The sequence below is a fragment of the Vombatus ursinus genome, unplaced genomic scaffold (genome assembly GCF_900497805.2).
Source record: "Vombatus ursinus unplaced genomic scaffold, bare-nosed wombat genome assembly UNPS02014935.1, whole genome shotgun sequence".
Classification (NCBI taxonomy): domain Eukaryota; kingdom Metazoa; phylum Chordata; class Mammalia; order Diprotodontia; family Vombatidae; genus Vombatus; species Vombatus ursinus.
This window is the reverse complement of record NW_020954713.1, coordinates 4,915,143-5,059,321: the sequence shown is the minus strand read 5'-3', so window position 1 is coordinate 5,059,321 and position 144,179 is coordinate 4,915,143. Positions and strand designations below refer to the sequence as shown.

Sequence of the window (144,179 nt, the reverse complement as noted above, 5' to 3'; positions counted from 1 at the left end):
GGGGAAGCGAGAGGAGAGACACTTAATGAAATAGAGGATTTTCAAACATTCCTGATGAAAAGACCGGAGCTAAATAGAAAATTTGACATTCAAACAGAAAACTCAGGAGAGTAATTATAAGGGATTTAATGAAGTTTAATTGTTTACATTCCTATATGGGAAGATGATACATGTAACTCCTGAGAACTTTATCATTATTAGAGCAGTTAAAAGGAGTTTATATAGACAGAGGGCATGGGTGTGAGTCAATTATGTTGGAATGATCTCCAGAAAAAATGAAGGAGTGAGAAAAAAGGATGTACTGAGAGAAAGGAGTGGTAGAACGGGGAATCTTCTCACGTAAAAGGCACACAAAGAGCTTTACAACGGAAAGGAAAGTGGGGAGAGCAGCGAGCAATCCTTAAACTACACACACACACACTCATGCAGTTGTGTATAGAAATGTAATTTACCCAACATGGAAATAGGAGGGGAAGGGGGTGGGAGGAACAGGGAGTGATGAAAGGGAGGGTGGATTAAGGGAGGCAATTATTAAAAGCACAGTAAACTTTTGGGGAGGGACAGGCTAAAAAGAGAGAGAAGACAATAGAAGAAAATGGGATGCAGAGAAATACACGGTAATCATAACTCTGAATGGGATAAGCTCATCCATCAAATGGAAGCAGATAAGATGGATTAGAAACCAGAATCCAACAATATGTTGTTCTTTTCTAAAGACACACTTGAAACAGAAAGACACACAATTGAAACAAAGGGCTCGAGCAGAACTTATATGCATCTACTGAAGTAAAAAAGGCAGGAGTAGTAATCATGATCTCAGGCAAAGCAAAAGCAAAGATAGGCCTAATTAAGAAACGTAATCAGGGAAATTACATTATGCTAAAAGGTACCATAGACAATGAAGTTATAATCAAAAATTTTTACAGTAAGTTTCTCTGATAAAGTCATTTCTCAAATATATACCGAATATAGAACTGAGTCAAATGTATAAAAATAAGAGCCATTCCCTAGTTAATAAATGGTCAAAGGATATGAACATGCAGTTTTCAGAATAAGAAATCAAAGCTATGTATAGTCATATAAAAAAAATACTTTAAATCACTGTTGATTAGAGAAAGGCAAATTTTAAAAGTTCTGAAGTACCACCTCACACCTATCAGAAATGACAAATGTTGGAAGAGATAAGAGAAAAATAGGTAAACTAATGAATTGTTGGTGGAGTAGTGAACTGGTCCAACCATTTTAGAAAACAATTTTGAACTCTGCCCAAAGGGCTGTAAAACTGTGCACACTCATTGACCCAGCAATATCATTACTCGTTCTATATCCCAAAGAGATCAAAGGGAAAAAAGGACCTATAGGTACAAAAGTATTTATAGCAGCTATTTTTGTGGTGGCAAAGAATTGGAAATTGAGGGGATGCTTATCAGTCAAGGAATTGCTGAGTAAGTTATGGCAAATGATTTTGATGGAGTACTATTGTGCTATGGGAAATGACAAGGGAAAACATGGGAAAACCTATATGAATGGATGCGACATGAAGTGAAAAGAACCTGGAGATCATTGTGCATGGTAACAGCAACGTTATAATGATGGTCATCTTTTAAAGACTTGGCTACTCTGATCAATACAGTGAGCCAATACATTTCCAAAGGACTCATGATGAAAAATACTATCCACCTCCAGAGAAAGAAGAGATGAACTCTGCGTGCAAATTGAAGCATAATTTTCTAACTTGCTTTATTTTTCTTGCTTTTTAAAAAAATATATAGCTAATATGGAAATATGCTTTTGTATAATTGATATCGTATTGCTTGCCTTCTCAGTGGGTGTGGGAGGGTGGGAGAGAATATGTAACTCAAAATTTAAAGAGAAAGATAAATAAATTTTTGAAAATTTTTTTTTAAAAAAAATTATACTCTGATGCTGAGTGAAGTGAGCAGAACCAAGAGAACATTGTACACAATAACAGCCACTTTGTGCGATGACTAATATTGATAAACTTAACCCTTCCCAGCAATACAAGGATCTAAGACATCTCCAAAGGTCTCATGATGGAAAATACTATCCACATCTAAAGAAAGAGCTATGGAATTTGAATGCAGATCGAAGCATACTATTTGCTATTTTTTTTTTCTGTTCTGTTGAGTTTTGTTTCCTCTTTCTGGTGGTTCCTCCTATTGGTTCTAATTCTTACTTACAACATTACTAATGTGAAAATATGTTTAATAGGAATGTATATGTATAGCCCATATCAGATTGTGCACCATCTTGGGGAGAGAGGGGGAGAAAAATTTTAAACTCAAAAGCATATGGAAGTCATTGTTGATAAATCAAAATAAATTTTAAAAAAAGAAATTATATGTCTTTGCATTTAGATGAATTGTATAGAATTTGCTGGCATTCAGTTTTTGTAGTAGAGAGAAACAATTTTCTACTAAAATTTACTTGTTAAATGTGCATTATTTTATAGGTGTCTTTTTCCTTTTTTGTTAAAAATCAAGTATGAGAAAACTTCATTCCATTTCTAAGATGACTTGTTCCAAATTGCCCATATTTTTGTTTGTTTCCAAAGCAAAGCAAAAGCTAGAGGATCGGCTTGCAGCTGCTGCCCGAGAAAAGCTGGCCCAGGCCTCCAAGGAGTCAAAGGAAAAGCAGCTTCAGGCTGAGCGGAAAAGGAAAGCTGCTCTCTTTTTACAGACTTTAAAAAATCCCATGTCGGAAGCAGAATCTGGGAAGGTGGACGATCATCCCTTTGGTGTGGAGGTGAGCTGTGAGGGAGTACTATGTCTACATGGGACCATTGGTTTTATTGTCAGCATCCCACCAACATGGCTGCTGTTCTCTCCACTGGTACCTTATGGTGGCTTCTGTCTATTTTGAAAGTCTGAGACTCAAGTCCACTTTCTGTCCTTAAAATTAGGCAGATTTAAGCTACAACAAAGGGACTACTGTAAATACTTTTTATCTAGTTATAACTACATACTTATTGTATATTCTTATAGGTAGTATAACCATGTACTATATTAACCACATGTTAACCGTATTGATGAAATACGGTGAAGAGTATTGGCTAGCAGCTCATTTCATTATCAACAACAAAAACAATTTGTCTTAAATCCAACAAGCGGGTGTTTTTTTCAGCAAACGAAAATCTGCCCTCTCCTGCTTCCCTTCCCCCATTAAAAACAAACAAAAAGCAAAACCAGAATACATGTCTGAGTCTGCACCCTGAGTCTGTCACCTTAGGATGTCAAGGGGTAGGAGCATGTTTCATCATGAGTGCTCTGGAATCATGGTTGGTCATTGAATTGATCAGAGTTCTTAAGTCTTTCAGAATTGTTTCCCTTATAGTGCTTTTGTTATTGTACAAATTTTTCTCCTGATTCTATTCACTTAACTGAGCATCAGTTCATACGAGTCTTCTACGTTTCTCTGAAACAATTCTCTCCATCCCTTCTTAATGCACTATAGTATTCCATTACGTTCATGTAATACTCGCCATTCCTCAGTCAAGGGCATAGTTCCTTAGTTTCCATTTCTTTGCTACCACAAAAAGAGCTGCTATAAATGTTAAGTATGTGCATCCTTTTCCTCTTTCTTTGAACTCTTTGGAGATATATACCTCATATGGTATAGATGAGTCATAGAGTTTACACAGTCTGACAGCTTCCAGTCTGACGTAGTTCCAAATCAGTAAGAATGTTTTTTTAGACCCTCCTATCTGCCAGGTCCTGTGCTGTGCAGGGGAAGTACAGGAACAAAAATGAAACCGTGTGTGCCCTGGAAGAACTTCTGTTCTGATGGGGAGTGGGGACAGGATAACACATGCACAAGTAAATAGAAAATGTGAACTGCGTAAATAAAAAGTTTCGTGGGGAGGCCACTGACAACTGGAGAGAGGGAGCAGGATGAGGTGGTCCTTGAACTTATCCCAAAGAGATACAGGAATTTCAAGAGGCAGATAATGAGGGCAATTATTCCAGTGCATGCAGGACAACCTCTGCAGACATATAGGAATGTAAAGTAGAATACCATGGATATGGAACAGCAAATAAGCCAGTTCGGCTTCAGTGTCTTAAGTTTATGAGGAAAAGCGACATGTGATTATTGAGGAGGGAGTTTGGAACAAGATTGTGAAGAGCTTTAAATCCTAAAGGAAGTTCTGGCTTATCCTAGAGGCAGTAGGGAGCAAGCTGCCAGAGCTTCTTGAGCAAGCCAGATGAAATAGTCAAACCTTTGCTGTAGAAATATCAATTCAGCGACTGTGTGAAGGGTTAGTTTAAGAGAGGAGAGGCTATGATGCAGGGAGACTGATGGCAAGGATTGATGGGGGCCTAAAATAGAGTAATTGCATTATGGAAAGAGATGGGGATAAATGTGAGAATGTTACAGAGATAGAACCAATAAGATCAGTCACCATTAAACATCTGCTGTGTGCCAGGCACTGTGCTGAGCCCTTTTTATTTTTTAAGTCTCTTTTGATCCTTACAATAACTCTATGAGGTAAGTGATGTTATTGTCCCCATTTTACAGTTGGGGAACTGAGACTGATAGAAGTGAAGTGACTTTCCCATAATTACACAGCTAGTAAGTGTCTGAGGCCAAATTTAAACTCAAGCCTTCCTGACTCCAGGCCCAGCACTCCATCCATTGCACCACCTAGCAGTAGGCAACATGATTTCCTGACTTCCACTTATGTGTGAGTAGGAGCTGAAAGGTAGATGATGGGAGTAGCTGGGGTGCGAGTGGGGGTGGGAGGGTTAGAAAAAAAATGAGCAACAGTAGCACGGTTACAAAGGATTCAAGAGTAGAAAACAGTATATCAAGTTGAACTGGTTAGTTGTAGGCAAGATTTAGAAGGGAGAAAAGTCAGGCCAGAACAAAGGTGGACAGGCTGGGAAAGCAGGGAGTGCTGGAGGAACTGGAGGATTCAGGTACAAAAGACAATGGGTTTAAGTTTGGAAACAGAAAGAAAACATAGGGAATTCTGGTCAGATAAAGGTATTTCAGTTATAAATTGTAGAAGTAAACTTTGTGTGTCATAGAAGGTTCTGTGTGTTGAGATGTTGTGAAGAGTATACATCACAGGAGTTGAAGAGGTTAGTGAACTAGCATTTGACAGGACATCAGCATGTAAACTGAAATCCCCAAGTAGAAAGGTAATTGGAATAGACCCCAACTGTGAGCCAAGTACTAAAATCTTGAGAAAGGCTCCCTTGAGAACCAGGAGGTACCCGTCACCAGGATCTCTAAAAACCACCATTTATCATGTACTCTGTGAGCAAACACCAAATGTTTATGAAGTGCCTGCTATGTGCAGACTGCTTTGGTAGGCTTCCTAGGAATATGCAAGACACCAACCTTCAAAGAGCTCACTGCCTAGTTGGGGATAAGGCATTGATACAGCTCTCTCATGCAACATTGCATGATTAAATATTTTGGTTACAAAACAGTTTGTAGAGTCTCTGTCTTAACTGGGCAAGAAAGGGCAGAGGTTACATAATTACTTACCAATTCTCCATCAGAAGTTTCTAAAGAAGTTTTTAAGAGCTAGTGTTTTGTGATAGTTTGTGTACAAATGCTATATTTAGTGTTCCGTACATCTTAATGACTGGTAAGAAACTGTTGCTTACTGTTGCCTTTGCTAAGATAATGAGCAAATTGACCAGTTAGAGTTCTCCTTTTAGAGTTAATATTAAATTTTTAACTATCCTATTTTTATGTAAAATGTTACTGAAACCTTATCTAACCAGGGAAAATAACCAAAATAAAAGTTAATTCTTTGTAAACTATAACACAGTGTGTTTTGTTAATATCATATTTAGTCAGTGGACTGACCTGGAGTAGTGTGTAATCAGTCATAAATTAACTTTCTTTTTCAGTTTAGTTTCCTGGCTTTTGAGAACCTGTCCTGATGCTTTGACATTCAGGTATCAAGATTAAGTACCATATGTTCTCAAACTCCAGGAAATTAAAATGAGATAGTTTGGAAATATTTTCTGTTGTTTATAAGATATTTTATTTCCCTTTGATGACTAGAAAGTATTTAAAATATTTTAAAAGAGATTAAATATGTATTGAATGTAATAACTTACTGTGTTTATAGGTAGATATAATTTTGAGCTCTGATCTCAGTTACACATTTTTGTTATCTGTGATCTTTGAGTTTAAAACTAACAAACCGCCCTACTGCTCAGAGATACAGAGGGAAATAGCATCTGGGCCAGTAACTGAAAAGGATAAAATAAAATTACCTGACTCACAGAGTTTTGTGACAAGTGCTACACTTGGAGACACGGGCCTTGAGTTCAGATCTCAGCTGTGCTATTTATTGGCTGTGTGACCTTAAACAGGATAACTAATTTTCTGGCCCCCAATTTGTTCATCTTGAAAATGAAAAAGTTAAACAGTTCTAAATCTATCATTCTTTTGTCCACTGTTAATAACCAATTAAAATGATGTTCCATGTTCTCACCTTGCTGAGTCTTCAAGCTTTAGAACTTTCTGCTGTTTTATAATTTGAGGCAATACAACTTTTCTTTTAAACTGTATTCCAAGAATAAATGTCAAGGGGATCTTTGATCTTAGAAACGTTTTTGTGACCTACCTATTTTTTTAAATGACAAAAGATAATAGAAAATGACCAGACTTTCATTTCAGGGCATAATTATCTTCATATCAGTAAATCATTACAATAAAACTGTGGCACTTTAATATTCCAGAATGACTGAAGAAGCTAGTACTCAGAATTGAAATCAATCAAAGGACCACTTTGCATTTAAACTGAAATTTAGAATGGATTATGGTTGCTAAACTTAGATATGGTGTTAAGTATAAAAAAAACCACTGCTTCTTCTAAGGCAAGAGATAAAAATAATAATTCTCATCATTCCCAGACAACTTTTTGAAAGAAAATATTCTTAACAATATTTTTAAATTGTTGGATACAGGTTGTTTTGACATCTACAGTAGCGATAGTCCTACATTAATTTTATAATGCAGAGCTGTCATTAACTATCTCTCAAAACCCCGAGCGGAGGATTTCTAAAACAAGACATGTTGTTGTTCACTTGTTTCAGTCATGTCCAGTTCTCTGTGACCCCATTTGAGGTTTCCTTGGCAATAGTGGAGTGGTTTACCATTTCCTTCTCCAGTTCATTTTACAGATGAGGAAACCAAGGCAAATGGGGTGAAGTGACTTGCCTGGGGTCACACAGATAGGAAGTGTCTGAAGCAGGATTTAAACTCAGGTCTTCCTGACTCCAGGCCTGACTGTACCGCATCACCAGCTGCCCTGAAAATTATGATGTAGATGACACCAAAAGACTGAACCGAGTGAGGGCATCATAAGATTTCTAACAGTCTTTATGCGGCATTATTAGAATCTGAAACATAGCACCACCATCTTGTTCTCACATAATCTGTACTTTGAGAATTGTTTCTGGTTCTGCTACACACATAATCCTTAAATTTTGACAATGACCAGAATTGACCATATACAAATAGGTGTGCCTACATACATGTGAACATGCATGAATACACATGCATGAATGTAGAAACATTCCTGGGCTACTGAAATAAAGGGGAACAGAAATTAATGGGATAATGTAGAGATACAAGATATGTCTTTCATCTCTCAAATTACCACCTCATGGTTCTTGAATATATCACTCTTCTCTGTAAATTTCCATGACAGGATACATCCATGCACTAGTGCAAAGGCACTTGCCTGTCTCTTGTGTTCTGTTTCCATTCGTCTCTGTTCCTTTGTATTTCAATGGTTTAGGACAAATATTTTACTCTTAGTTTTAGGGGATGATTTGTAAGTGTTGAGAAGTTATATCATAGTAGAACTTATGCTTGAGATTTTTTTTAATTATATTTTTATTGAATTTTAACCACAACTCATTTCCTTTATTTTTTACCTAATTTTCCCCCATCCTCTCCTATGTTTTCCATCTTGTTATAGCAGTATTTCATCTCCTTTTGTACAATACTTAATGTCTGACTTCTCCCATCTTTACAGTTCCCTGAAAGTAAACCTTATTTTGAAATATTTTTTAAAAACATAAATTTTTTGCTTGTTTTAAGAAATCATTTGGATAATTCTCTTGGATGTACAATCACAAATTGTAACTGATAGAATATGCCCACAAAAATGTAATGTTAGTAACAGATGGTGATAAATATCTTTAATTGCTTCTGAACAAAAATACTTGTAATTAAGTTGGAAGTTGCTATAATTAATACACAAACTCTAAAATATTTTTAGTTTAATGCAGTTTCTGAGGTTATATATTACTCTTGACTTCAGACAAATCCAGTGATGGAAATTTTGTGCACTCAATGGAATCACATAACCATAGTGTTTCAGAGTTCTAAGGGACCTTAAAGTATCATCTGGTAGTTATCTTTTTATTCTACAGATTTAAAAATTGAGGGCTGTAGAGGTAAAGGGGTTTGCAGCTAGGTAGTGGTAGAGCTAGTACTGAGCCCAGCTCTATCACTTCATCATAGTTCTTATGAAACCTCCATAGGTTATAATCTCTTGGTTAACCTGCTAGATCTGTTGTTGTTTGTCCTTCATTCTCGAAGAGCGCCAGGACATCAGGGAGGTGATGCCATGACATGCAAGTGAATTGTACTTAAGTGAGGCAGGACTATGCAAAGTCACTAGCCTCGCTTTCTCCTCTAGAGCCAACTGAGTCCAGTGGTGAGATACAGATCAAGACAGCTGGAGATGGTCCTGGATGCAGTGGGAGGCCTTGGCCTTTTTAAGCTAAAGTCTTTAATAGATTTCAGTTTGACTGAGGCAGCACCCATTCAGTGATTAAGGCTAGGTAAGAAATGAGACAAAGATCAGACACATTGAGATTGGACAGTATTTTCAAGATATACGGTTTCTGGTTGTTCTCCTTAATGAAAACTTGATAATGTACTTATTGGGAATTTTTTTTTCTTAAATCTCACAATTCTATAACAGCAATCAATCATCCTTCTTTGTTGTCTCAGAAGGCAATAGTTTGGAATATTTCAGCTATAGAAACCAGTCTTGAAATCAATGTCCTACCTGATAGACAGTCATTTATGTTATAGGAAAAATGTACCCATGACAGCCTAGTTGTAGATAGTTTATTTAATATAGCAAGTCTGTCCAAGGTTTCCAGGTTTGTGTTTTATAATTGTTTAGTTAATAAAAGCTTATCTCAAAAACTGTGTTGGTAGAGGCTAAGCTCTGACACGTCCTGTCAGGCAAGAAAAGATTTGAGCACAGGCCTGGCAAAAGCCATCATTCTAAGACCAGTCTCACTAAGCCAGAGAGTCTTACCATCGATATTTAGTTATTTTGTAGATGATGGAGAGTTATTCTTCTCTGAATTTGTGTCTTGGGTTTCCTTGGCTCCACAATATTTCTCTTCATTTTTCTATTGGTATTTTCTTGTATTTATTCATTCTTCTAGTCTGACTTCCTAAATTGGGACTTCGTATTGGGCCTAGCCTCTGCACCCTTCTGGAGGGAATAGTGGGGATTTCTTTGATACTGATTGGTATTATCTGGGATCTAGGTCATAATATGGTCCGGGATATCGTTGTCCTCCCTGTCTGAACCCTGTAGATTTCTGATCCTTGGTTCAGGATCAGAGATACAGAACAACATAACCATAGGCTGTAGTCTCCCTGTCCTGGATAGGCAGCTTCAGACACTTCAGGCTGTGCCTCTGAGGAGGCTTTTCTAGATACCACTTTATGCCGACCTCAGCTGCATTTAACATAGTTTCTCCTTGGATTTTGTAATCATTTTCCATTCTGGTATTCTTTTTTTTTTTTTAATCCTAATTAAGAGAACTGGGCTGTTGTTCTACTTTCCATCTTGAAGAAAGTCTCTGGTGGTCAGGTTTTTTAGCTATAATAGCTCATGAAGCCATCTACTAAGGTGTGAAGGGATTGCCATCTCCATTAGAGGAGGAAATACCCACACTGATGAAAACCCAGAGCTTCTCAGTTTTTGAAGTAAGCATTTAAGTACAGATCATTTAGATCCACCTAAAGTTTTAAAAAGGAAATGGTAATGTAGCAAACAAGTATGTATTGAGCACCTACCATATTTAAGCCAGTGTTAGTGTAGGAAATTAGGAAGAACTACAAATAGTAAATACATCTACTAGCTTTCTAAACATCTCAAAAAAATCTTTCACGTGTAATAATAATAACCTAACTGTGAAGTATTTGGAAGCAGAGAATAAAACATATTAGGACATTTTTTTCAGGGGACTCATCCATAGAAATATTACATGATAATTTAATGAAGTTTCACAACGTCAGGAAAACTTGTTAGATGTGTGAAGTTTTCATATTTAATCTTGTTTTGTAGCTAATTTGGTATTTCTTAATAAATAATACCATTGTATTTCGTTTTTCAAATAAAGGTTAATCTGCTTTTTGGCAGTTAATTTTTCACAGCAGGAAATACTTGTTAGTTTTTATTGCTTACCTGTTGACAAATACAAAAATATGGTGGAAAGATAAATATGATTTGCTCTGTTATAAGTTTTACAACATTTCACTATTCTCTTCAGAAGTTAGACTTTGCTATTATAGTCTTTTTCTGCTGATTTTTATTTTAGTCATTTTCATTTAGGCATTAAAACTGCTTCTTGAAAAGGCAGCTCAGACTGTCTCTAGAAGAATAATTTGCCATTGGTCAATACCCGTAGCAATTATCATGCCCTCCTACAAGCTTCTCACACAGTTTCTTATTGATTGGTTTCTTTTGAGAGTTCAGAAAAATGCCTTAGGAAGCCAAAGAAAAGGTGATAGACTAGAGTCTTGAGCATGACCGTTTAACTTGTATTGCAAAGTACTCATATATAAATTTTAGATTAGCTGTTAAACTCAAAATTTCTTAAATTAAGCTCAATTCAACATTTAAATTGAGTGAGAGACATTTTCTTAAACATTTTAGATTATTTTCTTAAGGAAGCAGCTGGCTAATTTGGATCCTTTATTGGGAGAGCAGGGAGGCAGGGAATCAGATGATTTGACTATGTAAGGCATGTTTTCAGGCAGTGCAATGAAGACAAGATAATAAATTCAGTTTTGGATATGTTGAGTTTAAGATAATCCAATAGACATTTGGAGATGAGAGATTGGAGGTCTGTCAGCAAGGAGACTGGAACAGGAATATAGATTTGAGAATCATTAGCCTATGGAGATATTAATTAAATCCATGAAAGCTTATGAGATTGATGCAGTTTAGGGGAGCAGGGACCCCAAAATACCAAGGTTCAGGGCAGAGTTGTCTGGAAAGAGTTCACAGACTCAAGCAGTCTTCTAGTCAAGTGGCAAAAAATTTATTGTAATGTTAATATGGTAGGAAAGAGCTCCACACATTTAGGAGTGATGCTAGAGCTTATATAAAAAAAGTTCAGTGAGTTATGAGGCAAATATGCTAATTAGGGGGGTCAAGGAGTGGCCAACTCCTAAAGGAACATACAGTTTCTGTACCTTGGACATAAGCATCATTCACTACAGGCGTGGCCGGGGGGGTGGGGGATGAGGAGGAGGGGAAGGGATTCTAAGGGATCTGTACATCTACATCTATAACACGATAGTCTTGACAGTTGATGTCTGGATTGTGTACAGTAACTGTGGGAATCGGTGCATGATAGTTCTGCTGGTACAAGATAATCCCAATAATACAAGGGAAATTCTGCAGAAGTCAGCTCGTTCTTATGACAGGGAGAGATAGTTTGCCTCACTAGGCCCACTCATGAGTTATTACTAGAGATAGGGTCTTTGGGCTGGGGAGAGATGTGGTCCTCAGGCTGGGGTCCAAGCGCAAGCATCCCATCATGATCACAAAATGAAGTAGTATAGAGGGGAAAAAAGAGAGCACAGTATAGAACCTTGAGGAACACCTATGGTTAGAGGCCATGATCTAGCAAAGAAACAGAGAAGGGGTGATCAGAGAGATAGGAGGAAAATCGGGAGAGATTTGGATCTCAAAAGTTTTGTCTATGTTCATTGATTTCCCCCCCCCCCAAAAAAAAAGTGCTGATCTTAAACTCCATCCAGATGATCATTTCTGGGTTTCACAGTCTAAGTCTTTCAAATCCCCTGGTGTACCTTCAGCATTATTGGAAAACAGTAAGAGTGAGTTCCTCTTTCCTTTTGAAAGAAGGTTCTTGGGGCATGTAGGTGGCATGGTGGATAGAACACAGGCTCTGGAGTCAGGAGGACCTGAGTTCAAATCTGGCCTCAGACACTTGATCACTTGATATTACTAGCTGTGAGACTCTGGGCAAGTCACTTAACCCTAACTGCCTTGCCAAAAAAAAAAAAAAGCTCTTAAAATTTCCAAGCACCTCTGTTCAATCAACTTCAGATTAGTGAAGGTTGTGCAAGAGCTCCTACGTGCTTGTTCACCACCAACTTCACCCTCTGTTTGAGTGAAAATATTGGGAAGGGATAGTGCTCTTATTTCAGAGTTGTTTTCATTTTTATTTCTCTAATAGTGATTTAGAGCTTTTTTCATGTGGCTATTGATAGCTTCGATTTTTTTCCTCTGAAAACTGCCTATTCATATCTTTTTACCATTTATCCTTTGGGGAATGGCTCTTATTCTTATAAATTTCACTTCATTTCCCATGTATCTTAGAAATGCAACCTTTATCAGAGAAACATATTACAAATTTTTTTTTTCCTAATTTCCCGCTTCTCTTCTGTTTTAACTGCTTTGGGTTTGTTTGTGTAGAACCTTTTTTAATTTTATGTAATCAGTTATCTGTTTTACCTCTTGTGAACCTTTCTATCTCTTATTTGGTCACAAACTCTTCCTCTATCCACACATTTGATAGGAAATTTCCTCCATTCTCCTCTAATTTTTATTGGTGTCACCCATCATCTCTAACTTGTGTACTAATTTGGAACTTATTTGGTATACATGTGAGATGCCGGTTGATAACCTAGTTTCGGCAAGACTGTTTTCCAGTTTTCCCAACAGTTTTTGTTTAAATAGTTGTTGCTCCAGTAGCTGGGATCTTTGGGTTAGTTATTGGTTTTAAAACGTTCTTTTGCTGTGCCAAGAACCTCCACAGGGAATGTTCTATAAATACCATTAAGCTAAAAAATAGGATTACCAACACAGATAGAATCTAATCCAAGTTGTCATAATGACCAGTTTCAAATGCGTGAATCAAAGTCCTGTTTTCATTTTAAGTGTAAAGATTAATTATTTGATAGATTCATGGAACCTATTTCTCCCTCTCACCCCCATATCTTGATTACTGTTAGGTGAAAATCTTGACCTGAGATGATTCCCTTGCTTAAAAACAGGAAACTGAAAAATATAAACAATTAGCAAAGAAAACATTGTATCATCATTATCCCATTAAAAACTAGCTAGTATAATAAAAGCAAGATCCCTTAATTCAAATAATAATGGCTATAGTTTTAAGGATTATAAGGAATTTTTCTCAAAACATTTCTGTGAAGCTGGTGCTACAAGTATTATCGTCATTTTGCAGATAATGAAATATATTTACCACCACTTAAGCTACATCTGTAGCTAAAGACATGTATGTGTGTACATGTCTGAGCACTGTAATTGAATGTGTGTTTGTGTGCACATGCTACAAGTTTTTATATATGCTATTTTCCTCCTTAATGCCTTCCTCTCCGCCCTATACCAAAAGCACTGAAAACTGCATTTGGATGCCATACCTTTCTGTATCCAGTGTCTAATACATCACCACCAACTAGAAGAATTACCATGATGATGATTCTCTGTCCATGTTGTATCCCCCCATGAGCTCATTTTATTTTTGTCTGTAACCCCAATACCTAGCATCATAGGCAGTCAGTCAACAAGTATTTATCAAACACTGCCAGAAGGGCTAGGGATGCAAAGAAAAGCAAAAACACGGCCCCTTTCCTCAAGGAACGTCACATTCTAATAATGGAGACAACATGCCAACACCTCTTGTACACAAGATGCTTGCAGTGTATATGAGAAGTACAGATTACAACCAGTGAAAAGGCAAGGTCAGGAGAGAGAGAATTGGCTGCCAGGGACAAGAAAACCAATGGCCCTGGTGCTTGAATGTTTGGTAGAGGAAGGCAGTTTTTTCTCTGTTTCTCATCATCTCTACAAACAGAAATTTGAATTAGGCTTTTACCCACATTCTAAAGATGAGTTTGATCTTTCTCTAGGAAATTAGTTCTCTCCTTCTTCTATTTGAAATTCAAAAGATAATTTTACCTTTTTAATCCTCCTTAGTGTTTTTTTCCATGTTTATTGGACTGTCATATGCCATGTCTTAAAAAAGGAGCAGCCCAGTTCTAGGTGGAGAACTGAACTGGAAGCCAGCCGGCAAGGGTTCTAGGATACTAGAATTGTGCTAGGCCCTACTAGTACAATTGTGCTGTCAGGGTTCTAGTAGTACTAGCATTGCCGCCTAAGCTCGCTCATTTTGTGACCATGAGCAAATCACTCCATCTCAGCTTTCTTTCTTTGTAAAAAATGAAATTAACTGACGATGTTTTGGTTTTGTTTTTGTTTTTTTTTTTTGGTTAGGCAATTGGGGTTAAGTGACTTACCCAGGGTCACACAGCTAGTAAGTGTCAAGTGTTTGGTCTGAGGCCGAATTTGAACTCAGGTCCTTCTGACTTCACGGCCGGTGCTCTATCCGCTGTGCCACCTAGCTGCCCCTAATCCAATGATCTTGAACAAACTTTCTACCTCTAAAATTCTCTTTGGCAGCTTTTAATCTTGTGATTATGGTTGATCAAATGATCCAGATGCAGGAGTTACAATTTAGGTGTCAAAAACCTCATCTACTAAATTTTCCTGCCATACTAGTATTTTTTTTGCTGTGGTGATACTATCCTAATTTTGGATCTGATCATCTGTCAAAGCTCCTTTCATTTCACCAAAAAATGTTCTGTCTAGCGGTGTATCAACCTACCTGCTGTTTCAGTGCTAGTTTCTGCACACTTATACAGCAGTGATGATCAGCACACCTTCATAATGATGGTCCTTGATTCATGATTTCCCAAAAAGGCTTCTGGATCATCAAGAAAATATCATACTTTGTTCCAAGGGAGTTTTAGTGTTTTGTGTATTTTGTTGCACTTGTACTCTTTGTATATAGGTAATCCATATACGATTAATATGATAAATCTGTTAGCAAAATGTTTAATGAAATAGACATTCTCTTTTCCAGCCATTCAGAGTGATAGATTTTACCGTTTATGTTTCATTCTCTTACGTGTTTCTCACTTTAAAATCACTGCCATCTTTGTGTTAGTCTAAATGATGTGCTTGATATAAAAAAAAATGTGAAAAGGAACAGTTGGCTTCAAGGGTTGTTTCAAAGGAGAAGTTTTAAAAACAAAAATAACACATTAAGATTGTTTTGTTAGTTTAATTTGAATACATGTGCTTGTAAACCAGCTCTATCCTGTATTATGAGAAACCAGTTTGTTAATTTAGGTGATAATTCTCAAACCTATTTATGATCCTTGAAACTCAAACAAGTTTAGCATTATCTTAGTGTGTTTTGTAAATATTACAAAAAAAACTAGTCTTAAAACAGTTGGGAATAGCAATTTTGGTTACAATTTGGTATAATAATTTAAACCACATATGGCTTACATCTCTCCAAAGTGCATTTCTTTGTGATACCACATATTAAAATAGGGAAGTAGGAAGCACAATTTATCAAAATCTATTTACAAATTCCATACTTTAATCTGTTAGTTCCTGTTGTACTCAAATTAGGCCTCCCAGTCATAAATAGGGGAAATGTCAGGATAGGCAAAGTGGAAATTATAGCTGGATAAATCTGATTTTTCCAGTTCCTATGAAACAACAGCTTGGGAGTGACAGAATTTGAAATGAAGGACAAACCTGTAGTGCCTGCCTGACTGGAATTGTTTTAAATACACCTTGCAGCAGAATTCTCTGAGGCACAAAATGATAAATTGCAGATTTCTCTGTATGTCTTGAGGTGTGTGATGGTTAATTGACTGTAGCTAAAATTAGTCATTTAGAATGAGTTGAGAAATGACCTTTCTATCCTTAATATAAAGGTGGTTAGGGGACTGCATACCTTTGCATTTGCAGTAATCATCTTAAAACAAAATGTGTCTTATTTTAAGTTCATTCGTTGATGAGGAGCAATCTTCAGAGTGTTGTTATGATTCATAAAGGATACTTTATCACATTAACAGAAAACAGAACTTAATCACTTTTTCTAAATAAATTGTTATTCTTTGTTTCCCCGACAAAAAAATAAAATGTAGACCTCCTCACAGAATGTCAGTTAGAACCATATGGTCATAGTATGTTAGAGCTTGAAGGGAGTAATCCCTGCAAATTTATCCAGGCAGATGCTACCCCCATTTTAGGAATTAGCAAGGCCCGGGGCTTACTCGCCTACACATAGTGAGCTAGGGAACCAGCACTGTCCCTTGGGTTCTGCTGCCCAGTCCTCTGGGCTCGACCCTTCACCCAGGACCTGCATCTGAATACTCACTTTTAGATATCTGTTATTAATCTTCAGCACTATAGGTTTATAACAGAGTACTTATACAGTTGAGGAAATTGGTATGTGAGAGAGAGATTTCAAAGAGCAAAAGCTTTTTTTTTTCCTTTTTTTTCTCCTTGTGCAAGACTGAAGAATTATTCAGTGAAATACCTTTGATGTCCCCATTTTCCCCCTGCCAAGATTTCTTTTTTGGGTTAGCTATGTTGATTGCATTGGCATAAAGAGCTCCATGTTTAAAAAAAAAAAAGAAAGTCCCTACTAGTACAGATTGGCACCTCCCCCAAAACTTAAACTTTTAGGGAAATACCTGTGGCACTGAGACATTAAGGGATTTGACACAGTTTCCACAGCAATATGTGTCAGAGATAAGACTTGAACCCCAATTTCCTGACTTCAAAGCTGGCTCTCTGGGCATTAAACTGCCACTCTCCCCACAGATACATTAGTGAAAATGTTTATGTAGTCTCAAAACTTTACCTGGATAATTATCTCTCCTAAAATTATTTTTGTAATGATTGTAGTCACTTTCCCAAGTACAGGCTTAAACATGTTGTTCGTGCCAAAGGATAGGTTAGTGATTTAAAAGAGATGGGACTGTATTTATTTCAGTCTCAAATCACCCAGTCAGTAAGCATTTATTAAGCATCTACTATATGAAAGGCACTGTGCTAAGAGATAGGGATACAAAGAAAGGCAAAAGACAGTCCTTACCCTCAGGGAGCTCACCTAGTGGGAGAGACAGTAAACAAGAAACTATGCATAAACAAGATAAATAGGAAATAATTAACAGAGAGGAAGCTCTAGAATTAAGAGGGATTGGGAAACACTTCTCCCAGAAGGGGGCATTTTCATTGAGACTTGAAGGAATCCAGCAAAGCCAGAAGGCGGAGATGAGGGAGAGCATTCCAGGCATAGGAGACACCAGAGAAAATGCCCTGAGCCTAAAGACAGAAGTATCTTGTTTGTGGAATGGCAAGGGGCCAGTGTCATCGGATCAAAGAGTTTGTGGTGGGAGAATAAGGTGGAGGCAGAGAGGACTAGGTTATAAAGGGTTTTAGACACCAAACAAAGGATTCTGAATGATAGGGGATCAGTGGAGTTCATTGAATAGGAGAGTGACATGGTTGGTCCTGCTCTTTAGGAAAATCACTTTGGCAGTTGGGTAGAGTGAGGAGGGGAGGGATTTGTGAAAAGCAGACCAGCAGGTTATTGCCATAGTCTAGGGGTGAGTTGATAAGAGCTTCTACCAGAAGAGTGGCAGTATCAGAGGAAAGGGGACTATGCCAGAGATTTTACAAAGACAGAATCTACAAGCCTTGGCAACAGATTGAATATGGGAGGTGAGAGATAGTGAAGAGACAAGGATGACACCTAGGTTGTCAACCTGGGGGACTGGAAGGATGGTGTTGCCCTCTATAGTAATAGGGAAGTTTGGAAAGGGGAAGGATTTAGTGGGAAAGGTAATGAGTTCAGTTTTGGACATAATTGAATTTAAGATGTCTGCTGGACATCCCATTCGAAATGTCTGAAAGATAGTTGGAGATGTGAGATTGGAGGTCAACAGAGAGATTGGAGAAGGAAAGGTAGATTTGAGAATCATCATCATAAATGTGGTAATTGGATCCATGGGAATTGATGATCTCATCAACCGAATGAAGTAGTATAGAGGGAGAAAAGAAGAGGTCCCAAAACAGAGTCCTGAGGGACACCTGTGGTTAGGTGGTGTGACCTAGATGAGGATCCAGCAAAGGAGACAGAGAAGGAGCAGTCTGATAGGTAAAAGGAGAACCAGGAGAGAGTGATTCCTGAAAATCTAGAGAGAAGAGAATACCAAAGAGAGAGTGATCAGCAGTGTCAGAGGCTACAGAGAGGTCAAAGAGAATGAGGATTAAGAAAAGGCTATTGGATTTGGCAACTAAGATACCATTGATAACTGGAGACAGCAGTTTTGGTGGAATGATAAGATCAGAAGATGGATTATAAGAGGTTAAGAGAGTGAGAGGAGAAAAAGTAGAGACAACTATTGTAGACAGCCTTTTCAAGGAGTTTAGCTGCAAGAGGCAGAAGAGATACAGAGCAATAGTGGAAACAGAAGGATCAAGTGAGAGCTTTTTAGTGTGGGGGGAAAAGTGGACATATTTGTAGGTAGTAGAGGAGCAGCCATTAGAGAGATAAGCAAAGGTTGAGGATAAGGGAGGTAAGGGAGGCAGTCTGCTGGAGGAAACAGGATGAAACAGAAGTCCTCATTTCCACGTAGAGGAATTAATCTTGACAAGGAGTAAAGCTACCTTTTCACATAAGACAGGGGTGAAGGCACAGATGGTGGCAGATGGCATCTGGGTGGCGGGAGATGGGAAGGGAAAAGAGGGAGCTCTTGGTGAATGGCCTTTTTTTTCCATAAGATGTGAGACAAGATCCTTGGCTAAGAGGGTGGGGGGAAAGGGAATCATGGCTGTGAACAGGGTTTAGAAAAGCCAGTGTGGAACAGTGAATTAATTAGGGAGGTGTTGAAGATTGTGAGGGCCCAGTTGAGCTTGTGTAACATAAATTTGTAGTGGACCCACTCAAAATGGTTGGGTGATTATCTCCATCTACATTCAGCAGCAAACATGGAGGATGGTAGCAGATGGTGAGAGTGACCCAAGGCTAAAGGGGGCCAGAGACTCAAGAAGAAGACTCCATAGAATTAAACAGGTTCCCCAAGGAATCAGGATGGGGAGAAGAGCAGACGAACAAGTGTAGAGTAAAGGTGTTTTACTAGTGTGATGGGGTCATTCTTTACATTGGGGCTTTTGACTGTACATTCAGGCCACCACGGCAGCCTTTTTTTTTAACAGCCAGCTATTGGCTTCATTCTTTCAGGAAGTCAGTAATATGCCATGTACTTTACTGACTGGAGTGAGACCTCTTCCAGCTTTGGAAGTTAAGCCACCAGAAAGGCCTTCAAGCAAAAGTAAAGATCCTCCCCGAGAAGAAGAAAAGGAAAAGAAAAAGAAAAAGCACAAAAAAAGGTCTCGGACAAGATCCCGCTCTCCCAAGTACCATTCATCATCTAAGTCCAGGTCTAGATCACATTCAAAAGCAAAGCATTCTCTTCCCAGTGCCTATAGAACTGTCCGACGGTCAAGGTGAGTTCTGCAAAAAAATAGTCTTTTTCTTCACTTTTCAAATCAATTTGTATTTAAGAGAAAATTGGACTGTTTCATTAAATCCTTGTAAATATAGTTAATGATAATGAAGAAAGGTATTTTTTTTCTTTTTACTTTCAGCGTATTCCATGATAATCTTTTCAATTCCATTAATATTTATTGAGTGCCTAGTATTGGGGAGTTTCCAAAATAATACAGAGATAAATAAGCCATAAAACCTGCCCTAAGGGAGCTTATAGGGTAGGGGGAGGGTTATTCAACACCTCCAATCAGGACAGTTTAAAAATGGTTTAGATTTTAACAACTCATCTATCATCAAGTAGATTAATGAATGTGTCCCATATTTCTTTTTTTTTCTATAAACTCTTCCTTACTGTCTCATTTTTTTTGATGCTAGATTTCGATACCAAAGAAATCTTTGCTAGTAGAATTACAAATGTGTACTCATTCTGCATAGTCACATGGAGGTGTATGTGAATGAAAAACTCACAAGGTTTTAAAAAGTATAATAAAAGTGGTTTGGTTTGGTTTTTTTTTTTCATCTTGTTTTGTTTTGCTTATTTTTAAAGCTGGTCTTTCTAAACCTCCCTGTGGCAGTCACTATCTTGTGAAAACAGTTTTCATGTGATGGACTTCAGGAGTAAGGTCCTTTCTCTTTAATCTGGTGTTTGAAGAATAAATGGCAAAGGAAGTAAACAAAATTAGTACTTCTGACAGTGTAAATAAAAGGCATTTAGACTTTTGTGAGTCATAGTATTCAGTGCTTTGTTATAGTAGAGTGACTGCTTTTAGGAAGTTAGGGGGGGCATCTCATTTAATTCAGTTTTCTTTAAACTTTTTAACTTGTATTTCATGTATTCTTCATTAATTGGTGCTTTGGTTTTTGTAAATTTTCTTTTCAAGAAAAAAGATGGATTTTTCCTGTCCTCGTTTTAAAAAAAAATAAAAAATAGGCCAAATGCTGCATATTGCCCTAATATAAAAGCACTTTAAAGTTCCATGGTGTAGGATGGGTGGACTTCGCCCTATTGTGACTCAGAAAAAAACTTTAAAAAGACCCATAACTTGGGTTTGGAAAGTTTGGAAGGGTGAGGGGTTAAAGGAAAAGATAATGACCAAACCTGCCTCCTTTGGATGTTTTGGCTGTCTTTGCTGCTCCTCTTGTCTGTCTTTCAAAGCCCCTGGTGGACATTTGTGTTTTCTTTCTCACGTGAAAATACTGCTTAAACAGTAGCATATGGCTGAGGATATGTCACACAGATGCAGAAAAGTCATTATAATCATTATAGCAAGTCCAGTGGTACTCTTTCTAGAGCAGCAGAGGGCTGTAGTTTATACAGCAAGTTCTTTATTACAGTACTCAGAAAGTCCACAGTCTTAAGCACTGTTAACAGTGTGAAGATAAAATAGAATGTTTATTTTGTTGCTTAAGTATGAGAAGTTGGTCATAGGAAAATCTTCTTTCAGGATTAATTCAAACATCTCTTAGTAAAACTTTTCCATTTACAATGTTTACATTTGTTCTGCCTGCTCTGTTTTAATTAAGAAAATGGTGCTGTAATTGTTACACACTTTGTTTTCTAAGTGGTTACATTCAGAAGTTAAAAGTATTTACTCTGAGACTTAAGCTGTAAGTTTTTAGCTTTAGTGTCAGTTTATTTACTATCTATAAAACATGAAATCTATCTTTGTTAGTATATCTAAAAGGACTGTGTGTTTATCCAGTGCTGATATATTCAAGAAGTGTATTCTTATTCTAGATTTTCTCCTTTTGTGTAAAATGTTTTATATAAGCATGAAAATATTGTATCAAAGTAACAGTAAGTATTTTCATAGCTCTAAACACAATTCTTTGTAGTGCTACAAAAAAAAAGTGGTCACTTTGGCCAATAAGTCAGTAAATCAATCAGTTCATTAAAAATCATCAGTCAAATCAAGGTTTAGCTGAATTGACTGGTCCAAAACTTCAGTCCATGGAGGCTTTGCTTTTTATAGGCGTAAAGTGATGTCCGGCAACTTGCAGGACAACAAAAATAAAGCTAAATTGATGCCCTCAGTAATAATTGGTTAAGGTAGACATTTTTACTGTTTAACATTTTACCAAGTAATTATCCCTGGAAATGATGACACTTCTCCTTTGTCCTTCATTTCCCTGTATTCCATCCTGTAGAGGGGGTCCCATGATACTGAATGACCTATTGTAATCCTAACCATCCTTCCGTGAGAGGAGCGTAAGAGCCTCAGTTGTGCTGAAGGGCCGGTGCTGGTTTGTAATGCCTCCAGAATCCCAGGCTCCCTGCCTTTAATTACCTTCCTTTATGCAGGCTCCTGTCTCAGCCTTAGCAGTGTAGAATGACTGCTTTGAGTTGCATTCAGTATTAATTCCTTTTCTTCTCTGCTGGTAGCAGCCCTTGGCCACCTAATTTCTCCACTTGCACAGTGCCATTATTTGTAATGTTTTTTGGACATCTGAATAGCATAGAAATTCAACATTTCTAAAATGAGGGTGGGGGTGTTACTTTTCACAATAATACGTAAAATATTCAAATGTGTGAATAGGGATTTTTTTTTTCCTCAAAATTTATTGACCCTTGATGCTACTGTCATAATTTGGAAATATTTTTCTTTAAAATAGTTAATCCATTGCAGATATGAGAGTCTACATATTGCAGAATAAATAACTTAGGAATTCTGGGATAGTTTAAATTATATGGTGGTTCTGAAAGGAGTGCTACCAGCTGAAAATTAAAGATTCCATCTTCTGCCATTTCTGATTAGATGGGGCTATGCTATAGTTGAAATATGTTTTCTTTTTGAAATTAGCCAATCTAAGCAATAAAGTGAGATGAGGTCTGGCATATGTTCTACCAGGGCGGGAGGGAGGAATTGGGAATAACCCTATAACATCATTGTGCATGTGGACTTACTAAAATCCTGTGTATCACATGCGTTAGCTGTAGAATACCTACAGATCCCACAAGTGAAAATCTCTCACATGATTATGCGTTTCTAGGAAAAGTATAACGCTTCTCAAAAAATAGAGTGAAAGATATGCCGTTTTTTCTTAAACCAACATTAAATGCAAGGTTTCTTTTTTTCACTTTTTATTGTTTTCATTTGCATTTTCTCTTGAGTCTCATTTGTGAATATTTCCTTTGTCTTTTGGAATAAATTATTTTTAGAAGTATTTCACACAGCTTAATACTGTTGTCTGAAGTTTAAATTCTATAATTTGAATTAATAATAATGTATCTATTATCTTTCCAATTTAATTTTCAAAACTTTTTTAGTAAGAGGATTTATAGTTTTAGTTGTACTTATCTAGTAGTATGTAATCTCTGAATTTATCTTTGGAGCTATTCTAATTTTGTTACCTAGATCTTGTTTATTAATTAGTTCCTTGGATTTCCTGATTTTGACTCAGAAGTTTGTCAGCTTCCATATAGTAGAGCTATGTGATTCCATATTCTCTATGTTTATCATAAATGATTTGTTTCTCTAAATGCTTTCATCTCGACTTCACATTTGGCTCCTTTAAATATTAAGGTAAACGCCAGACACACAACCAGACGAAAGCCTGCAAAGGCAGCAGGATCATGTTTTAGTTTGGGAGATCAAAGCCAAAATAGCCTGTGATGAGCTCAGTCTGCTGATCATGCAGGTAGAGGGATTAAACCTGTAAATAAAAATATTGACTGTGTTCACATGAGCACACTTCTTTTTTAAGCCAGACCTCTAAAGCCAAGCTATGCGTGTATTTGTATATGTAGGAAAAGAGACCTGAGCCCAGAAGCTTATTATCTAGTAAAACATGAATGATTTGTAAATTAAAACTACATCCACCATTTAAATTTCAAGAGAACCAGAAGCTAAAAACATCCCCAGTATTGTTCTTGGTTTATTATCCTAGCGATCTGGTGTTAAATAAACTCAGCTTACTCATTTAAAGGTCTTTTAGCCGTAACTAAAATGCATTAGGTGAGATAGTTGTAGATTAGTGAAAGAAGTTTTGAAAAAATGTTATAGTTGTTTCCTTCAACTAAAACTTTTGAAGTTTCTTTTTAAAGTAATTTAAGCAAATCTTAAAATGATGCTTTGTTTTCATTTTTATGGTAACCTATTTTACCTATGAATTTGAGTTTTTGCGGAGATCATGTTTGAAAGACTGCAAATTCAGACAAAGTTTTTTGAAAACTCCTCCATTTACTTTATTTGGCTGGTTTACTAATAAGATAGAATGTCAGTTTCTTTAGCTTTGTTGTGGTTTTCAAAGATTTGGATATAGGGCCATTGTAAAAACCTAATTAGTAGTATACGAAGCATGAGAGCTGCTGTAATTAATATAAAACTTTAAAATATCTCATGCAGTTTACTGAGCTGAATTTTTAAATAGCCTTTTTCCAAAATGCTTTGAAATCTAATGCTAATAGCCATTTCCATTTCAAATTGCTACAAAGTGTTACTGGGGTACCCGAATCATACATTCACAAGCACTAAAAGCTAATAATATGAGGGTTTTGTTAGACGTGTACATGTAAGCGCTCCATAAGGTGATAATAGAGCTTTGATTAAGGTACAGAGCTTTTTCAGGATTCTAGTTAACACCAAATCTAGCACATTTTATTCTGAATGTGAAGTGTGTGCCTCCATATCACAGACCCACAGCCTCCACAGGGACACTGAGCACGGAGCCATGTCAGAGCAGCTCATCAGTGGCAGCAGCAACAGATCAAGACAGTTATCAGGCAGCTTCGACAACGAAAAGATTTGACTCCTGGAGCTCTTTTGAGGGAAAACCTGGTAAAATGTCAAGGTGTCTAACTGACCTCAACCTTTGTAATCTGTCTTAAAAATCTTAAGAAAGGTCTGAGAAAAAAATAGTTTTCTAAGTTATGAAGAATTACATGAGAGAAGAGCTTAAAACTGATTGGATGCCATAGTTTGTACCAGAAAGGGATCTGTTCGATTGCTATATTTCCTGAAGGATGGCTCTGCTTTTTCTGTATGAATCTAGAGGGTGGAATGTGATTATAACTGGTATTTTAATGCATCATTGGTCTCTGCAACAACTTTTTTTTTTAATTGTAAGTAAAATGAATCAATGTAGAGTCTTTTTTTAAGTGGCAAAATCAAGCTGCTCTTCTTAGATTGTTTTCAAGTGGGTTGTTATGGAAACAAGGGAAGATATGATTTTTTTCCAATTGATTATTGCATGTGTTCCTGAAAATGTATAATTTTATTGAATGAACAAAAAAATGCAATAGAGAAGTCCTAAAGCCATTGTTAAGTGGCCTTATGTTAAGGACTCTGACTCTAAAGTGGGTTAGTGTCCCAGGTGGAAGTACCATTCATAGATTATTGTTGGTTTATGCAGGTTGTGGTGCTGGATGAATAAAAGACATCTCTCTCAGGCACATGAGAAGTATTGCCAAAGTTTTCATTGGAGTAGACAATTTCCAGGAAGTCTTACGAGCTTAAAAACAAAGTGGTGCTTTAATGTTAATTTGGAAAGACATATTCAGAATTGGGTTGAAGTATTTAGGCTTCAAGCCAGAAAAAGAATTAGGTGTTAGAGAGTTGGGTAAATTCCACGTCCCAGTGAGAACTGCTGCCAATCCTTGATTATCCATACTAATGGGACAGAGGGATAGCATGGGTAAATGAAATTCACAGGTAATTCCCAAACTTTATTTTAGCCTCCAAGCAAACCTTTTACTTGAAATCGCAGCAAATAAAATTAACTACTTTGAATTGTAATGCCTTTCTCATATCCAGTCTGTAATAAAATCTACTAATGAGGGAAAATACAGAAAAAATAGGAAAGGGGAAAATGAAGCATAAGGCCTAAGTAATCCATAAATTATATCATCAGACTTGTAATCGAGAATTGGCTAAGCAGCAGACAACTCCAACTTCAGTTATATTTGGGATGAAAGTTCAGCACAGATAAGAAATCTACTCTGTAGATTTAGGTGGTTGAGTGAAGAGAAAGAGAAGAAAGGGTTCTTGTGAACCTGGTTATAGGGGTTTCTGGCGTGACACAGCCTAGTCCATGTGGACAGCTTTATAATAACCGCATCTTCAAGAACCTTCTGCCTAGTCCTTTGTAGGCTTAGATGATGTCTGATTACTACTGGAGTGATAGAGAAGTAATGTGAAGGGGTCAGATCAAAACCGCCAGTGAATAAAGCTACTGATCTTCATTCAGGTCACGGTCAAGGTCGCCCAGAAGAAGAGCTCACTCTCCTGAGAGAAGAAGAGAAGAAAGAAGTGTTCCAACAGCTTACCGTCTGAGCAACAGCCCAGGGGTCAGCCGGAGACGCACACGCTCCAGGTGTCTTGGGGAAAGGGGGGTTTTTTTCCCATTTGGAAAAGAAGTTGAAATTTGCGTGCTGGATAATAACAGTTCAACATTTACTCATACCAAATTTGTGAAAAGGTAGTATGATTATTATTTTAATACTTTTTTAAATCTGTAATCTCATCTGTGTAGATAAACGCTCCCTCTACTCATGCAGTTTTTATAATCCTCCATGAAGAATGTGTCCCAGAAGCCTTCCAATTGGTCTCTTAATATTTCAAAGATACCATTGCAACATTTGGGGTACGAATCTGTTATCTATCAAGTGACTTCCCCGACCTTATTTTACAGATAAAGAGATTGAGGCCCGGAGAGGTAAAATGACTTACCCAGTATCCCATAGGTAGGACCTTTCTATTGAATTATGCTGACTTCTTATAAAAGTGTTTGGGAATTAACTAAGGTGAGTTGATAATCAAAGGAAAATCAGTGGCACAGGTCAATTCTGGTGCCTGTAAAGTGAGCCCACAATACTTTCTCCACCCAGCTGCCTCAAAAAGGCAGAAACTATTTTGAGTTGCCACTTTGTAAATGCAATTATACACAGTCTACATTTTGGTTATCAGATACCTCTGTTGATATTGGCCTGAATGTGGCTGAGGAAAGACCTAGTCTTGTTCATTTATTGAGATCTTTAGTAAAGGGCATAAAAAGGGGTCACTAGTGCAATACTGTGGGTCTTACATCCCACAGTCCACCAGGATACTCCATACCCCTGTGTACCAGCAGACATTAGGAATATAATTTTCTGCCCTCTTTCTATAGAGCTACCACCAAACATTCTCTCCAAGGAGTGTTCTCCCTTGTTTCTGTACTCGGCCTAAGAGATCCAATTTTTAACATATTATTGCTCTAGCCTTTTCTCCTAGAATGTACCATGTGAGCGTTCTGAAACGTTTATTGCTAACAAAGAAGAACTTAAATAAAAAGGGAAAAACCTTAAGTTTTGGAGGACCTCTCCCTAATCTAGAACAAAATTGCTGCTTTTAGCTAAGCAGCAACTAAATTATTAAAAACTTCACGGCATGATCTGTGCAGGATCACCTCAGCATTGCCCTTGTGGCTGAGGAAGGTAATTACCCATACCTTTGGAAAGGGTGGATCAGCCGTTTCATTTCTGCCTATACAACGTGCTCCTCATGACAATCACACTAGTTTAGGCTTGGCTGGCCTACTTCAAAACAACCAAGCATGAGAATAGGACTTGGATAGATTATCTCAGTCCTAAATAAGCACGTTACTTGTTGGTTTCTGAATAGGAATGTTTGCTGAAATGTTGCCCTGGGCAACACAGTATACTAGGCATGAGAGGAGAGACAGTGATATTTAAGTAAGTTCTGGCCCTGCCCTGAAAAATACTAGTTTAAGAGATAGGTAAGACAGAACCATAGACAAATATAATAAAAATTTGACTATGATGAATGCCTGAAAGGAATATAATAAGATCAGATGGGTGAGAAATCATTCCAGCTATAAAAATCAGAGAGACTTCATGGAGGAGGTGTTATGTGAGTTGGAACTTAAAAAATATACAGTATGTCATTGGGAGGTTTGAATTGTGATGTTCTGTTGCATAAATGTACTAGACAAATCCTTACATACCAACCATTAGAGAACTGTCAAAGGGTGGCACAGCAGATAGAGCACTGACCCTAGAGTCAGGAGGACCTGAGTTCAAACACAGCCTCAGACACTTAGTAGCTGCATGACACTGGTCAAGTCACTTAACCCCAATTGCCTTAATAAAAAAAAAAACCATCAAAGTAATTTTACTATGGCAAAAATCATTGTATACTAAGTTCAACTATAACTTTTTTAAAATAGGTTTATATTGCTGTCTAGGAGAAAAAGAATAAATCAGCTTAACTGCTCAAGACCTTAAAAAGAAGTGAAAATCTGTGCAATGTGCAGCTCCCCCACCTCTGCAAAGGGGTGAAAGGGAAATGTCTTCCCGTGTCTTTTAAACCTTGGTTGTTCCTTATAATTTTGCAACATTCACATTTCATTTTGTGTATGAGTAGTTATTCTTTCCTTTAATGTTATTCTAGTCATTGTGTAGATTGTTTTCTTGGTTCTGCTTACTTCATTCTGCATCAGTTCATGTGGATCTTTCCAGGCTTCTCTATATTCATCACATTCATCATTTCTTACAGCACAACTAGATTATTGAGTTCAATTGTTCCTGATTATTGCTTGTTTAGTCTGATCCTTGTATTTTTTAACATATACCAAATGGTTTTGATGACTGCTGTTTTATGTGTCAAATTCTATGTGGTATTCTTTTGATAATTTGATGTATAGCATTACAAGTGTAAATCAATTTTGGTGGTATTTTCATCTTTATTACATGGCACAGCCTAGCCATGAGCATTAATAGTTCTCCAGGTATTTAAGTTCTTTATTTCTTTAAGGAACATTTTATAATTGAATTTATACATGTCTTTTGTATACTTGAGTAGATTCAACTGTAACTTTTTTAAATGTTTTCATTAAATTATCCTGGAATGGATAAATGAAACATTTAATAATAAATGAGTCTGTTTCTAAGATCTGAGGGGAAATGACAGTCAGTGTGGTAGTGTTTTGACTTGGTTGGCACATGCTGCCTCCTGTCTTGCATATTTTTGTAATTGTTTATTAGGAGCCTACATTTTTGAGGCAACCACACTGAAACCCACAACTTGTTTCTTAGAGTGGGTTTCCCAGGCCCACCGTTTCTGTTGGTTGTCCTGCTGAGGCAGAGTTCTTTACTCCCTCATTGCTGTCATTATTTACTCTACGTAGCTGAGCAGCTGCTTGTACAGTGAATATCCGATTACAAATCTGGCCTCAGACACTTCTCACTTAACTACTATCTGCCTTAGTTTCTCCTCAGGTGTAAAATGGCAGGGGGAGGGGGGGAGAATAATAATAGCATTTACCTCCCAGGGTTGTTATGAGGATCAAATGAAATATTTGCTTCCAAAAATTTCTTAGCACAATGTCTTGCATATAGTAGGCACTATACAAATGTGTATTCCCTTCTCCCTGAGCATTTTTATGGTTCTTAGCGAGTAAGAGTCAGGCTTGACGTTTGCCACAGTTTTGTGTATTAAAATCATGATGCAACTGACAGCATAGGGAGAGAGGAGTGTTTAGAGCTGAACTGTTGATGAATGAGAAAATTAGGTATGTAAGATTTCAAGGTTAGGGTATTTGAAGAAGGGATTTGATGAAGCAGATGGGGAAACAATACCATTATGTCCTAGCAAGAATGTTAAATGAGTAGAAGTTTATTGTGGTATTAACATAATCAATACATGGTTGGGGAGGTGAATGTTACAAATATCAGATAGTGCCTTCCAACCCCAAATAAAGCTTGTCTAATTCTATTCATTGGAAAAAAAAATTGAAATTTATTTTATCCTTTTTAAACAGTTGAATTATATTATACAGATTGATTATTCTTTCATTGACACATCACACACATATCAGGAATAGTAAGTTATAATAAAATTGTCACCTAAAACAGTCTGTTTTCATACTCCTAACTAGAGGCCTAAAATTAAAATTGCTACTGTATTCATTTCACCTCATTCTAGGTGAACTAAGCTCTTTTTTTTTCTTTTTTTGTTTAATTTAATGACAGTCAAGGAAACAAAGGCTAACCTAATTAATTTAATTTGCAGTCATCCCTGAAGAAGTTGAATGTTCGATGACATTGCACCACACTCTGCTTGTTGGTCTTTTTTCCTATTAACTCTTCATATTGATGCTATGTCAAATAAATAGTTTGCTCTAAGGCTTCACCTCTCACACCCAACTAATTGGCAAGGTGACAAAATATGTAAATAGTCAAGGTTGGAGGGGTTATAAATTAATGATCCAACCATTTTGGAAAGTAATTTGAAATGATGCTTTTAAAAATGACAAAAATGTTCGTATCCTTTGACCCAGAGAACCACCTGCTAGGCATCCACCCCTAGGAAATGAGACAGAAAGGTCTCGTAGACATCAGAATATTCATAGCTGTGGCAGCAAAGAACAAGGAGCAGTGGATGTGCCAAACATCTGAGGAAAGACTCACCCAATCCCATAATGTGAAGGGAATGGACTGTGCCACAAAAAATGAAAAAGCCAGAGAACTTTAGGAAGACACAACCTGAAATAACCAGAACCAGGGTAAAAAGATGCCCAGTGACTGCACTAATGTAAAAAGAATGACAAAAGCTCTTCGATTGTAACGACTGAGGTTAGCCCTTCCTGGAGAAGTGAGGATGATGCACTTCCCTGTCTTCTTTAGGGAAAGGTTTTGGATGGGGGTGTAGCCTTTTACCAGACCAGCAAGTTTTGCTTTTTTATTCTTTGTTATAAGGGATGCCTCACTGGCTAGAGGACAAGCTGTAAGTGTGAATTCTAAAATTTAATACCTATTTCCAGGTTGTCATACATGCTGCCCATAAAGGCATTCTCATGTTTCAGAAGCAAGAGCAGTGGTTAAATTGAATATCTAAAAGCCAGGTGTACTGACTTTTCTGTTTCCTCTCAATCCCGTCCTCATGTTATAGTCTGTATCAAAGGGCAATATAAGTCTGTAGTTGATCTCTCTGATCCTGAGCTAGCTAAAATCGCAGCATTCTGAGCCATGCCATGCACCCAGATCATCACTGGAGATTGACTGTGTACAGCTTAATCTGAGAGAAAAGCAACATTTTACATCTTCTTTCTTACAGCCCCCTTTGTAGGGTTCTGCTGACAAAGTTTGTGCTTTATCATCTTGAAATCCAGGTTCATTATTAGTAAGACTCACTATTAAATTATTATCTGATCATGGAACCTAGTAATTGCTATTAAGTCCAGTTTTTCTTTACTAAATAAAACAAATTACAATGATATATTAGATCATTCTGAGAATTAGGATAATTTTGAAGGTCATCTAGTCCAATCTTTTACCAGTTTTATAGCATCTCTGTCATCTAGTTTCTGCTTAAATGCATTCAGTGGCAGACATCACACTACCTTACATGGTAGCCCAATGCACTTGGGGATAGATTTAATCATTGAAAGGTATTTCTTTTTTGTTATCTATCCATTTAGTTCTCATGATCTGTAGAACAAGTCTTCAAGAGAACAGTCTCTCCCCCCCCCTTGATATATTTGGAGATAACTTTAATTCCACTTCTATCCCTTCATCTTCTCTTCAGACTAAACTTTTCCATTTCTTTCAACTGTTCATAACATGACTTCCATCACATGAAATGCTGTCCCACTACCTCCACTTAGCAAAATCTGACCCACCCTTAAAAGTCCTGAAAAACACTGTGATTGGGGGCAGGGGGGCGCATGGCGGCGGGGAAGGGGCACCTTTATTAAGTACTTACTATATGCTGAATACTGTGCTAAGCAGTAGGGTTACATAGAGAAAAATAAGACAAATAGTCCCAAGCTCTCATTCAGCCATACCTCCCACATGCCATAACATCACAGTTCCTTAGTTTCACTACTAGGTAGCAGTAAGCTTTTTGAGGGCATAGAAAAATATCTTATTTACTTTTCCATTTTTCCACACAAGGCTCGGCACTTGATAAGCATCAGTAAGTGTTAGTTGAATTGACTAGAAACAAAGCTAGAAAGGAGCCACACTGAAACATCCTACGTGGGCCTTCTCTCTGACAGGGATATTTCAGTGGCAATCGCTGCCATTTATTCACAGTGGTTAGTAAGTCATACTTAAGATTGTTAGTTCAGCACATCCAGATTTACAAAATAGAAACTATCATTTTCTTTTAGGAAACTTTAAATCGGAATTAAACAAGTCAGCAAACACTTTTTGAGAACCTTCTTTATACAAAGCACTGTGCTAGGTACTGAATGAGACATAATATTTAGATATTTGATGATTGGTTATCTTACATTTCTTAAATAAAAAGTCCTGCCTGGCTGAAAACATGAGTTTTTCTTGAAATCTTCAGATATGAATAAAAACTTCCTTCTCTAGAAGAAATTGTTTTCCCAGTATGTCTTCATTCGTAGTGACACTATCACAGATTTCTTAAGCCATCAGTTTAAGGAAAGGTATGTAGCTTTAAAACAGAGGTATACAATGAGCAGTTGAATCAATGATGTGGTATAAAGGGCCATTCTCATTCAAAGAAGTTTCTCTAAACTAGACCATCAGCCCTGCCTGAACTTGTGCATCATTTGGAATACAAGTTTTTGTCTTTAAATAAAAACTAATGCTTTCTTTTCAGAAGTCCCCATGAGAAGAAAAAGAAGAGAAGATCTCGGTCACGTCCCAAGTCCAAGGCAAGGTCACAGTCAGTGTCACCGAGCAAACAGGCTGCACACAAGAACTCGGCCCATTCAACCAGCATCTCTCCTGTGGAGAGTAGAGAATCCAGCCAAGAGCGCTCCAGGTAATAAGCTCCTCCTTCACCATAGGGCAAAGAAATCCAGGACCTTGGGCATGGATTGGGCCCTTTGGGTGTAATGCTAGTTAACCAGCTGGCAGAAATGCTCAGTGAGTTTATTGTAACAGGGTCCCTCATTCTCTTAGTGAGAAGTGAGGCACTTTAAAACATTCAGCTCATCAAATCACATGCATCAAAGGGCACTTATTCCATTTTAAAATGAAAGGATTCCTTCCCACTGTTAATCTCTCATCCTGGTAATCTTGGAGATAAAGCAAAGGATAGGATAGCAGTCTCATTTCTGTCAATCTTTGGAGTTGTATTTATTTTACTTATTACTCAGTTAAATTCAGCACATGTGTTTTCCACATATAAAATACCGTGTTCTGTGCAGAGGATGATAAAGAGTTTAAATTAGACACAGCCTCTACCCTTGTGGAACTTAGAAATTCTAGAAGGAGGTCATAGCACTTACTAGACGGATAAGTAAGTACACACGTAACAATAATGCAAATTATACATGGCAAGTACATTAGAGAGGTACACAACAAAGTACTTTGTGTAGTCTTGAAGGGAAGGGGTATTTATCAAAAAGGAGAAGGTCAGGGAAGGCTTCATGGAAGAGGTAGCATTTCATTTGATTTTAAAGAATGAGGAGACGTTCTATTACAAGTGAAGGTGGGGCAGGGGGTGGATCAGACATTCCCAGGATAGAGAATGACACAAGTGAAAGAAAATAGTTGGAGAAATGTAGAGGTGGACAAAGAATCTGGGCCAGTTGGGTTAGAATGTGGAATACATGGAAGTCAGGTAAAAAACAGTATGGCATGCTAGATTATGGGGGACTTTGATGGCTCGACTTAGACTTGACTTGGTGGTGGCCATAGGAGTAAAGAGAAATAGTGAATGAAAGATAATTGAGGAGCTAGGATTGTCAGTACTTGACAACTACTTGTAGTGGAGGAGTGGTGAGGGAGTCAGGGATGACTCCAAAGTTGTTATCCTGGGTAACTAGAAAAATGATGGCGCCCTAAATACAAATAGAGAAGTTAGGGAGAGAGATGAGTTTCAAGGGGAACATAATAAGTTCGTTTTAGACATGGTTAGAGATGCTTACAGGACATCCAAGTGGAGATGCTGGACTGGATGAGTAGATTTGAGAGTCATCTGCATAGAGGTAAATTGAACCCATGGAAGCTGATGAGATCAGAAGGTCTCAGGATACACCCACCCATTGGAGCTGGGCCATGGATGACAATCCTGCAATAGAGTCTTAGAAGGATTGGTCAAAAAGACAAGAAGAAAACCAACAGAGAGCAGTGTCCCAAGAGGCTCAGGAAGAGAGAATACCCAGGAGGAAGAGGTGATGTTCAGCATTGTCAGACACTGCACCGTGGTCAAGAAGATGAGAACTAGAAACAGCCGTTTGTCTTAACAGTTAAGAAATCATTGATAACCTCTAAAAAAAATAAAAATTAAAAAAGATGAGTCAAAATCCAGATTACAAGGAACTGATAAATGAACAGGATGTGAGGAAGTGGAGGCTACAAGTTTAGACAGCTTTTTCTAAGAGTATGGCTGTAAGATGAGAGAGAGTACAGTAAAGGGTGTTAGAGTTAAGTGAAGGTTTCTTAAGGATAGGAAAGACTCGTGCATTTTTGTGGACAGCAGAGAGAAATGGAATATTGGAAAGAGAGAAGAGATCATCAAAGGGGCAGGCAAGCTTTGGAGACCATGGGAGCAGAGGGCTTGGCCTTGACAAAGAGAAGAACTATTTCCTCAAAGGAGAAGAGAATTGGGGTAAGGTGTGGAGAGAAGAGGGAGCTCATGACAAAATGACATCAATTTTCTCAATAAAATATAAGGCAAAGTTCTCTGGCAGCAAATTCTTTTGTCTTCAAAGGACCAGCCAAGCAAAAAATAGAGAAGCTCATTACCAGAAAGGCAACCTCGAGATGTTGATTTATTTTTAAACATGACTATTTATGAAATAGACAAAAGTACAAAATGGCCTCCATGCCAAGGTAATGGTATGGCAGAGAAGCAGAAGTGGGGCAGTGGGTGATTTTTTTTTTTTTAAAAACAGCAAAACATAATTCTTAGACTGTCTCCAAACATTTATTTTACTGTTATCTCTCCTCGTAAAATATTTGTCTAATCTAAGTACAACTGGAAGAACCGAACCATAGTTATGCTTGGCAAACTCACTGTAATTTAAAGAAATTACAGCTAAATAGAAAGATAGTTCCAAGGTTCTGAGAGGTGAGTAAAGGATGTGGTAGAATTGTTCTCATCGTACATCTAAAGGCAACAAGAGAAATCCTTTCATAAAATGGGACACTTGGTCATCTTGATTTGCCTTGCCAGTGATGAGTATAAGCAACCAGATCTTCATTAAATCAATTGCTTCTTATGTAACAATGCCCATCACAGCTGATGGAAAAGTAGTGTAATTCTGTGAAGAGCTTGACAAGACCTTCCAGACAAAGTCAACATCACCTTGATATTCAGTGATTTCAGTGCAAAAGTGAGCAGAAGGACCAAAGCAAAAACTGCGTTTTTGTATAGTTTGAGATTAAAAAATGAAAAAAGTCAAAGACTTATGAATTGGAAGCTTTTGGATATTGGAACTTCAAAAACAATTAACTGTATCTTAGACGAGAAGCAACAGGTTACAGGTTAACAGCAATCATTACATAACCATAACTCTCTTTGCCATCAAATCATGTAGATTGAGTAGAGCAAAGGCCAATGTAAACAACATCAGAAGAAAGGATCAGGATGAAAAGAAGATACTAACTATGGTTGGCCTTATGGTGACCTGTTTAATCTAGAGATAGCTAGAGGGGCAGTGGGGAACTAGACCTGAAGTCAAGAAGCAGCCTCAGGCACCTCATACTTTGTGACCTTGGGCAGGTCTCTTTACCTCTGTCTGCTGCACTTTCCAGGTAACCATAGCACTTGCCTCTCAGAGTTATTGTGTAGCTCAAATAAGATGGTATTTGTAAAGCACTTTGCACATCTTAAAGTGCTACATGCATGCTAGCTATTACTGTGAAAAATGGGGAATGAAGAAAAGTTAAAGCCATTTATTACCATTTCCTAAAGAAGTTTAATTGATGGAAAATAGTTGTCCCAGTGAAGAGGCAAAGACAACCTCAACCAGGAAAAAATGTTCTCGTCCAGGAGAAAGAGGGCAGTGCTACCTCAGATCATAAGCTCCTTTGTCAAACATTACAGAACAGGAAAACAGAAAATGAACCAAGAAGACCACAGAGAACTGGGGAAAACAGTTAAGGAAAAATCCAGGCTGCCTAGAGCCTGACATGGTACTCTGCATAACTAAAGCATCTTGAGAGCATTTATAGTGAAAAGGATGTCTACGGTGTAACACGTCTGCCATGTTTTGTAATGATCTTTTCTTATCAGTGATGCAGATAAAATGCTGCTTCAGCCCCTGACCTAAGGAAATGGCAGTGATAAAAAGAAACAGTCGCATTTTGCCACATAAACACAGAAGAGATTTGTGCTGAAGGTGGCATAATGTGAAGGGCACTTTGGAGTTCTGTTTTGAAGATATGTTCAAAGAAAAGGGGGGAAAACATGAGGGACAGACCTTTCACCGAAAAGGAATAGATGGGAGAGTCTGACGAGATTAGCATCTACCAGCTCACATGCCTGCTTTTTCACTTCTACATCAAGCTTTATGAAAATAGTCTATGCCCACACTGAAGGTTTGCTTGAAAACATGAGAAGTGAACCCTTAGGCCTTCACAATTCCTGCAGCAGACCCTGCCTCTGGTCAGTCATCCAACTGACTGGAAGAAACAGGATCATTCCACTGTGGTTTGTTGATTTTTTTTTAAGCATTTGTTTGTGTACAACAGAATGCAGTCTTCGAGTCTTCTTTAACAAGGCACCTCCCAGTCAAATATGTAAATGATTCATGATTTTGACAAAAAGAACTAGAGATTTCACTTTGTTTAGTGATCTACTGAGTATTATTAATATGAAGCAAGCATAGAACAAAGAGACATTCTCAAAGAAGGCGTATGTCAGTATAATGGAAGATTTGCACTGCCAGTGCCATTAAAATAAGAGTTCCTCGTTGACGATGAGCTTCTCTAAATGGCTGTGTGCAGCCAATATTGTATAGTTGCAGCAAGCTATAAAACTTCCTCATTGAATTGGGCCTCCCTCTACCCACCCCACACTGAAACCGAGAAATAGATGAACAAAGGTCATTCCCCAGACTGACCTGCAACTGGATAGGCACACTACAAATGGGGAAAGATTTGGGCCTAGAATGAAGTTAAGGGAAGATTGGACTGGATTGCAGATGACAATAATGATGATGATAGCGATAGCAGCAGCTAATGTTTACGTGGCACCTGCTACGATCCAGGCACTGTGCTTAGTACTTTGCAGATATTTGTAGCCATAGGTTAGAGTCTGTTCTCTTCCCTTTTTTTAAAATGAGGACATTTTTTTGTTATACAAATTTGCATAATATATATCATTATCAAACCTGTAAATAGTTGCACGCATAGAAATACCAGATTGAAAATTTGGATATCTTTGCAATAGCAAAAGATTAATTTATTTACACTAGGACACACTGAAGAGTTCCTTCAAATTGCTATGCACTTTTACAAATACATTTATTTCCAAATCCTTGAGTACTAGGAGAAGAGATCAGGAGATTTCCATTGCAAGGAACCACTGCTAGTCAGAGCTCAACCAGAAATTAAGACAGAACATCTAGGGCCTTATGACCGAAGTCCGTGGTTAAATGACTCAGTTTACAGAAATTCCTTGGGCATGGTGCTGCATAAAGTGGCAGACACTTAGTGCCAGATTTTGAAAGCAGTGCCTGCTTCTTTCGTATATTAACTAAGTTTTAGTTATTAAGATGCTAATATAATGTGATATCCTATTTGAGTTTATTGTGTTAGCCTTTAATTTTCTTAGAAAGAATAGCAACCACTTTTCACACCCCGCCCTTGGATGACATGTTGGAATTGGTATGCTTACCAATAGCCACAGTTCATCTAAAATTAAACTTATTATTGCAAGGAATTAGATATCTTGTTCATAAATGTTAATAATGCTTTTTTTCCCATCTAATGGGTAGATTTTGGTTTAGGCTTTCCTTTCAGAAGTCTTAGTTTTAATTTATCTTGGTCTTTAATTTTCCCAAGAAAGTGTTGCTTTTAGGATACTTTTAATATGTCTTCATTAATCTTTCCATTAGGGGAGTTTCTCAGGAAAAAGATGGTCAGATCTCTTCAGCAATTGTGTCTTCAGTGCAAAGTAAAATAACTCAGGTAAGATTCCAACCACAAAACGTCTTGTTGTTGTATTGTGACTTCAGCTTTGTGTTCTTCCCATCTTTTCACCTAAGGTTTGTTTATGCATCATAATTACAGAGCTCTCAGCAAATAATAAAAGGTGCATTTGGCTGATGACCTGGACTGTTGATACTGAGTTCGCCACAGTAATAAAAACGAGAGAGACAGAGTGTAATTCTTTAGCACCTTTCTTTTATGTATACAAAGCCTTTTTATCTAGCCAGTGTAGCACTTTAATTTTAGAATCAGTTTTGCAGGGCAGGGAGAATGAGAAGGTGAATTTTTGATGGAGGCTGCGTATTCCTGATTTTATACAAGTGGTACAGTGACCAGCTCCTAAGCTTCCTCATTTTCCACAGAATGTACGAATTGTGTCTTTGTGTAGCCTCTGTTTACCCCCATGAGCCGTTTTTGAATTGTGAGCTTGATTGTACCAGTGCAGAATTCTGTAGAGAGCTGGTGGGGCAGTGTTAGCCAAGACCCCATTTCCTATTTCTTTCTTGTATAAGCTGATACACCACTCTATTAGTTCACGATTGTGTTTGTCACTTAAAGAAAGCGCTGTTTTATGTTTGTGCCTAGGGCATTTTCAGAAATCTTTTCACTACATGGATTATTTACCTGCTAAGGTTATTTAGACCTACATGTTTTGTTTTAATGGAAAACTAATGAAAATGTTCTCAACCTTCTCTTCTTTTTAACAGGATCTAATGGCCAAAGTGAGAGCAATGCTTGCTGCTTCCAAAAACATACAAACTAGTGCCTCCTGAGACCCAGTGAACTGACCGTTCCTTAGGAAAACACGTGGGATGGCCTTTTGCAAACAGTTTCCATGGCCTCATTGCAGCTGTGGATCAGAGAACTCTGAGCGTTTGGTCCTCAGCTGCCTTTTGTAGGAGATTATTGGAATTGGAAGATCAGAAAAACCTTATTTCTGTCCAGCCCCACCCTCACAAGCGCTGCCAGAATTTTCCACCCTGGATCCCCCTTGGACAATTGAAGGTTTTTGTAAATTGATTTTTGATGACCTCTTCAGTTTAAGATTTTTGACCAGCAGTCTCTTATCTGTATATTTGTAAATAATATCATGTTTCTGTGAAAATGTATTACCAAATAAAGTGGGAGAAAAACACCTTTTCTAGCTAGCAACTTTTTGGCAGTTTCTTCATTTTGGGGGTGGTGATTTTATTTTTACCATTTTACTCTCTGCTGTATTATTTTTAATTTAGCACCAGTCATTATTTAGTCAATCCATTAGTTTACATATCACCCTCTCCCCCAACCTCCCCTCCTCATGACAGATTTGTTGTACCAAACAACCTATATGCTTTTTTTTAAGTTGTTTACCATCTGTTGTATAAGTAGTAAAGATCATATTTTGAGCTTTCCCTGTTTTCTTGTAATGCTGATAAAAATCCAAATTTGCTTCAAATAATCTTTTTTAAATTTCAGCACATTACAATTTCATTTCATTCAATTAGACTTTATTTTCCACAATAGTTCCGGTGCTTAATATAAGATGTAGCCTATCCTCTTGCTTCGAGGCAAAAAACTCAGCCTTAAATTCTCATAAGCAGATGGGTGACTTCCTGTCTTACACGTTGCAATCCCAAGATAAGAAGTCTTAACCCATCCTGTGATGAAGTTCTCTGCCTAAATCAGATCTCTCCAACCTTCTTATAAGGTTTCTTCCTTCTTCCCTCAGTCCTATCCACAGGGCATTTTTTGATCACCAACTCTGTCCAAAAGTGCAACGTGTCCCTGCCTTAAGGAACTAACTATCTAGTTGGAAACACAAGATGTATTCCCATGAAACAAGAAATTGTGAATCCTGGGCAGTAGGTGACTAAGGGATAGAGTGACCAATGGAGAAAAGTGACTAAGAGCTCAAGTCCCTGGGCTCTACCTGCATGCTGGAGGTAGGACTTGAGAGAATCTATAAAGTTTGAAGAGTTTAGGTTGGAGCGAGGCTTTGCAGGCCATGAAGGGCAGAGAGGCACAAGTAAGTGAGCCTTGTGTGGGGCTTCAAGGACAGGAGCGAAAGCGAGGCCCACCTGGCTGGAGGGAGTTGACATTTCCTCCCAAACAGGAGAAGTATTCTGAAAGTTAATGACTTCACACACACACATCTATAACAAATTGCTGTTGGTCACACAGAGAATGTTCTGAAATGTTTTCATGTTGCTATTTTTCCCTCTGCAGGGAAAGGCTGGGATCATTAACCAGAAATAAAACCTCCTAGATAGGGAAATGGGAAACAATTATGTTGGTACGAAATTAACTAGTCCAGTTATTTTACTAGTTCAGCTCTAGGAGATCGCTGCTAGAGGTTCATATAACCTCTTAGGCATTAAGAAAAAAAGATACTGGAGTGGTTTGTTTGGTTTAGTTTGTTTTTTTTTTATTTTTGGCAATTTAGAAGTTATTGCCCAGTAATGATTTCCCTTATTTTCCCTTTGCTTCTTGTCAGATCCTATTTGACATTGTTTATCCTGTTTGTTCAAAGCCATCTCTAGCAGGGATAAAAAAAAGTTATGGCAGCTTTCATGCTGGATCTGATTTAGTCATCCTCACCAAGCCAGCAGGGTCAGAACTCCTCAGGGATACCTTCATTATAATACTGAAACGTAGTGTTTAAATAGTTACTGTGTGCCCACAAAGGAAGTTGGAATTTACAGTCCAAGGGAGTTGTGAGCAGTCTCCTGAAACCTGTTTACCCGTAGATCGCACGGAGCACAGCGGGCTTTTTATGTTTTCCCATTTGAGAATATATGTAAGTATAACAAACCATGTTGATGTACTCTTATGAAGAAAAGTCATTCTACCTGAATTATTTCTCCCTTAGATACCCTCTTGGTGCCCAAGATAGGGCCATCTGTGCCTAGGGACATTCTGGTTAGGTCACTTTCCTATTCATTCTTTTAAGTGACTAAGATATGTCCCCAGATAACCACATTTTTTATTGCATGGTATAGGCTAAGGAGGAAGTACACTTTATGTGTTGCCACTGGAGAAGAGGAAGTTTGTGGTCAGGATAACTTTTCATCAATGTTTCCTTAGATAAAATAAGTGAAGAAAAGGAAGAACGGAGGAGGAAAAACTAGAATAAAACAAGGGACTAAGATAAGAAAAAAGAAGGGAAAATGAGGAAGGGGAGGGAAAAAGAGGTGAACCTCTTTTCTGCTCAGCTTGGTAAATAACTCATGACCCTGAGTTTGTAGTTAAATGGTTTTGGTCATTCAGGTCATTCAAAACCAAAAGGTGTTTCTAAAGCTCCAAGACATGATTCTTATTGTGACAAAGTTAATTCAGTTAGCCCCCAGGAAGCGTCTATCAAGGGTGAACCCAGTGGAGGTATTCCCAGGAGCCACCACCCTGCTGGTTGTTGCCCCAGTCTCCCCACACAGAGTTAACAATTCAGACCTGGTAAAGTGGATAAATCTTTGAACTTTCAAAGGATCCTTCTCTCAGCTGGTTCCAAGTTAAGGTGGGCAAGCAGATGTCAGAGCAAGAGAGAACACTTCCCTACTTGGTTGCTTTTTTTTTTTCTTTGGGAATTAAAATACAAACCGAATAGCCCTTCATTTAAAGAAGCCAGAAAGCTCTTTATTGGTTTGTAACTTAACAAAAGTATTAGATTCTGTCCTATAATTTTTATTTGGGACCCTAGGATTTAACTTCATAGTATGCATTCAGTAATTACTTAATGAATTGAATTAAATTAATCTCTTTACGTTGGCCCATCTAATCTCAACCACTTTCAGTCAGTTCTGTTTAACTTACACCAATGAGGATTTTGGTTAACTGCAAGTTATGAGGTATGTATCCTCTTAATTGAAAAACTCTCTGTTGACCTCCTCAGTGCAATCCAGCAAGTATTTATTAAGCCCCTGCTAAGTGCAAGTCATTGCTTGGCTCTGGGAAGGGGATGGGGACAATGCAATATGTAAAAAGGTAAGTGTATGGGAGATAATTTGAAGGGAAGGCAAAGAGCAGGAAAGGCCTCCCTTGAAAGGTAGCTCTAGGGTGCATTTAAAGCAGTCTCATCCGGAATATTTACCACTATTAAAAATGATGTCACCAGCCCCTCATAATTTTAAATCCAGGAAAGTCAAAGTTAATTTCCCCATCTGAGAAGTACAGTAATTTAAGTAGGGAAAGGTACTGTCTTGCCTTCATAAACAGCTAGCAATATGCCCTCAACCTATTTTGAGTGTGTGAAGTTAACTTTCAATACAGTCCCAGTAATCAATCAAGACAGATTAGGAAAATGTGAGAGTGAGTTCTCTTCCTTTATTATCACTTTGAAAGTAGAGGTGAATGTACTTTTCTTTCTGTTTCTTCTACTGAGAAGTTAGTTCTCCAGTTATGACCTTTTAAATCAAATTTTATTTTAAATATTCCAGTTATACTCAGAAGACTTTAGTGCCAAAATCACTGTAGACTGAATATATGGTCTTCCTGAACCATATGACCAGTAAATATGCCAGAACCCAGAGTCTGAAATGTCACAAAGCACTCCCCCCGCCCAAAGAATCTCACTATAAAGAGGCCTATGTTGAGGAAGGGCTCTACGACTCCTTTCCTGGGCCCCCTACAGTGTAGGACCTATCTCTGTTACCTCTGAGAGAAGCGTGTTCTTCCAATCTTTTACCAACCTCTTCCTGACTCTCTTATGTTGTGCCCGTAAACAGTCTTAATGGACACGCCAGCTGGTTTTTGAGGACCCAATGAGAGAAAAACCAAACTGGAGAAAGGAATATTTTTTTCATAGAGCTTAAAAAGAAAAAAAAAAAGTGTGACTGCCTTGTTTATAAAAATGCACCTGCAGCCAGTGACTTTTTATTACTTGAAGAGAAAAAATACTGATCTGCGCCATGAATTCTAGTTGATGCTTTTATTAGTAAGTACCATTTGAATGCATCTTTTCTCTTTGGCCATGGAGGGATTGGCAGCCCTGCAATCACACAAACCAGCAGGGCTTATGTAGGAACAGGTTTTGTCAGCCACGTGGGGTACGGTAAAATGAAAGCCTTAACATTAAGGGTTCCCCCCAGCCCATCCATCTGTACTATCTGCTTTCCAGCCCTAGGAATAATTTCCTGCTCATCCCAATGACTTCTGGCGTTGAGTCCACTGAGGCAGAGCAAAGGTGTTAGATTTTTTTGGTTGTCGAGTACAGCAATGAGGCTCTGCAATGCCAGTATTAGAAAAGGGGGGGGAAAGTACCCAGTAAACATTACTATCAGCTAGCTTCTTTTGTCAAGCTGTCAATGTTAATGGCATTTAGAATCCTTACAAAAGAAAGCAAAGCCTTGGTCATATTTGTTTGTTTTTCAAATGTGACATTGTAAATGGCAGCCTCTAATCAAGTGGCTTGTTTGGCAGAGGAGTATGGAAGAAAGGGCATTGGATTTGGAGACGGAAGGCTTGGCTGGCTCCATTACTTACAGCTGTGTGACCTTGGACACTTCCTTTCCTCTATCCCTAGATTTCAGTCCTCATCTGTAAAGTGAAGGGGATATTATTGGCACCATCATCCTGGCAAGGATACTGTGAGAAAAGTGCATCCTAAACTTTGAGTGGCAGTGTAAGTATGAGTTGTTATAGGAACCTTAAAAGGAAAAACTTCTTAACAATGAAAGCTATTCGAAAATAGAACGAGCTGGCCAGGGAAGGGAATAAATTCCTTTTTGGGTCCAAGTGGGACTAGAGAGCCACTGCATTTCCTTGCGGCTTAACTCTGATTCTGTGAAGCAGAATTCATTTCTATCTAAATGTCATGAAATGGCTAAATGGGATGGATGGATGGATGGATGGATGGATGGATGGATGGATGGATGGATGGATGGATGGATAGGTGGATGGGTGGATGGATGGATGGATGGAGAAAAACCATTAAGTGCTTACTGTGTGCTAGACACTATTAGGAGCATAATTTTAGAGTAGGAAAGGACCTCAGCATCTAGTCTAAACCTTTCATTTTACAGATAAACTGAGACCTAGGAAGAAACTACTTGTCTAAGATTATTTCTAATGGGCTGAAAACACCAGAGGCAGGATTTGACCCAGGTCCTCTGACCCCAAAATGATTGCTTTCTCCCCTGCGCCATGCTGTTTCCCTAGGTTTGATTTTTCATCATAGCAATAGCTAGCTCTCGTGAAGTATCTCTAGCAATTATTAGCTCCTATACCTTCAAGTTGGTGTTTTTATTGTTAGACACAACTATCAAAAACTGAGCGTTGAGCTCTCCCTTCCTCAGCTCTCAAAAGTACACTTGACAGAAAATGGTGGCATCACTCAGCTCAAATTTTTTTGGCGGGGGGTGGGCAGGTAGGTGGCACAGTGGATAGAGCACTGGCCCTGGAGTCAGGAAGACTTGGATTCAAATCCGGCCTCAGGCCAAACACTTGACACATACTATCTATGTGACCCTGGGCAAGTCACTTAACCCCAATTGCCTAAAAATAAAAACTTTTTTTCCCAGTCAAATGACAAGGTATATTGTAACCCCAATAGCAGCAAGCAGGGTTCCCAGTGAATCTACAACCCGCAGCTCAAACTTTTGAATGATCATTGTGTTCCTGCCCTTTAGGGAATTAGGTAGTGTAAACTAGTCTAGTTTACTACTTCCTAGGCCTTCCCAATGTTGTTCTGTAAAGGAAATGGAACCATATTGCATTAACTAAGCTTAGCACTTGAGAAGAAATGAGAAAGCTCCCCTCCCTCCTTTGCAGAAGTTGAGGGACTGTAGGTATGAAATATTGCTTATGCTGTCAGACTCAGTGAATGTGTTGGTTACGCTGCTTTTATTCTGTGCTGTAAGACATGCATGGCTCACTGGTCAAAGGAGGGGAGAGAAATATATATATATTTGGGAGTGAAACTGATGTAAAAACAAAAGATTTCAATAAAATGTTTAATTTTGGTTTTTTTCCTAATTCTGGACTCAGCAACCATACCAAAAATGAACATTTCCATATACAAAGGAAGATTTTTTTAAAAAAAGAAAGATTATATGTAAAATTGCAAATTTCTGTTAATTTGATTTTTAAGTATATAATAAATTCAATGATACTATCAAAGTTTGTTTCCTTCTGAACTTCTTTTCTGTGCATTTTTTAAAAGTTTCAATGACTTTTTTCTTTTTTTTTTAACAATCCTTGTAACAAATAATTGAAATAAAACACAAATCCCCATGTTTGCCATATCCAAACATGCATGTCTCATTCTGCACCTTGAGTCTACTATCTGTCAGTAAAGATGTTGATAATAGATTTCTTCATTTCTCTAAAGTTCTGATTGATCATTGAATTGATCAGAATTCTTAAGTTTTTTAAAGATGCTTTTCTTTACAATATTGATGACATTTTTAATATTGTTCTTACTAATTGTTTTCCTGGTTTCATTCACTTCACTCTGCAGCAATTCATATAAGTCTTCCCAGATTTCTCTGAAACAGTATCCTTCTTCATTTCTTACAACCCATTATATTTATATACCATAATTTGTACAGCCGTTCCCCAATAGATGGGTATCTCCTTTGTTTCTGGTTCTTTGCTATAACAAAAAGATCTGCTATAAATATTTTTGTATATGTGGATCCTTTTCCTCTTTCTTTGATATCTTTGGAGTGTGGGACAACTGGTCCCAGACAAAGGGTATGCACAGTTTCATGACTTTGTGGGGTGTATTTCCAAATTGTTTTCTAGAGTGGCTAGACTACTTACAGCGCCAACGATAGCACACATCAGTGTGCTTGCCTTCCCAAAGTCCCTCCAACAGTTATCACTTTCCTTTTTTTGTCATTTTTGCCAGTCTGACAAGTCTGAGTTTTAATTTGCATTTCTCTGCTTATTAGAGGTTTAGAGCATTTTTTCATAAGGCTAGATATGGATAGATTGGATTTCCTTTGAGAATCTTTTGGCTATTGAGGAATGGCCGTATTCTTATGTGTTTGAATCAGCTACTTATATATCTTGGATATCAGACCTTTATCAAAGTTTCCCACCCCAGGTAACTCTCCATTCTATTTTTAACTGGATTGATTTTGTTTGTGCAAAAAACTTTCCAATTCAGGGGCAGCTGGATAGAGCACCAGCCCTGGAGTCAGGAGGACCTGAGTTCAAATCGGGCCTCAGATACGTGATACACTAGCTGTGTGACCCTGGGCAAGTCACTTAACCCCAATTGCCTCACAGGAACAAACAAAAACAGAAAAACCTTCCAATTCAAATGCTATCCACATCCAAAGAAAGAACTGTGGAGTTTGAATGCAGATTGAAGAATATTATTTGCTTTTTTTTTTTCTTCTGTTGAGTTTTGTTTCCTCTTTCTGGTGATTCCTCCTATTGGTTCTAATTCTTCCTTACAACATCACTAATGTGAAAATATGTTTAATAGGAATGTATATGTATAGCCTATATCAGATTGTGCGCCGTCTTGTGTAGGGAGGTGAGGAGGGAGGGGGAGAAAAATCTTAAACTCAAAAGCATATGGAAGTGATTGTTGATAAATTAAAATAAATATTTTTTAAAAAAGAAAAAAAAACTTTCCAATTCTATGTAGACAAAATGTCCGTTTATTTTTCCCCAACCATAATAGGGAAAATTATTTAATTCCTCAGTCCTCGAACTTGTTTATGACATAGCCTTTTGTGTCTGTCATGTATGTTTTTGGAGCTTCTCTTAGTATGTGGTGTAACATGTTGATCTAAACATAATTTCCAACAAATTGTTTTCCAGTTTTTCTAGAAGTTTTGTAGAATAGGGAATTCTTACCTTCAGTGGTCGGGGTCTTTGGGTTTATTGAATACTGTGCTATTATGTTTGACTGCTTCTAAATGTTGTGTACCTAATCTGTTCCACTAATCAACCTGTTTTTTAATTTTAATTTTGTTCATTTTTTGTTATATTTTAAGTTCCAAACCATCACCTTCTCTCCCTTCCAACTCCACACTAGAGAAAGCCATCATTTGACACAGAGATATAGCTATAGATATATGTAAAACCATACTGTGCATACTTGTATTTATCAGTTCTTTCTCTGGAGGTGGACAGTATCTTCCTTCATAGGTCCTTTAGCTGATTTGAATATTTATAACACTCAGAATAGCTTAATCAGGGGCAGCTAGGTGGCACAGGGCATAGAGCACCGGCCCTGAAGTCAGGAGGACCTGAGTTCAAATATGACCTCAGTCCAAACACTTGACACTTACTAGCTGTGTGACCCTGGCAAGTCACTTAACCCTCATTGCCTTAAAAAAAAAAAGCTTAATCATTTACAGTTACTCTTCAAACAATATGACTGTTACTGTATACAACATTCTCTTAGTTCTGCTCATTTCATTCTTCATTATTTCATGCAAGTCTTTTTCCCATGTTTTTCTCAAATCAACCTGCTCATCATTTCTTATAACATAGTAATATTTCATCACAATCATATCCCACAACTTGTTTAGCTATTCCTCAATTAATAGACGCCCCCTCAATTTCCAGTTCTTCGCCACCCCAACGAGTTGCTATAAATATAATTCTGTGGACTTAATTCCGTTTTGCTCTCCAAAATAGTTGGATCAGTTCACAGTTCCACCAGCAGTATACCTACTGTTTGTTTCCACATCCCCTCCAACATTTGTCATTTTCCCCTTCTATCATTTTAGCCAATCTGAGAGATGTGAGACGATATCTCAAGCTTGTTTTAATTTGCATTTCTCTAATCAAAAATGATTTAGAGCATTTTTCATATGACTATAGGTAGTTTTGGTTTCTTCATCCAAAAACTTCCTGTTCATATCCTTTGACCGTTTATCAATTGGGGAACGACTCATATTTTTATAAATTTGGCAAAGTCCTGTATGTATTTGAGACATGAAACCTTTATCCAAGAAACTGTCTATAAAATTTTTTCCCAATTTTCTGCTTTCCTTCTAATCTTGGCTGTATTGGTTTTATTTGTACAAAACCTTTTTAATTTAATGTAATTAAATCTCCGAGTAAATATCACTATTTTTCTAGCTCTAAAAGTCATCTTTTGGAAGTTTGATTGGTATGGCAATGAATAAGTAAATTAATTTAGGAAATACTGTCATTTTTATTATTTTGGCTTTGCCTACTCGTGATCGAGTAGCATTTCTCCATTTATTTAGGTCTTTTTTTTCTGTAAGGAACATTTTGCTGTTGTATTCATATAACCCTAATCATGAGGGTTTTTTCTAAGATTCGTAGACATTGCCTCAACTTCAGTGTCTCCTATGTGTTGGCATGAAAGGTCAGTTTAATAAATAACACTCCACACTTACATAGTGATTTACAGTTCACAAGAAACTTTCCTTATCTCCTTGTGAGGTAGACAGTGTTTGTGTTCTTAGGCTGGCTTTCAGATATTTTATAATCTTGGTAATATATAAAATATCAAAGAATGGAGGAAAAAAAAATCTTTTTAAAGCATGTTAAAACTGGAAGGGCCTTTACAGGTCCTGAAAAGTTCTCCCTTCTCCTCTCCGCCTACTAACTTCCCTGACTTCCTTTAAATCTAACAAAAATCCCATCTTTTAGTGAAAGCCTTTCCCCACCTCTTTTAATTCCAGTGCCTTCCCTCTCCTAATTATTTCCTGTGTAATCATGCATATAGCTTGCTTTGTATATATTTGTTTTTATGTGTCTCCCCCATTAGATTGTAAACTCCTTGAGGGCAGGGACTGTCCTTTGCCTGTTTGTGTATCCCCAGGGCTTAGCACAGTGCCTGGCACATAGCAGGGGCTTAATAAATGTTTGTCGATTGATTGTTTGGTTTGATTGAAGATTGTCCCTCTTGTTTTTATAGAGGAGGAAAGTAAGTCCCATAAAAGAGCAGTGACTAATGCACCTCCGATCAGTAGCAGAGTTGGGCTTCACTCACATCTTATGGTTCCAAGTCCCTGAAAACCTGGGATCAGGTCTCCACTCTGACACTCACAAAGGTGCCTAACCTTAGGCAAGTCACTGCACCTCCAGAAATACTGATCCCTCACCTCTAAAATGTGGACAATTAAGAAAAGTCACACCACCTACCTCACTAGGTTGTAAGGAAAAGTGCTTGTGAACTATAAATCACTGTTTAAGTGTGAATTGTTATTTATTAAACTGATCTTCCAGGACCAACACATATGAGACACCCTAGTTAAGGCAATTTCTATGTATCTTAGGAAAAAATCTAGGGCTGGAAATGTCCATAAAAGTCACCTAACACAAACTCTTTAGTTTGAAAAGTGAGATATCAACAATAGTAATAATAACAGCTAATATTTATATAGCACTTACTATATGCCAAGCTCTTTAAAAGTACTACCTAATTGGATCCTTACAACCACCCTGGGAGTGAAGTACTATTATGATCCTCATTTTGCAGATAAGGAAACAAAGGCAGACCAGAGGTTAAGTGACTTGCCCAGGGTCACACAGCTAGAAGGTATCTGAGGTCACATTTGAACTCAGGTCTTCCTGACTCTAGGCCTAGTCCTTTACCCCCTGTGCCACCTAGCTACCCTCCTAATGTTCCTAGCTGCATCTAATGTGACAGCAGGGAACTGCAATCCAAATGGACCTCTGCTGATGGCACAAACTGTGTATATGAATGTAACAGAATATCATTGTGTTCTAAGAAAAGACGACTGTGGGGGCAGCTAGGTGACACAGTGGATAGAGCACTGGCCCTGAAGTCAGGAGGACCTGAGTTCAAATCCGGCCTCAGACCAAACATTTGACACTTAACTAGCTGTGTGACCCTGGGCAAGTCACTTAACCCCGATTGCCTAAAAAAATTAAAAAATAAAAAAAAGACAACTGTGGAATCCACGGACACCTGGAGTGACTTATATGGACTGATGTGGAATGAAGCAGAACCAGAAGACAGCAAATAAGGAATCAAAAACCACACAAAGAGGAAACTAAGCTCAGATCCAGTTCCTCAGCTAACCCTGGTTCTGGAAGACAGACAAGGCCACAAAGCGTAGAGAGCTCTGGATCTGGAGTCAGAGGGCCTGCGTTCAAATCCTTATCTCTGCCACGTTACCTTAGACGAGCCATTGCCTTTGGGAGGGCGTGGTTCGTGAGGGCTTACCTTAGACGAGTCATTGCCTTTGGGAGGGCGTGGTTCGTGAGGGCTTCTTCCATCTCCCCTTTTCCACCCCCAACACCAAATCCTGCTTTTGCTCTGCTCTCCGCTAGAGCCCAGCCTTGAAGCTGAGCTCTTCATTCAGTAAATATCAACAATGACCTTGCCTCCCAATTGAATCGTGGCTTCAGGAACACCTGCCATCCGCTGATCCTTTTCATCAGTCCTCCCATCCACTTTGTTCCCAGATGTGGTCCCTGCCGCAGCCTCAGCTCTGATGGGCTCAGGCATGGGAAACCTGGAGGGGCGGGGGCAGGTGCTGAAGATGGCAATGGACGTTTACCAAGCTTGGCCAGCTTGTCTCCTGCCCTGCTGCCCCCAGGGCTCTGTTTGTATTTGAAGGTGCCAAGAGAGGCTCTCTGTGATCCATACAGTCATCTGAGTGCAAGTTCAGCGCTTTACTTTCAGGTGGAATGGCCCTCGGGTAAGCACCTGCTCTATCTCCATCCCTTCCTTTAGTCCAGAGCCAGATGGCATGGGCCTCAGCTGCTTTGATCTGAGCTGCTGAGTCTGTGAGACTCACGCTGTGTTCCTTTCATGCGAAATGTTCAAACCTGCTTTCAATACTTTCCATATCTCTATGAGCCCTGTCCTTTCCTAGGTATGAGCAGTCTTTGTTTGAAGAGTCCTGAACCAGGCATTCCATGACCAACCAATCAACCTGCAAGCATTTTATTAGGTACCGTACTTACTATGTTCCAGGCACTGTGCTAGGCACTGGGGGAAAGACAAAAGTAAAGCTGTCACCATACACTAATGAAACAATCCCTGCCCTCAAAGAGCTTCCATCCTATTGAGGGCAGCAATATGTTCACATAGGCAGCAATGATGGGATCGACGTAGAAAAGTTTGTAATTGAAGCAGCTTTGCCCAATGGAAGGCCATATGGAGTAGTAGAATCAGAGAGACTTAGGTTCAAATTCTGCCTTAGACACTTACTAGCGTGTGTCATTAAGCAAGTCACAACCACTCAGTGCCTCAGTTTCTCCATCTGTAAAATAAGATGATCCTCAACAACCGTTAAGATCTTTACTATCCCTAAATCTGTCTTTTGTGACCTCAGATGTATTTGACATTTTTAATCAGTCAGTGCATCAGTAAGCATTTATTAAATGCCTGTTAAGTGCCAGGCACTGTGCTAAGCAATGGGAGTACAAAAAGAGGCAAAAGACCAAGGATCTCACAATCTAATGGGGGAAACCAACAAGCAAACAAATATGTAGGAAAAAAGCTATATACAAGATAAATAGGACATGACAGAGGCATTAATTAATTAACAGAAGGCACTAGAATCAAGAGGGGCTGGGAAGGACTTCTTGCAGAAGGGGAGATTTTAGCCGGGACTTGAAGGAAGCCAGCAAAGCCAGAAGACAGAGGTGAGGAGAGAGAGCATTCCACACCTGGAGGACAGCCAGAGGAAATGCCTGAACCAAGAGATGGACGGTCTTGTCTGTGTAACAGCAAGCAGGTCAATGTGACTGGTTGAAAAATATATGTTGGGGAGTGAGGTATAAGAAGACTGGAAGTGAGGTGGGGTGGAGGAGAAGGAGTAGGCTATAAAGGGCTTTGAACCAGAGGGTTTTTATTTGATTCTGGAACGAATAGGGTGCCACTGGAGTTTATTGAGCAGAGAAGTGACATGGTCAGACCTGTGCTCCTCCCACCTTCTCCTCCTGCAAACTCTCTCCTTTCCAGGTTTTCACACCACTAATCTCTCCTGCTTCTGCTATCTTTCTTACCACTCCTCTAAGACTCTTTTGCTGGGATCTTTATCCATATCACACCCACTCATCTGAGGCAGAACCATGGGTGTCTGCCAAAGCTCAGTAACTCTGTCACTCCACTTGGTTGATCTCATCAACTCCCATGGGCACAGTTATTAACTCTGCAGATGATTGCCAGATCCAAATATATCCAACCCTAGGGTCTCTTGAAGTCCAGACCTTCGATCACCAAACTACCTTTTGAACATCTTGAACTGGATATCCCTTAGGCACCTCCAACTCAGGAGGTATGAGAGATTCTCAAGAATGAAATTCTGAGGGGCAGCTAGGTGGCTAAGGGATAGAGCACCAGTCCTGGAATCAGGAAGACCCGAGTTCAAATCAGGCCTCAGAAACTTACTAGTTGTATGACCCTGTGCAAGTAACCCCAGTTGCCTCCAAAAAAAGAGAGAATTGTCTAATGATGCACAGGGAACTCAAAGTGTACAACACGGAGGTAAAATGAAGGGCTGGAGCTGGGTTTATTATGTTCAGCTGAAGTGAAGAGAGCAGGAATGGCTGGAAATCATGATCTCAGACACGGCAAAAAGTAAAAATAGTCCTGACTGAAAAAGGTTATCAGGGAAATGACATTACCATAGACAATAAAGTAACATCAAAAAAATTTATAGCAAGTTTCTTGGACAAAGGCCTCATTTCTCAAATATATAGGGAACTGAATCAAATTTATAAAAATAAGAGCCATTCCCCAATGGACAAATGGTCAAAGGATATGGACAAGCAACTTTCAGAAGAAGAAATCAAAGCTATCTATAGTCACTATGAAAAAATGCCCTAAATCAGGGGCAGCTAGGTGGCACAATGGATAGAGCACTGGCCCTGAAGTCAGGAGGACCTGAGTTCAAATCGGGCCTCAGACCAAACACTTGATACTTACTAGCTGTGTGACCCTGGGCAAGTCACTTAACCCCAATTGCCTAAAAAAAAAAAAATGCCTTAAATCACTGTTGATTAGAGAAAGACAAATTAAAACAACTCCGAGATACCACCTCACACCTTTCAGAAAAGACAAGTGCTGGTAAGGATGAGGGAAAGTAAGTACATTAATCAATTGTTGGTAGAATAATGAAGCTAGTCCAACCATTCTGGAGAACAATCTGGAACTATGCCCAAAAGGCTATAAAACTGTGCATACACTTTAACCCATTGATAAAGAGATCAAAGGAAAAAGAAAAGGGCCTGTAGGTACAGAAATATTTATAGTAGCTCTTTTGGTGGTGGCAAAGAATTGGAAACTGAAAGGGATGCTTATCAGTTGGTGAAAGGCTAAACAAGTTGTAGCATATGATTGTGATTGAATACTATTGTGCTATAAAAAAATGATAGGAGGTGGGGGGGGCAGTTCAGAAAAACGTGGCAAGACCTATATGAATAAAATTAATTGTGCACAGTAACAGCAATATTATAATGATGATCAGCTGTGAATGACTTAACTGTTCTAATCAACACAGTGATCCAAGACGATACCAAAAGACTCATGATGGAAAATGCTGTCCACCCTCAGAAAGAGGACTGACAGAGTCTGAGGGCCGTTGACATACAATTTTTTCACTTTCTTTATTTTTTCTTGCTTTTTTTGCAACATGGCTAATATGAAAATATGTTTTGCATGATTTCACATGTATCATTGATATCACACATTTCTTCCTTTCTCAACAGGTTTGAGAGGGGCAGGAGGGAGGGAGAGAATTCAGAATTCAGTTTTTTAAATGAATGTTAAAAATAAATGAATAATAATTTTTTTAAAGAGAAAAATAAAAAAGAAGTGTAGAGAAGTTGGAAGCAAGGCCAAGTGTTGTTGCTACTCAGGTTTCAGTCAGGTCCAGCTCTTCTTGGCCCCCTCTGGGGTTTTCTTGGCAGAGATACTGGAGTGGTTTGCCGCTTCCTTCCCCTGCTAATTTTACAGATGAGGAACTGAGGTGAACAGGGTTAAGTGACTTTCCCAGTGTCACACAGCTAGTAAGTGTCTGAGGCCAGATTTGAACTCGGGAAGATTCATCTTCCTGACTTCAGGCCTGGCACTCTATCCACTGCTTCACCTAGCCTGCCCAAGCAACACAGAAGATAAATATATTCGTGACACACTCCTATAAAAATAGTGTCAGGAATAGTAAAATTCAGAATGAACTGCAGATAAAAGCTAAAGCCAATAAAAAGGGATTTTTTTTTTTATTTATATTAAGAGAAAGGAGAGTATGAAAGAAGAAAAGGCTTTTTGTTGAGAGTGAATGGGATGATGCTATTGGTGGAGAGAGAATTGCTGCTCAAGAATTATTTTGTTTCTGTTTTCCCTATAAAGAAGAATAACCTACTACTGGAAGAGACGAAACACAAATGACTTAAAGGGTATTGATCCCAAGACAAGTAAAGAGACAGAGAGAAGAGAGCCATGGTAAACTACTCCAGTATCTCTGCCAAGAAAACCCCAGATGGGGTCACGAAGTCGGGCACAACTGAAGCCCCTGCATAACAAACAACACCACTTGGCCTCGTTTCCACATTGGCTGCCCTTGATGAATCCAGATCACCTGGCTGAGATGAACTCCATCCAAGGGTCCTGAATGAACAGGCAGATCCGATGGCTGAGCCATCATCAGTGACATCTGCAAGAACTAAACTAAACTGAACCATCTGTGAGTGGGAAATGAGGGAGAGCTACTGTAAGACTGGGGGCGGGGGGAATGCTTACTGTTTGAAGGAGTTCTCTCCGTCTCAGTACCATCTTCTGGAAAACGATGGGGTTTTAATATCAAGCATATATCTTAAGTAAATCAGTGGTAAAAAAGAAAGTTCCCATACATATCCAAATGTTCCTAGCTGCGCCTAATATGGTAGCAGGAAACTGGAATCCGAGTGGGCATCGATTGACTGTACAGACAAATGTTATTGTTGTTATTCATCTTGTTTTTGAATAGGACCAGTGACGTCATAGGTGATGCCTTGACTTGCTAATGAATTAGATTTAAGTAAGACAGAGTTGTACAAAGTCATCAGCCTCACTCTGTCTTCCAGAGTCATCCAAGTCCAGTGGCAAGACAAAAGTCAGGATGGCTGGTGATGGCCTGGGCTGCAATGGGTAACCTTGGTGTCTTCCCACAACAGCAGCTGCTCCAGCCACCTTCATGGCAGTTGAAACAAATTGTTCTCATCCCCCATTCTGCCAGGAGAAGTCTTCGTATACTTGAGGTAGACATCCTCCTAATTTTTTTTAATTAATTTATTTTAAACTTAAATACTAAGACTTAAATACACAATAAGAAAAGAAAAAGAAACATATTATAAACTTAAATACAAAAGAAAAAACGAGGGAAAAAGCTTTGCCATGTGCACAGTAGAACGTGAGAGAGGATTCAAAATATACAGCAATAAATTTCCACTTCAAGAAAGCCTATATAACAAATACTACACATTGTGTTCAGAGCTGTCCACATTTTCTTTGCTTCCTTATAAGCTTTCTTTAATTCTCTGCTGTGTACTTTTCACTTTGTTCTTTTTCTCCCCCTTCTCCCCCCCCCAGGCTGTAATTAAACATGGAGATTTTATACACACACACACACATACACACGCATACATACATATATAAACCTGTACATACAAACATGTATATACATACATATATTCACACACATGCACATACTTAGATATCTATAATCATATGTAGACATATACATTCATATGCATCTATGCAAGAGCATACTATACTTGTTCAGCCTCAGTTTCTCTGATAGTGGATAGCATCTTCTTTCCTAAGTCCAAATCTTTCTACATTTTTCTAAGTCACCAACTCATTTCCTACACCACAGCAATATTCCAACCTTATACTGTCTGGTTATTTTATTTTTTTAAGAATTCATTTATTTTTCTGGGGCAGCTAGGTGATGCAGTGGATAGAGTACCAGCCCTGAAGCCAGGAGGATGTGAGTTCAAATCCAACCTCAGACCAAACACTTGACACTTACTAGCTGTGTGACCCTGGGCAAGTCACTTAACCCCAACTGCCTAAGCAAAAAAAAAAAAAAAGAAAAGAACTCATTTATTTTTCAACATTCACTTCCATAAGACTTTGAATTTTAAATTTTCTCCCTTTCCCTCTCCTCCCCCCTCCCCAAGATGGCATATAATCTGATATAGGCTCTACTCTTACATTCATATTAAGCATATTTTCCCATTAGTCATGGACATCCCACTTATTCACTGATAAGTTAACTGTAGTATGTTAATGTAATGGAACATCACTGTGCTCTAAGAGAAGACAAAGATAAGGAATCCAGAAACAACTGGGATGACCTTTATGGACTAATGTGGATTGAAGGAGAACCAGGAGACCAATGACAGTGACTAGGGAAACAAAAACTACACGAAGAGGCCACTGAGCTCACATAAAATGCATTGACTCGTCTTGGTTTCAGTTCTCTGACTGAAAATTCAGAATTATTTCTGCCCCACAACGCTGCCTCAGCTGTCCTCAAACCCCTGCCTCTTCTAAATGTCCCTGTTGTCATCAAGGGCTCTACCATCCTGCTAGCCATGACCTGAAGTGGGGACCCATTCCTCAACACCTGTCTTGGGCATTTTAAGCTCCTTCCAACCCAGCCCCTTCCTACCTTCCCAGGCGTCTTTCCTGTCCCCCCTCCACTTACTTGGTGAACCACCCATACTCGTCTTCCTCTTGTTGCTGAAACACAACACTCCAAGGTTCATCTTGATGGGGCTCTGAATTGACTTTATGCAGTGCCTAGAATGCTGTATCTCCTCTCCTCTGCCTCTTCATTTCCCGGGATTCTGTTATGACTCAACACAAATCCCACCGTCTCCAAGAGGCCATTTTCAATTTGTCCACTGGCAAGTATCATCACCTCTAGTAGTGCTTTTCATCTAATATAGCCATAGCTAAATCTATGTATCTGTATGTGTGTATATAATGTGTATTTGTTGTTGTTCATTTGTGTCCAACTCTTCATGACCCTTTGGACCACGTACACCAGACCCTCTACTAACTATCTATCTATCTATCTATCTATCTATCTGTCTGTCTGTCTGTCTGTCTGTCTGTCTATTTATCTATATCTACCTATACCCACCTATCTATATCTACCTATATCTATCTATAACTAACTATAGCAATCTACCTATAGCTATCTGTGTGTATGTGTATATAATAAATTATGTATATAGTAATATAATCTCTATATTATATAAATTCATACCTACATACCATATACATGCATATGTAACATATGCAATATGCAAATATAAACATACATGTTATAATACCTGTGGATACATGCAATATATAATATAATATAAAATAATAGTTGTATATTTCTATAAATATGTTATGTACATGTTTATATAAGCATATACGTGTGTACATATGTATATATGTGTATTGTATTCATTTGTCTATAAGCATGTGCATGTATACATATACATATGATGTAATATATACTATATGTGTGTAAGTATGTACATATGTATTTATGTGTATATAAGCATATACATATGTAATGTGAAGCATATTGTAATATGAGTATAATATAGAAACACATGTATACATGCATATGCGTATGTGTTATGTATACAATATTTTGGTGTGTTATATAAACATAATAAACAATATACAGTGTTATAAGGCATGTTATATATACACACATATAAACATGCGTGTGTGTGTGTATATATATATTGTATACAGAGCAACTAGGTGACAATATGGATAGAGTGCTGGGCCTGGAATCAGGAAGACTCATCTTCCTTAGTTTCAATCCGGCCTCAGACACTTACTAGCTGGGTGGCCCTGGGCAAGTCACTTCACCCTGTTTGCCTCAGTTTCTTCATCTGTAAAATGAACTAGAGAAGGAAATGGCAAACCACTTAAGTATCTTTGCCAAGAAAACCCCACGTGGGGTCACAGACAGTTGGACATGACTGAAAGGACTCAACAACAACGAAAAATATTGTATGTATGTGTATATAAATGTATTTGCATGTATTGTGTGACACATGATATTGTTTGTTATAGATTGTGTATTTATGTTTTGTAAATATTGTGCGTAATCTTATGTTACACATGTTGTCACTCCAGTGCTTAGCACAGTGTCCAGCACACAGTAGGTACTTAATAAAAGTTCGTTGACTGTGATCCTATGCTTTCTCATCCCCTTTGCTTGGGGGGGGTCACAGCTGCCATTTCCCAGAGAGCATCGCCCTGCCTACACTGGGCCTGGGCCTCTTCCATCCTTGAAAGCAGAGAGTGAGGCCTTTCAAATAAAGGGCTAGATTTGGAATCGAGAGGGTTATGGTCTCCCCAGAGAACTTGACTGGGGTCTAGGTGAGATGAGAAGGGTGTCAAGGATGAGGCTGTGCAGGAAGGAGGTTCTTTGGTTTTTTATTGCTGTTGTTGTAAGAGAAAGATTGTTTGATCCTGAAGAGAGACTTTTACTTCCTTGTTACTGCACAAAAATAACTCTTCCACATCGATTACAAACAAAGGTAAGAAACGTTCATACTCTTCTCTGCCTAAGGCTATAATTTCCTTTCTTGAAAGCTGGTGAAATTTGAATAGTTGAGGACGATGGTAAAAGAGACGTCTCAATTCCGGGTCAATAGAGATGACAAAGACACTGCCAGAGTTTGGGGAGAACTTGGGGCCAGAGTAGAGAGACTCCTCCTTCGGCTATTGCCCAGTTCGTCACCCCTGGGCTTGCTGTGCTCCTGCGACATATTCAGATCTGGGGTTATGGGAAGTGCCCACAATTCACTCTGGCTCATACCCCACCCAGCTTCTCTCTTGGGCTTATCAGAATGTTATTGATGCCTTGTTGTTGCTCAGTCATGTCTGACTCTTTGCGATCCTGTGAACCATACTGTCCGTGGGGTTTTCTTGGCAAAGATACTGGAGTGGTTTGCCATTTCCTTCTCCAGCTAATTTTACAGATGAGGAAACTGAGGCAAACAGGGTGAACTGACCTGACCAGGTCACTGACCTGACACAGATAATAAGTGTCTGAGGCTGGATTTGAACTCAGGTCTTCCTGATGCCAAGCCCAGTGCTCTATCCACTGAATCACCTAGCTGCCTCCAGTCATGTCTAGGACTCCACAGATGTTGGTGAAAGAGCTGAACTCTTCTGCAAGCACTCAGATTAACCATATATATCATATACAGGACAGCTCTTATTTCACTCCATGGAAAGAATCAAAATGAACCAAAAACTCACAGGATAAGCAAATTAATTCAGTTCAACAAGTACTTGTGACATACATACTATGTGCCAGGCTCTGTTCTAGTCACTGGGAATACAGAAACAAGAAACCTTTTGCTGAGAATACATTATGCATATGAAAGGGTAGACAAAAGAGATACAATCTCAATCAATGCAAATCAATACAAAGTTACTTTGGAGGAGGCGCTAACAACCCCAGCGTCAAAGGGAACTAGAACTTCTAAGAGGCAGAAAGTGGAGAGCAGCTCTGGTGTGGGGTAGAGTGCATGCAAAAGCAAGAAGGCTGGAGTTGTGCATATGGAATAGCAGGGAAGAAGGCCTGTCTGGAGTGGAGTGCATCGGGAGGAAGAGTGTACAATCCACCTCCACCTCAAAAGATAGGTTGGACACGGACCGTAGAAAATTCTAAATGCCACAAAGGAGAGATGGTATTTTATCCTCAAGGCAGGAGGGAGCTACCAGGCCTTCTTGAGCAGGAGAGCAGCATGGTCAGCCCTGTGCTTTCGGAACACCTCTTTGGCAGCTGGGTGGAGGATGGATTGAAGAAGGAAGAGGCTAGAAGCCAGGAGAGCCAGTCCTCCTTTCCTCTCTCGAGTCCCACTTTGTTACAGGGGCTACCCTGTAGGTAAGATTTCCCCACGAGAGAAACACACTTAGGATTGCCCTAGAGGCAAAAACTCATCCTCTGATAAGCCCCTCTCTCTCCCCCCAGGATGGATCTATATAGTTCCCCAGACTTACAGCATCACTTTAAGGTTTGGGGTACCCCTCAAGGGAATTATGCACTTAGAGCTGCCAGAAAGTCAACCCATAGCCCATTGCACCTTCACAGTCTGAATGACAATAGTAGTGGAGGAAAAAGTCCAGTTTGTTCCTTCTCTCCCACCCGCTGCCCCCACCACTACTCACTCTTCCAGATGCTGGGGCCCTGCACCTGATTGGTTGGTCTGCATTCAAGGCCAGAATGCTCTGCTCCACCCTTGCCTCTGGCTATTGCCATCTCTTGGGAGAGGTGACTCCTTTATCCATGATTTCCATCTCTAGGACTGAGGCTATTTAAATAAATCAACTGTCCAGGCTCAGGGACCCAAGTTCACCATCTGGGGTCTTAGTTCTTTCTCTGTCCATGTCTCTGTCCATCTGTTTTTCTCCCTATCCATCTAGATAGATAGGTAGATAGATAGATAGATAGATAGATAGATAGATAGATAGATAGATAGATAGATAGATAGATAGATAGATTGATAGATCAATCCCTGGCTCTTTCTTGTGTCTACTTTCTTGAACACTGGTTCTCTGTCTTTGTCTCTGTCTCTCTCTGTGTCTCTGTCTCTATCTCTTTGTCTCTGTCTCTCTCTCTCTCTCTCTTTCTCTCTCATCATTTCCCAATAGCCATGATGACCTATTTAATCAAACCATCCCAGGGTTATAGAATAAAAATAGCATTCGATCTGGAATCCAAGGACATGAGTTCAAATCCCAACTCTGAAACTTACTACCTGTATGATCTCGGGCAAATCACTTTATCTCTCTAGGTCTCAGTTTCCTCGTCTGTAAAATGAGGGAGTTGGACTCAGTGGCGTCTAAGCTTCCTTCCAGCTCTGGGTCTGTCCTCCTCAGTGAGATGTGAATGGGCCAATAAGAACCAGACCCGTTATCTGGTCAATCAACAAGCATTTATTAATCATCACTTGCTATGTGCTAGGCACTGTGATAAGTGCTGGGGATACAAAGAATGGCAAAAAAAAAAAAAAACAACCCAACTCACAGTCCTTGCCCTCAAGAAGCTTACACTCTAATGGAGAATAAAGCACATAATTAAGTTATGTACAAAGTACGGCAGCTAGGTGGCACAGTGGATAAAGTGCCAGATCGAGAGTCAGGCAGATGCATCTTTGTGAGTTCAAATCCAGCCTCGTACATTTAGCTGGGCAAGTCACTTAAGTCTGTTTGCCTCAGTTTCCTCATCTGTAAAATGGGAATAATAATACCACCTACTTCCCAGGGTTGTTGTGAGGATCAAATGAGATAATTTGTAAAGCATTTAGAACAGTGCCCAGCACAGAATAGATGCTATAATAAATACTAGCTATTATTATTATTATTCCCCGAGCAGAACGTAAGCCTCTCGAGGGCTGGATCTTTTCTTTCTGTCATTGTGTCCCTGGTGCAGGCACATAACAGGTTATTAATAAATGTCTATAGACTTGAACCCTGTCCCTCCTAACTCCGTCTCCAGTATTCTATCCACTGCACCACTCTGCCTGCCCCATGGGTAGAAGAAAAAAGTGTGTAGAGCAGGCCGGCCTGAGAGCTGGGAGCTGAGGGCAGGGGCCTGGACTCCTCTACAGAGAGCTTGTGATTTTTTTTCTGCCAAGTGAAGGCTTCTCTGATGAATAGGTTGGCTCAGAACTTCCTAGAGACAGCTGGATGAGATAACTCAGATAAGTAACAGGCCTCGGGGCCAGCTGGGAGAAAACCTGAAGATTTAATGCTCTGATTGAACATGGAACCTGGGGCTGGGATACTTGGATCTTGTCTCAGAGACAATTCTGCATTTTTGAGTCTTCTCCTCAGATACCAAGAAGTAAATTTGAATCCTCTCAACTGGAATTGATTCCCCCTTCAATAACATCTCTAGGTGCCAGAGATTTTGCAAGGCTTAGAAGTATTTGCTTTTTCTGAACAGTCTCACTGAGGGACTGGACGGGGAGTCTGGGCTCAGGGAGCTGGGGGCAAGGGGCATCTTCCCAGAACAGCAGACAGGAGTCCCACCTAGTGAATGACACAGGCTGGGCCGAGAGAAGCAGGCATGGGCGGAGGCCGAGTAAATAGTGGGACCTGATTGACAGGCTCAGCACAGACATTCCATCAGTCACAAAATACTTGGGGCTGGTGGAAAGGCACTGGCCATGCTTGATGGATTCTTACAGCTAATTAGTGCCATAGGTAGATCCCTGAACCTAATCAGGAAGACAAGTTCAAATCCAGCCTCATACGCTCACTAGCTGTGTAACCCTGGTCAAGTGTCTTCACCTCTATCTAACTCAATTTCCTCATCTGTAAAATGGAGATAATAATATCACCTACCTCCCAGGGTTCTTGCAAGGACAAACAGAGATAATATTTGTGCTGTGCTTGACAAATCTTAAAGCACTACACAAATACTATTTAGTATTCATATACTAAACACATATTTATAAATATATTTGGCCCCTCTCCTCACAGACCCCCCCCATAAATATGCACAGAATAATTTTACACACACATATACCTATTTGTGTCTAATGTTAGCCATCTCTAGGATGAGGGAGGAGAAAGGGAAGGAAAAAAAGAGGAAAAAAGAAAGTTATATGATAACTTTATTATATATAAAGGAATAGCAAGTTGTACATAATAGATTTGCAGTTTCATGTGTAATCATCTTTTTTCTTATACTGTTATAGAAATGCTAGTTTTATTCCATAAATTAAAAATTAAATAGTTTTTAAAAAGAGTAAAAAAACAATGTAAAAAAAGAGAGAAAATATGGACTCTTCCCTCAGCAACCATCCAATCTGGGGGTTGGGGGGAGACTTGACCACTGCCCTCAGAACCCCTGTTTTGAGCCCTTTGCTCAGAAAGCCCCCAGTCTCAGGGTAAAGACATAATCTCTATTCTCACAAAACTTCCCAGCATGACTTCTCGGGCTGTTTCCCAAAGAGATCATACAAATGGGAAAAGGACCCACATGTACAAAAATATTTATAGCAGCTCTTTCTGTGGCAGCAAAGAATTGGAAATTGATGAGATGCCCATCAAATGGGGAATGGCTGAACAGGTTGGGGTATATGAATGTAATGGAATACTATTGTGCTATAAGAAATGATGAGCAGGTGGACCTCAGAAAAACCTGGAAAGACTTGTATGATCTGATGCTGAGTGAAGCGAGCAGAACCAGGAGAACGTTGTACACAGTAACAGCCATGTTGTGCAATGACTAACTTTGACAGACTTAGCCCTTCTCAACAATGCGAAGATCTAAGACATCTCCAAAAGTCTCATGATGGAAAATGCTGTCCACATCCAGAGAAAGGACTATGGCGTTTGAATGCAGATCGAAGCAAACTATTTGCTCTTTTTTTCTGTTTTGCTTTGTTCTTTTTTGTGGTTCCTATTGTTTCTAATTCTTCTTTACAACATGACTAATGTGAAAATATGTTTAATAGGAAATGTATGTGTAGGGCCTATATCAGATTGCATGCTGTCTTGGGGAGGAAGGGGGGGAGAAAATTTAAAACTCAAAAGCTTATGGGAGTGATTATTGAAAACTAAAAATAATTAATTAAAACTTCCCAGCAAGGGGGGGAGGGGGCTGGGCGATGGATAGTCTCTGTCTTTGTTGACCCTCCCACCGTCAATCTGAGAGGGGTAGACAAAGTCTCATTCTCAAGAGACCCTCAGTCTGAGGAGCAGACATGGTCCCTCTTCCCAGAACCCCCCAACATAAGGGTCAGACATAGTCCTGCCCTAGAACATTCCTCCCCCTCAGTCTCAGGAGAGGAGGCATCACGCCTGATCTCAGGGAACCCAGAGTCTGAGGAAGGAGACACGACCCTGTTCTAAGGGATTGCTCAGTGGAGGGGAAGAAATATGGCACCTGCCCTCAGAGAGCCCCCATAGAAATGCAGAGATGTGTCCTGGCAAGATAAGCCCTTCTCTGCTTTCCCAGCCACTGACTAGGCTTTCTCAGAGTTCAGTCATTTTTCATGTGTCTCTCCTTACTTAACTCCTGCAGCTCACTGCCACGGAGCTAGACCCTTCCCTCTCCTCCTGTGGGCTGGCTAACTGGGGGCTCGCTTCTCCCAGGGAGAGGACAGCAGTCAGCTGTCAGAAGCACCGCCAGCTCACCCCCTCTTCTGACATCAGCCAGTCCGGCACGGGCATCCCGGTCCTCTCCATCTGCTTGGATTGCACTGTCCCTTGGCACTTTCCCTGGGGCTGCCCTTCCTCCCTCTCCATCTGTACAGTCTTCCACCCACCTTAATCGTCTCTGATACTTAACAGCAAGTACTGTTAAATATGTGCAGCCCTTGTGTGGGCCCAATCCTAGAAATGGAGCCAGGAGGAGAAAAGATGAGCTGACCTAAGATTCTATAAGCCAGGATATAGATAGAGCATTGGGCCTTGGAGTCAGGAAGACCTGAGTACAAATTCAGCCTCAGACACTTACTAGCTATGGAACCCTAGGCAAGTCACTTAACCCCTGTGTGCCTCAGTTTTCTCCTCTGTGAAATGGGGACAACAGTAGCACTTATCTCCTAGGGTTGTTGTGAGGATCTTATTTAAAAAGTGCTTAGCGCAGTGTTTGACACATAATAAGCACTTACTAAGTCCTTGACATTTCTTCTTTCCTCCCTCCCTCCCTCCCTTTCTTTCTCCCTTCCTCTCTCCTTTTCTTCTTTCCTTCCTCCTTCCCTTCCTTCCTTCCTCCCTCCCTCCCTTCCTTCCTCCTTCTCTTCTTTCCTTCCTCCCTCCCTCCCTTCCTTTCTTCCTCCCTTCCTGATAAAGGGATTTGCCTCATCAGGAGCTCCCCACTGAACTTGTAAAATCTTAGATCCTAGATAACGAAAACTAAGTTTCCTCTCCTAAGCCACGTAAGAGTTGTGATCTGCTTTGATGGAGAGGGTTCACAAACCAAAGAAATAAGATCTTTGATGGCATCAGCTGACATTAATTAATTATTAATTTATATCTAGATCAAAACAGATGGGAGACTGAGGCCTGAGAAAGGGGACAAGAATAAATGATGTGTAGAATCTGAATTGGGTGGATTCCTCCCTGGCCTGTCCCTTGGGCCCAAGTGCTGGTATCAGCTCAAATCTGTGTTAGATCCATTGTTAAATTTTCAATGAGAGCATTTACCCCCATGAAAATTGTCAAATGCTACAAATCAGAACTCAATTTATGGTGTTGTTGATTATTTAGGCTTAAGAAAGTGATAGAGAAAAATGTCAATAATGCAAATTCAACCTAAAAAGCTCATTTTTTCAGAAAGCAGATTGTTAAACATTTACCAGCATACCACTGCTTTGGCCCCAGCCCATGGTCCCTTAAGCAGACCTAGCAGTAATAGAGAGCCCGGCTGCTGGCAGGAGGTAGTCCCCAGGCTGCCTTTCCCCAGAGGTTGTCTGCACCAGGTCCTCCCCTCCTGTAAATGTTCCAGGATCAAATCAACTGGGGCCCTTGATTGACTACAGCTGGCTTTTAAAGACCCTAAAGGAGGGAAGGTAGAGACACAAGCCTGGCTCCAGCTTTGATTCTCTCTACTTTGCCCTTCAGTCAAGTGGGAAAGGGGAAGGAAAGAAGGCAATTCAATTCAACAAGCATTTCCTGGGCACTTATTCTGTGTGGAGAGAGGGGAGACATAAATGAATAAGATTGGTCTTCCTATCCAGGAGCTCATAATTATGTCTTCCAAGCCAGGGGTCAAAAGGAAGTGCAGAAGGGGCTGACTTCGAGGCCTTCACTCCCCCCAGAGGGGACCAAGGTCAATTAACTTTGAATGTAAAAGGGAGGGAGAGACAGAGGGGGGACAATCAGAGAGCTAGGCTGGAGGGTCTGAACCTTGGCTAAGGCCTGAGATGCTGATTTCTACCTTTCTCCTTTCTACTGCCTGAACTCTAGGGAAATCAAAATGGCATTTCTTTCACTTGGGTCCAAAAAGATCAACTTCATAAGTATAAGATGGAGGAGATACAGCAGAAAAAGATCTGGGGGTTTTAATGGACTACAAGCTCAATAGGAGTCAATAGTGTGATATGGCAACCTGCAATCATGTAACCCTAGGCTACCATTGCAGGCTGGGCCTAACTCAGTTCAGGTTTGATAATGGAACAAAATGAGACACTGGTAGGTGATTCAGCAGTTAACAAAAAGAGATTTACTTAGCTATAACCAGAGAATGGGCAGCTACTGGGAGAACTCTGGGCCTAGAGTCAGGAAGACTCATCTTCCTGAGTTCACATCTGTCCCGTTTGCCTCAGTTTCCTCATCTGTAAAAGAAGTTGGAGAAGGAAATGGCAAACCACTCCCATACCTTTGCCAGGAAAACCCCAAACAGGGTCACAAAGAGTTAGACATGATCAAAACGTCTAAATAACAACAAAATCTTCACCCCCATGAGAAGTCTCTGAGAGATCACTCCCCTTCCTCTGTGGGGACCAGTTAGACATTTTCACCTCTCCCTTGTTACCAGAAAGCAAGTTCCCTCCCAACAATACCACCCTTGGTGCTCCAAGCCCTCCCTTGGGAGGAGTTATGCCATGAACACCAGGTATGTACTGGCAGCAACGTGAGGGGACTAACACCAATGCCCATTCTTCTGCCACTGGCAGCCATTCTGAATGGTACCTCTGCCCTTGTGTCAGGACAGGACAAGAGCCTCTGCTGAGGCCTGAGCTCTCCTGCCCTATCCTGGATCACATCATTTCAGTGGGTCTGTGTACCGCTACACTGCCCCTGCTGGGGTCTGACTGCCCCATGATTGCAGGTCCTGAAGCTGCCCCCTTTGGCAAAAATGCTCAGCAGGTGCCTGTGGGTGCTGCTGCCGGGGCCTGACTCTGCCCTCCTGTGATGGGTCAAAGACAGAAAGCCACACAAAAACTCACAGAGCCAAGACTTCTGGAGACCAGGACATGGGCTCTATTCTCTCTGCTCAAGGAGTAGCAATTTCTGTGAGGATGAGGAGATGCTCCTGAGGCCCAGTTCTGTGTCCTTTCCCTGGGAGAGATGGGAGGGGGAGAGACAGATAGACTGGGAGGGAGGGAGAGACAGAGACAGACAGAAAGAAACATGGACAGACAGTGAGGAGGGAGAAACAAGAGAGAGAGACAGACAGAGATAGACAGAGAGACAAACAGAGACACAGAGAGAGACAGAAACAGAGGAGAGAAAGCCAGAAACAGACAGACGGGGAGAGGAAATCACCAAAGAGAGAGAGAGAGAGACAGAGCAGCAGGATAGACAGCAACAGAGAGACAAGGGATGAGAGAAACAGAAAGTAGAAACAGAAAAATGGGAGAGAGAGAGAGAGAGAGAGAAAACTTTTTAAATTTTTAAATGCAGCACCTCTGTCTGTCCTCAGCTAATGAAATGAGATGCCACTGGCACATTTGTCTAAATCCCCACATTCAGAAATGTTCCTAGGCTCCCGAGGGGGATTTAGCATCATCCTTCCAATGGCCTCAATGACTTGCACAAAAGAATCAAAACAACAACAACCCATCAAAATCCATGTGGCCAAATTGTGGTTGCTATCTCAAGTTCCAAATTAAAAGATAAACCCAACTCAGAGAGTTCCTCCAGCACATCTGTTGGACAATCCTAAAATGCCAGGGGTTTGCCTTGCTCTTCATTCTCTCTCTATCAGGTCCCTCCTGCCCGCCCTCCCAATGGCTGGTGATGTCCAGAAACAATTATAGGCTGGAGGACCACCAGTCCAGCTGCACAGTCATTTCCAAAAAGTCATCCAGAACTAAACAGTTTACACAATTCTGAATCCCTTAAAGCTCACAAGACCCTTTCAGAAGGCTTCCACCAAGGCAATTGATGGTGACCATTAGCAGTTCAAAGGCATCATCAACAAAGGCCTGAGTACTAGTTCTTCTAATGAGGGGGAAAATCTCTTTCTTGATCCTGAAAAAATTCAGTCCCTCCTGAGTGCTTTGAAGGTAAACTGAGTTCTGAAGAGGTTTCCCCAATAGAACTTGAAGGAGGTTTAAATTACCTGGCTGGAAGGCTCAACAAAGCTGGAAGGCCTCAAGCAGTTTACTACATTTATCTTTAGGGTCTGTGTCTTAAGAACACAGATCGTGCTCACGTCTGTTTCTCTTTGCTGAATGGCTGCCTGCAGTTTACTCTCTAATCACCGGGAGTGGGTAGTGCCTCAAAGGAAGAAATTAAAGTCTCTGGAGGCACCATCTTAAAAGTTTTCATTGGCATGAAAACCAGTCTGGGCTCACCTTGCTCTACACTGCCTCTCCCCCACTTTCAACTAGCTCGTTGTGCCAACTCCTCCAGTTGGTCTGTTCTGGCTCTGCCCCTCATAATTTAGTTTTGATACAGTGCAAAACTGGAACAAAAACGAGACATTGGTCAGAGATTTACTGAGCCATAGCCGGAAAAGGATATTCAACAAGAATAGGTGTTAAGGTCATCTCAAGGGGACTCAGTGGACAGAGCGCTGGGCCTGGAGAAGACCTGAATTCAAATCTGGCCTCAGACACTTACTAGCTGTGTGACCCTGGGCAAGTCATTTAACTGATGTCTGCCTCAGGTTCCTCATCTATAAAATGAGCTGGAAGAGAAAATGGCAAACCACTCTGGTATCTTTGCCAAGAAAACTCTAAATGGGGTCACAAAGTCAGATAAAACTGAAAAACAAGTTGATTCAGCTGAGTGAACTTCCCATATCTGAGTTGCGCATCATAATCCACCAATGAGGCATCCATTAGTGCCCTTGGACTGCTGAATGTTTCATACTCAAACTGCCCAGAAGTGATGGCATCAGCCTAAATCTTTAGTTCTCTGGGCCAACCAAGAATTGAGGATGGTCTCAATAACTTTTAAGGAAAAATTAGCCTAAAGTGCATGAAAGTGTTAGGATATTATACTACTCCAGCCATAGCTACATTAAGAGGCATAATGAGTTGAAATCCAGCCTTAGACACTTGACACTTACAAGCTGTGTGACCCTGGGCAAGTCACTTAACCCCAACTGCCTCACTAAAAAAAAAGAAAAAAAAAGAGGCATAACATCCAGGAATAGGAAGGGGATGGTTGCATTCCTTTTAGCCCTATTCAGACTATCTGGAGTACTCTGTTTGGTTCTGAGTGAAATATTTAGTGAAAAAATGTTTTTGATTGACTGGATAATACCCAGAACAGGGCAACAGGATGATAAAGGACTGAAGTAACAAGGCACCTGAAGGAGAGACAGGAGGCATGTACCAGGCAAATCCTACCACCTGAACACCACCTTGACCACCACCTTACCTTAGATACAAATGGATTTTAGTCCAGGACCCTGAACCCCAAAGCCTCACCAATGTCAGCTCTTCCCAGAACACTATCCCTGCTTCCAGCCCAGTCCCCAAAGCCATCCTCCAGGGAAACAGGCCTTGGAGAGATAAGACTTTTTGACTCCCTCTACAGAGTGCTGCAGCCCCCACCTCCCCTGCAGAGTCAGGAGAGAAAGCCTTCACCACTACCAAAGTCCTCGACATTGTCAAATGGTTCCACATTATTAACGGGTATGGTTTTATCAGTAGAGATGGCATTAAAGAAGATGCAATACCATTTCCTTTACCTCTGGCACCTTAGGGACCACAGGGCCTTTTCACTTGCCCCATAGTTGAATTTTCCTAAGTGTATTGTTTTCCCCAATTAAATTGGGAGCTCCTTGAAACTGGGCTCTCTATTTGGATCCCCAGCACTTTGCACAAAGTTATCTATTAATGGGTGCTTTTCCATTCATTCATCAAATCAAGCCCTATGAGATTCAGTGGAAGGAAATGAGTTAACTGGGAGAACAAGGGACATGGGAAGGACAAGAGAACTTTCTTTAAGTATTTGAAAGCTTGTCCAGTGGAAGAAGGATCAGCTTTGTTATGATTTGCTCCAGAGGGCAGGACTAGAATAATAGTGAGAGGTAACCCAGAGGCACATTTAGTCTTGACGTGGGAGGAAAAACTGCCTTATAGCAGGAACTGTCCCAAAGTGGAATAAGTTGCCTCATGGGATGCCCCTCAAAGGAGCTCTACAAAGGTTGGATGACCACTCATTAGTCTAAATGACTCCCAGGGTTCCTTCTCACTCAGAAAGTCTGTGATTCTCTGAAACCGGGACAAGAAAATAGGGCGGCATTTATACAGGTTTGCAAAATGCTTTGCATATATTATCTCATTTGAGATAATGAGATAATCTCAGGCTGTGGGTACAGGAATCCAGGATCTGCTTTACAGAGCTTCGGGGAAGAACACCTGCCTTCAGCCCTCTTGCATTTCCAGCTCTTCCACATCGTGAATGCTGGTGGTCATCAAACTCTCTCTCTCTCTCTCTCTCTCTCTCACACACACACACACACACACACACACAAACACACACACACACACACACACAAGCTAGATGTGAATCTTGGCTCTGCTACTTACCACCTGTGTGTCCTCTAGAAAGTCACCTAACCTTTCTGTGGCTCAGTTTCCTCATCTGTAAAATGAAAGGGTTGGACAAGGCAGTCTTAGAGGTCCCTTTCAGCTCTACAGTCGTGATCCTTTGATCGACTTAATTTCTTGAAAGATGGATGGGAACACAGAATTCGAGTCAAGCGATAGAGAAAAGAGTAATGACCTCAGTCTCCTTTGTAAACTAAGGATCCATATATTCATGCCTGGAAAAGGCATGTCACAGAGGAAGAACAAATGATAACACATGGACGTTAATTCTACAATGGCTATGTTAAAAGACACTGTGCCACCGACTGTCTTCACCCAAAGTTACTTTGTATTTACATGTGAGAGTGGAGAAGCTAGGTGACAGGTAGGTGGATAGAGCGCTGAGCCTGGATTCAGGAGGACCTGAGTTCAAATTTAGCCTAAGACACTCACTAGCTGTGTGACCCTGGGCAAGTCACTTCTATTGCCTCCCAAGGACAGAGAGTGGGGGGGCAGCACAGCATGGGGGTAAGTCAGACCAAGGTTCAAGTCTTGCCTGAGACATATATTGGTTGCGTGACTTTAAGAAGCACAAGGCTAAGATGTGTAGCTGCTTATCTGCTTTGAGAAAGTAATTCCCCTCACTGGGAGTTCTCCATAGGAATGAAATCACAGGTCAATACAAATGAAAGGGGGAAGAGGGTAAATATAAATTTGGCTAGTTCAAATCAGGAATGTTGAGCCAGACTGGGAGTGCGGACAGGTTAAGAAGTTAGGGTTTGGGGTCCTTAGAGAACACAGATGTACCCTTGGGTGACCATTCCTTCCCTGGCACTAACCTGAGTACCATCCCCCTTACTGGGAGCAGGGGGGAGGGGGAGGAGCAAGGAGACAGGTCTGCACAAATCTCTGTCAGAGCTCCAGGCACTTAAGAGTCTGGTCCCACAGTCCTTCCCAATCAGTTGTTTCATTGTTCCAGGGATGACTTCTCTCTCTCAACCAGACTGTGAGCTCCCCGCTGTGGAAACAGCCCCACTGTCAGTCAGGAGATCTAGTTTTCCGAGGACTCTCTGGTGCCTTCGGACGTTCCTACTGCTTTCTGGGCTTCAGTTTCCTTCTCCTCTTCCTTAGAAAGAAGAGGATGGACCAGATGGCCTCTACGGGCCCTGCCAGCTCGGATCGGACGTTTCGAGAGGTGTAGTTGATCCGTAAATTGGATAGACACAGCAGGAGGGTCTCAGCCCGGTTCAGGCCAAGGACTGGTTCGAAGAATGGCTTGACGGCCCTCAGACTAAATTCCTGTATGATCTCGGCCAGATCACTTCTTCTCTGTAGGCCTCAGTTTCTTCTTTTGTAAAATGAGGGAGAGGGAACTAAATAATGTAGAAGGTCCTTTCTTGTTCTCAAACCAGGATTCAAGGAATTTCGGACTCCTCCCTGCCGCTCTCTTCCCTCCCTCTTTCCCCAAGGCCCAGGAAGCCCTATAGGGGAGGCAAGTGTGCCCTTTGGCATCAGCCCAGGTGAGTGCCAGGGGCGGCAGGAAAGAGAAGCAAGAGGGCGAGGGACTAGGACAGGTGTTGTGCAATATCTTGGATTCCCTAGGAGCTCGTCCGGGTAGGCTGTGACCACATGGGGCAAGGATGGGGAGCAGGAGAGCTGTGCCCAGTGCTCCAGGCGACCCAGGGTAGGGTGGGAAGGCAAGCAGGAGAGGGACTACACCCTCTCCCCATCCTCCCTCTCGGTGGGCAGCGCAGGTGTCTCGGATCCAACGCTTAGGCAAAAGGGGACCCTCGGGATTCCTGCAGCCCCCAGATGAACCCCCTTCCTCAGCTACAGGCTGACTCAGCACCCTCAGTCCAATCCCGACCCCTTTGCGGGGGCACAGCGGGACCTTCAGCTCGGACAGAGCGGCGAACCGAGGGTCACTCTCTCGGAGCCCGGAGCTCGGAGCCAGAGAGCCCAGACCCCGTATGTGTTCTCAGCACCAGAATGGTGCGAGATTCGGGTGGGGCAGTCCCGGCTCTGGCCAGCTCCCTGCGCCGCAAGCTGAGTCTAACTACCAGGTGGCGCGATTATCCTATTCATTGAGGGAATCCACACTGCCACCGGCTTAAAATCGCTTCTTGGGGCTGGCGCAAATGTACCCTGTCCGGGTAGCTCCGCCGCGGCCATGTAGACCCGTCCACCCTGGTTCTCCAGCCCTAGTAGAGCCCTCTGCCTGTAGCCCGCAGCATCTCCCCAAAAGCCGGCGCGGGCTCTTTAAGACTTCGAGGTGGGGCGGTTGGGACCTCACCCCCCCCCCTCCTTCAGGCCCCGCCCTCCAGGCTGGGCTCATTAGCATGGCCCCGCCCCCGTCACTGCTAGGCTCTGGCGGCTCCAGCGCTGCCAGTGTCCAGGGCTGGAGGGACACGCGGCGGGCGGCTCGGAGGTGGAGGCACTGGTTCCGTTTCTCCGGCCCAGGGGAAGGGAGCGGCGGAGCCCAAAGCGAGGGCCGTCTGCACAAACAGTCCGAGAGGCAGGGGTAGGCTTGAGGCTGAGCTAGGTGCTGGAGCCGGAGCTGGAGAAGGAGCCAGGTGCGCCCGGGGCGCACTCAGAGCGAAAAGCTGACCGCGCGAAGGGACTGAGCCGGAGCGGAGAAGCCAGCGCCCGGGGAGGTTGGCGGGGCGGGCGCGGGGCTGCCGGGAATGTGAGTCCGCAAAGCCCCCGGAGCCGGGACGGGAGCCAGCGCGCCCCTGGGGCGATGTGATTCCCGCGGCCGGGAGCCCGAGCCCGAGCCGGAGCGGGCGCGACGCGATGGTGCGGGGCGCTCCCCGGGGGTTGGGGCCGCCGCTACTGCTGCTCGCGCTGTGGCTGCAGGGCCGGGGGGGCAGCGCGGCGCCCGCGCCCCGGACCGAGGAGCTGAGCCTGGGAGTGGTGAGTGCGGACCGCGGGGGAAGGGTACGATGGGCGGAAGGAGGGAAGGGGCACTCGACCAACCCCCGACAGTCAATCCCCCGACCCTCGGGCTCTGATACCCTGGCTCTCCGAGCCCGGAGGGCAAAGCGCGGAGGAGGCAGCAGGCCGGAACCCCCCATTGCCCCCGAGCGGCCGCGAAAGCACGCGGGGAAAAGTTTATCTGGAGCCCAGGAAGAAGACGGGGAGCGGGAAGAAGGGAGGAGGGTCAGCTGCCCCCAGAGGGACGGCTGAACATCCTATGCGATGGACAGGAGGCAAAAGAGAGCGTTAGATGTATGTGGGGGGAGGGAGCTTCACAGCACAACTGGCCAGGGCGAAGTCCCAGTACCCCTCCCCTCCTTGGGACCTTGGCAGCTGTGGGTCTACCGTGGCCTCAGTGACAAGAGGTCTCCCCTACTCATCCCCAGCATCGGAGGCTTAAAAGCCCCAATCTTTCTGGCCTGGGGCCAGCCTCCTTGGAGATGGCTCCGTGTGGTTGTGTCGTGGGGCGGGAAGCAAAAGGCACTCCAGCCTGCTGGAGTGTCTGGGGCTTCGCGGAGGCGGCCTCCCAGACGTGTTGCACCCAGGAAAATTCGTTGTCGTCGGATCTGGACCTGTCACATGAGACATTCCTAAGTCTGGTTCTTCCCTCTTCTCCGGAGCATCCTTTTTTTCCTGCCAGTTCCCAGCGCAGCTTCTTCCTTTCCCATGCTGGTCCTAGAGGATTGCTCAGAAGCTGGGAGCCCTGGGTAACTGGCTTGGATTATGTTTTGCTTTTTTCCTGGAAGGATTTCTGCCAGCTGAGCAGATGTGAAGATTCCTCGGGAACCTGATGGTATTGAGGGTGCCCCGCAAAAGCTCCCCAAACCTGCCCAGTGCGTAGAGCCTTAAGAAACCTGTTTGCCAGCTCAGGCCCCTCGTGGTTTCCTCTCTGCCTCCAGCACCCACAGATCTTTTATTCTCAAAGGCACGGAATAGAGTAGAGAGATGTACCCATTTTACACATGTAGAAACTGAGTCACAGAGCTATAGTGCAGTCATACAAGGGCTCCAGATCCAGGAAAAGAGATCAGGTCCAGGTCTTTGCCTGGTAGCCTTCCCTATCAGCCAATCAGCCGTCTTGCCATTCTCAATTCCATCTTTCTAAGCCAAGGCGAGTTTCCAGTGCCCACTATTTTTTCCCCCTTTTCCTAACCGGTAAGTGATGCTGCTGTTGCTGCTACGGTCGCCCTGGAAACTAACCCGAGTCAGAGGACAAGAGATAAGTCAAATTCTGCAGTTTGCAATGTGTGGTCCCCAGAGCAAAGCCTGGATTGGCGTATTTTCTCCCGGGGTGTTTGGGTATGAAACTTCAGCTCCCCCCTCACTGTCCTTTTCCCCCTCCCCCCCACACTCACACACACATACAAGGGTCAGAAGGTCCAGGATCTGTGTTGTTTCAGAGCGGCCCTGCATGAGGCAGAGGAGGGCTTCCTGGTGGTGGTGTTGAATGACTTGAATGTTTTTTACCCACCTGCTGGATCTATCTGGACAGCCCCCTCCCTTGAACATGCCAACCCTCCGCCCTCTCTGAAAGCATTCTTCCCACCCACCCACTCTTTGAAATCCTCCGTTCATTTTTACACTAAGAGGATCTGTGCAGAGGCTAAGTGGGCATCCTTGCCCTGCTGCCTCATCTGGGGCCTATGTAAGTGATCCAAGCTGGGAAAAGGGAGTCCAGGAGAAAGGAGACCTCCCCCACCTCCCCAGGCCTGGGTATTCACAAGGTCAGGCTCAGGGTGGGGAGATGGGGGTTGGTGCAGTTTGGATAAGCCCAGGGAAAGGGGGTGGGGCAGTTCATTTGGGGGTGGCCCTTTGGGGGAGATGCTAGGGCCAGTTTTAGGGAGGCGGGTTCTGAAGCCCTTCTGTTCGCCAATTGCCCTGGCAAAGGTCCTCTGTTCTTCCGGTGTGACCCCCTCACCCCACTTTCTCATCCTTAGCTCACAGGACCCAGATCTCTTTCTCTTTGGGTGTTCGTGCCTGCTTCGTCCCACCCCCACTATGGCAGGAAAATGTCAGTCCCCTCCCACATCCGCTGCCTGGGGACCACATTTGCATTCCTTAATGGAGGTTCCTGTGGGGTCTTGCTTGGCCGGATGTGTTCCGGTTCCCGGGGCTGCCTTTGTTTCAGATCTGGGGGCACAATTCCAGGGGCTACCCTGAGTGCCCAGTTTCTCTGGGCTGGTGAGGGAAGGAGTGACCCAGGCATACAGGTCAGCCAAGGTTCTGTCCAGCAGGAGTCAGGCAGAGCTGTAAACCAGCCATGAGCATACCCCCTTCCCAGGGGCATCGTCTCTTCCACCTGCCAGGACCAAGCTGTGCATGAAGATCTGCCCCTCACTAGTCCATTCCTACCCTCCCCCATCCCCAGCTTTCCTAGGACAGTGAGCATGTGTTCATGTATGCATGTGTGTATATATATATGTTTGTGCCAGGTTACTATGAGAATAGTGTTTCTGTGTCCGAAGACAAAGACGTTAAACCCACCCCCACACAAGGTTTAGAACAGATATGGGAAAGGGAGGCAAAAGGGAGCCATATTCTTCCCACTGATACTGTCCAGGCAGCCCGTGGTAACCAGGAAGTCTAGAATCTGAATCCCTATTTTCCCTTAGACTCTCTTCCTAGCATCTTGTGGACATGTTTACCCCAGCTGCTACCCAGGCTAGAGTCATTTCTTCTCTCCTCTTTCCTCTCCTTTCCCCCTCAGACAGAACCCAATCCCTGCTGTTCTTTAAGGCTTAGGTCCAAGGGAAGACCAGAGCCCTGGAGGGGGAGAGGGTGGGAGGAAGGGTCCCCTCCAATCTCCTTCTAGCCCTCATTTATGGAGTCCTTTGCACTTCTCCCAGGAGCCCCACTGCTATCCTGAGCTCAGCAGCTCTCTACACCTCTAGTCATTGGCATCATTCTCAGAGTATTTCCTCAGTTGGAGTAAAACCTCTCTTGATCTGTGACAATTTCCTTTAAACCTCAGGCAGCATCTCAGGTCCATATGCTTCCTTCCACCTCCCTCCCCCATCCCTTCTGCAGTCTCTCCAGACCATCCACTCCCTCATATCTCCTCTCTCTTCTCTGTTCTAACTATGAATCACCCCCTCTCCCCTCCTATAGACTGCCAAAGAATGAGCATAATTGGAGGGGGGCGAAGAAAACTTGAGGCACACCTAGAGAAGAGGGCTAGATTTGCTTCAAATTCCAGCTCATCTTCCTAATACTTCTGTGACCTCAGACAAATGACCTAACCTCTCTGGGCCTTAGTTTCCTCATTTGTAAAATCAGAGAATTGGACCAAATGACCTCAGCAGTTCCTCCTAGCTCCAGCTCTATGATGCTGTTGACTTCAATTTTTTATATCGGCTTGTGTTATTCTCCTTCGGGATATTTTCATTTCAATAGGAGATTCTGGGGTAGGGGGAGCCTCAAAGATGCAAAGAATTGCATGTCTAATGATACAAATCCAAGCACTGGGAGGGGCAAAGGAGGGAAAGCTATTCATAAATATTGAAAGCTCTCTGTTCCTCCATTCCTTCGTCTGTAAAATGGGACCAATAATATTGTACTAACAAAGTTGTTATAAAGTACCTTGTGAACCTTGAATACCTTTAGAAATGTGAGTTGTTGCTGTTATTAATATTACCTGCCCCCAGTGAGATGCCCCATCAAGGGTATTGAGAAGCCCAGCTCACAGAACACAGGCAGTCACTGATCATTCATTCCCGAAGGGAGTCAGTTCAACAATGAATGGATAGGACAGTGGCTTCTGAGGGCTATGATCCTTAGAATTTTAATATTTATTAAGTACATACTAGGTTCAGAATATAATACAAGTCCTGGGGATGATATAGATATTAACTAAAGCACCAATCTCTTCCCTCATGGGGCTCCTAGTCTAGGACATGGATTCCTTCTCCTCAGCCACATTGGCGTTGAAAATTGAAGTTTCCCATGACCTTGAAGATCTTACTTGGAGTGTAAGAAACCTCCTCTGTAAGAAGATCCTGGGCTTTCCTAATCCAAGGATCCCCAAGAGGAGATGTGGATAGATTTTAGGGGATCCATGAACTTGAGAAAATAATTATATCTTTATTTCACTATAATTGGCTTCCTTTATAATCCTCTGTATTTTACTTCATGCACTTAAAAACCTTATTCCAAAAAGGAGTCTGTAGGTTTCATCAGACTGCCAAAGGGGAGGCCATGACAAAAAACTGGTTAAGAACCCCTGCCCTAGGATACCTCCATTTTACGGAGGAGGAGACAGGAACCCAATAGGTGAAGGGAGGTAGTTGTTCATGGTCAGCCAGGATTCAAACCCATGTCTCCCAGGTCCAAGGGCAATGCTCTTCTCCCTCCTTCCCCTTACCCCATGCTGCTGCCCTCTCCTTGGTACCAATTTCTCCTGCCTGCAATCCCCTCCCTGGACCCAACAGCATTCTTCAATTAAGGGAATTTTTCAGCCCAACATCCCATGGAGTCACCAAGGATGAAAGCATGTGCCTCCTTGGAAGAATTAGGTAGGGAGGGTGGCCAACAGGCTGCCTTTAATCAGTGGCAGGCTTCAACTAATGCTCAGTTCCCCACATGAAAGAGATTTCAAATACAAAGTCACAAATGGGACATTTGCTGATTTTTTTTCCTTCTTAAATACATTTGCAGTTACCAATCTCCAGTGCAAGTATCTGTGTGCCTTTGGGCTCCATCTCCTACCAGGCAACCTCTCCCTGCTTGGTCTTGAGCTCTTTAAAGCTGAGGCAGTTGGATGAAGTCTGTCTTTGTCACTGACCCTTTCCCATAATTACTGTTCCCACATCACAACAGACCATACACCCAGGGACTTACAACTGTGCCATGATGTCAGGGCCCTTGGGAAGGGGTGTTCTCCACCTCCACCAAAAAAATAATAATAATAATAATCTTCACCATTAGCCTGCAAATTTTTTCCCCAAAGTCCTTTGTTCCTTGGAACAAGGACTGCCAGTCTCTTAAAATGGAATCACCTGAGAGAAGGACAACACTTGATATTTCTGTGGTAATCCATTGCATACTTGATTTCATTTGACACCTCCAACAACCTTGGGGTGTAGGTGAGGATCCTATGACAGAATCCTCTGAGCGTAGAGCTGGAAGAGACCTCAGAGGTCATAAGGTCCAACTCCCTCCTTTTGCAGATGAGGAAACTGAGGCCCAGGGAGGTTAAGTGATTTGGCCAAAGTCATACAGGTGGTAAGCTTCAGAGGTTGGATTTGAAGTCAGGACCTCTAAATGCAGAACCAGCTTGATTTCCACTGTACCACAAATTACAGGCAGTATTATCATTCCCACCCGACAAGTGAGGAAACAGGTTAAGTGACTCAGTTGTCACACTTCTACTAAGTGTCAGAAGTGGAATTTGAACTCTGGTCTTCATTACTCTAGACCAGGAGTTAGTACCCAAGTATGCCCAAAGATCAAATGAGATAATATTTGTAAAGAGCTTAGCATAGTGCCTGGAACTCAGGAGGCATAAATAAATGTTTATTCCCACCCCCATCCCAAGAAGCCTGTGGATAGATTTCAACAGGGTCCATGATAATGGATGAGGGAAAAATGCATCTTTATCTTCACTAACTATTCTTTACTTTGCAATGTTAGGTATTTTATTTTATGCATTTAAAAACATGATTCTGAAACTGGGTCCGTGGGCTTCACTGGACTACCAAAGGGGTCCAGAACATAAAAAGGCTTAAGAACCCCTGTTCTGGGTCCATGCTCTATCCACTACTTCACACATCAAAGCTATTGGTCAGTCACACCTTAGTGTGAATTAGTTGGTCAGTCCCCTTTGGGAGCTGCTGAGAGTCAGGTGGAGGGAATGGAGGTCTTCATGGGGTGTAAGAGAGAGGAGTTCATTTTAGAGTCAAAGCAAGTTCTAATCTCCTTGGAATTGAAGGATTTCTGTAAGGGCATCTTATCCAGTCCCCAGCCTATAGGCAGCATTTTAAAGTCACCTATACAACAGATAGTGGGATACAGAGCACTGAGAGATCCTGGGAAGAGATACCCCCCAAGCATGAGGGGGTTGGGGTGTAGGGTCAGAGGCCTAGTAGAGTTTGGATGTCAATAATAGGGTCAGAAGCACCTTGGTGTGGAAGGTGGGAATTTTCCTGGCCAAGGGTGGGGGAAGGACAGGACAGGACCTAGCCAGGGCAGGTGAATCCTGAGCCGCAGTGAGGACTGAAGCTCCATCAGTGAGTCAAGGGCGACCTCTGGTGGTGGTTGTTATGAGGACAGCAGATACACCTGCCATTCCTTCCTGAGAGTCCCTAGCCAGGAAGCCTTTCACCCAAGGAGGAGAGAGACTCCTTTCTCTTGTCCTTCCCCCAGTCACCACCCAGGGCAGGTGTAGAGTTAAGGTCCAGGGTTAGGAAAACGGTGGAGAAAGGGTTTTTTTGAAATTCTAGTTTCTGTCTTAGCTTCAGGTTGTGGAGAGATTGGCAAAGAAAGTGGGGGGAGGGGTTACGTATGGTGTAGAGAGGGCAGAGCTGGGATTAATTCGTTGGGAAAGCCTGCCCTAATTAAGGCAAGTAGCCAATAAGGTCACAAGTCTGAATTGGGTGGGGAAGGTTTGCACACTGACTGGCTAAAGGGTCAGAGACTGTATCTTGTGGGAAGACGGGGAATGGGGAAGATGATTTGGGGGGCTCCCTTCCTTCAGGGGAATTCTGTGAGTGGGTTATGTTGGTGGGGAGAGGGGCAAGGAATTGGTGTGTCCTGATAATATCAGGGGAGAGACAGAAAGACTGAGAAGAGAGAGGTAGAGGAGAGATGAGAGAAACTGAGGAAATAAAGAGGTGAGGCAGAGAGGCTAAGGAGAGATAGACTGAAAAGAGAGAACAGAGAGATAGAAGAGAGAAAAAGCAGAGTCAGAGGAGTCTGGGGAGAGATGGGAAGCCAAAGAGAGATGGGGGAGTGGTGGAGAGGCTAATTAGAGAAAGACCAAGTTAAAACCAACGGGCTTACATTTTGCAGCTGTTTTCCCCAGGAGCATCTGGCTGCTTTTGCCTTTCCTTCCCAGAATCCCCCTTAATCCGGAGATGTAGGGAGGAATTGTCCCTGTGAGACTTGAGCTGAGCTGGCTAAGTAAGTAAATGACAGAGGTGTGTGGCTGTGTATGTGCTCTCCATCCTGGGCAGGTTTTCAATAGAGGTTTCCCACTCTTGCCTTGTCTTCTCCCATTCCAAGCCAGGTTGGGGGGGGAGCCACGGCTGGGAGCAAGAAGGGAGGGTCCAGCTCAGGCCCTGAGGAAGGCCAAGCGTTCAAAAATGTAGGAAAACCAGAGACTGTCTCCATGCTTTGGCTTTGAGTCAAAACAAACTTCTGTGGTTCTGTGTCACGTCAGTATCCGTGACTCTTACTGCTCACAGCAAGTAATCATTCTGTCTTCACTGCATCCTTTAAGGGGAAGGGGTACTGGGTTTAGAGTCACATTTACTAGCTGTGTTACCTTGGACAAGTCACTTAATTCCTGTGGGCCTCAATTTCCTTATCTGTAAAATGGACTACACAGTCTCCAAGGTTCCCTTCAGCTTTGAATGATCCTATGGCGTGTTCCCCATCTCTGGCTTTGGGCTACTGTCCCACTTCTCACCACCCCCAACACATCCCCAGCTTATTCTCACCTCTCTTCTTTGTTAGTGACAGTCACAGAAAAGGCTCACTGGAGGAGGTGCAGCTGGATCCGAACCAAGGATGGAGGGGGCCAAAGCACTAATCCTCTCTACCTCAGTTTTATTGTCTGTAAAATGGAAGGGGATGGTGGTGTTGGGCTCAGGGGCCCCCGAGGCCTCCAGTTTTAAATCTATGATAGTGTGTTTTGGTTCAGTGGGAAGGAAGAAGGCGACAACTCCAGGCAAGAGGACAGAATGAGCCACAGTTCAGTGATGGGGATTTGGAGGAGAGTTGGCCTGGCAAGAATGGAGGGCACAGGAGGCAGAGGGGTTCGAGAGATAGGTGAGCACATAGGCAGGCAGGCAGGCAAGATGGCTGGAGACCCACAGACCCCTTGGGGAGGCGGCGAGGGGACAGACACCAGGACCTGAGTCCATCAGAAGGGGGCAGCTGCTACCACTTCCACTTTCTGTCCCCAGAACCACGGCTGTGGTCCAGCTCTGGCTCTTTCCTCCTCGGGCTTGCCAGGAAGCTGATCATTCACTCTCTTGGCTGTTGCTGTGGTGACCATGGCAGGGCCCCAAATCCGGAGGCCCTGCCTCAGCCTCATCACTGGGGACCAGACTGGGGCTTCTCATAATAATCCTTACCCCCACAAATTACTCAGTGGCTAAGGAGAAAAGGCAGCTAGGTGGTGCAGTGGATAGAGTGCTGGGCCTGGAGTCTGGAAGACCCGAGTTCAAATTTGACCTCAGACACTTATTGGCTGGGTGACCGTGGGCAAATCCCTTAATCCCTGTGCCTCAGTTACCTCATTTGTAAAATGAGCTGGAGAAGGAAATGGCAAACCGCTCCAGTATGTTTGCCAAATGGAGTCATGAAGAATCAGACATGCCTGAAAAACAACTAAACAACAAATCACGAGGAGAAAGGATGGGGAAGAAAGAAGGGGGTCCCACCTCTGTATCTGTGGGGACTAACTGATCCTGAACTGGCTCCCAGGAAGTGGGAAGTGTGATGCCATGGAAAGGGGTAGATTTGAAAGCTGAGGATCTGGGTTCAAATCTCAGCCCTGATACTTAGTGCCTGTGTGACCTTGGGCAAGTTACTTTACCTAGCTGGGTTTAGTTTCCTTAACTATATAATGAAAAGATTGGAATGAATGAATGAATGAGTTAGTCAAGAAACATTTGTCAAATGCCTACTATGTACCAGGCACTCTGCTAAGCTCTGGGGGATACAGATAAAGGCAAAAGACAGTCCCTGCCCCACATGGCCAATACATTGTACAAGGCTTCATGTGGATAATCAATATCATATTGCTTGCCTTCTCAATGAGTGGGGGAAGGGCAGGAGGGAGAGAGAGAATTTGGAACTCAAAAAAATGTTTAATTAAAAAATTTTAATGAATGTTTAAAATGTTTACATGTAATTGGAAATTTTTTAACAAAATAAATAAAAACATATTTTTTTAAAAACATAAGAAAGAAAACCAGAAAAAAAAAGATAGCCCCTGTCCTCTAGGAGCTTACAATTTAATAGGAGAGACCATGTGCAAAAAACCATATACAAAAGATATATACGGGCTAAACTGGAGATCATCTGAGAAGAAAGGCACTGAGATTGAGGAGGACTGGGAAGGGATCTTAAAGAAGGTAGGGCTTCAGCTGAGTTGTGAGAGGCAAGGAGGCAGAGATTAGGAAGGAGAACATCCCAGGCATGGGGGACAGCTGGTGAAAATGCACAGAGTTGAGAGACGGAATATCAGCAAGAAGGCCGGCATCTTACTTTGAGGAATTATTCTTGCTTTCTGCTAAATTCAGTTTTTTTCTTTTTTTTAAAAAAAAATTGCTAAATAGATTAGATCTAGCATCTTTCTTTTTAAAAAGTTTATTATTTTTATTTTTTAAATTAACAAACATTTTAAAAATTAATCTCTCCCTCCCACTACTCCTTACTAAACAAATAAATCACACTGGAAAAAATAGCTGCATAATCCAGCAAAACAAATTGCTCCATTGGCTATGCCTGAAAATGTGTCTTTTTCTACATTTTAAGTTCCTCACCTCTCTTTCAGGAAATGAGTGTCATTTTTACATTTTCATTCTTTTTGGACTCATGACGCCATTGTATTGAGCAGAGTTGCAAAGTCTTTAAAAGTTGTTTTTCTCTGTAATATTGTCATTGTATAAATTATTCTCTTAGTTCTGCTCACTTTGCATCCAGCTACATCAGTTCATAAAGGTCCTCCCAATTTCCTCTGAAATTGTCTGTTTCATCATTCTTATAGTATAATATTCCATTATATTCATATGCCCCAATTGGTTTAACCATTTCCCAATAGGAAAACAGCCCCTTCATTTCCACTTTTGGGTTACCAAGAAAAGATCTGCTATAATATTACTGTACATGTAGACCCTTTTCCTTTTATTTCTTTTGGGTATAAACCTAGTAGAGGTTCAAAGGATATATGTACAATTCAGTAACTTTCTGGGCATAGTTCCAAATTACTTTCTAGAATGGCTGGGCCAATTCACAGATCCAACTTGTACACCTGGTTTCCATCAGCCCCTGCAACATTTGTCACTTTCCTCTCTTGTCAATCAACAAACATCTATTAAATGTTATAGTAGGCTATGTGCCAGGCACTGTGTTCAGGGTTGGGGATACAAAAAGAGGTAAAAGATAGTCCCTGCCCTCAAGGAGCTTACAATCTGATGTTGTAGACAACATGTAAACAAATACATACAAAGCAAGTCATATACAGAAAAATAGGAAATAATTAATGAAGGGAAGACACTGGAATTAAGGAGAGTTAGGAAAGGCTTCTTGTAGAAGATTGGATCTTAGTGGTAGAACCTCAAAATCATTTCAATTTGTATTTCTCTAATTATTAACGATATAGAGCATTTTTCATATGATGGTTGATAGCTTGACTGTCTTCCTTTGAAAACTGCCTATTCATATCTTTTGACCATTTACCTATTAAGGAATGGCTCTTTGTCTTATTCATTTGAATCAGTTCCTTCTCTATCTTGAGCGTGAGAACTTTTTTTAAAATTTTAATTAATTTATTTATTTTTAGTTTTCAACAATCACTTCCCTAAGCTTTTGAGTTTTAAATTTTCTCCCTCTCCCTTTTTGCCTCCCTCCCCAAGATGGCATTCAATCTGATATAAGCTCTAGATATATATTCCTATTAAACATATTTTCGCATTAGTGATGTTGTAAAGAAGAATTAGAACCAATAGGAGGAACCACAAGAAAGAAGAAACAAAACAGAAGGAAAAAAAAACAGCAAATAGTATGCTTCGATATACATTCAGACTCCATAGTTCTTTCTCTGGATGTGGATAGCATTTTCCATCATGAGGCTTTTGGAGATGTCTTAGATCCTTGCATTGCTGGGAAGAGCTAAGTCTATCAAAGTTAGTCATTGCACAACACGGCTGTTACTGTGTACAACTTTCTCCTGGTTCGGGCATGAAAACTTTATCAGAGAAACTTATTGCAAAGATTTTTCCCAGTTACCAGTTTCCTTCTAATTTTTGCTATATTAAATTTTTAGTGCAAAAACTTTTTAAACTTTGTATGAGCAAAATTATCCACTTTATCTTCTGTGAACCCCTCTATCTCATATTTGGTCATGAATTCTTGCCCTTTTCATAGACTTGAATTGTAATTTCTTCCTTGTTCTTCTAATTTGTTTCTGATGTGACCTTTTATATCTTTGCTGTGTACCCATTGGATAAACTTGATTGTTTCTATGGTTCTGAAGGCACCATCAGTGCCCCCACATTTTGGTGCCCTCGAGAGAACCTCCCATATATCAACTTTCCCTTGTTATAATGATATATTGGGGGGGGGGACAGCTAGGTGGAACAGTGGATAGAGCACTGGCCCTGGAGGCAGGAGATACTGAGTTCAGATCCAGCCTCAGATGCTAACTAGCTACGTAACCCTGGACAACTCACTTAACCCCAATTGCCTCAAAAAAAAAATCAGTATAATGATATATCTTATGAACCTGAGAGAGTTTGTGTAGTGGAAAGAGATGGGAAAGACACGAGTTTGAATTCTGCCTCTTGCACTTCCTAAATGTAGACTCATTACCAATGTCTTGCACACAGTAGGCACTTAATCAAAGTCACAAAATTATGAATTTAAAGCTAGAAGGAACCTCAGTATTAGTCTAGTCCAAACCCTTTATTTTTCAGAAGTGGAAACCAAGGCCTAAGGAAATTAAGTTTGCCAAATTCAATTGTATGACCAATGAGTGCACATTCAAAAACTCTCAGCCTCAGGAGGAGCTAGGTGGTGCAGTGGATAAAGCACCAGCCCTAGATTCAGGAGGACCTGAGTTCAAATCCAGCCTCAGACACATAACACTTACTAGCCGTGTGACCCTGGGCAAGTCACTTAACCCCATTGCCTAGCCAAAAAAAAAAATCTCTCAGCCTCAGTTTTCTTACCTTCTAAGTTCCCTTCCAATGCTAGATATACAATCATGTAACATCTAATAAGTGCGTACTATGTTCATGAGGCCATGGAACTCCAATTTATCCCAGTAATAAGGGCAGAGCAATGAGTGTTTTTCCCCAGAGAGGGCACTGACATCCAGACTGTAGTTGTGCTTAGAGTATGACATGGGTATGGTGGCACATGCTATGTACATGCTTACCACCAATGAGGTCATGTGGGAAGGGAAATAAGCATTTATGTAGCACCTACTGTATGCTAAGTGATTTTTATAAATATGATCCCATTTCATCTTCACAACAACTCTGAGAGGGAGGTGCTATTATTATGCCCACTTTATAGATGAGGAAACTGAGGCAAACAGAAGATAAGTGATTTGTCCAGGGTCACACAACTAGTAAGTTTCTAAGGCTGGATTTGAACTCAGGTCTTCCTGATTCTAGGTCCACTATACCACCTAGCTGCTTCTAATGAAGTAAAAACTCTGTGAGGCAGACAAGGCTGGACTAATTTCTGCACTTGGTATATTTGACTGTGCCTATGCAAAGAGACCCCTTCCCCCCACCATAAGGAAATGGGCATTTCTCCTAGACTTGGTCTCGGGACTCTCCCCAGGACATCCATCCCTCCTGCTGAGGAAGAACCCACAGGGCAGGGTCCCCTGGGAGTCCCAGGCCCTGGGAAAGTTGTACTGATGCTGTCAAACAGTTACAGTCCACATTTCTGTAGCATTTTGGTATTTCCTCCCAAGAACCCCATGAGGCTGGCCGTGAAGAGAATGTCAGCCCCGTTTGATAGATGAGGAAATACAGCTTCAGAATAAGAGAAGTAAGTTAACCAGAAAATGCTAGAGCTGGATGACTGACCTCCAAGGTACCAGCTGCCCCTCCTCCACCCCAGCCTCTGGGTATGAGATCAGCCTACCCAGGCCCTGGACCTGTTGTCTCAGTCCTCTCAGGGGCATGGCCAAGATGTCCCTCCTGAGGGTGCAACATTCCAGGGCCTGAGAGAAGCTCCCTACCCTCCCTCAGTTTCCCCTGACCCCCACCAAGACCACATGGAACTTGGCCACCCTCCAGTCAGAGTTCACAGTCTCTGAGCTGGAATAAGAGGACACAGAGTCTCCCCCAGATTCTTCCTGCTGAGCCTCTTTTCCTCAATTCCTTCCAAAGAATTTATTTCTCCAACCACACATCCTGAGTCATTGACCTCTGAGGGTTAAGAGAGAGACTGACAGACATGGGGGAAGGGAAGAGAGAGAGACAGAGACAGAGAGAAAAGAAGAAGAAGAGGGAGAAGAAGAAGAGGAAGAAGAAGAAGAAGAAGTTGTACTTATCTAGCACTTTAAAAAGAAGGGAAGGGAATAAGGATGTATTAAGTGCCTAGTATGTACCAAGCACTATGCAAAACACTTTGCAAATATCTCATTTGATGTTCACAACAACCCTGGGAGGTGGGTGCTATTATTATCATCCCCGTTTTACATTTGGAGAAACTGAAGCAGTCAGAGGTTAAATGACTTGACCAGGATTGCACAGCAAATAAGTGTCTGAGGCTAGATTTGAACTCAGGTCTTCCTGACTCCAGGCCCAGTGGTATATCCACAATACCAAGTAGGTACTTTAAACCTTTAAGGTTTGCGAAGTGCTTTACATATGTAATATGTGCTCTCTGTCTCTTCCTTCAGGAGCCAGGCTACTACATCTGCCCCTCAGGGATGCAGGGGGTACACCTGTATATTACTTGTGTACATATTACATATGTAAAGCACTTCGTAAACCTTAAAGGTTTAAGGTACTTAGGACTTGGTGTGTCTTTCTCATACTGTCATGGCTCAAGCTTCTGTTTTTACCATTTAACATAAATTAGTTTTTACAAAGGAACATTTACTTCAAATATGCACAAAAATAAACATTTCCCTCCATGCCTTGGTTACATAATGTCCCCTAAACCACTAGGGGTGGAAGGAGGGATTGGGCTCGTAATTAGCCCAATTCCTACATAACACTGGTGCCACCAAGTTCACGTATAGATGTGGCCTGACTTGTTGGGTAAGTCCTTCCATTGGCTGGAGTCCCATAGGCCACTCCCAAAGACTGCTTCTTCTTCCTCATGGCATTGATTCTGTGTGGGCTGCAAAACCTAAAAACCCAGCCTGGAATTCTGAATCCTTGTTTTCTATGGCCTAGTTCTCTGAACCTTTGAAACTCCAAGGTCAGAGACCCCACTCCCTTCACCCAGAATAGAAAAACAAACAAAAAGGCCAAAGCCCAAGGCCTGTTTCTTGGCAGGGGTGGAGTGTGCCATATGCTCTCATAGGACCTTCTCCTTGCCACAGTCTTTCACAAGTCACTGTGGGCAGAAGAGTCACCAAGTGAAGCCAACAGTCTCAGCCAGAGCTGACTCAGGCCTTTCTGAAAATGCCAACAAGTGCAGCTAAGCAGTCAATTGAAAAAAGGCCCTTTCCAACCACATGGTTAGCCAACTGAAACCAGTTACAGAATGCCCATGCATGATCCACAGTCTCTCCAACTCTCTTCCGTTAAAGGTCATCATAATTTAATTCCATTGGAAGTGAGCTCCCTAGCACCCTCCATACAGGGATGTCACATCAGCCAAGCAAGCTGGTGGGGTCTATTCACATTACACATACTTTATTTCATTTGTTCCTCACAATAACCCTGGGAGGGAGAGAGGTACTATTACTATCCCCATTTTACAGATGAGGAAACTGAGACTGAGAAACATGAAGTGACTTACGCAATGTTACACAGCTAAGAAGTGTCTGAGGAAGGATTTGAACTCAGGTCATCCCGACTTCAAGTCCAGCTCAATCAGCCACTGGTTTCTCCAGATGGCCCTAAGCAGTTAGTGCTAAATTGAATTATTTCCCTGTCCTTGGGAATATCCTGAATCTCCTGGAATGCAATGGGTCAGCAGAAAAGTTTGTTTTACACAGATGAAGGCTTCTTTCAGAGCTGAGGAGTTCACCGCCTTAGCGGGGGGGGGGGGGAGTTTGAGAGGATTATTTGTGGCTTAAATAAGATCTTTAAGCAAAGGGTTACATGGGAAGGAGACCTGCTCTTGGCTCAAACTCAACCCAGCCCAGGTGGCATTTGCCCCAGAGAATGCTTTCTTCATTTGAGGGCTTAGCACCAAGGCCAGAGCTCTGTAGTGTAGCCTCAGGCAAGTTGTAATGGTCCCATCTGGGATGACTCTCACAGAATCTCTATTTCCAAACCAGAGAAATCTATTCCTTGGCTGCAAGGAACTTTGAGTTTCTCTTGGTCCAAAAATGAGGTGAATGTTGAAGGCAAAATGAGGGATGTTTACTCTGAAGCCCAGGCTTTTGAGCATTCACAAATGGTTATTAATTTCTGAGTCTTAGTAATGACTTAAAGTATTGATTATCGATTATTGGCTATGAGTAATTGATTATCAGTTATTACCACTCATTGGCAAATTGTCATCAGCTATTACTAACTGGTGATTGCCCTTTAGCTATGGTACCTTCTTATTAGCAGGGCATGGTGGAAACATGGCTCAACTTAGACTCAGGAGAACTGAGTTCAAATCCCAACTCATGTACTTATGAGCTATGTGACTATGGGCAAGTCATTTAATTTCTCAGAGCCTCAGTTGGACTTTTCTGTGAAATGGGATTAATACTAGATGAACTAGCTAACTTAGTGAAAGGTAGCATGGCATGATACATTAAAGCCCAGACGACCTGGTTTTCATTTCCATCTCTGACACATGTTAGCTTTGTCACCCTGGACAAGTCACTTGCCCTCTCAATATACTAGACAACTCTCTATAACTCTTCAGTTGCAGAGGAGGTACCAACCTGCACTGGTGGGGGGAGTTTCCTCATTTAGAAGTACCTTAAATAAATACAATTTTTATTAAATACATTTACAGGGTCTAGTCCCTTTTCTACCTAACTCACGGGGTCTTTTTTAAGGAAAAAAGATGTTAAAGCATTATGTAAATGTGAGTAATTAATAGGGAAAATAATAGCTTTCATTTTCCTTCCAGATTTGTTGTGAGATAATATTTGTAAAGTTCTTTGTAAAACCTTGAAACACTATATAAATACTAGCTTAATTATAATTACCACAATTATTAATAACAATAATAATTGATTGATGGTTATTAGTTATTGGTCCAACTATTTGTTAATTTCTGAGTTTTAGTAATGACTTAAAATATTTATTATTTATTATTGGCTATGAGTCACCAATTATTAGTTATTAACCATTCATCAGTAAGTTGTCATTACTATTACTAATTGGTGATTGCCCATTAGCCACGGTACCTCATTGCATCATGGAAACATGACTGAACTTAGAATCAGGAGACCTGAGTTCAAATCCCAATTCGTCTACTTACATGTAATTTATTGGCAATTTGTGATTGACTATTGGCTGTATTTGTTTGTTGTTGTTCAGTCATGTTTAACTCTTCGTGACGCCATTTGGATTTTTTTTTTGGCAGAGATACTAGAGTGATTTGCCATTTCCTTCTCCAGCTCATTTTACAGATGAGGAAACTGAGGCAAACAGGGTTAAGTGACTTGTTCAGGGTCACCCAGCTAGTAAGTGTCTAAGGCCAGATTTGAACTCATGAAGATGAGTCTTCCTGACTCCAGACCTGGCACTCTATCCACTGTGCCACCTAGCTGCCCCTTTGGCTGTATTAATTAGTGGTTATTAATTATGATTTGTCAGTCATTAGTTATTGGTTAATGGTTATCATTTCTGAATATTTGTCATTATCTATTAGATCACTGGCTACTCATCAGTAATTTATTATTGGTCTGGGGTAGCCTGAGGTTAGTTGGGGGATCCTCTGACTGAAGTGATGGTTCAAGAATAGTGTGAGTCCCAAAAAGACATTGGTGCTCCTTTGATCTACCCTGCAAAATTCCTTAGAAAAGGGGGTATGTGATCAATTCAGTCAATTAATCAACAAGTAATAAGTGTTTACTGTGGTGCCAGGCACTATGCTAAGCATTAGAGATAAATATAAGAGATTATCAGGACGTAGAATCAATGAAACTTGGCAATTGATTGGCAGGAGGTGAGGAAGAGAGAAGGATTGAAGACAACTCCAAGGCTACTAACCTGGAAGGATGGTGTTGCCCCTAGTGAAAACAGGCAGATTTGGAGAAGGGGCAAGTTTCAAGGAAAAGATCATGTGTTTTGCTTTGGATGTGCTGAGCTTGGGATTTTGATGGTACATCCAAGTGCAGATATCCATTGGGCAGTTGGAGCAGTCACGCTGGGGTTCAAGAGAGAAGCTAGAGCTGGGGGTTTAGATTTGGGTGAGAGATAATTAATTAAGCCCATAGGCACCAATGAGATCACCTAGGGAGAGAGAGAAGAGTCCAGACAGAGCTTTGGAGGACACTTTCTTTTTTTTATTTATTTTTTTTTATTTTTAGTTTTCAACATTTACTTACACAAGATTTTAAGTTCCAAATTTTCACCCCATCTCGCCCCTTGCCCCACCCCAAGATGGCATGCATTCTGAATACCCCTTCCCCTAGTCTGCTTTCCCTGCTATCTTTCCCCCCCTTCCCCTTCTATTTTCCTGCAGGACAGGATAGATTTCTGTACCCCATTTCCTGTATTTCTTATTTCCCAGTTGCATGTGAAAACATTTTTTTTAAACATGTGTTTTTTAAATTTTGGGTTCCAAATTTTCTCCCTTCCTCCCTCCCCACCCACCCTCATTGAAAAGACAATCAACTCAATACTGGCTATTCATATGCAGTTATGCAAAACACTTCCATAGTACACATGCTATGAAAAACTAACTCTATTTCCCTTAATCCTATCCCGCCCCCCCATTTATTCTATTCTTTCTTTTGACCCTGTCCCTCCTCAGAAGCATTTGCTTCTGATTACCCCCTTTCCCAATCTGCCCTCCTATCATCCCCCTATTCTCTTGTCCCCTTCCCCTCCTATTTTCCTGTAGGGTAAGACAGATTTCCATACCCAATTGAGTGTGTATGTTATTCCCTCCTTAAGTCAAATCCTATGAGAATAAGATTCACTCATTCCCTCTCACCTTGCCCCATTTCCCCTCCACTGTCAGAGCCTTTTCTTTTCTGTTTGTTTTTTTTTTTTGTGGGATAATTTACCCCATTCTACCTTTCCCTTTCTCCTTCTCCTAGTATAATCCTCTCTCACCCCTTAATTTTATTCTCTAGATATGACCCCTTCATCTTCAACTCACCCTGTGCCCTCTATCTACCTATCTATCTATCTATCCATCCATCCATATATCTATCTATCTATGTGTATGTACATACATATACTTTTTTCCCTCCAACTACCCTAATACTGACAAAGGTCTCATAAGTTATAAATATCATCTTTCCATGCAGGAATGTAAATAGTTCAACCTTAATAAGTCTCTTATGATTTCTCTTTCCTGTTTACTATTCATGTTCCACTCGAGTCTTGTATTTGAAAATCAAATTTTCTATTCAACTCTGGTCTTTCATCAAGAATGCTTGAAAGTCCTCTATTTCACTGAATGACCATTTTTTCCCCTGAAGAATTATACTCAGTTTTGCTGGGTAGGTGATTCTTGGTTGTAATCCTATCTCCTTTGCCCTCCGGAATATTATATTCCATGCCCTGTGGTCCCTTAATGTAGAAGCAGCTAAATCTTGTGTTATCCTGATTGTGTTTCCATAATACTTGAATTGTTTCTTTCTGGCTGCTTGTAATATTTTCTCCTTGACCTGGAAACTCTGGAATTTGGCTACAATATTCTAGGAGTTTTCCTTTAGGGATTTCTTCCAGGAGGAGATTGGTGGATTCTTTCAATTTCTATTTTGCCCTCTGGTTCTAAAATATCAGGACAGTTTTCCTGGATAATTTCTTGAAAGATGATGTCTAGGCTCTTTTTTTGATCATGGCTTTCAGATAGTGGAATAATTTTTAAGTTCTCTCTCCTGGATCTATTTTCCTGGTCAGTTGTTTTTCCAATGAGATATTTCACTTTGTTTTCTAATTTTTCATTCTTTTGGATTTGTTTTACAGTGTCTTGATTTCTCGTAAAGTCACTAGCTTCCAATTGCTCTATTCTAATTTTTAAGGAAATATTTTCTTCAGTAATCTTTTGGACTTCCTTTTCCATTTGGTCAATTTTGCTCTTTAGGGCATTTTTTTCTTCATTGGCTTTTTGGACCTCTTTTGCCATTTGGGTTGGGCTATTTTTTAAGGTGTTATTTTCTTCAGTATTTTTTTGGGTCCCCTTTAACAAGCTATTAACTTGCTTTTCATGATTTTCTTGCATCACTCTCATTTCTCTTCCCAGTTTTTCCTCTACTTCTCTTACTTGCTTCTCAAAATCCCTTTTGAGCTCTTCCAGGGCCTGGGACTGATTCATATTTTTCTTGGAGGCTTTGGATATAGGAGCTTTGGCTTTGTTGTTTTCTTCTGGTTATATGTTTTGATCTTCTTTGTCACCAAAGTAAGATAATATAGTCTGACTCTTTTTGCACTGCTTGCTCATGATCACAACCAATTACTTGAGTTTTAAACTCTTTGTTAAGGTAAGAGTCTGTTTCCAATGTGGAGAATGTACTGTCTCAATTTTGGGGGGTTTGTACAGCTGTTTTCAGAGATACTTCTAGGGACCTGAAAAGTGTCAGTTCTTCCAAGCTGCTATGATAAGGGGCGAGGTGTTTCCTCTCCACAGCCACAACAAGCTCCACCACTCTGGCGCTCCTCCTCGCCCCAGGACTGCCCCTCAGAACTGTGACCCAGATCCAAGCATGGGCGAAGCAAGAGATTCCTGCCTCAGCCCTGGCAAAGAGATCCTTGCAATCCTCTCTGATCAGCCACTCAATTTCCCCTCAGTCTATGGGTCAAAAGCTCAGAAGCCAGCCACTGCCCTTGGGGCGGCTGACATGTAGCTTCTTCTCTAACCACAGTAACAGACTTTACCCACTGACCTTCTAAGTTGTCTCTGGCGTTCCTTGGTTGAGAGGTCTGGAAACCATAACAGCTGCCCACGATTCTGTCCTCTGAGGCCTGCTTTAGGTTCACTGCGGCCTGCGTGCCCACGCCGAACTGCGCTCCTCTCCCAGCCTGGCGCAATATACCTTTCCGATCAGCCATCCAGGTTGTCTCGGGCTGGAAATTTGTTTTACTCTGTTTTTTTTTTGTGGGTTCTGCTGCTTTAGAATTTGTTTAGAGCCATTTTTTGTAGGTATTTGGAGGGGTTTGGGGGAGAGCTCAAGCAAGTCACTGCTTTCCCTCTGCCATCTTGGCTCCCCCCGCCCCCGGAGGATGCTTTCATTGATTATCCAGCAAAGGAATGGAAAAAGGAATGGGAAAGCCAGAGAAAACAGTGTCACAAAAGTCAAGAGAGGAAAACTGTCCAGGAGGCAGGGTTGGCCAAAGAGGTCAAGTCAGATGAGGCCTGGGAAAAAGGCTGCTGACTTTAGCAATTAAGAGATCACTACTGACCTTTGAGAAAACAGTTTCAGTTGAGTGGTAGGGTCAGAAGGCAGATTATGAGGAGTTAAGGAATGAGTGGGTGTTATCACCTCTTGACAAAGAGGTAATGGACTAAAAATACAGAATGAGACATGCATTCTCAGTCATGGCCTATGGATTCATTCGTTTTGATAGACTATTCCATATTTGTTATAAGGGAAGAGTTTTACTGAAGGTGGGATGGGTTAGTGGGTAGTGACAGACATGGAGAAGGGAAAGCATCCATAAAGGATTTTGGGAAAATGCACAGAAAAAAATACCGAAGGCATTACAAATAAAGGAGTTTTGTTACTACCTTGCTAAATTTGTGTATTTCTTTTAAAACTAGCAAAGTATACATAACAGAAGCTTCATGACTCAGGAGATTGAGTGCTGAGAGTGGAGTCAGGAAGACGAGTTCAGATCCAGCCTCAGATACACTTACTAGCTATGTGACCTTGGGAAAATCACTTAACCTCTGTTTACCTCAATTTCCTCAAATATGAAATGGGGATAATAATCACCCCTACCTCCCCAAGGTTGTTGTCAGATCAAATGAGATAATAATTGTAAAGTGCTTAGCATAGTGCCTAGCACGTAGTGGGTGTTATATAAATGTTAGCTCTTATTATTCTGTGTGTGTATGTGTGTATATGTGTGATTATTTATTTATTTTTGGCAAGGCAATGGGGTGAAGTGACTTGCCCAGGGTCACACAGCTAGTAAGTGTCAAATGTCTGAGGCCACATTTGAACTCAGGTCTTCCTGAATCCAGGGCCCGTGCTCTATCCACTGTGCCACCTAGCTGCCCCCTATTCTTTGCATATTAAAATGTTTGTGTTTGTTGATGATTTGTAAGTTAACAGTTAAAATTTAAGTGAGTGGGTGGTGGAGAGGCAGCAAGTGTAGACATCTCTTTCTAGGAGTTTGTCAGTGAAATGAAGGAGAGAGAGATATAAGAAGTTAGCTTGAGGAAATGAGAGGGTCAAGTCCAGGGGATGTGTGTATGTGTGTGTGTTTTAAGGATGGAGGAGACCTAAGCATGTTTATAAGGAGCCAGGAGGAAACCAAAAAAGAGGGAGAGATTTAAAATGATTGGGAGACTCGGGAGGCTCCTGAATGAGAAGGGATGGAGTGGACTAGAGGGAAGGAGCAGAGGGGCTAGTTTTGGCAAGAAGGGTGACCTTCCACACTTCTCTTTCTACCCTCCCCACACTTTTACTCAATGCTAAACTTAGTAGAAAGGGAGGACAAGGGGGCAGTTAGGTGGCACAGTGGATAGAGCACTGGGCCTGGAATCAGGAGAACCTGAGTTCAAATCTGGACTCAGACCAGACACTTGACACTAGCTGTGTGACCTTGGGCAAGTCATTTAACTCCAATTGCCTCACCAAAAAAAAAAAAATAGAAAGAAAAAGAAAAGGGAGGACAAATTATGTAATACCCATTTCTCTCCTCCTAGGCTGTGGGGTGCACAGCAGCTCCCCACAGGGTTTGGATGGCATGAATGATAAATGGATGTTGTTGTTCAGTTGCGTCTGACTCTTCATGGCCCCATGGACCATAGCACTCCAATACTAAGGCTTTCTTAGCAAAGATGCTGGAGTGCTTTGCCATTTCCTTCTCCAGTGGATTAAGGCAAATGGAGGTTAAGTGACTTGCCCAGGGTCACATAGCTAGTAAGTGTCTGAGGCCAAATTTGAACTCAGGTCTTCGTGACTCCAGGCCCAGTGCTTCGTCCACTGAGCCACCCAGCTCCCTTAAGTCAACAAGCCTTTATTTAAGTACTACTATGTACCAGGCGCAGGGTTAGGCACTGGGGGTATAAACAAAGGCAAAACAGAAGTCCCTGCCCTCAAGGAACTTACATTCTAACATAAATGACTTGGTAGACATAAGAAGTGTAGGGAGTAGATGGAAGACCCTCTGAGAGGGGAAGGCATTAGCAGCTGGGAAAATTAGGAAAGGCCTGCTAGAATAGGTGAGATTTGAGCTGAGCCAGGGAAATGAAGAGGCAGAGGTGAAGGGTGGGAGCATTCCAGCTGTGAGGGACAGCTAATGCAAAGGCTCAGAGATGGGAGACAGCATGTCCTCTTCCAGCACAATGTTGCATCATAGCAATCACTCTGCCCTTAGTAGCTCTGGCCTTGAGGTGTATGCCCCTCAAAGGAAAAAGAAGAGAACAGGACACACAATGGAAAAAAACAACAGATCAAAAGTCCTGAGTTCAAGTTTTGGCTCTTCGTGGACTTCTCATACATACATACGTACATACTCATCCCCAATGAGACTGACTTAGAGAAAGGGCAGGACAGGCCATACTCATCCATCTGCCCTCTCCTTCCTTACTCCCAGACACCCCTAGGCTGTGCTTCTAGCCTTCCTGGGGAAATACAGAAGCAGCCAAGGGCACCATTATTTTTTCATTACATTGCACAATAATTTATACCTTGTTTGGCCAAGCTTTTATCACTGGTAGATGGAGAACTTAAATATTTTACAGTCTTAGCTCTGCTTTTGGAAAGCCTCTGGATGGGCAAGGGAGGTATGTCTGCTGGGAACTTCTCTCTGCTCTCCTCCCCTCTACCAGAGGGGCTCAGCCTCCTCCAGGGTATGGATCTGGGATCTCCTCCTCACCACACACACACACACACACACACACACACACACATTCACACACTCACAACCCTCCCTCTGGTTCAGACAATCCACCCAGGTTAGAAAAAGCCCCTGGGAATCCCAGGGAGCTATAGATGGGAGACAGAGTCCAACCTCAAGACCTCCAAGGAGAGAAAGCCACCAGCGCCTGAGCCAGTCCGTTCCACTGTTGGACACCTCTCATTGTTACAAAGGTTTTCTGACAAGCCTAACTTGGATTCTTCGCAGTGTCCACTCACTGCCCCTGTGTCTCTGGCCAGAGCTACTAGGACTCTTGTGGCCCCTAACTGTTCCCTGAAGTGGAAAGGAAGGAGAGGACCTCCATTCTCTCGTATCCACATGGTGCAGTGGAAACAGAACGGAACTTGGAGTCAGAAGACCTGGATTCACATCATGGCTCCACTACCTACTAGAGCCTGTGTAACCTTGGTCACATATCTTGGGCCTTAGTTTCCACACTGGATAAAATGAAAGGCTTGCATTACATGGTTTTTAAGGTCCCTTCCTGCCCTGCTCTTGCAAAGCACATTTTCATACTTTTAGAATTAGGATCCCAGTGAGTGGTCCTGGGGCAAGAGGTTACCCAGAGGACCCAATCTCCTGGTTTTCTCCAGGAAAGAAAGAGCCAGGGTGGCTTAAACCCCTGCACATTTGGCCAGCTATGGAAAATGGGATTTGAAGAGTGAGGGAAATGGGAAAGGGAAATTCTGCTCTCCCCTACACAGGGACCTTTAGGTTAGCTTAAAAAGATTCTCTGCAGGGGTTCCTGTGAAGAGGAGAAATTGATTCTAGTCTCCTCTATCTGGAAGGGACCTGGAGGTCATCCTGTCCATGCCTCAGCCTTTAGGCAGGCCAACCACCAGCCAGTGTAGCCCTGAGTAGGCCCCTTGGGTGTTTGCCATCTCTGAAACAGAGCTTTCCAAGCCCAGGAAGACTCAAAGGGCCTTTGTCCCCAAGCCTAGAGAGCCCCCCTTCCTTGGCAGAAGGGGAGTTGTGGGGGATAAAAATTCTATGGCCTGATTCTAGTTATATGATTTAAAGCCAGCCTTCTCCAGTTCAATCAAAGTAATGGCCCAGATCTGATCGATTTCCCTTCGGCCATCCTCCAGCTCCCTCCTTCTCCCTCCCCCCCTCCCCTGAGCCTCAGATTTTCAACACTTCTCTCCAACTCCACCTCCCATCCCAGTCTTCCTATGGCAGCCCCCTGCCTCCAGCCCAGCCTCCATCTGAACAGAGAGTAGGAAAGGCATCAAAGCCAGAAATGCATAGTTAGTGTCTGACCTATAAGTCCAAATGCCCTGATCCAAGGGTAACTAGGTTGGCATAGAAAGCAAGGTGTGGAAAAAATAGTGGATCAAAAGGCCTCGGTTCAAGTCTTGGCTGTAACACTTCCTAGCTAACTATATAGATCACTCAAACCCTCTAGGACATAGTTTCCAGAGGATAATAAACTTGAAATAGGCCTACTTCGTGTAATTAGGGGTGTTTGGCCTGGAGAAAACTTTGGGTGGGGTGAAAATAAATAATAATATCTAACATTCATATGGTACTTGTTGCAGAAAGAAAATCTACTACATTATAATTTAGAATATGTCAGGTAAAAGATTTTATGGGCAGCTGGGTGGCACAGTGGATAGAGTGCTTCACCGGGAGACAGAGGACCTGACTTCAAATCTGGCCTCAGACACTTACTAGCTATGTGACCCTGAGCAAGTCACTTAACCCTGTTTGCCTCAGTTTCCTCATCTGTCAAATGAGCTGAAGAAGGAAATGGCAAACCACTTCAGTATCTTTGCCAAGAAAACTGTGTAAACCTGAGCTACTCACTGAACCCTGTTTGCCTCAGTTTCCTCATCTGTCAAATGAGCTGAAGAAGGAAATGGCAAACCACTCCAATATCTTTGCCAAGAAAACCCCAAATGGGGTCATGAAGAGTTGATCACTACTGAAAGACCAAAAACAACAACAAAAAAAGATTTTATTACATCCATGGTTACCAGCCAAGGCAGGGAGAAGCATCAGGTGGCACAAAGACAGAGCACGTCTCTATGGGCTGAAGGCTTCTGAACATGAACCATTTCTCACGTGTACTTTTAGTGTGGAGAAAACACAAGGTCAGGTTGCCTTCATAACTAGTCAGCCACTGACCTTGGGAGCAGTTTGTTGTATTTCAAGGATGGGGAAACAGAGACTTCCTAATCTGCTAGTCTGTCTTCAACCTCAGGGGTTTGAGACAGGGAAGACCCTCTTTGTCTTGATGGCTGCCCTTGCACATAATCTCGGGTAAAGGAAGGCAAAACAAAGGAGTTAGAGACTAAAATTTTGGTTTATTATAAAATCACATTATTCATATCAAGAAAAGGGAAATATAATTCCTCCCTTTCTGTTACCTAAGTCACTTCCCTCTGTTGATTATCTCCAACTTATCCTGTCTATATCTTGTTTGTATATAATTGTCTCCCTCATTAAATTGCAAGTTCCCTGAGGGCAGGGACCCTATTTTTGTCTTTCTTTATTTCCTCAGTGCTTAGTACAGTGCCTGGCACGTAGTAAGTGCTAAATAAATATTAGTTTTGAGCTGCTATAAATTTCCAAGGCAGGTTTTGGTTGGGATAGAAAGAATTCCCTGCCAACGAGAGCTGCCTCAAAGTGGATGGGGCTGCCTTGAGAGGTTGTGAGTAGGTCCCTATCATTATAAGACTCCAGGCAAGGACCAGACTACCACTTGTCGAGGATATTATAGGGGGTGGCACAGAGGGGCAGGGTGCAGTTCAGGTATAAGTCGAGTTATTTTAGATGGCTATCTGTGGTCCTTTCCAGCTTTGAGATCCTGTGATTTCAGTGAAAGTAGTTTGTAGATCTTCAAATGCTGTAAAAATGAGAAGTGTGATGATGATGGTGAAGGTGACCTCAGAAACAGTGTGGGTTAGTGGATAGAGAGCTGACCTCAGAGAGAGGAAGACCCGGGATCCTTCAGGTCGTACCTCTGACACATATTGGCTATTTGACCTTGGACAAGACTCAGTACCCAAGGCAGCTTTCTTACATATGACTACAAGTCGAAGAGAGGGTTTATTGTCATTCAGTCATTTTGGTCATGTCTGTTTCTTTGTGACCCCATCTGAGGTTTTCTTGGCAAAGATAATGGAGTGGTTTGCCATTTTCTTCGATAAAGCTCACTTGACAGATGAGGAAACTGAGGCAAACAGGGTTAAGTGACTTACAACTAGTAAGTGTCTGAGGCCAGATTTGAACTCAGGAAGATGAGTCTTCCTGAATGCAAGCCTGGCATTCTGTGTACTATGGCGCCACCTCACTGCCCCCATAAAGAGGGTACAGACGGGCATTGGCAGAGGAAGTATCCTCACTAAGAGCTTTCTATCCTGACGAAATCACAGGCCCAGTCTAGAATCAGTGTATCATTATTATCCCAGTATGGAGATGAGGCGCAGGCTCCAGGCTGCCTTCATTGTGCTCTAAGGTTACCTTGTATCTGCTCTGCATATATTGTATACACACCATAGGAATCTGTCCTGGGCCATCTTCTCTTCTCCCTGTAGACCAGTTCTCTTGGCGATCTCTTCAGCTTGACTCAATGATCATCTCTATGCAGATGATTCTTACATCTCCTTATCCAGCCCTACCTCTCTCCTGATCTCCAGGCTTTGTTCCTGGCTTCCAGGTACCTTTTCCTCCTCCCCCCACCATATTCTCCCATTAGAATGCAAGGTCACTGAGGCCGGGGACTCTCTTGTTTTTTGCTTTTGTTTGTATCTCTATTACTTAGCACAGTAATTTCTTAATAAAGCAACCAGTCTGTCGTAATCACCAGCATAGCAATCACTTAATAAATGTTTGTTTCCTTCCTTCCTATTGGACATCTCAAACCGCATGGCTGTCCCATAGACATCTTAAACTCAACATGCACAAAACTGAATTTATCATCTTTGCCGTTACCCTTCCTTCTCCCTAACTTCCCTGTTACTGTAGGGAATTCTCCTAGTCACCCAGGCGTGCAGTCCTACAACATCTCACTCCCTCTCACCCCACCTCTCCCATAGCCAGTCTGTCACCAAGACCTGTCAATTCAAGTTCTCCCTTTGTCACATCCTTCAAGCATGCCCCCTTCTCTCTTCTGATACTGCTACTACCCTGGTACAGACCCTCATCTCCTGGACTATTGCAATAGCCTATGGGAGAGTGTGCCTGCCTCAGATCTCTCCTTAGTCCGGTCCGTCATCCTCTCGGCTGTCAAATTGATCTTTAGAGTAGGTCTGACTAATACAGGCATGTTTTACATGATTGCACATGTATAACTGACATCAGATTGCTTACCATCTCAGGGAAGAAGGGATAAAATTTGGAACTCAAAACTTATTAAAAAAAACCGCAAATGTTTAAAAAATTGTTTTAATATGTAATTGGGGGAAAACAAAATATTACTTTTAAAAAGAATAGGTCTAACCATGTTACATACACACACACACACACACACACTTCTATTCAATAAACTCTGTTTCCTTATTACATCCAGGATCAAATATAAAATCTTCTGGCTTTTAAAACCCTTCATGAACTCAGGTTTTCCTGACTCCACATCTAGAACTTGATCCAGTGTGCCATTTAGCTGACTACGCTGAGCATGAGGGCACATGGTCTATTTAGGAATATGATAAGGACAGGCACTTAATAACTGTGCAAATAACATAATTTTTTCAGAGCCTCAGTTTCTTCATTTGTAAAGTGGGCCTGATGATAGTGCTTGCCTTCCAGGATTGTTGTAAAGATCAAATGAAATCATCTATGTAAAGTGTTTTATAGGCCTTTGAGTTCTAAATAAATGTTAGCTATCATTACTGTTGTATGGCTGGGGCCGAGGTCAAGAATGTGGGAAGAGGTCTGGAGCAGAGATGTCAAACCACAGTACCAACAACACTCCTGAGTAAGGCCCTGACCAGATTAAAACGTAACTGGGGGATATTTACCAAAAATAAATTAATACAGTAGAATTTACGTAATGTTCATATGTGATTTTCTAAATCGACATGCAGCTCACAGGAAGCCTTATGTACAGTTCAGGGAGGCCTGTTTCTATTGGGGTTTGACACCACCGGTCAGGAGCATGGGGAGGGAGAGAATTGTGTTTGGGATCAGAACCCACAGTCAGGAGATGGATTCCAGAAACTCAAAGTGAGGCTGGGATGATGTGGCCAGAGGATTAGGTACAGGGTGCTCAGGGCTAGGCGGGAGTCAGAAAGAAGGAGGTCTGAGTTTTTGTCTCATGGACATTGCTGGGCTGTAGCCTCCTCGGGGCGGGGTGTGGGGGGTTGTATTCAGTCACACCCCAGTGAGGTCTCCAGTTATCCCCTATAATGGAACTGATGCAGCTGGGAGCCAGCCCCGGGGAAGATAGATGAGCAGGTCTCCAGGACATAATCCAACATTTCCTCCTCTCTGTTCCCATTATCCAGGGCACTTTGCAGCTGGCTGGGAAATTAGCTGTCAGCATGATAATGCATGAAGGTCAGCAGAGCATCAGCAGTGACCGAGCAGCCATGTTTAGCCAGGCGGCAGCTTCCAACCCCCAGCCCCTTCCTCATCTGCCCCTCTCTCCTCTTCCACAGGAGTGGCTGAGTCGGTTCGGTTACCTGCCCCCACCAGACCCTGTGACAGGGCAGCTGCAGACCCAGGAGGAGTTGACCAAGGCCATTGCAGCTATGCAACGGTTCGGGGGCCTGGAAGCCACCGGTGTCCTCGGTCAGTACCACCAGGGCTGGGTCCACCACCAGGGGGTGGGGAGGGGAAGCCAGAAGATGGGAAAGGGAGGCTGGGCTAAGCTGAGATACTCCCAACTCAGCCCAAATTGACTTTTGATCTCTCTGCCCCACACACATCCTTCCCAGACACATCCTAGGGGCCCAGTGCCAGAGCACGGGAGCCCAATAATCACCTGCATGGGTCAGCTCAAAGGCTAGAACTCCTACTGTGGGGTTTTCCGGAAGTCCTATTTCATATGATCAGAGATAAAGAGTTGGAAGGGACCAACCTTGTGCCCCTCAATCACAGTACACCCAATTCAAGGTCCTAGAAGCTGACTTTGCCCCTAATGTATGACCTATTAGAATGTGAGCTCCACGAGGAAAGGGACTGTATTTTGCCTTTCTCTGTATCCCCTGAACTTAGCCCCACTTAGGTGGCTAGGGCACACGGCAAATAGAGCCCTGGGCCTGAAGTCGGGAAGACCTGAGTTTAAACCCAGCCTCATAGAGAGTTACTAGTTGTCTGACCCTGGACAAGTCACTTGATCTCTGTCTCCCACAGTTTTCTCATCTGTAAAAGGGGGATAATAATAGTACTGACCTCCAAAGATTGTTGTGAGGATCAAATGAGATAATAATTGTAAAGCACTTAGCACAGTACCTGGCATGTAGTAGGTGCTTTAATAAATGTTTGTTGACTTAGTACAGTGCCTCAAACATAGTGAGCAATGAATAAGTGCTTGTTAACTGACTGACTGACTAACAAAACTGTGGGATAGAAATCCCCAGGGTAGGGTCACTGGCAGGATGGCCCAGCCTTGGCATTTGGAGGGAGGAAGAGGATGCTAAAAGAGGGATACTTCTGTTTGTTAAAGACTCCCTTCAAGCCCCTCCTCCCACATGCTGCCTTCCCTGAATACTGTTAATTATCATTATTTATGAGAGTGAAGAGGAACCAGACTGTTCTTGAGCAGCTCATTACCTCCTGCTGCCCTGGTACCCCCTTCTCCTTCCCGCACCCCCACAACCAGCCTGGAGCTTTGACTGAGACAGGCTGTCCAGCCTGGAAAGTGAGAAAGAGTCCTCCTTTCCCTCAGGTGCACCACAAACGAGGCAAGGCCCCGGGCTCTCCAAGCTCCCGGTCCCTGCCACAACGCCCCCTTCTGTCCCCCTGCAGCCCCCTGTAGAGATGGAGACTCCAGCTACAGACACATTAACACCTTGGGTGTGAAACATATCACAACCCGCCTCGATTTCTTCAACACCACAAAAACACACATTCCACCGAGGCAGTTTGGTACAATCCAAAGAACGCTGGCTTTGGAGTCAGAGGACCTGGGTTCAAATTCTGCCTCTGTCACTTACTGCCCATATAACATCAGACAAGATACTTCACTTTCCAAGCCTCAGTTTCTTCATCTTTAAAAGAAGGGAATTGATCTAGGTAGACTCGGAGGTCCCTTCCAGTTTCAAATCCGGGATCTCAAGAAGGATTTCAGCAACGGAAGTGCTTCCTCTAGTGGTATAGCTCTCAACCTCTCCAGGCCTTATTTTTTTATAAGCAACCATCGCCAAAATAAATAAATAAATAAATAAATAAATAAATAAATAAATAAATAAAGTCAGTTCTTAGTGGGCAGCCTTTGATGTGGAGCCCTCCACCCTTAGCAAGGCTGGTCCTCAGACCATGCTGGAAGCCTTTCTAGTTTGCAAGGCCCTGCTAGGGCTCGTGCCCCATTGGCGAAGCTTCCAAGAATCATGAGGAGGCACTTTCAATTTTTTTCCTGAGACAAACAAAATTTAATATATATACAGTTTTATGTACAATGCAGCATCACACCATGTAGGGCATTTACTATTATTTTATGCATTTGGATATTTTTGAAACACTTCTGGCTACAAAACAGAGCATAGAAAAATAAATAGGAATATATTGGATCCTTAAAATGTGATATGATAAAGAATATAAAGTGCTATATTCCTTTCAATACTTCAAAAGATATTTATGTTTATATGCATATCTATTTCTATACAAGTAACATCACAAAGGAGTGTACCTTCACATTCTTGAAGTATTATTTTTCAGCATAAGACTATTATCATTTTTTTAGACATATAAGATTTTATTTCTAGTTCTGTAACAATGTAATTTCTAGTCCATTCAAGGAAATTCAATGCCAGAGTTACCGTTGCCCCACAATAGGACATAAACCCACCTCTCGTCGATACAGGGACAGCCAGAGAGAGTGTCCGAAAGCAAGACATGGAGTGTCTTGTTTGTGGAATAGCCAGGAGCCCAGCGCGTGGCAAAGCAGGATTTGAACTCGGGTCTTCCTGATTCCAAGCCCACTCCTCTATTCACTGCACAACCTAGTTGCCCCTGAGCTTAAAGCTGATAGTTTGACACAGTTCTACCATTCCTGCCTTCTTACAGAGGAAATCATTCCATACCAGGATTGGCTGAAGGAATTGGGTTCCTGGAGAAGACTGGGGGGAGTACTTTCAAGGATTTAAAGGGATGTCATGATGAAGATGTGGAAGAAGAGAGAGAGGGAGGGACACAAACCACTTAATTCTCTGAGAACTTGAGGATGTCCCTTCCCCTTCCTGGGCCTCAGCTCCCCCATCTGTAAAATGAGAGGGTTGGACTGGATGACCTTTAAGGTCTCTGCCAGCTGAAAGGCTCTATAAATCCACACTATAAATCTGTCAATGAGTTGTTCTCTATCTAGGTAAACAACTATTGACAGATATAGAGATATACTTCTAGGTGAAGCCTGTCTTTATAGATAGGGATGTTCTCTCCCTTCTGAATGTCCTCAGGGACCCATTGATTTTCTCCAAGACTCTCTGCTCACCAGGAGTCTGACAACTTTATTAGCTTGAAATGAGGCGCTGTCCTTCACGTAGAGCCTGTCTTTCTCACTAGCTCTGCTTCAGGCCTCTTCAGACCAAGGCAAGGGGTTTCTCCCTGAAGCCTCCTGGTAGGGCAGCAAGTGTATCCACTGATGGAATAAAAAGAGCTGATATCCATAGAGTGCCCGAAGAGTTAGAAAACCCCCTACGTACATTATCATCCCATCCAGCCCCACCACAGCCACATGAAGTGGATACTACTGGTATTTTTATTGCCCTTTTATAGCTAAGTGGGTATCTAGGTGGAGCCATAGTGGCCTGAAATGAGGAATATTCATTTTCCTAAGTTCAAATCTGGCCTCAGACACTTACTAGCTGTGTGGCCCTGGGCAAGTCACTTACCTCTTTGTGCCTCAGTTTCCTCATCTGTAAAGTAAGCTGGAGAAAGAAATGGCAAACCATTCCAGTATCTCTGCCAAGAAAACCCCAAATGGGGTCACAAAGAGTCAGACACAGCAGAAAAGAAAACAAACAAACAAACGACTAAAATAAATGAGTGAATAAAGGTTCAGGGAAGTCCAGTGACTAGCCTAGGGTCACACAGCTCATAAATAAGTGCCAAAGCCAGGATTCAAACTCTGGTCTCTCCTGACATGAAATCAAACATGATTTCTACTGCCTCCCAAGATGGCCCACCAACTCCAGTGTTTCTTGGCCTACCTCGCCAAGAAAGCTTTGGATTTGCTGGTTGCAGGGAGGCAGGCATGTAATTGAGATACTTACAACAACCCAATAGCTCCCCTGGCCAATTCCTGCCCACATAGCAGAACGGCTCTTTGTCTGGGGGGACCATCAGAATCATTTCTCTAGGTAAATGCTGAGTCCGCTTTCCTCTTGGAGAAAAGGCAGGTCCTTGAATAATAATGAAGCCAGCCATATAAGTGAAAATAATAAAATAAAAATGACAGCTTACCTTGAGGCCTGAGAAATGCTTTTTCCTCACAACATCCCTGTGAGAGAGGTCATGCTGAGTATTATTATGCCCATTTGACAGATGAGATAACTGAGGTTCTGAGAAGTTATATGACTGGCCCACTGCCGCTGATGAGCAGCAGAGACAGTACTAGAAGCAGGGTTCTAGTCTCCCAGTCCAGGGCCTTCTCTAATACCCTGTGTAACCCCACTCTACCCTCTGCCCTAGGCCAGCCCCCCTTCCTCAGTCCTGTATTACCTTGTTCAGATCATTTCCCTTGATGTCTTCCTCTATAAAAGAAAAAGGAAGAAACTGATCTAGATGACCTCTGAGGTCCCTTTTACAACATTAAATCTATGTTCCTATGACCTCTATGAGCCTTGATTTTTTTTTGTAGGGGAGCAATCAGGGTTAAGTGACTTGCCCAGTGTCACACAACTAGTGAGTGCCTGAGGTCAAATTTGAATTCAAATCCTCCTGACTCTAGGGCTGATATCCTATCCACTGGACCACGTAGCAGCCCCTTGAGCCTCAGTTTCACTCTCTGTAAATAAGGCAGATTGGACTCGGTGACCTCAGGTCCCTTCCAATTATAAATCTATGATGTAGCCAGGTGGTGAAATGAATATCACTCTGGGACATCCTGAGTTCAAATCCAGCCTCAGAACACTTACTAATTAGTTGTATGACCCTGGGCAAGTCACTTCACCTAAGTTTCCTCATCTGTAAAACAGGGATAACCATAACACCTACCTCCCATGGTTGTTGTAAGGATGCAACAAGATCATAGCTTTGTGACCTTGGGTAAGTCACTTAACCTCTGTCTGTCTTAGTTTTCTCAACTATAAAATGGGGATAATGCACCTACCCCCCAGGGTTGTTGCCAAGATAAAATGAGATTATATTAGTAAAACACTTTGCAAACCTAAAAGCATATGTAAATGCTAACCATTCGCTATTATGATTCTGTGACCTTTACGAGCCTCAGTTTCCCTCTGTAAAACAAGGGGATTCGATTAGATGGTCTTTGAGGTCCCTTTTAGCTGTAAATCTGGGATTCAAAGTTCCTACACCACAGATCTTAATGCCTGGCCCCATCCTGTCCCTGGATCTGGGAGCCCAGCGGATTCCTAATTAAAATCTCTTTCTTTTCTTTCCAAACTTATCCTAAGCTCCAGGAGGAACAGCTCCAGCCATGGTTCACTACCTCCTGGTTTGCTGCTGGGGTTTTGCAAAGATGAGGAAGGAAAAAGTTCATTACCCTGCTCCTTGTAAATTGTATCTTTTAATTAATTTGCTTTAAAAGTTGCATTCCAGTGGGCTTTGTTAATATTCTCTAGCCATAGACCTTTAGGAAATGATTGCCCTAAGTGTGCAGAATGCATTCCAAGCCCTGCCTGGATTTGACCTACCCCAAAAACTTGGGGTGATTCGGGAAAGCAGAGGGCAGGGAACTAGAGAGAGAGGGGCGTGGAGATGAGGACATGGTGCAGGGGGCCCTGGTTTCCATGAGCTACCCCTGCGGGGTGGGAATGGAAAGGGCATTGAGTTTAGGTGAGGCAACTTGACATAGCAGATAGAAGGCTTGGCCCTGGGGTCAAGAAGCCCTGGGTTCAAATCCCACCACTGACACTGACCTTCTAGGTGACCACAGGCAAGTCACTTAAACTTTGGGCCCCAGTTTCTCCTTCTTTAAAATGCCTAGAGAACCTTTCTCAAAAATTGATGTGAATCTATCGATTTGCAAACTTAAATGTTTGTTTTCTTTTCATTCAGAGGACCGGGGTTCGATTTCCAGCTCCACCACTTCTGGCCTGTGTGACCCTGAGCAAGTCCATCTTTAGGGCCTCACTTTCCTCCCCTACAAAACGAGGGAATTGAACTAGAGGATTCCTAAGGTCCCTTGAGAGTCTCCTACCCCAGTCTGACCAGACAGGGCTCATGAAGCTCACAAGGATGTGCCCCCGGAGGCGAGGAGGGCAGGATGTGTTAGGCTAACTCACCATTCCACGAGGCACAGGGTTGTCAGGGAGACAGCAGAGCCCCGTCCTCAGGGCTAGTTTAGACACGCATGTGCTAGATAGACACATCAACCCCATATGTGCAAGGGTAAGGGGGCGGAATGTTGAAATCTCCTCTAGGATAGAGGGAGGGTGCTCAGGAGAGGGGAAAGGCAGCATGAGCCAAGAGTATAGAGAAAGGACCCCCAAGTCCACATGGGGTGAAAAGAGCCAGCTAGGGAACTGAGGAACTGCCTGGGCTCCTGACCCCTGAGCTCCCCTTCCCACTGCCTTCCACATAGATGAGGCCACCCTCCAGCTCATGAAGACACCACGCTGCTCACTGCCAGACCTGGCTATACCTGGGGCCCGGAGAAAGAGGAACACCCCCACCCTAACCAAATGGAGCAAGAGAAATCTGTCCTGGAGGTATGTGTATCCTGATGCCAGCCTGGGCTCCTCCTTGGCTGCCCCCTCCCCAAGGAAGAGGGGCTAAGCCCCAGCAGGGTGACATGGATGATGGTAAGTGTGGTCTTTTGTGATCCCCACTGCCCTCCAGGGCCACTCACAACTGGAGGCTGGAGGTATCTGTGTTTCTCTGTGGGTAGGTATCTTCTGGCAACTAGATGGTGCAATGGATAGAGCGCTAGACCTGGGATCAGGAAGACTGGAGTTCAAATTCGGCCTCAGATGCTGGTGACCCTGGGCAAATCATTTAACCTGTGTTTGCCTCAGTTTCCTCATCTGTAAAACTGTTAAGGAATAATAATAGCACCTACCTCCCATGATTGTTGTAAAGATCAAACAGGATAATATCTGTAAAATGATTAGCACAGTGCCTGGCACAAAGTAGGTGGTATAGAAATGTTAATTATCACCTATCATTTGTCATCATCCTCATTATTATCTGTGCCCCAACATGTGCATGTATCTGTGGGTACGTGTCCATCTTTCTAGTCGTCTCCTTACGTATGTGTGTCTCTGTGGGTATGTGTTTATCTGTGTCCCTATCTGTGTATCTCTGAGTGTGTCTGTCCAGCCATGTCTTTCCTCAAACCCTCCACCACCAAGCCCTTACAACAGTTGTCCCAGTCTCATCCCGAGGTCATCCATCTCCCTCAACCCTTTCCTTCCATCCATCAAACCTCAGCATCATCAAGCCTTCTCTCCTCCTTCCTTCCAGTCACAAAATAAGACATTTCTCACCAAGACTGATCTCTCTGCCTTGTAACCTCAATCTCCCTCCCTCTCTCCTCTTTCAGGACCTTGCATCATCAATCAGCTCCTCTCTTTCAGGCATATTCAGTCTCTCCACTGGCTCCTTCCCTTCTGCCTACAGACATGTTGAGGTTTCTCCAGTCCTTTAAAAAAGAAAAAAAAAGTCTTCCCTTGATCCTATTTAACTAACACCCCAGCTCTCTTCCTTCTCTTCACTGACAAAACTTTTTGAAAGGTTGCCTACACCTGATGCCTCCTCTTCCTCACTCCCCACTTTCAGCCTTCCAGGCCCACCACTGTACTGAAACTGGTCTCTCAAAGGTCACCAATGACCCAAGCAACAAATCCAATGTTCTGTTTTGGTTTTTTTAGTCTTTATCATCCTTGATCTCTCTGCAGTTTGGGGCCTTGTTGCCCACCCACTCCTACCAAATATTTTCTCATCCTTGACTTTACAGATACCATCCTCTCCTGATTCTTTTCTGTAGTACAGCAGAGAGAAAGCTAATTCTGGAATCAAAGGTTCTAGGTTCAAATCCTACCTTTTATATTCTCTGTTTGACCTTGAGCCTCAGTTCCTTTGCCTGTGAAATAAGGGGGCTGGATTAGACGGCCTTTGGAATCTCTTCCAGGTCTGAACAGATGATCTTATTGTAATGTCTGTTTCTACTCCCTATTAGAATGGAAGCTACTTGAGGGCAGGGACTGACTCACCTAACTAACCTAACCTGACTTTGTATCCTCCCTACTTACTAATACTGTGCCTGGCTCATAGTAGGCCCTTAATACATTTTTTAAAAAATTATTATTATTCAGTGATTCCTACCAAAAAGATAAGTGGGGTGGGGTGGAGAGAGTGGAATTGATATCTGTCTTCTAAGATTTGAAAGCTGTCACATGGAGGAAGGCTCAGGCCTGTTCTGCCTGGCCACAAAGGGCAAAACTAGGAATGAGGAGGAAAGAAAGGGAGCCAGAGCCAAATTTCAGCTTGATGTTGATTCTTCCTAATGGTAAGAGCTACTCAAAGTGGAATGAGCGGCCTCAGAGTTCGTTCACATCAGTAGCTAGCATTTATATGGCGTTTGAAGGTTTACAAAGTACTTTATAAATATTAAGGGCATATCTGGCCTCAGACACTTGACACTTATTAGCTGTGTGACCCTGGGCAAGTCACTTAACCCCGATTGCCTCGGTAATAACAATAATAATAATAATAATTTTAAAAACTATATTAAGGGCAACTAGATGGCTCAGTGGATAGAGAACTGGGCCTAGAGTCAGGAAGACCCGAGTTCAAATCTGGCCTCAGACACTTGCTATGTGACCCTGGGTAAGTCTCTTAACCCTGTTTGCCTCAGTTTCCTCATCTGTCAAATGAGCTGGAGAAGGAAATGGCAAACTATTCCAGTCTCTTTGCCAAGAAAAACCCCAGTTGGGTCACAGAGAGTTGGGTACAACTCCACAATGACAAATTACAGATATTATCTTATTTCATCTTCACAATCACCCTGAGAGGTAGGTGCTGTTATTACTACCCCCATTTTACAAATGAGAAAACTGAAGCAGAAAGAAATTAAATGACTTGCCCAGAGTCACACAACTAGGTTGTATCTGAGGCCAGATTTGAACTCAGGTCTTCCTAAATCCAGATCCAGTACTCTATCCACTGAACTACCTAGCTGCCTATTATTGTTAGAGGCTTTCAGGCAAAGGCTGAATGATAAATACATGTTAAGTACAATTTAGACAAGATTCTTGAGGTCAAAGACTATTTCACCTTTACCTTCATATTCCTGTCCCCTGGCACCAGGGCCTGGCCCAGAGCAAGCCTGTAATAAATACTTGGTGATAGACTAATTGATATGTATTGATCCACAGTCCTTCCAATGCTAAGACTCTGGGATTCTGCGACTGTTTTTGTATCTTATCTCCTGCCTTTGGGCAAGGATCCCATCTCATCTAAACTGCATCTCCCCTGCAAGCCAAATATACCTTGCATAATGATCTCTATATATAAAGTGGCTTAATAAATGTTGGTTGGTTGAGTGAGTGATGGAATGATTTTGTGTGTGTGTGTGTGTGTGTGTGTGTGTGTGTGTGTGTGAGAGAGAGAGAGTGTATGTGTGTGTGAGAGTTGTGTGTGTGTGAGTGTGTGTGTGTATGTGTATGTGTGTGTGTGTGTGTCTGGAGGGCTGGCTCCTTCTGTCTATAGTAATTGGTTAGGAGGTGTTTGGGGTAGATGAAGTTTGCCTTGGAGAATTTGGACCTAGTTTTTTCCCTTGGTGACTTGGGACAGGAAGAAGCTAATACAAACTCGGTGTCAGCTGGGAGAAGTGAGGAGAGAAGGGGGAAGGGGAAGGGAGAATCCAAATGTTCTCCAGCACCCCCCTCCTCTGCAGCCCTTTCTTAGAAGATGGGCCATATGTGGCTTCAAATAAACTCAACTCAGTCCTCGATGCTGAGACCCCACTGCCTCCTGCCTGAGGAGCACCAATCCCACAACCCTTTGTGGGTCAGCCTTGAGGTTCAAACTAGCTCCTTGAGACCTTTTCCTCTGAGTGTCTCCTCAGGCCTCAGACCTTTGAAGATTCCTGGCTTCCTAGCCTAGGCTCCCACAGGCCACGGCCCTCCCACAGTATCTGCCAAATAATGTAGTCAGACCCGGCTGAGACCCTCGGAAGCCAACACATTTATTAGGTGAAGCTGCATTAAATTAATCTGGAAATGGAATACTTTGAGTGAGAGCCAGAGGAAGGATGAAGCAGGCAGTCATCCAAAGGTGTCAGGAAGCAGCTTATTAAGGCCGGGCCTGATTCCCTTCCCACCTGGAGGAGACAGCCCCAGAAGGGGGAAGGGGCCTCTGATAGGTTGTGAACCTGACCCCTCCCTGGATCAAGAGAGGCCTGCTCTGTGGAGGGAACCGGGGGCAGTAGGCACAACACTGGATTTGGGTTCAAGTTCCAGCTGTGCCACTAGCTTGATTTATGATGGCCTCAGTTTCTTCATCTATACAATGGGAGAGTTGGACTAGAATGATCTTTATAGTCCCTTCCATCTCTAAAATCTCATTGACCCTTTCTCAAGATAGAAAAAGCCACAGGCAGAGCCTAAGACCATGGAAACTCAGCCTTTTTGGTTCAGTAGAAAGAGGTCTAGACCTAGGTTCAGATCCTGACTCTGCCATTTACTACCTGTGTGACCTGGGGAGAATCACCTAACCTCTCTGGCCTTCAATTTCCTCAACTGTAAAATGAGAGGTATTGAATTGATCAAAGGTCCCTTACAACTCTAAGCCTATGATCCTCTTAGGAAGAGAATGAATGAATAAGCATTTGTTAAACACATTATGTATCAGACACTGTACTAGGCACTGAGCAGACAAATACAAGCAAACAAGATAGCCCCTGACCTCAGAGAGCTTACATTCTAATAGAAGAAGACATCACATGTAGGAGAGTGGTAGGAGCATTTTGGACTGGGAGGTTAGAGGAATTGGAGTCATTGGGCCTTTGACTAATATGACCCAATGGGATGTTCTGCCTCAGGAGGTAAAAGGTTCCCCTCATTAGAGAGGAAAATAGATTCTCCTTCATTGCCCAAAGAATTTAGAGTCTGAGGACCTGGATTAAAATCTAGTTCCGTCCCTTCGCCCCCGGGTAAGATGTAGATTAAATCAACAACCCCATTAAGCCTCAGTCACAGACTGAGATACCCCTCACCCCTCCCTGTGCTCACACCCAGACTAACAAGAAATATATAAATTTCATAGATTTATAGATGATTACAGATGGAAGGAACTTTAGAAGTCATCTTTCTCTTTTTTATTTTTTAAATGGTATTTTATCTTTTCCGTAATTACACATTAAAACAATTTCTGACATTTTCTTTTAAGTTTTGAGTTCCAAAGCCTATCCCTCCCTACTCCCCGAGACAATCTGATGTGGGTAAGGGAAGAACTTAGGACCAAACAAGATACAGAGAGCATTAGGAAATGTAAGCTAGATCATTTTGATTATATAAAATTAAAAAGAAATCATCTTTCTCTTGAACCTCATTGACCAAGTTTCTCCAGCATCCTCTTCTGCTCGGCCTGCACAGCCTGATTTCCCAATACCCTCTACTCTCACCCTCCCCCACCCCATGAGAGGAGAACAAAGCTTTGGGAGGCATGTACAGAGGCATGTACGGCACCTGGAGATTTCTCTGTCCCAGAATCGCAGCATCTCAGAGCTGAGAGGCACCTCAGCCACTGTCCAGGACGAACTGCACTTGAATCTGAATTCCTTCCACGACCTTCCCTGAGGAAAGGTCATCCAGCCTCTGCTGGAGGACTTCCAGGGAATGGGAATCCACTTCCTCCAGCCGCTGTGCTTGGGATCAGCTCCAAATGTCAGGAAGTGTTTCCTCATATTTGAAGTTTTTTCCTATTATGCCTAGTTCTGTCCATGGTACGAGTCTGATTCTTCGTCCACGTGAGACAAATGGTATAGTGGAAGTAGCCCTTGATTTGAAGTCAGAGGACCTGAGTTCGAATCGTCCCTCTGCTTCTTAATACTAATTTGACTTTAGGCAAGTCATCATACCTCTCTGGGCCTGTTCCCTCAAGTGGGTTTGGACTAGAGGACATCTAAAGTCTCATCTTGCTCTAAATCTTTTGTTGTTGGTCAGGTGTGTCTGACTCTTTATGACCCCATTTGGGGTTTTCTTGTTTTTGATTTTTTTTTTTTTGGTGAGGCAATCGGGGTTAAGTGACTTGCCCAGGGTCACACAGCTAGTAAGTGACAAGTGTCTGGGGCAGGATTTGAACTTAGGTCCTCCTGACTCCAAGGCCAGAGCTCTATCCACTGCACCACCTAGATGCCCCCTATTTGGGGTTTTCTTGACAGAGATACTGCAGTGATTTGCCATTTCCTTCTCCAGCTCATTTCACAGATGGGGAAACTGAGGCCAACAGGGTTAAGTGACTTGCCCATGGTAACATAGCTAGGAAATATCTGAGGCCAGATTTGAACTCAGGTCTTCCTGCCTCCAGGCCTGGTGCTCTGTCCACTATACCACCTGGCTGCCCCATAAGATCTCTGATCTCTAAGTATTTAAAGACAACTGGTATGTCACAGTGTTACAGTTGGAAAGGGACCAGAGAAGCTACTTAATCCAACAGGTAGCTAAACAAGAATTCATGAATAAATGATAAATGTCAGAGCTAAAAGATATCTCAAAGACTATTATGCTCAACCCCTTCCTCCATTTTATAGGTAAGGAAACTGAGGTACAATGAGGTTTTGATTTTTTTTAAGTGACTTGCCCAAGGTCACAAGCATATATCTGAATCAAGATTTGAACCCAGGACTTCTTGATGTCAAGTCTAGTGTCCTATGCACTATGCCCTGCTGCTTCTTAATTCCCTTTGTCATATATCCAACAAGTGGTCATCTAACACCAACCTTTGTTTGAAGACTTCTAGTGAGGGGAGCCCACTACCTCCTGGGACAGGCCCTTCCTACTAGGGGACAGTTAGAATTCTCCACATTCCATTCCTGATGTGGGGAAGGAGAGAGCCAGAGGGAGGAGGTAACATGGATCCTACCATGAGGTGTAAAGCCAGGAGAGGGGCAATGAAGCCCCTGTGCCAAGAATGTAGGTCCTCTGACTTGTGTGAGAGGGGAGACAGCCTCAGACCAGGCCAGAGGCCAGGTGTACTCAGGCTTTGCCATTCTCTGCTCTCCAATAGGGTCCGCACATTCCCACGGGATTCCTCACTGGGCCGGGACACGGTCCGCGCACTCATGTACTACGCCCTAAAGGTGTGGAGTGACATTACACCGCTCAACTTCCACGAGGTAGCAGGCAGCAACGCGGACATCCAGATTGACTTCTCCAAAGCGGACCACAATGACGGCTACCCCTTCGATGGCCCTGGGGGCACCGTGGCCCACGCTTTCTTTCCCGGAGACCACCACACAGCTGGAGACACCCACTTCGATGATGATGAGGCCTGGACTTTCCGATCCTCAGGTGGGGAACAACCCAGGGAAGACCCTACATATAGCTCAGGGATCCCAAATCAACCTCATCTAGTCTGAGGGGGCCACAGTGATCCCTCATACCCCTGTGGGATCCACGCTAACTCCATGAGGCCTAAGAAAGCCCATGTCGACACCATATATCCCGGGAAGCCTGTGTTAACCACATAGTCTCACACTTGCCCACATGCCCAAGGAAGCCCACAACGGCCCCATACAACCTCCTTCCCTTCCTTTCTCCTGCTTTTTGTCAGATACACATCTGCCTATAAATTTAAAATACGCCCGAATTCTCTCACACACCTCTATGCATCCATGTTCCCACAGGCACGGAATGGAATTGAAAAACATATTTTTAAGCACTTAAGATGTGTCAAGCACCGCAAATGAGCACTGGAAATATAAATAGAAAGTAAAACAATTCCTGTTTTCAAAGAGCTCACGTTCTTATTGGGGAGACAACCCATAGAGGAGGCTTCAGATGAAGGGCAGATGGAAAGAACTGGCGGTCCTTACGAGGGTATAGTGAGTGGGCCAGCAGAAAGGCCCAGGGCCCCTCACAATGTACTGTTGGGAAGTAGAGATATTGATGGGCTCAGTAGTGGGCAGGATCTGGGGTGGGACCACTGAGAGAAGAAATCTTGTCAGGGTTCCAGGCCCAGAGTCCTGGAGTGTTTTCTGGACAATCAAGACTCAGGCTGGAGAACTTGAAGGTGCATCCCAGGGAGTTCTCTGGGTCTCTTCAATCAATCAATCAATAAACATTTGTTAAGTGTGTATTATGTGCCAGACACCATGCTAAGCTCTGAGGCTCTTGCTTGCATGTGCACCCAGAAATAACCCAAAATCCTGTGCGTGGAATAGAAGATCTGGCTACCAGGGACCCCTCAGCCCCATTTTAGCTGATAGGTATCTTCATGTTTCCTCAGATGCTCACGGGATGGATCTCTTTGCTGTGGCTGTCCACGAGTTTGGCCACGCCATTGGGCTCACCCACATCTCAGCCATACAGTCCATCATGAGACCCTATTATCAGGGCCCCGTGGGCGACCCCCTGAAATATGACCTGCCCTATGAGGACAAAGTCCGCATCTGGCAACTGTACGGTGAGCTTGGCACCCAATCCTGACCTTTCCCTCTCTTCTGCTGACCTCATGTTCTACCCACCCCCACAACCCCTAGGCCTCCCTGACTCTCTATAGCTTTCCCACCTCCCATCTAAAGCTGAAGCTCAGGCTCTATAGCCATTCAAACTGGGTGGGGGGGGTGAGTGATGCCAGACAGGATATGGGGCCAAGTAATCACATTGGACTAGTCAGGCTTCCTAATGAGCTCCTTTCAGCCAGACTGCAGTTCTCAAAGGAAATTCAGGGGAAAGAATGCTAAAGAAGCGATCTAGCCCCAGGGGCTAAAACAAGTGTAAGTAGTTAAGCCAATAGTCAAGGCACAGGGACCAGAGCAAAGATGACATCTGCTCCTAGTCTATACCCAGAGCCTGAGGGAGGGTTCTGTTTCAGGGATTAGATGTATTCCACTCAGGGCAGAGCCCATATCAGCCACGTCATCATTCACCCTTGTAGATAAGCTACTAGCCCGGGAGTGAAAAAAAGTGGCCAGCAGGGCCCAATGACTTGTATTCAATTTCTTGATAGTAAAAGGAGCATCAGCAGCCAGCATCAAAGGCCAGGTAGATAAAATCAGGTTTGAGCTTCTGAACTAGGGTAAGACTTTGTGTATAAACTTTAAAGAATCAAAGACAATTCAGAATAAATGGGAGGGAAAAACATTTATTAAGAGCCTACTATGTGAAAAACTTGGAAAGATTTACACAAAGTGATGCAAAGTGAAGTGAGCAGAACCAGGAGAACATTATACACAGTAATAGCAATATTGTACCATAATCAGCTATGAAGGATTTAGCTCTTCTCAGTAATACAATGATCCAAAACAATTCCAAAGGACTCATGATGAAAAATGCTATCTACCTCCAGAGAAAGAACTCATGGATTCTAAATGCAGATCAAAGCATACTATTTTTCATTTCCTTTATTTTTTCATGTTTTTTCTTCTTTTAGTCTGCTTCTTTCACAACATGACTAGTATGGAAATGTGTTTTACAGAATTGCACATATATAACCTTTATAAAATTGCTTACCATCTTAGGAAGGGAGTGGTGACGGAGGGAGAAAATTTTGAACTCAAAATATTTTTAAAATGAATGCTAAAAATTGTCTTTATGTGCAATTGGGAAAAAATAAAATACTATGTTAAAAGCAAAAGAGCCTACAATGTGCCAAGCACTATGCTAAGCTCTGAGGATACTAAGATAAAAGCAAAGACAGTCCCTGCCTTCAATGAGCTTACATTCTAATGGGAGAAACAACAAACATAAAGAGGTGGTGGCCATGGAAGGGACATTTTGGTCTGGGAAATTACAGAGATGGTGAGTTGATCCAAAGGGAAGTAGACTGACATATCCCATCCAGGAACAATGGCAGAGTAGATTTGACCATGATTCTAGATTGGAGGTGGGAGTGATGGAGGCAGGAAAGGGCATTTGCCAGGAGACCATGTTGTGGAAGAATGGCCTGAGAGGAGGTGACAGGGTGAAGCATGGACAGGATTTTCAGTGCCACCATCGTCACCAATCAGAAAAGGGAGGCCCAGGAACAGAAATCCCTTTCAGCGCGTTGGTGGTTAGAGCAGTGTGGAAGCCTTGAGCCAAGAGAATTCTGGAGAATTCTGATGATGCCAATCTAGGTCATGCCCCACAGATTTACCAGATGATTCATTCTACAGATTAGTCATTCAGCAAACTTACTGAGTGCTTATTGTATGCCAAGCACTGTGCTAATTGAGTGATTAAAAAATCGAGTGATACAAATCACTTTGAGTGTTACAAAGTTTAGCTAAGACTTTGTCCTTGTCCTCAGAGGGCTTGAAGTCTAGGTAGAGAATGAGATTGTAACAAATAATTAACAAATAATGTAACTATAAATATTTTAGAATATAGCTTTGGTCAAGTCACATCTCTGCTCCTCAGTGTTCTGACCTCTAAGGTCTCTTCTGGATCTAAAACTATGACTCTAGGGGTTACAAGACAAAGTGCTCCAGAAGTTTCAAGAAGGAAGATTGTTACCAACCTGGGGAATCTGGGAGGTCTTCCTGTTAGAAGTGGCATTTGAGATGGATAAGAGGGCATTTCCAGGCACAGGGAATGGCCTGACCCCAAAGGCACAGAAACAGGACAGCATAGAACATAGTAAAGAGAAACACCGATTTGGTTGGTCTAACTCTGGAGTTATATGAGTCATATGAGGTATAATATGAGATAAGGCTGGAAGGGGGAGTCCCTCAAATACCAGGCTGAGGAATTTTTTAGGAGAGAGGGGGGGAAAGGGTTTTATTTCTCTAAACATTTCTCTTTTTTTTTTTTTGAGATTCCCTTTTTTTTTTTTAACTGTTGGTTGAGTTTTAATATGACTCATCTTCCTGAGTTCAAATATGACCTCAAGACACTTAGTAGTTGCGTGATGCTGGGCAAGTCACTTAACCCTGTTTGCCTCATCTTCCTCATCTGTAAAATGAGCTGGAGAAGTGGCAAACCACTCCAATATCTCTACCAAGAAAACCTCAGATGGGGTCACAAAGAGTCAGACACACCTGAAAAACTACTGAACAACAACAATTTTTAACATTTTTTAAAGTTCCAAATTCTCTCCTCCCACCAATTGAGAAGGCAAGCAATAGGGTACCCATTATACTTGTGAAGTCATGTAAAACGTACTGCAAAAAAAAGCAACAAAAATAAAGAAAATGGAAAAAAATACACTTCCGTCAGCACCCAGAGTTTATCAGTTCTCTCTCTGGAGGTAGATAGCCAGGCTACTCAATGGGTAGTAGGGAGCCATTGAAGATTCTTGAACAGAAAAGAGATATGACCAGATAGGTCTATTTGTTAAGAAAGATAAATGTGGCAGTGATGTGGCGGATGGATTGGAGGGAGAAAATGAAGGTCGGAAGACTAAGGAGGAAGCAATTGCAGTCATCCAGGTCATTGGTAATGAGAGCCTGGACTAGGCTAGCTGCAGCTGCAGTGGAGAAGGTGGGGATGTTTTCTGCAGATGTTTCAGAGAGGGATTGACAAGGGTGCTCTCACTTCATCCTCACAATACCCAGTAAGGTAGATAGCATTACTCTATTTTACAGAGAAAGACACTGAGGTTCAAACAGGAATTGTGGTTTTGAGTGGATTTTTGGATGAAGTTTATTCTACCATGGTACTCAAAGTACCACAATAATTTTTCAAAGCAAATGATATTGGAGATTTCTGCAATGGGATTAGAGTTCTTGTCCAAATTCCTAAAATGAGTGAGTAGTGTCCTGGCTCCCCGCCCTCTATACTGCGCTGCCCCTACTCAGCATTTTTCGATGCTATGGGGGTTTCTGAAGAGTTTTCTTGCCCTCCTTTCCTTTTCTTTGGTCCTGAGTTGGACAGAGAGGCTGGAGAAGAGAGGGGAAGACCAGTGGGAGAGGTAAGGGAGATGACTGGAGTAGGGGCATTGGCTAGGGGTTACTTCAAAATTTCTCACTTCTTTTCTTATCTCCCACCATAGGTGTCCGGGAGTCTGTCTCCCCTACAGCCAAGCCAGAGGTCACTGAGACTGAGGATCACCCCTTTCTCCCAGAGCTCCCAGACAACCGCACCACTGTACCGTAAGCCACCAGTTCACCCTGAAGTGGGGGGAGTGGGAGCAGAGCTTCCTACCAGAGAGAGCTGCATCTGTCCCCAGCAAACCCTCAGAACCACAGCATCTCCTTAACCATCTCAGTATCTGAATGCAGATTCTCCACTCTGAGGAATGTTGGAAGGGAATGTTTTCCATCACATTGGTTGGTTCCGACCCCCCAGTCCACACCTGTACCCTTCTACTACTCCTACCCAATCAGAGGCGTAGAACCAGAGAATTCTCAGTTGGAAGGGACTTAAGGGGACATCTAGTCCAACTCCTACCCAAAAGGAATCCCCCACTATCAATCAACCAGTGAACAAGTATGTGCTAGGCATACAGTGACAAAAATGAAACAATCCCTACATGCAAGGAGCTTAGGTGGGGAGACAAGTACATAAAGAATAAATACATATACAGCATAAAGTGATTAAATATACACATACATACATACACACACACACACACACACACACACACACATATACACATACACACAATGCAGATAGACTATCAGACCTGGAATCAGGAAGACCTAAGTTCAAATCCAGCCTTAGATACTTACTAGCTTTTGACCCTGAGCAAGGCATTCTCAGCCTCAGTTTCCTTATCTGTAAAACGAAGGATAATAATAGCATCTACCTCCCAGGATGGTTATGAGGATCAAATGAGACAACATATATATATATATGTATAGTGCTTTGCAAACCTTAAAGTACTATAAAATGACTAGCATGGGAGGAGGGCATTAGCGTTTGGGAAGCTTCATGCAGAAGATGGTGCCTGAGCTGAGTGTTAAAGGAAGAGAGAAACTCTATGGAGGAGACCTCCAAGGAGGGGCAACCGACCACCCCAACAGGCAGCCTTTGGGACAGCACTAATCATCAGGAAGTCTTTCCTCATACTGAGCCTAAATTGGTCTCCTGGAAACTTCTATTCATCATTCCTTTTTCTGATCTCCTGAGCCAAACAGGACAAGTCAAATCCTTCTACATATCAACCTCTCAGATACTTTGAAGCCAGTAATTACATCTCCCTTACATCTTCCCCTTTCTGTCCTCAAAACCCCCAGTTCCTTCATATGACATAGATTCAATGCCCTTCACTTCTGAACACTTTCCCATTCATTGGTGTGTCCTTCTTAAACTATAGTGCCTGGAACAGAACGAGATTCCATATTCCAGTTGTATGCTATCCAGTACTGAGGACAGTGGGACAGTCACCTCCTCATTCCTGGAAGCTATGCATCTCCTTAATGAGCCCAAGAATAAAGTGGCTTTTTGGCCACCACATCACATTGCTGACTCACTGAGCTAGTAGTCTGCTAAAAAAAAAAAAAAATACAACTCAAGACTTTTGAAGACCAAATCCTGTCTGATCACACCTCCCCTGTACTTTGTGAGGTTGACTTTTTAAATTCAAGTCCAAGTCTTTCCATTTATTTTATTTGGATTTCATTTTATTAGATTTAACCCAGTGCTGTCCAGATCCTTTGGGATCCCAGCACTAGTATCCAACACATTGGCTGTCTGTCCCTCCCAGCTTTATGTCAGCTGCAGATTTGAGGAGCAGGCCCTTCTCTAGGTCAAGATTAAAAATACTTAATAGCACAGGGCCCAGTGCAGATCCTTGGGGAACTCCACTGGAGACTTCGACCACATTGACATTAAGCCATTAACTGCTCTTTGAGCCTAGCCATCTGAGCAGCTCTGAATCCTAACTGTATTACCTTCCGGTCCACAAGCTTGCCATGTTTTCCATAAAAATAGTAGGAGATCTGCTTACTATCTCCTTAATTATCCTGAGCATCAGTTCCTTATTGGCCACTTTGGTTTGGTCATTTCCAGTACCGAGGTCACTCTTCTTGGCAGAAAAAGCAAGCAAGATCAGAACTGAGCGGCTCAGCCTTCTCTCTCAATTCAGATATCATTGTGCCATCTAACCAAATAGTAGTGCCCTACCACTTTTTGGGGGGCAGCTAGGTGGTGTAGTGGATAGAGTGCCAGGCCTGGAGTCAGGAGGATCTGAGTTCAAATCCAGCCTCAGACACTAGCTATGTGACCCTGGGCAAGTTACTTAACCCTGTTTGCCTCAGTTTCTTCATCTGTAAAATGAGCTGGAGAAGGAAATGGCAAACCACTCCAGTCTCTTTGCCCAGAAAACTCCGAATGGGATCATGAAGAGTCAGACACAACTAAACAGCAACAAATCCCCTTTTTGGGGGCTCCCTATTTTCCCCAGCATAGCTTTAAATAAAAAAGCGACCCTCTTTCTTTAGCTGACAACTTTCCTTACCGTTTTATTCCATACTATTCCATACTGTTCATCCTCTCCTATCTGCTTGTTTCCATCTTCTGGATATCAGGAATGATTCTGTGAAAGCAGGATCTTTTGTAACCAAACCCCTTCTCTCCAGCACTCCATATGTGAGATGTATATATTCAATAACCCTTTTTTAAGCACCTGTTCCAAGGCACTATGCTAAGCACTGCGGATACAAAAGCAGGCAAAAGACAGTTCCTGCCCTCAAGGAGCTTGCAATCTAATGGGAGAGACAACACGCAAACAAAGCAAGCTATATTTCAGGAGAATTTGATCCTCACGATAATTAAAAGAAGGAAAGCATTGGAATTAAGAAAGATTGGGGGAGGCTTCCTGCAGAAGGTGGGCTTTATACATATTTTGTTGTTGTTTTTCAGTCATTAATCACTTGGGTCCAACTATTCATGACCCCATTTGGGGCTTTCTTGGCAAAGATACTAGAGTAGTTTGCCATTTCCTTCTCCAGCTCATTTGACAGATGAGGAAACTGAGGCAAACAGGGTTAAGTGACTTGCCCAGGATCACACAGCTACTGTCTGAGACTGGCTGGATTTGAACTCAGGAAGACGAGTTTCTGACTTCAGTAATACAGATATAGATAAATACACACAAAATATACACACATACATACATGCTTTTATTTCATAATCTACTTAACTCTGCAATCTGGCCAGGTTCCCCACCTCTGAATTAACCCTTCAGATACTTGAAGATTGCAATTAGGTCCCCTATGAGCCCTCTCTTCTCCAGGTTAAACAATGCGAAATCCTTCAACTGATTCTTGTACAACATGTATTCGAGGCCCTTTGCCATTCTACTTATTTTGCCCTTTTCTGGATGCTCTTCACCTTACCATGGCCTTCCTGAAATGCAGCTTCCAGGATTGAACCTAATACTCCTATTGGGGTCTGGCCGCAGGGGTGGGGAACCTGCGGCTTCAAGGTCACATGTGGTCCTCTAAGTCCTCAAGTGCAGCCCTTTGACTTGAATCCAAAGTTTCCGTCAAAGGGCTGCACTTGAGGACCTAAAGGGCCACATATAGCCTCAAGACCACAGGTTCCCCACCCCTGGCTAATGCAAAGGCTAGACAAACTAGAAGTCTCTTCTCCTGGATCCTCTGCCTCTTTCCAATCTAAGATGACACTGGCTTTTTTGACTTCCATATCAGACTATGGATTCATGTGGAGCTTGCAGTCCACTAAAACCCTCAGATCTTCTTCAGACTGTCTTAACTACTGCCTTAACCACTTCTTCTTGTATAGAATCATGGATTTAGAGTTGGCAGGGACCTCAGAGATACCTAATTCAATCATTTATAGTTTGAGTCATATATATTCAATCAATATATAGTTAGAGATACATAGTTCAATTCATTTACCAATGAAGAAACTGAGGCCCAGGAAGGATGTGCTTACCCAAGGTCACACAGCTAACAAGACAGAACTTTAAAAAAAAAACAAACATTTATTAAACTGAGGGCCAGGCATTATACTAAGCACTTTACAAATATGATCTTATTTGATCTTCCCAACAACCCTGGAAAGTAGGTGCTATTATTATCCCCATTTTATAGTTAAGGAAACTAAGGCAGGCAGTGGTTAAATGATTTGCCCAGGGTCCCACAGCTACTAGGTCTCTAAAGCAGGATTTGAACTCAGGTCTTCCTGACTCCAGACCCAGTACTTCATCCACTGCCTTACCTAGCTGCCTAAAACCCAGGTCTTATGACTCCAAAGCCATTGCTCTTCCACTGAACTGCTCGATATCCCTGTGAAGTTGACTTTTTGAAACCAAGCACCCAGGTATATATCTCTATTAAATTTCATAGATTCAGCCAAATTTTGTAGCCAGTCAGAGTATTTTTCAGATCCTGTTTCTGTCATCCGACATTTTAGCTACACCTCTCAAGTTTGTGTCATCTACGACTGTGAGGAGCAAGCAATGTCTTTATCAAATTGATTGACAAGACTCAGGCCTGAGCATAGATTCCTGGGGCACTCCACTGGAGACCTACTCCCAAATTGACATTCTATCATTAATGACTACAAGAATAGCAGGAGATCCTTTATCAAATGCTTAACTAAAAACCTAAGCTATATCTAAAGCATTCTCCTGATCTACCAGTTGAGCAGCTCTGTTAGGAAAGGAAATAAAGTTAGACTAACATAACCTGTGCTTGAAAAAGCCAGGCTAATCTGACTTTTTGTGATTGCTCATAGATATTCAGTAACCATCCCTTTAATAATATCTGTGTGCAAGAATTTTGCCAGATTAAAATCCAGCCCACTGGTCTATACTTTGTAGATCCCATTCCCATTTCCCCCCCTTTTTAAATTTAGACATTTACCCTGATTCAATTTTTGTCTCCTCTTTCATTCAATCAATAAACATGTATTAAGCACCTACCATGTGCCAGACCCTATGCTAAGCACTTCTCCATAGTTGGTTTTTTTTTTTAATCAATGAGTATAGTCTCAGAAAAGGCAGGTTCATGTTAATAATTGACTGAGCAGAAAATATTTAGGAAAGCAAATCAAACTTTTTGAACATTAACATCATGGAGCCCAGGGGCTAGGAGAAATTACCGTTGGGTCCCCTGCCACTTTGGATTGTCCCCTGTTGTTTTTTAAATTACTCACAGTTTTGGATTGTAATTAATTTTTATCAGGGTTGGACTAAATGATCCCTAAGTCTTATGATCCTATGAATTTTCCAGGTTTGGGGGGTAATCTGCTATTTTGAATTATCCAGAGTGGAGGGAGGGCAAGGGGACCGGTGTCTCTGAGAAAGACCTCATCTGACCAGACAGGGGCTGGGATCTCTCCACAGGCAAAGGAAGGATATACCCCATCGGTGCAATGCTAACTTTGATGCTGTGGCCCAGATCCGAGGGGAAGCCTTCTTCTTCAAAGGTAGCAGCAGGGAGAGTGGGTATCATTTGAAAGATGGGGAAAACTGAGGACCAAGGAGATTAGGAGTTGACACATGTATCCTCACCTCCATCAGAGCCCAGAATGGGGCTGGAAATGGCAGGGGTGAGGAGGGGAGTGGACCCTTGGGAGAAGGTTTTTCAGGGAGGCAGAGCAGTTGAATTAGTGAAGATGGATGGTGAGACATCACATGCATAAATGGACTCTTATGTATGTGTCTACATCAGTGCCTGTGTATTTCTGTGCCGGGGTCAGCTAGGTGTCATAATGGATAGTGCATGGGACTTGGAGCCAGGAAGACCTGAGTTTGAATCCTGCTTCAAACACATCCTAGCTATATAACCCTAATCAAGTCACTCCCTCTCTCTCAGCCTCAGTTTCCCCATCTGAAAAATGAGGATGATAATAGCACCTACCACACAGGGTTGTTGTATAAATCATATGAGATGTTAGTAAAATGCTTTGCAAACCTTGAAATACCATATGCGCTTTCTGTTATTATTATGTGGGGTACAATGAATATGTATGGTTATAAGAGTAAATTTTTCAGGATGTATGTATTTCTATGTCTATGTGTGTGCAGGCATGCTCACCCTCACTACCAGGAAACCATCAGACCCCTGTCTCTTCCTGTCCTTGGCCAACTCTGTCATTCTATTTCCACAGCATTTAGCAGTGCTTGGCACATAATAGTAGTCAAAAAATGCTTGTTGACTGATTGCTCAATGTTTCTGTACTCCTAATATACTTACCTCCAGTACCTTCCTCCTTTTCCAGGCAGCATGGTACAGTGGAGAGAGCACTGGATTAAGAGTCAGAAAGACCTTGGTTTGAATCCTGCCTTGGATGCTTACTAGCTGTGTGACTGGACAAGTGACTTAACCTCTCTGTGCCTCAGTTTCTTCATCTGTAAGACCAGTATAATAACGATCAAGTCAGTAAGCATTTATTAAGTGCCTACTATTCGACAGGCACTGTACTGAGTTCAGGGGAAACAAAGACAGTCTCTGCTCTGGAGGAGAGCACAGTCTGATGGGGGAGGTAACAAGTAGATGGCTATGTACAAACAAGATATGTGAGGATGAATGGGTGGTTATCCGTAAAGGGAAGACGCTTGAAGTAAAGAAGACCAGGAAAGGCTTCCTGTAGAAGGTGGGATTTTAGCTGGGACCGGAAGGAAGCCCAAAGATGGAGATGAGGATGCAGAGCATTCCAGAAATGAGGGACAACCAGTGACGATGCTAGAAGGGTCTGCAGAAATCATCTGCTCCTCCCAACCACCCACCCTCACCTTGTCGAAGAGGAACCTGAGTGTCAGAGAGGCAAGGTGCTATCTGGTATAATGGGAAATTCAGGTAGCCTTTGTCTACCAGCTTCCAGGACAGTCTGCTTCTTTCCTCAGGGGTTCAGTACCTGGCTCATCCATCCTCTTGTTCTCTTCCCTGGCTCCCGAACTCATAATAGAAGTCTTGAATATACATATTGATGCTCCTTCCAAGCATGCTTATGTGTCTCCAATTCATCTGTGTTGTCAGATCATTTCAGTCGTGTCTGACTCTCGTGACCTCATTTGGGGTTTTCTCGGCAAAGATACCAGAGTGGTGTGCCATTTCCTTCTCCGGCTCATTTGACAGATGAGGAAACTGAGGCAAACAGGGTTAAGTGACTTACCCAGAGTCACAAAGCTAGTAACTGTCTGATGCCAGATTTTAACTTGGGAAAATCAGTCTTCCAGACTTCAGGCTTGGCGCTCTATGCACTATGGCGCCCACCTAGCGGCCTAACACATTTCATTTGTACATAATTGTTTGCTGCTTGTCTGTCCCATCAGACGGTGAGCTCCTTAAAAGCAGGGACTGTTTTTGCCTTTTTTTTTTTTTGTATTTCTAGTACTTAACAGAGTCCTTGACACATGTTATTGAGTCATTTAAGTCATGTCCAACTCTTCCTAACCCTATTTAGGGTTTTCTTGACAGAGATGCTGGAGTGATTTGCCATTTCCTTCTCTAGCTCATTTGACAGATGAGGAAACTGAGGCGCACAGGGTTAAGTGACTAGCCCAGGGTCACACAGCTAATAATGTCTGAGGCCAGATTTGAATTCGGGAACTCAGGCCCAGTGCTCTATCTACTGTGCCAGCTGCTGTAAGGGTTTATATTAGAGGTTCTCTAGAAGTCTCATTATGAATTTTTCTAACTCATCTTGAGTATTCCAGATGAGTGGGAGGATAAGGGGGAGCAGAGAAGCCTGTGGGGAGCTATGCTCACCCACACCCATGTCCTTTCTCCTTTCCCAGGCAAGTATTTCTGGAGGCTGACCCGGGACAGGCACCTGGTTTCCCTACAGCCCGCCCAGATCCACCGCTTCTGGAGGGGTCTTCCACTCCACCTGGATAGTGTGGATGCTGTCTATGAGAGGACCAGTGACCACAAGATTGTCTTCTTTAAAGGTGAGAGGTTCCCACCCTGACCTAGAGAGGAGATCCGGGACAGGTCTGAAATTTTTATTTGTAAAGAAAAGTGCCCCAGAACAGGATTAACAAAGCATACCTGGTAGAATCTTTAGGGGACTTGCTTTAATAAATGAGAACAAATAGAGACAGCATAATGAATGCAGGACTGGCCTCAGAGTTTTGGAAAACCTGCTATATATGGGCTGTGTGACCCTGTATAATTCCTTTAGCCAGCAACTAAGACCATGTGTGCCAGTACAAAAAAAAATTATCAGCTTCATGGGCACAAGATGGAAAAGGTATGGCTAGACAGTAGCTCATCTGAAAAAGATCTGGAGGTTTTAGTGGACATCACACTCGAGACTAGTCAACTGTATGCTATCACAGCAAAAAAAAAAAAACCAAACAAACAAAAAAAAGAAACAACTAATATAATATTAGGCTGCACCGAGAAGTTATGGAGGAAGGAAACAAATATTTATTATGTGTCTACTATGTGCCAGGCATTGTGCCAAATATTTTACAAATACTATTTTATTTGATCCTCACAATGAGATAGATACAGTTATCATCACCCTTTTAGAGTTGAGGAAACTGAGGCTAAGTTAAGAAACTAAGGCTAAGAGGTTAAGTGACTTACCCAGGGTCCCCTAGCTAGTAAATGTCTGAGCCCATAATTCTATCCACTTAGCTGTCTAATGGGGAAATAGAGGAGGGGTGGGTTTAGAAGGGAAGATAATGAATTCCATTTTGCACAGGATGTTTTTGAGATGTCTATGAGATATCCAGCTGAGGATGCCCCAGTCTACAGTTAGAGATGTGAAACTATGGCTATGTAGCAAGGCTGATCTATAAATTTGTGAATCGTCTTTGTAAAGATGATCATTGGACCCATGGGAGCTGATTCAGTCACTGAGAAAGTATAGAGAGAAATGAGAAGAGGGCCCAAATTCATTCTTACTCTGCATCCATTCAATAAACATCTGTTAAGCACCCACTATATACTTCAGGGTCTGTGATGGATGCTGGGGCTACAGAGACAAAAATAATGCAGTCTCTGCCCTCAAGAAGCTTATATTCAACCAGGCGAAACAACATGGACTCATATAAGGAAATGCAAAATGTACACAAAATACAAAATTTCTTTGGGAAAGTGGCCACTAGCAACTGGAGGGTCAAGAAAGGCCTTGCATGAAAGGCAGTATTTGAGCTGAGTTTTGAAGAAACTGGTGATTCTAAAGGGCAGAAGGATGGAGGGAGATTATTCCAGACTTGGGGGACCACCTTTGCAAAGGCGTGGAGGTGGGAGAAGCATTCTATACAAGGAAGTGAAAATAGGCCAATTGGACTGGAACTGCTGTGTGTGTGTATGTGTGTGTGAGTGTACAGTAGGAAGGAAGGAAACAAGTGTTTGTTAAATGCCTACCATATTCTGGGCACTGTGCTAAACACTTTACAAATATCATTTCATTCATTCTTCACAGCAACCCTGGGACGTAGCTAGGTGGCGCCATAGTGCATAGAGCACTGCGTCTGGAGTCATGAAGACTTATCTTCCTGAGTTCAAATCCGGCCTCAGACACTTCCTAGCTGTGGGACCCTGGGCAAGTCACTTCACCCTGTTTGCTCAGTTTCCTCATCTGTTAAATAAACTGGAGAAGGAAATGGCAAGCCACTCCAGGATCTTTATCAAGAAAACTCCAAAATGGTGTCACAAAGAGTCAGATACAACTGAAACAACCAAACAACAACATCCCCATTTTACAGATGAGGAAACTGAGGTAGACAGAGGTTAAGTGACTGGCCCAGAGCTGGATTTGAACTTGGGGTACTGCTGACTCCAGCCCCAGCGTTTTATCCATTGCACCACCTAATTGAAAGGGAGCAATGTGAAATAAGCCTGGAAAGGTAGGTCAGACACAGACAGTATAGGGCTTTAAATGTCTAGCAGAGGATTTTGTAGTTTATACTAAAGGCAAAAGGGAGCCCCAGAGCTTCTTGAGAAGGAGAGTGACATGGTTAGACTTATGCTTTAGGAAAATCAACTTAATATCCGAGTGGAGGGTGGACTGGAGAAGGGAGAGGCCATTGGACGTGGCCATTTGGAGGTCATTGGTAACCTCACAAAGAGCACTTTCAGCTGAATGAAGACGTTGGAGGCCTAAGTGCAAGGGGGTTGAGGAATGAGTGAAAGGAGAACAGAGGCCAGGAGAGTCATTCCAGGAGCTTTCCTTGGTGGTGAAAGAAAAGGTCACGGAGTCTGAGAATCCAAGCTAGGAGAGACCTCAGAAGTCATCTGCGTCAGTGGCAACAAATTTAAATAGCAGCACGGGCCACTGATCCATGTAGAAGAATCCCTGCTGGCCGCATAGTTTAACTTAGTTTTAAAATATAATGTTATCAATGTTTTATTTTTATTTATTTTGTGAAATATTTCCCAATTACATTTTTTTGGGGGGTTAGGCAATGGGGTTAAGTGACTTGCCCAGAGTCACACAGCTATTAAGTGCCAAGTGTCTGAGGCCAGATTTGAACCCAGGTCCTCCTGACTCCAGGGCCAGTACTCTATCCACTGCGCCACCTAGTTGCCCCTCCCAATTACATTTTAAATTGGTTGGGGCTGAACTCGGGACTGTTGCGGCTGGAATGTGCACATTTGACACCTCTAATTTAGAGGTGAGGAAACTGAGGCCCAGAGAGGCAAGTGATTTGCCCAAGATCACAAAAGTTTGTTTACAAAGACAGGGGTGTGAATCAGACCTCTCTGACTCCAAGTCTAGTGTTCTTTCCGCTGGACCGCATGGGTTGAGAGCTTGAGAGGATGCGCTCCATCCATCTGTGAGGCAGCGCTGGTCTAGGACTCGTCCCTCCCATCCCCCAGCTACTACCTTTTGCCAACCTTACCCCTTCCTTCCCAAGCTCCCACCACTTTACAGCTGCCATTTTCTTGCTCCATGCCTGTTTCCTCTCCCCCCAGGAGACAGATACTGGGTCTTTAAAGACAATAACGTTGAGGAAGGATACCCTCGGCCTGTCTCCGACTTCAGCCTCCCGCCAGGTGGCATCGATGCTGCCTTCTCCTGGGCCCACAATGACAAGACTTATTTCTTTAAGGACCATCTATACTGGCGCTATGATGACCATGCTCGGAGGATGGACCCCGGGTACCCCGCAGAGAGCCCTCTGTGGAGGGGGATCCCCAGCATCCTGGATGATGCCATGCGCTGGTCTGATGGTGAGTCCCCTGCCAAGCCCAGGAAGCTTCCCAACAGCGTCTGGGACTTGTCCATCCAAGGGTCAGAAATGTTGCCCACCCACACCCCAAGTTCACCACCCCAAATCCTGTGTCTGTCCTTAGGCCGTGGTTACATCCACCGCACCCTTACAGGGCCCCATTGAATGGGTCTGGCTCAACATCACTTAGAACCAGAACCCAGAGGACCTGTTGTATCCCAAACACAAAAGTGACACAGTCCCTGCCGTCAAGGCGATTGCATTCTAATGAAGGAAACAATGTGTACAGTCAGAAGTGCTATATACAAAACACACATACAGTAGATGCAAAGTAACCTTAGAAGGGAGCAGCTATATACGCGTGCATACAACGGCACCCAGGTTCACTAGCTCTGGGGAGCTCACAGTCTGAGGAGAGACAGAAGTGGTCATGCTGAGACCGTAGCCCTGCCCTCAGGAAGCTCACAGTCATGGAAGGGGGAGACACAACTCATACACACAACATTTAGAGAAGAGTACAAGACAGTGTGGTATAATGGAAAAGTAATCAGAGGCAGAAAACCTGGAATCACAGACAAAGAAACCGGGTTCAAACCTTGATTGTGTTATTCTACTGCCTGGGTGACCTTGAGCGAGTCACTTTCCCTCTACACCTCAGTTTCTTCTGTGAAATGAGGGATTTTGGACTAGATGCTGCTGAGGTTCCTTCCAGCTCTAAATCTGTATATTGTGGATCCCATAAGAGTGAGGTGCAGAGAAGAAGGGAAGCTCCCCGGGGCCCCGGGAGACAGCTACCCATGGGGCAATTCTGTGAGATCGGATCCTCCCACCCTCAATGGTATCTAAAGCTCTTAGATATATGTACACGCTCAAACATGCGTGTATACATCATCAGAAATATATCTACATGTATACCTGGACATACAAACTATCTAGCTACAGAATTCTAGACAGATGTAGACATTATATACTACACACGCACGAACACAAAAACATCACTCCCTGATCAGAGAAGATTCCTTCTAACAACCTCAGCATTTAGCCAAAAATCCGTCCCATTCAACAGTCCTTTCTGCTGCCTAGTCTGAGTCTACCCTCCTGCAGAGTAGGTCCCTGGGCCAGGCCTCAGGAGGAGAGCAAGCTGTGGCCTGTAAGGGTGGGAATAGCAGGAGCAAAGTTTGATCTCAATCCCAACACCCTCCCCCCATGTATGGATGTCTTTGTCTTTGTCCCCAGGGGCCTCGTATTTCTTCAGGGGCAAAGACTACTGGAAAGTACTGGACAGTGAGCTGGAGGCCGCACCTGGCTACCCACAGTCCACTGCCAAGGACTGGTTGGTGTGTAGTGACATGCAGGCCGATGGCCCTGAGAATGAAGTCAGAGCTGAGGGAGCCAGGACTGGGGCCCGCTCGAGGCCCGGCCAACATGACGAGAGCCGCTCAGACGGTGGTTATGAGGTCTGCTCCTGCACATCCAATGCTTCCTCTTTGGGGCACATCTCCAAGCTGCTCGTGGCCCAGCTGGCAGTGGCCAGCCTCTGGACAGCAGCCCCGATGGCCACAGTGCTATGACACCACTGATGCTGGGCTGGGAGAGGGAAGAGCTGGGGTTGCTCCCCCCAGGGACCACTCACAGCCAACACCAAGGGCAGGGATCCCCCCCTCCCAGGGCTGGTGAGATATTCTCCAGGAGAACATGGTGCAGTTTGGAGTTGCAGTCAACTCTTTTCTTCTAACTCAGCCTTGAAGATAAGGATGAGGCCTCTATCAGCCCATGGTCCAAAGCTCTTTCATCCTGGCCTCACAGAAGCTGAAGGGCCCTGGAGCAGGTGGGGGTGGGGGTGGGTGGGAAACAGCAAACAACACAATTGTCTTCCACTGTCCTAGAGGGACTGGTCGGACTCTGGCCAGACAGTCAGTAAATCTTCAAGGCTGTTGGACACAGGAAGAGGCACAGGGTGAGGCCCCTAACTCACTCTTCCAAGCCCCAGGGCCCAGGAAGATGTCTCTACAAGGAAAACCAATCTCGCTTGACAGCCTTTGCCCTGTAACCCCATATCTGAAGCAAAGGCCCAGCTGTCTGGGCCCCTTCCTGGGAAGTGACCATCTCTGACCACTATTGTCCCTTCCCCCAAGGAAAGAGCCCACAGAGCAGGGGATCCCCAAAGCAAATATGCTCTATTTTCCCCTCAAGGAGGCTTCCCATTCTCATTTGAGTGTCAAGAAGCATCAGTAAGTCCATCCCATCTCCCCAAATGGCCATCTTTACCTCTTAGAACAGGGTACAAACACAGCTTGACATTTATTCAGAAACACCCGAGTCTTTGCAATCAAGGTGCCCCTTGGCTCCAAGACAACCCCATCCCTGGAATTTCCCCACCGCAGAGGCATGGGCTCCATGGTATAGAATACAGCCATTAAAAGACCCATCAAAGGACAGCTCAGCCCCACAGGAGACCAGGAGTTGTTAGGCCTCTGCTGACAATGGTTGGTCCAGTTCTGAGGCCCATTTCCCTGAGAAGGCAGGACACAAAGTACCCTGCAGTTGGCCATCTCTCTGCCTTCCACAGAAACTTCCCAGAGGGCTGGTCAGGGGTGAGTGGTTGGGGATCTTCAGGAGTTGAACATCTAGGGATGATCTCATTGTCTCTGTGCGTGGTATTGGAATCAAACACAATCTCTTCCTGCTTTGTATACAGCTCTGATGTCTGAGTTTTTTGCTGTATAGACTCATCCAGCTTCTTGATTTGTCAGCCCTGAGTGTGTCTGTGTTTCTGAACTCAGGTCTATCCTGGCTCCAAGTCCAGGGCCATAGTTTCTGCCCTGCCAAGCTGCCCATCACTAGGAAGCTGGTAACCTTGGGACAAGTTTCATCTCCAGTCGGAAGGTGGCAGTGGATTCTAGGGAGCATCTAACACTTACTGGGTGTGTTCATCTGGACAGATCACTTTTCTCTGGGCCTCAGTTCCCTTGTCTGTAAAATGAAGGGGCTGTACAAGATGATTTCTAAGGTCCGTGATCCACTGGTCCTCAAGGTGCAGTCTTTTTGGAGGGTCTGCAAGGTCAAAGCTATTTTTACAATAAATATTGAAATTTTAATTTCTAATACAATGAATATTGATAGATATAGCCCATATTAAAAAAAAAAAAGCTTTTGGGTAGAGGAGGATCCTCAATCACTTTTAAGACAATAAAGCCTAACTTTTTGAGACCAAAATGATTGAGAGCCAGTGTCCCCGCGCACCATTTTACAGAAGAGGGAGCCGAGACCTAGAGAGGATAAATGACAGCCAAGGTCAAAGAGCGTGTCAATTACAGAGCCAGGTGGAGAGCCTATATCCTCCGACTCAGCCCAGGGCTGTTTCTCCCATGCCAGGATTTGGCAGTCATGGCCAGAGATTTCGGGGCGGGGGAGAAGAGGGAGAGTTCTCTCCTATGCCCCGTGCCCCTAAGTCTGTCCCTACCTTAGCTGAAATGTGGGGTGATGAGATGCTGCACTAGAGAAAGCCCTGCCCACCACAGGTGAGTGGAGTCCTGAGCAGGGTTTAGGATGGGAAATGCAATGAAGATTTGTGCATTTCACCACCAGGGGACAGCAGAGACAGCGTCTGGGACCAGCCCTGGAAACTGGGAGCCAGGTGTTCAGATCTCAGTTCCAGGACTGGCTTCGTGGTTACAGCCTGATTTCCTGTAGTTCCTGCGAGAGTCACTGAGGTCTTGGCCCACAGGCCCATGGATTGGCCAGGGCCTCAGGGTTGTAAGATTATAGGGTCATAAATCCAGACCAGGAAGGCACCTTAGAAACCATCTACTCCCAATTCCCTCATTTTACAGAGGGAAAAATAGAGACCCAGAGGGTTGTGATTTGCCCAACGTCACTCTGGTAATGAGTGTGGCAAGTTGTGAACCCAGATTCTCTGATTACAAAACCAGTACTCTTCCCACTGTACTAGTCTCAAGACCCTGGGGTCTATTTCTGGTGTCCTCAATCTGGCCTGGGACCAGGAGAAGCAGCCAGTGAATGAGGGTACTCTCACTGATCCCCCAGCCCTGATTACTGTTCCTGAGTCTACCAGCTTCAACTCAGGCCCTCAGCTCCCTCCTTCTACAGGGACAAAGTGACCAGTGCCAGCCCTGCCCCTGCCTCCAATCTGGTTGTTAGCCCCTCACAGGGTCCTGGCTCTGGGATTTATTTGGTGTGGATGCTCTTTCCACCAACAAAGATAATGGGATGCCCTGAGGTTCAGAAGAAAGATAGCTGGATTCATATTCACAAGACCCTTTGCCTCATTTTGGGACTAGAAGGCCACTAAGGTCAAAATCTATGCTTCTATAACCTGTGTGCCTTGGTAGGTGGTCTTCAAGACTTTCTCCTCTTCCATCATCCTCGAACAGCTAGGTGGCACAGTGAATAGAGCAGGACCTACCAAGGCTTGTGCTCCCTTCAGATAGCCTTCGAGAAGAATCAATCAGCAAGCATTTATGAAGGGTGTGCTAGGCACTGGGGATACAAGTACAAATATACCTGCTTAATACCATACAACAATGTGGTCTCAGGAGCCACTTTAATGGAGAACTGGCCATGTATCTTGGATGCTAAAAGTACCAGTGAATTGGAAATAAAAATGCCCCGGGCTGGGGGGGTGGGGAAGGGGGAGGTAGGAAGTCCGTCTCTTTCATAAAAACAAGGCTAATAATCTCTGGGACTAAGAGAAAGTAGCAGCCAAGGTTACATCAGCCAAGAAGGCCTAGAGCAGGAAAGGCCCAGGTCCCCACCCTGGAGCAGCAAAGCCCCTCCCTCCCTCTGACCCTGATGTAATTTCCCACTCTGCTGGCCCTGGAGGGCTAAATCAGAGTCCGGAGCTGGTGACTGAGGCCTGAGATCAAGAGTGAGAATGATCAAGTTGCCAGGTTCAGGGGTGGGTCAGGATTGTAAGATCACAGATTTACAGCAGAAAAAGAAAATCACCCAGCCCAATACCTTCAGTTGGTAGAAAAGGAAATTGAAGTCCTACCCGCCCCTACACACTCCCCCAAGGGAAGTGATTTGTCCTAGGTGACACAGGGAGTAATCATAGAGCCTAGATTAGACCCCAAATCCTCTGATTCCGAAATAGTCATAATATAATAACCCTGATGAGGGAGTCATGGGAGCAGCAAGCCAAGGACAACGAGTGGACTCTAAATCTGGGGGCCAGAATTTGGCCAAGCTGAAGTCCAAAGTCAGGCTTTGTGTGGGGCGGGGGGCGGGGTAGGGGGGAGACTTTCAGGGGCTGAGGTCTGAGCTTAATGATTACTTGTTTCCTCCCTTTGGGAGGGCTTTGGTTGAGTTGGCTTAGGGAGCCAGCCCTTCAGTCAGAAGGACCTGAGTTCAAATTTGGCCTCAGACACTACCTGTGTGACCCTGAGCAAGTCACTCATGTTTGCCTCACCCTGTTTGCCTCAGTTTCCTCATCTGTCAAAGTAGCAAAACACTCCATTATCTTTGTCAAGAAAACCCCAAATGGGGTCATGAAGAGTCAGACACAACTGGAAAAGACTGACCAAGCTGTGCTAGGCCCAGTACTAGGCCCTGAGAATACAAAGACAGATAAAACAATCCCTGCTGTCAAGGAGCTTTTGCTGTCTTCTATGGAAAACAACATACACACAGAAAATTCAATACAAAATATATACCGAGTAATTTCTGGGGGAGGAACATACTGGCAGCTGGGTGGATCCTATCCCATGCTCCTTCCCCAAGCTCAGCAGCTGGTGTAAGTAGAGGAATGCGGGGCTCAGCATAGAAGCCAAGGATAAAAGGGTTCCCTCAGTGGCTCAGGCCCAGAATTCCAACTCATCCTGGGACAGCCGAGTTCTTTAGTAGACTATGGAATCTGGAATTTAGAACCTCTCATTGGGTGACTGGGCTGAGGGCCAAGGTTGCATCAGCCATCCGTCGGGTCTGGGACAGGAGAGGTCCAAGTCCCCTTGCTAAAGAAGTAAGACCCTGCCCTCAAATGCTGATGCAATTTCTTCCCCCTCTTACAGGACCAATTCTGTGACCTGGAGAATGGCTCTGCTCTGCTGGTCACCCAGGAAACTCACCCAGCTCTCTCCCCAGCTCACAGAGTCCCTTTTCAGTCATCTGATCCAACCCCTCCCAGAATAAGAACCCCTTTTTGATGTCCCAGACTAGTGGTCATGGAGGGAAGGAGGAATGAGAAGAAGTAGTAATTAACCAGTCAATTAATCAATTGATTCTCCCCACCTATCCCTTCTCCACAAAGATTTAGAAATTGTGCCAGTCCAATTACGATTGGAAAACCAAGGAAAAAAAATCATAACGAATCATTTTTTCCAGCCCAGGGCAGCTTAGGGAGATAGAGAGGTCTGTGGACCCCAGGGATAGGGTGTGAATGTGGAGCACTCCAGCACCCAGGGATGGAAAGAGGGCCTCCTATTTAGGACAGAGAAATATCCCAAGGGATCCCTGAACAAGCAATGGGTACCATATGGTGACTCTGTCCCAATACCCAGTTCCTGATCACAGACTGAGGTCAAGAAGAGTGGTCAGGAATTCGGGCCCTAGCTGGATATTGAGCAAGGAAAATAGCCCAGCAGCAGTCTACTGAATCTCCCAACCAGAAACAAACTGAGAAGCCCAAATTTGGGTCAGGCAATTGCAAGAACTCTGACCAAGAGACCAGCAAGCAGACTTCTCCTGATCCTGGGGAGCAGTGAAAGCTTGCAGGCCCCCAGACTCAACTTCAAAAGCAATAAAAGAACTTCAGAGGACAGAAGCTCAGGCTGGCCATCTCCCCCACCAGAAGTACACAGAACCTAACACAATATCATATCCAAAGTCAAGAAATAGACCTAAAAAAAAGGAACCTGACCATAAAAATCTACTTTGGTGACCGGGAAGCTAAAGATGCAAATACCGAAGAAAAGAACGACTCCAAAAGAATCTACAGGTGAAGTGTCAAAGAACTTGAAGATTTAAAAAAGCAGTTCTTTTTAAAAGAGCTAAAAAAAATGTCAAAAACCAAATGAGAGCTATGGAAGATATCAAAAGAGGATTAATAATTTGGAAAAAGAGGTAAAAAACCTCACTGAGGAAAAAACATCTCGAGGGGCAGCCAGGTGACGCAGTGGATAGAGCACCGGCCCTGAAGTCAGGAGGACCTGAGTTCAAATCCGACCTCAGACCAAACACTTGACACTTACTAGCTGTGTGACCCTGGGCAAGTCACTTAACCCCAATTGCCTTAAAAAAAAAAAATCTTGAAAACTAGAACTGACAATGAGTTATCTGGTCTCTGCTTGAAGGCCTTTAATGAAGGAGATTTTTTCACTCCATCTGAGGCAGACTATTCCACCTTGGGACATTTCTAATTATTAACAAGTTTTTTTGATGTCCAGAAGAAAATTGGCTATATCCAGTCACTGCTCCTCACTCTTGGTATCTTGAATAGAGTACTGGACTTAGAGTCAGGCAAGGCCTGAGTTCAAATTCCTGAGACACTTACTAGCTATGTGACACTGGGCCAATCGCTTAACTTCTGTCTGCCTCAGTTTCATCATCTGTAAAATGGGGATAATAACAGCACCTATATCCCAAGGTTGTTGTGAGGATCAAATGAGCAAATATATTGTATTTTGCAAAACATAAAGAGTTATATAAATTCTGATAAATATTATTATTATTAATCAGAACAAGTGTATCCCCCTTCCAAAAGACAGACTGTTAAGTACCCTACAACAGCCATCTCATTCCCACCTAAGGCTTCTTTTCTTTAAGCTAAACATCTTTACTTCCTTCAATGTATCTCACTCTTTCGCTGATTTTGTGCTCCCTTATTATTGTTTTTTCTTTTCCTTTTTTGTACTGGGCCTATTATTTCACTGGTTCCGGATCTCCTTGTGAAAGCATTCCCTATACTGATGCAGATGGACAATTTATAGCCTTATTTTATTTCATTTTTGTTGCTTTTTGGTGAGGCAATAGGGGTTCAGTGACTTGCCCAGGGTCACACAGCTAGTAAGTAACAAGTGTCTGGGGCAGGATTTGAACTCAGATCCTTTTGACTCCAAGGCTGGAGCTCTCTCCACTGTGCCACTTAGTGGCCCCTGGCAATTTATAGTGTTAAAGAGTTGCCTGGGGTGTTGAAAAGTGGGACCTGTCCAGGGTCACATAGCTAGTATGGGTCAGACACTCCAGACTTTCTAACTGAGGTCAGCTATCTCTGGGCAAATCACTTCAACTCTCTGGGCCTCTGCTTCTCTAACTGTAAAATTAGGGGATAGGGCTAGAAGACATAAAAGGCTCCTTCCAGCTCAATGATCACGTGACATACTATTTCTCAATATTATTGTTAAAAACAATATCTCACATTTCTGTAGCATTTAAAGGCTTTCCAAGGGCTCTCATAAACTTGTAAGGTGGGTAGGTAGGGCAATTCTTATCCCCATTTTACAGATGAGGAAGATGAAGCACACAGGGGTTAAGTGGCTTGCCCAGGGGTCACACAGCTAGTAGTATCTGAGGGTGGATTTGAATTCAGGGCTTGCTGACCCAGGTCCCTCGCTCTATCCACTGAGCTGCCTTGCTACCAAATATTTAAGCAACTTTCAAAGCAAACCAATTCTAAGAGCTGCTTCCCGGGAGGAGGACGAGGAATATAGAATCCAAGATTCCAGGTATGTGGAGTTTCCGGGTGAGGATCAAACAAAGGGCCTACTGAGAATCCAGGCAACTGAAGGCTTCTGGGAGATGACACCTGGCCCAGTCCAGCCCACCCGGGCTGTGTGTTGGGGCCAGAGTCTCTCTCATTTTCCTTTGTATTCCCCAACATCTGGTAGAGTATCTAGCACATAGTAGGAGTTCAATAATAAATGTCTGTTGCTCAATTCATTGTGGGGGTTGGGGGGGCGGGGGCGGGGGCCTCAGGAGAGGCACTCAGTGCCACCAAGGTTTCTGGTTACCTTCCATAAGTTCCTCCCCTTAGCCAGGCTAGCTAGGGGAAATCAGGACCACCCTAAGAGTATGGACACTGAAGCAACGGACTAGCTCTGAGCCTGCAGGCTTTTAATATGCTGTGGGCTGTTTCTGAGTTCTCAGTAGTGAAGGCATAGGCAAAGAAGGGGAGCGAAGAAACTCCGAAAACCAACCAGGACCCGAGTCCAGGAATACCACAGCCCTTCTCTGCTCCTTTTAGGGGGGTTAGGGGCGAGGGATGAGGGGAGATGATCTTGTCTGGCTGTGTGTGTCAGGCTCCCCCTGGAGCCTCCTCTGTCTGCTTGGTTAATATGCAACTCCTCAGTCTTGGCTCTCTCTCTGCTCTTGACACTCATCTTTATCACAGAGCCCGCACCTGGTCTTCATCTGAACACAAAGGAGTACAGAGAAGGGGAAAACCCATTTTCTCTGGCCTGGGCAGGAGCCAAGGTCCTCCCCCTTGGGACTGGGCCGGACACTCTGCGAGACCTTCTCTTTCCACCTGCCCAGCCACTAACACCCAACCAAGACAATGAGGAAGGGCTGTCCATCTTTAGATTAGAGATTCTTAATCTTTTGTGTGGCTTGTACCCCTCTGGCCTTCTGATGGAACCTCTAGACCCCATTTCACTTGCCCGTGTTGCACCACAGACTCCACTGCAGCCTTGGTTCTGAAAACAAAGCATGTGCTTTGCACTGCACATGCCCTCAGGCCACACAACGCCAATAAATGCTGCCCTAAACAGAAAAAGGGGTCTCTAGTGGGAAAAGTTTGAGAAGCCCTGGTCTACAGTAACATCTGGAAAGGGTAAAGTTTGTGAGCAGATGAAATTATAGAATCCTAGACCTAAAGCTGAGAGGGGTGTCCTATGATTCCATGATAAAGTCCAAGTGTGTTACTTTACAGATGAGGAAAGTAAGGCCCAAAGAGTCTAAGAGACTTGCTCAAGCTCATACAGCTGATAAGAGTCAGATCCAGAACCAGAAATGGAACCCAAGTCCCATGAATCATAGATCAGAGATTAGGAGCTGGAAACAACCCCAGAGGCCATGTAACCCAAACCTCTGATTTAATTTTTTCTTTTGAGGCAAATGGGGTTAAGTGACTTGCCCAGGGTCACATAGCTAGTAAGTGTCTAAGGACGGATTTGAACTCAGGTCCTCCTGACTCTACAGCCAGTGCTTTATCCACTGTGCCACCTAGCTGCCCCCAAACCTCTCATTTTAAAGATGTAGAAAATGAGATCCACAGACAGTAAGTGACTTGCCCAAGGTCACACAGTTGGTAAATAGTTGAGGGAAGATTCAGACCCAGGTCTCTGACACTTTTAACCACTGTTGCACACTGCCTCTAGCCTTAGCTTTAAGGATAAGTCAAAGCTACAAACCATCTATAAGGAATTAAGCCTGTTCTCTCTCAGCACTGTCTTTCTTTTGATTGACCTCCTCCTCCACATCTCCAGGTTGGACTAGTTGACCACTCAGTTCCCTTTCTGGCTTTGCAATTTTATGACTTTCATTCAGAAATCTGCCTTGCTAGAATGCAAGCTCACTGAGGGCAGGGTTGTATAGCCAATCCTTGCATCTTGGAGTTGCTCATTAAATGTTTACTGAAGAATGACTGAATAAACCACAAAATCTCCTGTGAGTAGGAACTATCATATCTGGTCCAAAAGGTGCTATGTTCACCTTACAACGACTCGGGAATCAGAGGGGATTGAAGGGCTTAGGGAGGCCTTCTCGGACTTATTGGTCCTAAAACCTCTGCGGCCAGGATAATTCAATTCCATTCCATTCAACAACTACTGTGGTACAGGGGATGATGTCATCAGAAGATGTGGGTTTGAATCCTACCTCAAAAACTTTCTAGCTGTATGACCTTGGGCAAGTCACTTAACCTCACTAGGATTCAGTGTCATTATCTGTAAAATGAGGGCATTTGAACTCAATGTTCTCTGAGTTCTCTTCTAGCTCTAAATCTATGATCCTATGAAAATTTATTAAGTGCCTACTATGTGCCAGCAGCGTCCTGAGGATAGAAAGACAAAAATGAAAATCAGTGCCTGCCCTCAGGGAGCTTACATTCACAGATTAACAACATATGAACAAAAATCATTTAAAAATATATATATATACACAAAGTAATGTATATATTATATATAGCATATGTAATATATGTACATTACATATGTAATCTACAATAATGTATGCACATACATACATACACAAAGTAATTGAGGGCATTGAGGGACTAGAGTGGTGAGGAGAACAACACCTAGAGGGATTAGCAAAGGCCTTCATTTAGCTGAGCCATGAATAGAGGTAGAAACTCCAAAAGAGGTGGGAAGTAAGATGTCCTGTACAAGGAACAGGTAATGGGCTGTTTTGGCTAGAAAACTGAGAGTATAAACAGAAGGATTTAAATAACAAACAGAGGAGTTTATAGTTTTCCTAGAGGTAATAGGGAGCCACAGCAGCTTCTTGAGCAAGGGAGTAAAGGTCAGACTTGAGGAGTATCACTTCGGTAACTGGCTTAGAAAGAGGGAGACTGGAGGCAGGCACTATGGACTCCAGGAAACTGGGAGGAAAGAGATGGACAGTGATGGGCTGAGAGAGGCTTAGTCAGAGATACCATATTTATGGGATGACACATCTGAGTGCACTCCGCAGGGCCATTTCAGAGGAATGGCGTTTGCTTGAAAGGAACACTTAGTCAGTCCCCTTCAATTGGTTCAGGAATATCTCCTTCTCCCCAGGTGGCATCTCCTACACTCATCCTCTAGACATCCTTGGGCAGTGATAGGGTGCCCTATCCATGACTAATCCCTCCCAGGCTCCCAAACTCTGACCAATCAGCCCCCTGTGAATTTCTGACCTCCCAATAACCTCAACAGGCTCCCTTCACCTGACATCAGAAGCAGCTCCCAGTGAAATCTGAGATCTGAGGCAAATATGCCATCTGACCTTCAAGGCCCCAGGCAGGATGCCCACAGCTGAGTCTGGGCACACTCCCAGCCTGTTTTCCTAGGAAGTAGGGTCTAGTAATCAAACCATCACTCTTCTGTCACCCCCTGAGCTCCCAGCAACTGGGATCCAATAAGAATCTTCCTAGGGTTTTTTTTCCTCCCCCCTCCTCCTCTGTACTCTTCCCCCACAGGTCAAGATGACCCTATACCTGTTATCAGGTGTCATCTATCAAGTGTCAGAGTCCAAGTCTGGTGGAGATGAAAACACGAGAACAGTCAGCCCTGAAGGCATAGGGCTGAGAACGGTAGTCTCCTTGAAGAGTGATTTAAATAGCTAATTAGGGATTGGCCAGAGAATACCCCATTCTTCTTTATCTTATTAATTTATTTTAACTTATCAACAATCATTTCCATAAGCTTTTGAGTTTTAAATTTTTCTCCCCCTCCTTCCCCACCTCCCTCCCCAAGACGGATATAGGCTATACATATACATTCCTATTAAACATATTCAACTCTTCTTTATCCATAGGACTGGATGGGTGCCCCCCAGAAACCCAGCAGTTAGCAGTGAACCCTAACCATCAGACTCAGACTTTGCACTGGGGGGAGGGTGGTGGGCTTTTCCTACCTAATAAGAAAACACTGACCCCAAACCAGTGATGGAGGGAGAAATGGTTCTTTTCTCAACCCTATCCTGCCAACTTCAACATTTCAGCTTCTCCTACCCAAGTGTCCCCTTAGAGAAGACTAAATAGGCCTGCCAGAAGGTAGAAAGAAATTAAGTTTAAATAAATTGGCCAACAAAAGAAGTGGGACTCAAGTCTTTCAAAGCTAGATACATCCATCTTAGCTCTCAGGTCATTACTGGCCAGGCCTGTTAGGGTGGGGTCTATACAGGGAACAGAGCTGGAACTAGGGCAGGTGAACTGGGTTTTGCCCCAGGGCACTAAAATTTAAAGGGTACAGACCATATCAACAGCACTTGTAGTTCTTCTATAGCATAGAAACAACTAAGTAAGCTTAGCATCTAATTAGCAAGAATAACTCATATCATTAGCAAGAATAATTCAAATAACAAGCTACCAGTTAGCCAGCTTCTCCTCCCCAGGGACCACAACCTTGGTACAGCCCTGGCCCAGCCACCTGCAATGTTTCAGGGCAGAGTCACTGTTCTCCAAAATTTCAACTGAATTTTTCAGAAGTTGAATTGAATTGTCCTCAAAGCTTAACTTTGTTGAATAACTTTCTCCTTTTATGGCTAAGTAAATAACTTTTAAAAAAATAAAATAAGTTGAGTTGAGGGTACTTTCATAACATTTGT

The 144,179-nt window shown here is 42.7% G+C and overlaps 2 protein-coding genes across 4 annotated transcripts in view; both read left to right on the top strand.

The window, feature by feature from the left end:
* Positions 1–38,948, top strand: part of SFSWAP (splicing factor SWAP) — a 117,937-nt gene extending 78,989 nt beyond the window's left edge. For 2 of the 3 annotated variants that reach the window (XM_027844196.1, XM_027844198.1), the window contains 7 exons: positions 2,576–2,766; positions 19,416–19,681; positions 24,360–24,515; positions 25,911–26,036; positions 32,294–32,458; positions 37,707–37,779; positions 38,508–38,948. In XM_027844196.1, the coding sequence (XP_027699997.1) occupies positions 2,576–2,766; positions 19,416–19,681; positions 24,360–24,515; positions 25,911–26,036; positions 32,294–32,458; positions 37,707–37,779; positions 38,508–38,573 (1,043 nt within the window). In that variant the 3' untranslated portion in view covers positions 38,574–38,948. The remainder of the gene's footprint in view (positions 1–2,575; positions 2,767–19,415; positions 19,682–24,359; positions 24,516–25,910; positions 26,037–32,293; positions 32,459–37,706; positions 37,780–38,507) is intronic. The other variant, XM_027844197.1, reaches the window with a different exon arrangement.
* Positions 38,949–72,951: 34,003 nt separating this feature from the next.
* On the top strand, positions 72,952–132,729 carry MMP17 (matrix metallopeptidase 17). The gene is made up of 10 exons (XM_027844186.1): positions 72,952–73,071; positions 102,041–102,173; positions 108,307–108,433; positions 114,954–115,237; positions 116,175–116,351; positions 119,862–119,961; positions 125,127–125,209; positions 127,524–127,676; positions 130,657–130,914; positions 132,150–132,729. Exons 1-10 carry the CDS (start codon positions 72,952–72,954, stop codon positions 132,482–132,484), a joined length of 1,770 nt encoding a protein of 589 aa, XP_027699987.1. The 3' UTR covers positions 132,485–132,729.
* Positions 132,730–144,179: the final 11,450 nt, after the last annotated feature.

What these genes read in the sequence shown, in the direction of transcription:
- MMP17 (XM_027844186.1), top strand. Translation starts at nt 72,952, where the DNA reads ATGGTGCGGGGCGCTCCCCGGGGGTTGGGGCCGCCGCTACTGCTGCTC. An exon ending in CTGGACTTTCCGATCCTCAG is followed by an intron (nt 115,238 to 116,174) that starts GTGGGGAACAAC and finishes ATGTTTCCTCAG; the next exon opens with ATGCTCACGGGATGGATCTC. An exon ending in CAAGATTGTCTTCTTTAAAG is followed by an intron (nt 127,677 to 130,656) that starts GTGAGAGGTTCC and finishes CTCTCCCCCCAG; the next exon opens with GAGACAGATACTGGGTCTTT.